Source organism: Hypomesus transpacificus, unplaced genomic scaffold (genome assembly GCF_021917145.1).
Source record: "Hypomesus transpacificus isolate Combined female unplaced genomic scaffold, fHypTra1 scaffold_27, whole genome shotgun sequence".
NCBI lineage: Eukaryota > Metazoa > Chordata > Actinopteri > Osmeriformes > Osmeridae > Hypomesus > Hypomesus transpacificus.
The window spans coordinates 2,966,473-3,087,028 of record NW_025813796.1 but is presented as its reverse complement, the minus strand read 5'-3'; the positions used below and the strand labels follow the sequence as shown (position 1 = coordinate 3,087,028).

Sequence of the window (120,556 nt, the reverse complement as noted above, 5' to 3'; positions counted from 1 at the left end):
TTGTAGGTCTAATGAACATGTAGTTTTTGCAAATATCCAACCACGTGGTGGCAGTGTTTATCAACATCTAAATAGTGGTCAGTTCCAATAAACAAATAATTATTACTAGAAAACTGAACATATGCGCCACACCAGGGGCGTAGCCACGGGTAGGCCTGGGTAGGCACATGCCTACCCAATTTGTCCTAAGGCCTACCCATAACCGAAAATATCTCAGAAAAATTATGCACCGGGTGCACATCGCAAAGTAAATAAGAAAAACTGAAAAGATGCCTATCCATATTTTTCTAGGCCTAACCAAAAATATTATTCTGGTTATGCCCCTGCACCACACAATGGTATATTATAAATTAAGATATGAACAGTATTGGCACAGGAACTGAACAATGGAACTGTACAATGACGTTCCATGAAATTACAAAACACCCTTTTAAACTACAAAAGTCAGGCAACACCATGAATGAAAACGATATACCTGAAGTTTCACGCCACAGCCTGCAATGTAGCCTGTAGGCCTAGGTATAGGCCATATGTATATAATGCATAAAAACGTTGCTTACCAGTTTGTTGGCGGATTGGATTTTTCAGTAATGGGATAGGGGCATTTGGGACAGATCTGGAATGAAAACCGTTAGCTCTGCATTCTAATCTTTGAAGGGCTTGGGCAATGGTCAAACAATTGCAGTTTAATGAGGGGGATAACACACAGGCCGCTTCAAAGAGCAGCTCAGCTGGCCAGCTTAAGCATCATCTTGACATGCACGCTAAAGCCTCCAATAATGATCTTTATTAGAGAGAAGAACAAAGCTCTTCCTTGGTTTGTGTGAGGTTTGTAACTGTTATAGTTGGGTGATGTGTGACAATATATTAGCTTAAATTAGCAGGCAATGTGCATAGTGGCAATGCAATCCAAATTCAGTTAGAATGATTTTGAATACCATTTTAAATGAAATCTTAATACATGCATTGCATATTTCCAATTTCCTTATTCAAATAGCAATTCAATGTGGCAGCAAAAAGCACCTTGACAGGATTTAACATTTACTTGTCACCATTTACTTGGGTTAGTGACCCAAGTTCAGTGTTACCCAAATCACTGAATGAGGAAGTGACGTCCTAACTAAAGACCTGCCTTGATGAGAGGACTGACATATTGCATTTCCTTTCTTTATAAAAGGTTTGTGAAAACCATTTACTGACAAAGGAAACCGATTATAACTATTAACTTGTGTCACTGTATTTTGAACTTGTGACTACATAAATGGATACCCCTTCAGCATAGGCTATTTTACCGTGGGTGCATTTGCAACCCCTACTGTTGGGATGAAAAAATGTACATTTTTAAATTAATGTAAAAAAAAAAACGATTAAATGATTTTAGAACATTTGTAAGTGATGTCAGAGTTGTATGTTCTGTCAGTTTGTTGTACTCTAATGATTAATTAAAATTTTTAAGATCTGCAATTTTAAAATATTAAGATCTACTATTAATTTTGAGCATGTTTTTTTTAAGCAAAAAATTAATAATTCACTACCCTTTGCACGCCCAATTTTAAAACCTAGAATCCCAAAGCCCTTAAGTAAATATTGTTTTGATGAGCCACATCAGTAGACTGAGCTTGTTCACAATGAAAATGATCAGTTGGTGGTTAAAAGGTGCATTTCCTGACAGAAGCTATTCGTGAAAGCTACTTATGTACTACTGTACAATTTACTATATTGGCAATAATTGGAAAATAAAATCCCAGGTGCTTCAATCAAAATGTATTTATTTGATTTATTTATTGCAATAAAGATATACAAAGTATTAATAACCTTAAATGTTAAAATGTTAGAAAAAAGCATATCTGTGACAGTTAACAGTACAGTATATCAAAACATTACTGTTTCAACTAGCTGGGTAAATCCCGTTGAACTGCTTTTGTCAACACAGCTTTTCTTTGAAGGCATATAAAAGATAGAAATGTACAGACTGAAAAAAGAAACCAAAAGACAATTTCTAAAGATCAAAATAGAAGAAAAAAAATTACATGCAAATTAACTTAAAACCAAACAAAAAGAAAATTGAAACTTGGAGAAATTCCTAAACTAAAATAAATATTTCTCCATATTAGTTTGCCATTAATATTCCACTCCCTTAATTTATCTTGTTAGACCACTACGTTTATTTACAGGTTAGTTTTTTCAAACGTTTACAGTGTGAACTAAGGGGATTGTTTGGTCATGAGTTTGACCATTACTTCTCTTCATTTATAGTCATGGCTCACAATTCACAACAGATGGAAGTGAGGAGAGGGAAGAGGGGCTTTGGCTACAAATACATAGGATGAAGACGTATGAACATAGCATTGTGGAAATAAGTAGACAACATTGTTGGTCTCTTAAACAGAGCACAGTAGTGTCAGGTCAGCTAAATAGATTTTGGTGGGGGGGAAGGCTACAGTATTGAGACTTCTTACAACCCCCACATTCTAAATGTGTGACTATACAGCAACAGAAAAACACCCACCCACAAACACATTATTTGGTTGTAACATATCAACGGAAATATTTGTTTATGTGTCATCTTAGGGTTAGACAAAGACACCCTAACTTTTTGTATGTATATATATATATGTATATAGATATAAAGAGATGCAGAGTAACCCGTTTTTTTATGTAACATTGTTGCTTTGTAAGAGAAACTGAGGGAATATTTCACACTGAACAGATCAGTTAGTAAGACTGCACCATCTGGAATCTAAAAAGCTGTTACAATCCCACTCAACCCATTACAAAATGATAACCAATTGCATGCTTTGCACAAACTTAAAATAATATTTTGATACACTAGTGTGTATGTGTGTACACACACACACAGTCGTTCATAATGCCATATTCATTTTCCACATAATGGATGGGGAGATGCAGTTATGTCTGTGTTAATCACACATTAACCTGAAATACAAAGCATTTTCCATGTGGAGTTGAAATGGAAACGGCTGTAGTGTGTCAAGATGAGGAAACCCGCACAGCAGAAGTTAAATAAAAATAGAAACTCTGCAGATGTTAAGACTGTATCCCCAAGTTAATCGGCCACTATGTGTTGATCAGATTTACATTCAACTGAAACCGTGCGCCAGAGTCACATTCTTCTTTAGAAATTGCATAAATGGGGACTAGGTAAGAATTGGATGACAATATATTTGACGTACAGTATTTGACCTATGGACAGCGTGTAAGGCATGTGCATTATGAACAGAAATGACCCTGTTTTGATCCAGTAGTTTGATGGCAGTGGCTATTCTTAAAAACACCTTGAAAAGGACATTACCATAGCCTCCTCCTTTGGACCCTTTGCAGCCCTGTGAGAAAGGCCCTACTAGTTCTTTAAAAACCAGGATTTAATTGTGCAGACACATTTTAACTAGCCTAAATGGTCCAACTTGAGTGTGAAGTGAATTTACCTTTAATATAAATGAAAAATTGGTATTTAAAATCAGAAGTACTCAAACAGTAGCTCAACTGCATAGAGGTAAAAATGTGTATCCACTTCAAAACATGCTTATCCATAGCTCCCACTTGCACCCCCTCCAATTATTTTAACAACTAGGTACATCTGGCTGGCAGACAAATAGACCGACAGGCAAATGGTCAAGCTTATTATATGTCCCGGACCTTTGTTTGTTGTAGAATGAGTTAATGCCACTCCGCTGACAAAAAAGGCATCAACACGAATCAGCACTTTCTGAGCAATGGCCTAACCTGCAGCAAGCACAAATTCCAGTCTGCGCTATTGTAACACACTAATGGGGGTGAAATGAAGACAAAATAATGATGGTTTATACAGTACATGTGAAGTACATGCATATACAGTTGATTACAAAATACTGGATAAAGACTGACATTACATTCCATTTCTGCTCTACTCCTTCATAGCTAGCTTTAGTATACTAATTAGTTCAATCATCCAACCAGTATGGCTTATAATAAAAATAAAAAGGACAATCAACACTACAAGCATTAAGGCATGGTCTTAAATAGGCTGGCTGAAGGTCTATACCAGTTTTTAGAGTCACTTCAATGAAGGGACATGAAGTTCAATCCAAACTTGTGAATTCAGGTGGCATAAGATAATGGGGCATTCTTTAGTTTTATTAAAAACACTTGTGCTAGCAGCTGTAGAAGGCAACTGGCAATTAAAATTTTATTAAATTTTAAAATATTAAATTAAGATAATTAGCTCAGGATGGTACTTTCAGTTCTACAAAAATGCAATTCTGGGGACATTGCAATTTGAAATTATATTTTCTATTTTCAAGATAGCAGAAGCACTGCACATTTTATTTTACAGCTTTAAGGAAGACTTAAAATATCTTTATTAAACTAAATTACAAACCAAGGCCCAGTAAAGAAACCAACTAGTTAAGAGAAAGAAAAAAGCTGTTTCCATCAAGTGAACCATCAGAGTTGCCATCAAGTCAGCAAGCCTTGCTAATTTTATACAATTAACTTGAGTAAAATAAAATAAAAGATAAAGGAAAAACCAATAACAAATAACTATCCATTTATGTGTATTTCATCCTGGCAATATCTGGGGAGAGTGTAATTAAATTTGATTCATTTGGAAGGCACATCCATAATTCTATAAAAGGTGTTGAAAAGAATTCTGCATGGTTCTCTCCTGACAAACAAGGGAAAAAAGGGTGATTATTGCTATTAAAAAAGCACTTAACTTAGAGTAACAGATCTGAATACATGAATAAATATATTAATAATAATTGGTATGTCAACTCAGTGTATAGGTGCTTTCATGCCAGATAAATTATTGGAGTATTGGAGATCAAATAGCTGAGGGGTGCAAAAACGAACCCCACCTTCTACAACCACCATAAAACAAATATATATATATATTTTATCAGTGAGGGGGTTAACTAACTTCACCCACATTCCCCTTTTCACACATGGGGAAAGTGGGGCAACATTTCTTTAATCATTATTAATATCATCATCTTCATTACTCACATCAATGGCTACCTGTATTTATCTTCAATGGAGTGTGTTTGTGGTGCATATAAGTTAAAGCTGGAACTGGGATAGTAGGTGTGGGTGGTCCCAGAGGGAGAACGTGCGTGTGTGTGTGTGTTTAAGAGTAAAAGGTGAGGACGCTCTGGTGGTTGCCGCGGACCAGGAGGATAGGGGGGAGGTCCTTGGACAGAGTCTCCAGCCAGGACATGTAAAGAGCACTGGACACGGTTCCCTTCCTGGCCAAGGGCATGCTCCTGTTGGAGGTCCAGAAGAAAAAGGAAGGGGAAGTTAGATGGAAAGACAAAAATATTTTACAGAGTTCGTTTATACTGATGGCCCAGGTCATTACCATAACCCCCCATTTCTGTCTAAGAATGCCTGCAATCCTGCTATTGAAACAACGTTTAGTGTTATGCAGAAAAATACAATTAAAAAACAAATTCATTTTCACTTAGCATTAACTATTACAAAATAACCAGACGGTGCCACACTGCCAGGCCAATCCAGGTTGTTTGACACAACCAGTTTAATCCCCACATCCAGCACAGTATTCTAAAAAACCCTGTCTACCCATGTGATTGTTTATGTTGTGACCGACACTTCTGAACACAATATGCCCGTCTCTTCTCCTGTTGAGTCAGGAGTCAAGCTGGCACCTACAGTTCAATGGGCACACTCTGGTTACATCATGAATACTGCATGCCCTGTAAGGCTGTTACAAAAGGTAGCTGAACATCCCTGTATTACTCAACAAGGATACATCCTTAAATGTTTAATACTCGGGTATTAAAAACACAATGTATATTTACCTACAATAATAGCCTTAGTGTTAAAAGAACAAATGAAACTAAATTATGAAAGAATGCCTATGGAAAAAAAGAAAAACACTCATTATGGTGACCTATATTAATACATAACTCATGGTGCATTCACACTAGGGTTGCAAGATATTGACAAAATGTGATATTGCAATACTGAGCATGAATATTGCGATATTGATATTCATGTCGATATTCTTAAACATGTGTGACGGTCTGCAAGAATCCGTCGGATGTTGCTAGGGTTGCCACCCGTCCTGTATAATACGGGACCGTCCCGTATTGAACAATACAATTTACGTTGTACTGTACTGGGTCAATACGGGACGCAATATGTACTGTATTTTCATGCTAAACCTACTCTAATGCTTACGTTATGTTTTCACATGCTGCTACATGAGAAATAATATAATAAAACCAAGAGTTTCATGAGAAATGGTAACAATGACGTTGAGTGACAGTGACTGCCTGTCATTCTAATAATCAAAATAAGATAGTCCCATGTGTAGCTGGTCGATGATGATTGTAATGACTTGGCATTCTAATAATCAATTAGAATGCCTCAATCTCTTGAAGGAGCCCTGCTCTTATAACAGTTGTTCTGATCGGCTTGACAGCAAAAAATATTCTGAACTTAATGCATTTATCTTCAAAACTAATTGTATTGTTAATTTAATTTTCACAAATAAATTAAATATCCATCATAGTTTTTTTTTTGGTGGTCTACCAGCTCATTTGCTATTTCTGAATTTATCAATGGTTTCTTGCTTCTTCCAAACTAAATAGTTAATTTTGCCAGACCAAACATATTGCACATGTCCAGGATCTGGTGCTTTAATCCTTAAACCCCCACAAAAAAAAAATCTACAAAATACTTTACTGTGATTCATATTTTGTTCAACAGTAGACTTCCAGTATAGGATTCAGTATAGGATTCAGTATAGGATTGTGAAAGAAAACTCTTCAAATTGCACAGATGCCAGTTTATTAATGTTTAGTCATAACTAAACTGGGGGTCAGATGGCTGAGCAGTTAGGGCGTTGGGCTATTAATCAGGAGGTCATTGGTTCGATTCCAGGCCATCCAAATTGACGTTGTGTCCTTAGGCAAAGCGCTTCACCCTCCTTACTCGGGGGGAATGTCCCTGTGCTTACTGTAAGTTCTCTGGATAAGAGCGTCTGCTACATGTAGTCAAGATCAAGAATTTAGGGCATCTTTAATATAATAGATGCAGCTCTGCATTAATTTTATGTTTAGAGTGGCAGAGGAATTTAAGTTGATGCATAAAAAGCACAATTTGGTTAAGAAAACAATCACCAAAATGCAGGAAATGAAGTATTTCACACCCAAAATCTCCTGGGGGACAACCCACAGACCCCCGCTTAAATATTTCCCCCCGACATTGGCCACAGCCAAGGTGTCCCTTATATGACCACAATGTGGCAACCTAGATGTCGCAGCCGCTCATTGTTGGCTATAAGCCAAAAAAGATCGAAAATATGATTGTCATAACATTATTATAATAATAATGTTTTGTATAGTTAAACTTGATTGTAATATACAAAAAGTATATGATTACTTCTGAAAAACTGTTTTTCAACAGTTTTTGGACATGTTAGCTAGCAAGATTTTCAAGCCATGTTAAATCAAATCCTCAGTTTGCCTGCCAGTGTTGCCAGGTCCGCGTTTTTTCAGCGGAATTTGGCTACTTTTGAAGTGTTGTCGTGGGTTGAATTTTTTGTCCACTGGTTCGGGCAGACCTATTTTGCATGCAAATTATATAAATATCTTTAAATAAAAATCCATATTTCAAATGAAATGATTTATACCCAAATCCTACCAAACTGACTCCAGATCAGCAAGTACACGGGACACGCCCACAGACACACAAGCACTGTGCATGTGCACACGTGCCTAATGATCTCACTCTCCTGAGAAAACTGCTTTTAATCCTGGCATACGTAACGTTTGGTGTTACTTTGTAGATATTACAATACATTGGGCAACGATAGCAATGCTATTGGACTTTAAAAGCAGTGTATATGGTTTGACAGGGGCATATTTTTAGTTCTGATATTGGGCTGGTTTTGGTTGGTCATTAGGCTGGTTTTGTCACACAGACCTGGCAACCCTGTTGCCTGCTCTTGTGCTGCAGCAGCCACAAACTACTGATCAATGAAGGCTGTTAAACTTAAAAATAACTTGCTGAGAAGTTATTGATGCAGCCTAGTAGTTAAACTTACATTTACATTCACAACGTGATTATGAAAAAGATTTCCTTTCCATATTCGCCGCAGTAAAGTAGAATGAAACGGTGTGGAATCTTCGAATGCAGTTTTCAGTATAACAAATATCGGGATGGGATTTGGTATCTTTAATCCAGTTCATTCAGAAGCTTCTTGAAGCATTCTTTATCGCCTGTATAAACAGGCATCATGTCTTGGCCAAATAGTGTTACAGCATTGGTGATTTCGTTATGTCTCTTGGAGCTCTTGTTGTAGTTAGTAGGCCATCAGCCCAACTTAGCCCCGCCCACAAAAACATTTGGTTGTGGAACCTCGGTTGGGGGAAAACTATGTCCGAACAGGAGATGTTCGGACCAATAAAATTGTCAAGTCGGGATTTATACGATGCTGGACAGATGATCAACAGTAACGTAATCAACCACATCACCAAAGGGTGCTTGGGTTGAATTCGTTTTCAGCAAACAACATATTACGTTGCTCTGATTGGTTGTTGGTCTATCCAATTGAGCGAAGAGGCATTTGTTTTACGAGTTCGGTTGAAACACGCACCATACTCACAGCCCAACGGAGAGTTCTCAGACTCATAGTCTGACTAGAATTATGAGTATGATAACGTCAGGCTAAGCAAAAGCACTCACTAGCGATGTTTGCTTTGCTAGCTCTGGTGTATTAACTGTGGCAGATTTTTATGGGATATTACTGTGCATTCATTGTACAGTGTCTGGTTGTTGTTTTTTGAGGTGAGAAAAAAGGTTGTGTTGAGTCTTTCCTTTTGCTCCACACACTCGATTCGCAGTTCGATCTCCCTCTTCACTCGCGCTGTCGGAGTGTGCGTGTGACAGCAACTGGCCAATGAAATACGAGGCTCTAAATTGATCACAACACATAGCCCCCGGCGCATCTCTCCAGTGGCGGTCCCAGTACATTGTGCGCCCAGGGCGAGTTTATCACTTGCACCCCCCCCGTCGGCCGCCCCCCGACAGCCCACAGAACGAGCACCGCAACTACTACTACTAAATGCTGCACGGCACAGTCTCAGCAAGCAGGCGTGCCTGCAGCTGCCTGAAGGGGGCGCCAATATGCCAATTCCCCACAAACTGAAATGATAAATACGAGAAAACCGCGCAGAGATTTTTATTTTTTTTATGCTCGTGCGCCCCCCCACGTGACATGAAAAAATGCCGGTCTGCCCGTGCCTAAAGCCGCACCTGCATCTCTCCACAAAACAAAAATGCATTGCATACTTTTCGGGACATTTTCGATATTGATATTGCAAAAACGATATTGAGTCGATATATTCTGCACCCCTAATTCACACCAGAGCAGAATCCCACCAATACTGATTAAAAAAAGATCCCATTTCAAATCTAGTATGGATGTCACATACTGTAGTGTGAGATGGATTTGAAGGTCAATAGCAGGGTACCATGGGAGACCATCAGTCTGTGGCTGGTGGATAAGATTAAATAATACTTGGCTGAGCATGGCAGCAGTGGGTGGTATCAGTGGGTGGGGCGGTAAGAGGTTCATACTGTGTATTGTGGATTGGGCAAGGGGAGTCGAGCCCGAGGTAGACGTGCACAATGCACAATTAACCCTCAGCCCCACTGGATAAGGAAGGGCATGGAGAGTTGAGGATGCTGTGTGTGTGTGTGTGTGTATGGAAAGAAGAGGAGGTAACTTATGGGAATGGTGGAGTGCACAGCTGTAGCTTGACATATGCTTGTGTCTGTGGTGGGCTACGAGCTTCTACATTTACACAAAAGCCAGATTTTTCAATTGGCGCCTGTATTTACAGAAATGCGAGACCTTTCCCACATCTGCAGACTGCTAGGGGTCAAAGCCCTAATGGCATCAGATGCAATGGTATGGCTGTGTCACACGCATAAACCAATAATTATACCTCTCACAAACAAACATCGCCTGAATAAGGGCCGGTCAATGAACTTACATGACAATAAGGTTGGCTGTGCTCGAGTGCTCCTTCAGTAGTTCGTTGAGTCGGACCTGGCGATTAGTCTGTGGAGCCAAAACAAAACGGTCCAGTTAGATACCAGTGGTGTCAATTTGGCAATATAACCATCTAAAGCAGTGCTGAGATCAGCTTCATTGTAGACTGGGACCCATTCTCCCCCCCCCCAATAAATGCCACTCCATTTACAAGCTGGTCCATACAGGGACCAGCTTGTCTATAAACGCTTGCGTCCTTTTTCCACACGTGCATTTTTACAGAACCAACAGGACTAGATGGGTATACACGGCACGGTGAAGGCTCCCTATGATTGTCTAAACAAGCTTGTCAGATCGGTTGTTTCCAAAAAATATTGTTACTGCGTGACCCCCTCTGCCTTAACCATTGAGTAAAAGTAACCCCAGACTCCTTATTGAAATATATTTGCGAAATTTGAGATTTTCCAACATCCCCATGGCTGGCTGACCTTGGCCCTGTAGAGCTCCAGCTCGTTGTCAGTGATCCTCCAGGGCTCGCTGTTCTTCAGCCTCTCCGCCGCCTCCTGCTCCATGTCATCCTCCTTCAGCCGGAATGGCTCAATCATCTCCTCAAAAGTAGTCACGCTGGACATAACAGAAGATAGATGCGTTATGACACTCGAAGATGCAGAGTTCATGTTGATCTGTCGATGGTTTCTGGCATTAAGGATGCATTTATACGTTATATCACACATCAGGTACTCCAAGGAAAGGAAAAAGGAATATAATTCTCTTTATATATAGCATGTTCCGATCAACCTTGTGTAGTTAAACATTGCATTTCAGCCGATTGCTAATTGGGCCGCAATGGCACCCACCTGCTAATAACCTCAATTGTATGATAAATGTTGTATTTTATGCTCATTGCTAATATCGGACAAATTGGGCCCAAATCCCACCAATTCTCATTCCTAATCATATCCGAGAATGTAATTAAATACTTTCCCGGAAGCATTTAAATGGGTAGACACATGGTGACTAGCAGTTAAATGCAATTAAACTTTTGCATTCCTTATAACCCATACAGGTTCAAGATGATTTATTACTGGGGGAAAATAAACACAAGTAATGAAATAAAGACTTTAAGCACTCTTTTTCGATCACAAAAACCAACTTACTTCTCCTTGGCGGGTTTGGTGTTGATGTCTCCAAGAACTGTGATATCAGAGAAGTCTATCCTGAACTTGCTAAGTAGGGTTGCCATTCTAGAGGACGAGAACAAACAAAGCCATAAACACACAAAGTTCCTTCCAAACCACTCTCCATCCAAGGAGCATTTGGGAGATAGCAGCCTCCAGCCACTTCCAGGGGCACAAGATGCCAGCCTGAAAGGGGGTTTGTTTGAAGTAGCCGTGCGCACAGGTGTGTGCAAAATTGAAACTTTTGCAGCTGGGTAAAAACCTAACATCTTTACATTTTAAGTGGATTCTCTTATGTTAGGTATTCTAGCTTTCTTTGAAGATAAAGCCCAGGGAAATGACAAAGAACTTCTCGAATCCCCCCCCCCCCCCACAGGAAATAAGGACAGATTTATCAAAGGGATATCTAATCCTCGACAGCCTGTGTGGAGGGAGAAGATATGACGATGCGGCAGCCGTAGAACGTTCCCGAACAATCCAATTTTAAATCAGTGATGAAATGTCTGGTTAGGAGCTGCTAGTCAGCTCAGACACATTATAGACCACAGCATATGGCTTTGTGATTACACACACACACGATGATAAAAGGTTTGCATTGCTCGTGCTAATTTTAGCTAACAAAGGGAGGCAGGAGGCAGCTGGGAGGGACAATGACAGAGGGGAAGACAGACATTTGTTAGACAATACTACCATGTGGGCTAATAATATGGAGAGAGAGAATGAGAGACAAACACAGAATTATTTTAAAAGAGACAAACATGCCTCTGATTGCAAATACTGAATCTGCATACGGATCAGGGGTTTATATAAAAACAGCATGCAACTTTAATGTGGTGCTGCACGGGCATAATCCTGTGGTGGCCTGACACTGACTAAGCAGGATTTTTGGACGGCAATGCGACAGTCTAATCAAGGTCTTGGAGGAAGGGTGACAGAATCTCATCACTACCAACATACTAAAAAGAATTCTCAGAATGTGAAGCCAGTCCTGGCTACTTACGATCTGCGGTCGTGGTCAATCCGGTTGATCTTCCCACCAATGAAGACGCGGATCTTGCAGTCCTTCCACCTTTTCTTATTGGTCAGTAGGTAGGGGATGAGCAGGGTCAGACCTGGGGGGAGGAGTCAGGAAGACATGGTCACAGGTGACACAGTGGAGGGTTCTGGAAGTTCAGGTTTATACTGTACCGCTCTTCAGACTTCTGCCTAATCTTGACAGTTTTCCCAGAGAACTATAATATATATAGCCATCAGCTTTTGCCTACGGTGCTGTGTTGAGGTGTCCTTAGGTGTGTATCGTGTTTTTTTCAAGAGAAACCACAAGGTGAGGGTAATTTCTCTACCTCAATCTAAATCCTCGAGCCAGGACTTTGGAATATCTTCCACTTCCCATTACAATTACCAAGTAGAAATGGCAAATTTGCACTATTGTACTGTACTCCACTTAGGTTAGAATAGGTTATAGGGTTGAAACAGGTTTTTTGTGCATTTAGAGTTAGTATAGTGTACTATTTATTGTTGTCTGTAATTTAGGAAGTTTTAGTATTAGGGTTAGTATAGTCGATATTTATTGCTATCTGTATATTTAGGAAGTTTCACTTATTTAAGCTTAGCATTGATGTAAATTGTGTTCCGTGTACCTATATGTTATGCCAGGTGCTTGCGTTGTCTTGTCTTAGAATGTCAGTACCCAGTCTAACCTTGTGTCGTTCTGTGTACCTGACAAATAAAAACTTGAACTTGAACTGGTTGTCAACCGGTAGTAAGGTCCAATTTAAATGGGGTAACCTCTAGAGGGCCTAACTCACCACCATCGTCAAACAGCCACCATACGTCCACGGTGCCCTTAACCTGCTTCTTCTGGAACTGCTGACTGGCCTCCAGCAGCCTTTGATCTGTTGTGTTCAATGGTAAGGTGGGGCTCTTTTTGTCTGAAAGACAAGAAAACACACCCACACACACAAGAGGAGCACACCCACCAAAAAGTGCAATGTTAAATACAGTAAACTCAGTAGTGACATTCTTACTCTAACGTAGCATTTCTCATGTATGATTCCCTTTGTGCCTTTGGAAGTGATGCAAATCTTAAAGATGTGAGGAAGTTGCTGTTTAGCTACACTAGTCATTGAACTGTGGAAAGAATGCCTAGCAGTTAAGGAATGTAAACTTTCCAGTGAATGTGTTAGGAACTCCCTTAGTCTATTGGTGTGTGTACTACATCCAATCAGATCAACAGATAGCAAAGTGTCACTATTCAACAGTTCCTGGAAATTCTATAGGCATTGCTTGAGAGGGAAAGAGAGAGTGAAGCCATCCACTCTAGAACGACACGGACAGACCTAAAAGAGGAGGAGTGGTAGAACAGGATAGTGATAGAGCACTGCAGACACACTGTCAACTCCAGAGAGAAAAAGCAGGCACTTAGGACAGGAGAGGAAGTCAAAGGAACGAGAGGGTTTAGAGAAAGAGAAAAAAACACATTGGGTGTGCCAACCCACACTTAAGAGGAAGACGTTGTTGCAATGATATTGAGCACATCAACACAGTTTCTCAGACTGGGCTCAGCTACAGGAAGCTGGAACACACTCGGCATAGAAAGAGGACAGGATGTGGGGGGGAAAAAACCCAATAAGGTTATTCCCAGAGCCAGGCAGGAAAAACTAGTAGATGACAAGAAAAACGGGTATGAGCGAGGATGTTAGTACAAGAAAACTGAAGTGGGAGAGGTGGGGGGGACAGAAAGATGACAGAGGGATCGTGTGACAGAAAGAGAGCAAGATGAGAAGATGAAGAGTGAGAAATGAGAGTGCATGCGTGAAAGCACGAGAGGAAAAAAGTAACTCAATAAGGTGGGCTGCCTGCCTTTTCTCAACAGGGGTTGCGTCGGGGCTTTGCCATCATCCTCGTCATCTGGATAATTGTAAAAAAATTAAAATGAATGGAGGGAGGGGTTAACATTTTGCTGCTGTCAGTGATGAGAAACACATGTAGACTGTGAGCTACAATGAGAGGTCTGTTTTGGATTAACGTTTACTGGCTCAGAGGCCAATTAACTAGGGTAGTACAGGGAGACCATGTATGAGGCCTCACTGGTAGAAACCACACATCCTTAGGGTTTTGTGAGGTAACAGCAAGGTACAGAAGACAGAGATGTTTATAATTCCCATTGCCTTTAGTGTATATTTGCTAATCGCAAGAAAGACAAAGGTTCTCAGGGCCAATGTTTTTGGTGCTTTAAAATCCATGGGTCTCCAAGTACTTTTATTCTATTAGCCCACCAAGTGAATGGGCATTAGCTAGAAACAATGGGTTCAGTCTGAAGTGGAGGCCAAGACTATGGAGGAATATGACAGATCTTGACGGGTTAAATTGTTGCAATAAAGGATTCAACTGAAGGGTTTGGTGAAGCTCTACCTTTTTACAACATTAGAATAGGAAATTGTTTTGTGGAAAATTACTCCATCCATAAGCACTATGGTGGTGAACACATTTCTAAGAAAACAATAAAGGGTCCGTATTAGCATTGCTTTCCGTTAAGAGGATTGCCGACATGACATTAATCTTCTATTTGCCGGTTTGGTCAGTTGGTAATGGGCCAACAACATTCTCTACCTATGCCCCCCCCCCCCCAACTAGTACACAATTACAAACCAACTACACCAAATATGTCCTGGAATAGAGTACATACAATGATGGTTTTCATTATGCATAATGGTAGTGAACAGTAAGAAGTGGGGCTTTGTGGGCTTTGCTGGTCCTGGACATACAGCAAAATGCCAGAGGGTAGGAGAGAGGGACTGCAGTTTTTATGAGAAGGAACGATGAACTAGGACTGGAGTGTAAGTGTGACGCTGAATGTAAATCTAAATACAGTTTCATCATAGAAGTTCCCAGACTGTCTGTCATGTACTGTGGGAACCGTTTCCTGTTTGTTTGGCCACAGTGTGTAGAAGGCATACACACACACAAATATACTTTCATGAGCAAAAGCGCACACTCTCTGGGAGAGTCACTTCGGCCTGTTTGTTTGTACTCTCATTACACATTCTCCCTCTTTTCACACACATACATAGTGTTGGAACCATCTGTGAGCGCTGGACTAACAAACGGGGCCCAGTGGGACTGCCGGGGTCAAGGGATCAAAGGAGACTTCCTCTCCTCGCAGCTTATTGGAGGGAGGGGGGGGGGGGGGGGGGGTTGCTGCCCAGCCCACTTGCAGAACAACTTAGATTTGATGCAGCTCATTCAAAGATCCAAAGTTATTCAAAGAATTATGTTAAACTGCTGTCTTACATCCACCACCACAAAGGCATCCCGTTTAACAGGTAGAACTTAAACTTCAATTCCAAAGAAGTGTTTGTTTCAGCGCTTGTTTCATATTGACGTACACTGGTCTATACCCTTCGCTCACAAGACCATCAAGAACGTTCTACTTTAGACCTACAAATACATATTACTACTGTACTGTATTGTGTACTTGGGTGTTTATGTACAACATAATGTTCATATGGATTTACAATGTGTGTGTGTTCTGAGAGTGACCCCTGACCTTTCTGGATGGCAGGGCTGTTCTGGACGCTAGTGGCCTTGGACGAGAGCTTGGAGGAGTCACCATCAGAATCTTTGCTCATGTCGATTGACACCACTACGTCCTTCATACACGAGGTCTTCTCTTGGGAGGACAGAAGGTCATCTGGGGGAGGACAAGGAGGGAGGAAAAGATGGAGACAAGCAACACGCTTTTAAGCAAGTCTAGTGAAATAAACATAAAGAGCATGAGCAGTTTTCTGTCATTTGATTAAGTGGGAAACAACAGTTCCTTTGCTTGTTGACTACACATTTGGACAAACAAGGGCTGTTCCACCTTTAACTTATCAAAGTTGAATCTAGGAGAGGGAGGCACTTATTGACTGAAGGGGAGGAATTGTCTGAAATGGCTCAGTTGCCATTTTAGAAAACAATTAATGGTGAATTTGAGTGGTAATTTAAAGTCACCCTGTTCTTGACTTATTTTAAGTAAGAGTGATTCAAAACAAAACAGTTGCACGGGGATAGGGTGAAAATGTACTTTCTTTAAACATAATGTCCAACATGTAATTGGGTGATACCCATCTGCAACCGACGCAAGCACACCCCACAATTTCCCCAGAAATTGTACCCTCTCTAGTTCTCATTAGAATGCTGATAACTGACCTCAAAAAACATTCGTGATCACTGTGCCAACTCTGTCTTTATCTTTGGAAGCAACTATTCAACAGCAGCTTATATTATCTTTGAATGATCTACTGATACCTAACAAAATGTGTTCCTTATCATGATTAGTTGTTCTTATTATTAATTACCCATACTTTCTTGAGTAGGGTTTACAAAAAGCAAATGACACATGAATGGGTGACTAAATGGGTTTGTATTTGTGTACTGTACCTTGTCCTTGAATGTGGGACACATCAAGTCCTTCCTTCAGTCGGAGAACAACTGCACCATACTGGAAATCAAAGGCATCGCTGAAAAGAATAGAAAAATGATCAAATCTCTGTTGGTATTTCACAGGAAGCAGTTTGACATTGACCATGGTCTCATCTGTCTTGACGTGCTACAATAAACTGTACTTTTCCACTTGGAAAACACATGTTTACGCATAAGCCAAGCTTGCACAAACAAACAAGCTCATGACACTCGGCCCATGACAAAGGTCAAGGTAAAAATAGAAAATCTCTATATATTTCCTCTAGACAGATTCTAAACATGTAGATTCTGCATGGTGACTAACTACATTGTTGTATGTGGACTGGAAAACATAGGCAGTAGATATAAAGTAAAGAGCACATTCCTTAGCATATTAGCACTTTTAATATGCTGGGTCTGAACCATCCCTAACCTTCCAATCTAATACAATAATCCCTACACTTTAGCCAGGAAAAGATTCTGCCTAAATCCATTGACCATAATCTCACGTGACTTGTTAAGGTTGAGGGTATGAAAGGATCTAGATTGGTGTGTGTGTGTGTGTGTGTATGTATGCAGTCATGCTCCTCCAAGTATACTACTCATTATTCCTGTGTCACAGCAAATCAACTCAATGTCTTAATAACAACATGTCAAATGTGTTTTAAGAGGATGACCATTTTAAACCAAACAAAACTCTGGACACCCTTTTGAAGAAAGGATTTGATGGCATTACCAGCCCCCCCTTTCCCCTCTGCTACTTACTGGATCATTTGGATGTAGGTCTCCACATTGTTCATGTCGCCATCCCTCCAGTCATTCTTGAAGCCTACCACCAGAGTATTGGGCCTCAGACGACCCAGTCCAGATGCCTTTGGGAAACATTAGGAGCAGAGAGAGAGTACAAGAAAAAACTTTTAGAAAATCCACTGGATCCATTTCACATGCTTCTGCACCAGATTAAGCAAATCACTTTCGAAGCATAAACAAGCTGGCTTGGTGTGTTGGAGTCAATCTGATTTCAGTTCAGTGCACTGGTTATTCTTTGATTTTCACCTTCAGTCTCCCACCCTCATGTGAATAATTGTTGGTAATTTAATAGAAGCTCTCAGGTACTCAGTGCCTTCCATGGGATTTGTTTCAACATAACGTGGGTTGGTTTCTTGTAATTGTTTACTTCAACGCAAAGACTTTACTAGCTTGGAATTCCAACATTTCAATTATTCTAATACTATTACAGTACACTTGAAATGTTGATGAGTTGATAGTGATGATGAGACTGGAAAGATCTCACCTGGAGCAGGTATTGGGTGCCCTGTCGTATGTCCTCAGCATACACAGCCGTGTAGAAGGCCTTGGTCTCATTCCTCAGAAGCCAGCGCTGGAAGCGCACCTGGTCATTGGCCAACTCTTTGAAGTTGGGCCTTCTTGAACCCTGTGGGAGACACACAAATAACAAAATGTAGAGAAAAGGTAAAAGGTTTCAAAATGGTGCATTCACAAGTGGATTCATTTCTCACTGTTCATCCAAGTAGCTTGCTTTGTTCGCAGGATTGTATCCTGTTAACGGATCCAACTGAATTTGGTAAAAGGGCTTTTATGTACTCAGGCTGTTAATCAGAAGGTTGCCGATTCGATCCTGTCTGTGCCAAATTACCTTGTGTCCTTTGGCAAGGCACTTCACCCTACTTGCCTCGGGGGAATGTCCCTGTACTTACTGTAAGTCGCTCTGGATAAGAGCATCTGCTAAATGTAAAGGCTTGAATTAAGCAGCATCTTCTGAAACATGGGTCATTTATGATAAAAGTACTTAAGTGTACAATGCAACCTTTAGCCAAGAAATTGTTCTGCCATTGGGAGAGAATGTTTTTACTTTTACTTGGCTTATGTCACAGTACAAACTCATTTTTTCCCTTAGTGCTAATGGAAGAACAGAGACAGAGGGACAGGGGATGAGGGAGATGGCAGAAGGGGGTCATTACTGAAGGGCACAGTCTTCAGTATGCACAGTGGATTTGTGGGATGTTTATAAGCCTTGTCACAATCAATCCAACTGAATATGCTTTTGGTTAATGCCGGTGACTTGCAGTACTATTGGCAAGGGAGGGTCTGTAAGATGGTGCTATGCGGCAGACACGGAGGAGCAATAATTACATCACCACGGTCTCCACACAGTCTTAATGGAATGGTCATTTTATTTGTCTTCTGGTCCTTAAAAGTATGGGATTTGTACTTTACAGGAAAAAATGGAAGTTAGAAATCATTTAAGGGGAGCATTGGGAAATGTACAACAGTAAACAGGGGTCCTAATGAGGTGTGTGGGGGGGGGGGGACTAAAAGCCTTTTCTGTTTGGTTGCGGTTGATAATTGTTTCAGTAAGAGAGTTTGAAAGAACAATTTCCTCTTCTTTAATCACCGGTCACAAATCCCAATGACATTAGTATCGAGCTTGACAACAATGTCTGAAGAACATTAGGAAGTAGTGTTGCGGCAAATTGCTTAATAGATTGTGTATTGTTTTTGAAGGGAACTTACCGTGCGGACATGGCCACAGATCATGAGGCCCACGTTCTTGGTGAAAGCATGGACCAGGTTGAGAAGAGCTGGGCGGGAGTTTGGGTAGCCGGTCATCACCAGGCACTGGGGTCTATTGCAATCACCCAACCGCAAATAAGTTGATCATTTAGCTAATATCTAAGCCCAATACAGCACATGTCCACAACTTTTGCACATCATTCTCCAATCACATGGACACAAAGCTTGGCTTTTATCTTCTCTTGTGCCTTCTCATGACCTTGAGAAATGTATTTATCCCTTTCGGTAGGAACAAAATGTTTTAGGAGTAGCGCACATCAAAGCAAATATGTTAAGAGCCTGGGATTTAAAAAAGAGCCAGTTGGAGGGGGTGGTGAAAAGGGCTAACGGTGACGTAGGAATTCTAAAGACGATATCAGACACTCCCTAATCCCTGCAAGGTGTATTGTCATGGGAACACTTCCAGGGAACATCATTGGAGTGTGCGTGGCATACACGAACATTTGAAAATGTCTATGGCAGGATCGTATGCTGTGGGGCAGAATTCATGTCATCTGCTATGGTTTTGATATGAAGACAACGACGAGGAGCCTCCTTTTTAATACCATTGTTCCTAAACATTGAACCTGGGGACCACCTGTGTATTCATTGTTTCAATCCAACAGAGCGCCAATTATACACCAATTAGTATGTCAGGCAGTTTAATGGGAATCATTAAACTAACTAAAGTTACTGACAATTTCCCATTTAAGAAGTATTTGGAGTTCTCATCCATGTAACTGAGAATTGTTAGAATGCTTACAGGATTTACAGTACAGTCAAAAAGACTGCAAGTTAAGGAACCATAAGTACTTCTACAATCCTTACGTCCATAAAGTACCTAAACAATACATTTGATGGCACAGAGGTTATTCAGAATAGAAAAGGGGGAAAATTGCGGAAGTGTGAAGGATGCAATCTGCCACTGTCTCACAACTCTGGAGCCCAGGGGGTCCATGCTGCGAGAGAAAAGCCACCTCTGCTGACTAATAACAGTCTCCTGATCCCCTGCTGCCTGGGCTGCAGTTTACTGCCTTCCGATACCTGCATGGCTCAGTGACCTTATGTTTGGGACGACTGGCTGGGCATATCGAAGCGTAATTAAGCAAAGGAGCCATTATCAAAGTCGCTCACATACATTCAAAGTAGAACCAAACATGAACCCTTTTGAGATTTGGGCAAATTGTTCTACTGTAGCCCTGAGACAAGATTTCTAGGTAATGAGTATTTGATCAGCGGGTGACTTCACTTGCTTTAAGTAGCTGAGCTTGAGGAGATTTAGGTTGGCGTTAATGGTGCTCAGTTTTACCTGAAGTTCTTGATATGGTCCTCAACTCCACTGAGTTGCAGACTGTGAGTTAGAGCCTGATGATAGGTCAGAGCTTGGGTGGATGAGCCCCAGTTCACATCTGTAATAGAGAGAAGACACATACACACACACTTATTATATGGGTGGTAATCTCATGCTATGATATTGGGCCAAGGGCCATGTTCCATGTAGTGTAAAAGTCAGAAGGGCTGCTGTGAATGTGTGTGTGTGTAGCTGCATGTCAAACTGTGTATTCATGTGGCTGAGGGAAGTACTGCAAGTCAAAACTGTGCATGTGTACACAAGTGTTATTGAGCTGCATGCCAACCATGTGTTGAGCTGCTAATGAGTGCGTGTGAGAAGTTGTGTTTGTAGCTGTTGACCGTGTGTTCATGTAGTATGCATTGTGCTCAAATCCGAGTCTGTGCTCCCCTGGGGTCTTCCTGAACGGGTCAGGTGTGTTTACACAGAGCGAGCGTTGGGTCCTCGTGTGGGGATGCCTACCATCTGGGGACACAGTTGGGCAGCTGACCCCATAGGGACATTCACTGTGATCCCCAGCCGTATGCAGAAAAGTTTGATGAGCCCAACGAGCCCGGATAATCATCCCTGCAAGTACTAAACTATCTAAACCAACCCTTAATTATCCTGCTGCCTTACCTTAAGAATTAGGTTTTCCTTTATGCAATCACTATAGAAACACCGCAGGGATCATCTACAGTACTATTTATATTATGCTGTAGGGTGATGAGATTCAGAAATATGTATAAATCTGTATGATATACCAATTAGTTACAACGTAATTATTGTACAAAATAAAGGATAAAGTTGAATTTGATTTATGGGTTCATTTTCACTCTGTCAGACAACTAGACATCAGTTTCCATAATACTGCATTTTCTATAAATCCATTTCAGTAGTGTTGGCCAGCACAACAACATCTTAATTGTTATGCTAATTCGACAACACTTCTAGGGTCTCGTTACATCCGGTTTTAAAAGTACATATTGCCATCAGGGTATGTTATTGAGTTTGCCGTTTAAAAGGAATACGTGAAGTGTTATGGGGTAATGAGTGTTTTAGATTTAAGGATAATGCACAAATATTCGACATCCATGCTACATTCCATACCAAGCTTAGCTCACCTGGCTTCTTGTAGCTGACATAGATGTAGAGGCCCATGACTATGACATTGGTGAACAGGGCAGCCCACCAATTGATGACGAACATAACCACGCAGCATAGCACAGCCCCAGCCAAGGACACCCACATGTTGTAGTACTTAAAGCTGGGACGCCATCCTAGAGTAGGGTTGGGGAGTGACACAATGGAACATCCACAAGCGTAATTAGAAGCACTTAACACGGACCATATAGCTCAGCCTGGAACTTCCGAGGCCATTTTAGAACCACGAAGGCTAACACGGTACGCACTGGGAGTTTCTTTGGACGAGGACTATTTCAACAGTGGCATGAAATCAAGGGGCATAGGTTGTAACCAAAAGTCTATAATATCTCAAGTTAACAAAAGACAATACTTGAAAACTACTTACAAACTCAAGTTTTATATGTTACATTTTGCATCCTTGCATTGTTTTAAGTTAAATTACTGAGTAATTAAATGAAGGCTTAATGCAGCTTAATGACTTATTAGAACAGCATGGATATGTATTTGGATTAAAACAATGAGTTAGAACACATTAAATAGTGTTACATCCACTACAGGATAAACTTGTTCATTGGGTTCTAAATAAGACTAGCCAGATTTTAGTAAACAATGGGATACCGTTTGGTTGTGCATTATTACACAATGACAAAAACTACCAAAACCACCGGACATAAAGGGTACAAAGTAATGACGCCATTTTTGCCCCATGCAGGTTTTTACGTGTGCATGTGGGACAGGGAAACTAGGCTCTAGGTGGCCATAAAACACCAGGATGGAAACAGCCAGTTTGATTTTCCAGAGGCAAACAGCCAACAGTGTCTTTTGCCCTCCTATTGAGTCATGTACCCTTTAAGTCCATGTAATTGAATAAGCTGCTGCAGAAAAAGCCAGAATTGGATGAAGAATCTGTACCTGGTGTTCTTCAAGATCTTTGGTATTAAAGGGAAAAAAATATTTAAACAAATTCTGCCATGAGATACCAGGATTTGAAATGCTAAATACAATACATTTTCAATATTTCACAAATTCATAAATGTACTAAAATGCATTAACACTGAAGATGACCCACCATGAAACAACCCAACTATGTGACAAACAGGACAACTAAGAGACAGCATCTGTCACTGCTAGAAGGAAGTAGACAGCATCAATCTTAGTAATGGTAGCACAATGTGATAGTAAACCGCAATGTACTGTTATGACTATGCTGCCCGTGACATTCAGTGAGAGCCTTTGGTAATTTGAACTCCAAAACAATCACATCAGTAAAAGGAGGGATGCATCTTAATGTAGCATACATACTAGTTGAATTGAATCCTACTGTGCATGATTCTTTACTGGTGCAACAACAATTAATTCTTTGTTACACTTAGCATAACTGTTTAGATCACACTTGTCAATTCTCTTCAGAAGCAAAACAGTCCTAATCTTTATAAGCCTCATTAGCTTTTATAAATAATAAAGTATTTCCGTATGTGACATGTTCCCAGAACTCAGTCATGCCAGTATCTCCTTTATCTGAAACTATATAAAGTATTTAAAGATAAGACCCCATGCAGCACATACCACTGTAGACATGCATAATAAGCCAGTCCAATTCACTAAGAATGACAATGGAGACCGGGCCACCTTCCACTACAGTGTCAAAATGGTTTGTACGCAAGGTGATTTGCCAACTCCAGCACAGCTCTACAAGACTATACTTGGTTTTAGGGAAAATATGATTGCAGTCGGATCTACATTGCGTAGAGTATTTAGGTAGAACTAGAACCGTCTTAATCCTTCCCCCTACTCACCCCCCAAACTTTTCCATGTGCTTATCCTCTATAGTGGTCTTAAATTGACTTGTGAACCCTCGCACATAAGCCTGTTGAAGTAGTTTGAAGAGACCTTAGAGGACTCTGGTATGTGCTGGAAATAATTGCTGTGGAGGTTCAATCATCTCCTATCACATCTGCTATTTAAGCGGATAAGTCTCAGAATCTTGTATTTGTGTCATTATATCAGTGGCTTTAACAGACTTTGTGAGCTTCCACCCTTTCTGTAAGCGAAGAACTTTCATTAGAACAGCAGTGAAGTTGTTGTGCCTTACCTGGAGAGTTGGCCAGAGATGCGTGGAATACTGAGAAATTGATTAGGGCGTAAGAGGCCAGGAAGAAGTTGGAGATTATGGGAGCAATGACGTTCAACTGAGCTATGGAGGAAAAATAAATAAAGAGCATTTTACAATAAAACATAACATCATACATACAGTTTTACGCTAAAGTGTGGGGAAACTTGGTTGAAATGTATGTTACTGTCAGTAATTTATTTAATATTTTAAGCAAGTTAACTTTTTTGTTTAATCTTTTACAGTATTAAAATAACAGAAAAGGGAAAGGGCCCAAAGCAAAAGTTTGGGCATCCTGCATGGTTAGTACTTAGTAACACCCCCTTTGGCAAGTAACACAGCTTGTAAACCATTATTATAACCAACTAAGAGTCTTTCAATTCTTGTTTTGGGGATTTTCACCCATTCTACCTTGCACAAGGCTCTGTGAGATTCTTGGGATTTTGCAAGCACTGGTGTCCGAGGTCTACCCACAGATTTTTGATGTTTAGGTTGGGGGACTGTGAGGGCTATGGCAAAACCTTCAGCTTGCACCTCTTGAGGTAGTCCATTATGGATTTGTAGGTGTGTTTAGGATCATTATCCTGATGCAGAAGGTATGCTCTTTTCATCTTCAACTTTTTTTACAGACTGTGCTGTTTGCTTCGAGAATTTGCTGGAATTTGATTGAAGCCATTCTTCCCTCTACCTGTGAAATGTACCCTGTGCTGTTGGCTGCAACACAAGCCCAAAGTATGAACGATCCAACTCCTGTGCTTAACAGTTGGACAGGTGTTATCATGACATTCTGCATCCTTTTTCCCTTCAAACATACCTTTGCTCATTGCAGCCCAAAAGTTATATTTTAACTTCACCAGTCCACAGGACTTGTTTCCAAAATGTATCTGGCTTGTTTAGATGCTCCTTTGCAAACTTCTGAAACTGAATTTTGTGGTGAGGACACAGGAAAGGTTATTTTCTGATAACTCTTCCATGAAGGTCATATTTGTGCAGGTGCCGCTGCACAGTAGAACAGTGCACCACCACTCCAGTCTGCTACGTTTTCCAAATGGTGAAGTGGGGGTTTAGATTTGCCTTTCTAGCAATCCTAAAGCAGTTCTCTCTGAAAGGTGTCTTGGTCTTTCAGACCTCAACTGTTCCTGTTAACTGTCGTTTCTAAATTACATTGTGAAATGAAGAAATGGCTACCTGAAAACACTGCCTTTTTATAGCCTTCACCTGCTTTGTGGGCATCAATTATTTTCAGAGTGCTAGGCATCTGCCTAGAGGAACCCATGGCTACTGATTGTTGGACAAGGTATGAGGAGTCAGCATATTTATAAAGCTTTGATATTTGAATCACCTGGCCTTTCCTATCGATGATTGTGAACAAGCCATAGCACTTACAAGCTTATTAAGGTCTGAAACCTTGGTAAAGATTATCTGAGTGCTCAAATATGTTGTTATAGGCCCAAATCTTTGCATGGTGCTCCTATTTTCTTTCAAATTGAACAAAACAAAAATCTATACTCACTTAACTAGTCACAGTAACAGAAATTGACTAGGGATACCCAAACTTTTGCATAAAACTTTAAAGCTCTCTAGGTTGCCATTCAATTTATGCATCTTCCTGAATAGTATCTAGGGATAACATTTCAGTATGTGCTCCAAGTCAACAACAACTGTCAGTCATCGTAATATACAAACCGATGAGGATGAAGGCCAGAGCAATGCAGAAGGTCAGGATGTAGCCTCGCAGCGGCTCGTTGTTCTTGCCGTAGCCCTTGGCAAACATGCTCAAGCCAGGGTATATGTTATCTTTGCATAGAGCCTGGAGAAGTGAAGAAATACACTTAAACCAGCGTTTTATTGAAAGATGCTCACCATGAGACAAGGACCAAAACGTTTTTTCCAACCATTTTTCCCTAAACGATTCCACAGCTTGTTAAAGAGTGCTTGAGTGTGTTGAAAGCCCAATATCATAAAAGGTTACCTGGAACACTTTGGGAGCGCTGACCAGAGAAGCCAGGGCAGAGGAGAGAGTGGCAGAGAAGATTCCAGCAGTTATGACTGGCCCAAAACCAGACACAACACTCATGACCTAATAACAAATTAGAAAGCAACAAATTATTGAATATTCAGCATTATCAAATTTGCTAACCATCCCACCTTCACGAATCTCTAACGCTCTATCACCATTTGTACCAGATGCTTCATTCACTTCTCCTTGCAGCCCACACACACACGGCTCCCGACATACCTGGAAGTCATTCTGCAGTCCATACCGGCACGTGGAGACCTCCTCACCATTCTTGCAGGAGGAAAAGTCAAAGCCAAATTTGCAGGCTGCGTCGGTGCAGTTGGCCATGAACTGTGAACTAACTGTGTCATTCATACTTCCTGTGGCGTCTCTGACGATGCAGGAACCTGGCAATAGACAACAAAAACTCATCCTAACTGTACTGTTCATTGTTGCTTCTGTACTCACAATCTGATTTCCTGTCTTAATACAGCACCCTTCAATTATTCTCACCACACACCTGTAGAAACAGCAACACCAAGGTAGACGATTCCTGTTATTAGAATGGCCAGGAGGGTCCCCTTAGGAATGGCCAGTTGTGGATCCTAAAACAAAAGTCCCATGTCCAGAATGACCACAAATGATAACATTCATATTGTGAGCAAATTAATTAAGTATTTGCATCTTACTGAAAGATCTCCTGATATGTTGGCGCCAGCCAAAATACCAGTGGCTGCTGGGAAGAAGATGGAAAAGACGGAAAAGAATGTCTCGCCTCGGAAGTCCGGACCCAGGTTCTCTAACATGATTGAGCCTGGAAAAAAAAGATGAAAATGAAGAGACGTAAAAAGAGACAGCTGATTCAAATATGCCTCGAGGTGATCATGTGTGCTGTGCACAACAAATCAGTTCATCTCAGTGAGCAATGAAATTGATTAATTCAATTGCTTTGGTGTTGTGGTTTCAACAAAACATTTCAGAACAAACGAGTGTCTATTCACAAAGCAATTTAGAGAATGTTTGCACTGATGCAAAATGTACAGTACATATTTATAAACTGACCTTTGACTATCAGAGTCATGGCATTGCCCGTTATCTTACCATCATATCCAAAGAATCCCATAGCTTCTTTAGACTTTACAGGGATGAAAGAACCAATGAAGTAGTTGAAGATGGCTGTAATCAGAACTATCAGCAAGAAGATCTGAGCCTATAAAAACATAAAAACAGTTTAGATTGAATTGATCTTTGCCTCCTAAACCTAAGCAAAAAAAATCTCTGGGAGGAATTGGACTTCTTAAGGGTAAATTTGACAAGGTGTCAACAGTAAACCCCTTCCTTTAGTACTGAAAGTACAACTTAATGCTTTGACTTACCTTAGCCTCCCACTCCATCCCTGCGACAGAGATACCCAGGAGAAGGATGACTGTGATGGTGCCAATGATTCGGACGTCATTGAGCTCATCTGTCATGATGGCATCAACACCCTTTGATATTTTGTGGGGATACAGTAACGTGAGGGGACAGGCATCTCTAAATCAATTGGTGACATAAATAGTTTTAACTCCATTTCAAAAACATGTAATACATCTTCAGTTAATAAAGCCATCACCTTAGTTTAACGGTAAAAAGCGAACTAACAAGTGCAAAACCATTTTCTGTACATGTATAATATGTAAAATATAACAATTTAGATTTTTCCATTAAGTCCAAATCGATTTGGTCACAATGAGGTTTGCAGTTGACACCGATGGCATTCTTCCGTTATCTAAGTACATAGAGACTACATCCAGCTACGACAAGGAAGTAACAAAAGCTAGGTGGGTGTCGGGGGACTGAACCTTGGTATAAGTAGCCTATTTCACCTTGAATACCTTGAAGGAGTAGAATCATGATAAACTTTGCATTAGTAGGCACTAAAAATTGATTAGGGGTAAAGGAACTAACTGTAAACCACCTTACTACTGAAGGAGTAAACATCATCAAGCCAATTAGAGACATCTTAATTTCTTAAATACATACATAAAAACTAATTGGCAAAATGTGTGAACAACTTACTGCAAGCAGCTCCACAACAGTTTCGGCAAAGCCAACCACGTACATGGCAACGGCCACTGCATTGGCAAAAGCAAAGATCAGACCGATGGAACCGCCGAACTCTGGGCCCAAACTTCGTGATATTAAATAATATGCCCCTCCTGGAAACAGAAATTTTAGAGTATTAAAAGGGAGTGGGGCCTACTGATTTTCTACAACAGTAAATACACACATAGTGCAGTGTAGCAAACATGTACAGGAGCTCTAAACAAATCAAGTGGATAGAACTCCTCCAGACTTTGAGCAGAATTTATTGACATAGCCTCTAATCACTAATTTGCCTAAGCAATTCTTCTTTTACCCCACTTTATGAAATCTCCAGAAACAAAACTGTTGAGCATCTCAAGAGCTTGTCAAGAACACAAGTGAGCTCAAGATTAAATGCTTCAGCAAAAAGTGTAATTGTTTGTGGATAGGTCAAAGAACAAATAAGAGATAGTGCTTGAGTATTCTTTTCCTGCCTTAAGATGTCTGGCAACACTTTACATCAATGTTTTGTTACCTTCTATAGCAATGGTAAAAAACATTGTAGGTATTGCAATGTAATTCAATTGTGTAGGTTATGACAAAATGGGGGGAGGGATGTAAGAGGAAGTTGAAGGTTACATTACCAAAACAAGATCAATGATAACATTCACTTTCCCCTTGAAAGCCCATTCTCCCCGATACCAACTGTTACTAGCCTAATTACTTGTTCCACCAAAACGCAATAAAGTGTAACTACATAGGAGTCCCTATGCAACAGCAATGTTGTTTCTATAGGTACTGGTATGTAGTTGCATAATTTACATTATAGCAAAGAGAGAGGTTTTAGTTTGAGTAAATTGATTATAAAGTGAGATTAAAGTCTCTGAACATCAATTATTCTTTCAAATAAACTGACTTGGTAGAGGAGCTGATGTTTAAACAAGACTGTGCATTGCTTTGGTTCCTGTGCTGTTCCAGTCAAAACAATAGCCACAATATGGAGCCTCCCTTGCTGTTTGCAACTAAAAACAATCCTGCAGTTGTAGACGTGACACTACAAGAATAGAGTGGTTTCCGACAGGAATATTAGGTAATGGCTGAAAATACAAATACTTCTTACTATAGTGTGATTTCATCCTTTTTTTTCTCACCAGGACATTTTAAACAAAATTGAATACTTTGTTTTCTTTCGCCCTCGCCCATGTCCAGGGAGAACGTCCTGATATCCATTTCAGACCTCCCTGCCAGAGCTGACTACTCTCAGTCACTTGAGGAAGGGCCGCTACAATTTAGAAACACACTATTGAATTTCCCTTCATGCTGCTACAACTGGGGGCAATGTGGGGCCAGTATTTTTCTACTCCTTTCATTAGAGTCTAAATGAATCAGGTGAGGTCTTGAGGAGGTGTCAAGGGATAATACAACTTCAGTTCTTTGGATGGGAGAATAATATTACATCCAGCTGGTAAAAATCATACCTGTAGAGGCTACAGACTTCCATTTCAAAACAAGCAACTGCAAATGTATGGTGAGAAGATCAATACTCAGCTGGGTGTATACAAAGGCATGCCTGCATCATGCCTCTAAACTATCATCTGCTCTAACAAAGCTATTCAAGAAGGTATTTCATGATTGACATGGATTAGGAAGACCGTAAATACATGAATATATTAGGTCTAACTAGGGGTGGACGGCAGGGGCGATTCTAGGATCAGACCTTTAGGGGTGCTCAGCCCCCAATGAGAATGTGACATGAATACAGTGCCTTGCAAAAGTGTTAAACCCCCTTGCTAATAAATCCCTAATTTCACTGGATAACAATTAATACATGTATGTATTATGCAAAACATTGAATGAAAACTAATCCTGTCCCTTTCTTCATGAACTACCAGCATCAAATGATATAAACAATAATAATTTAAAAAACGTTTTTCTTTTTATTATTATTATTTCTAGGGGTGCTGACATGAAATTTATAGGTGCTTGAGCACCCCTAAAAAGGGTCTAAAATCGCCACTGGTGGACGGTATGAACTTGCCTGCGATATGGATTTTTACTTTACCGTGCAAACCGCGGTAGCCTTCCAGAAATAGGTAGCTTTGTCACAGCCCTATTCACAACAAGGGCCAAATGTACGAAGGCAGGTACGCGTTAAAATGGGTGTCGAAACGTGTATGGGCGTTTCTACAGTTTCATATAAGAAAAAACACGTGGCGGGAGAATCTGCAAACCTTCTGCGCACTTCAGAAACCATGTGTACGCCATGTTTTGAGATGTGATACGACAGAGTGACCGAAAGGCAGAGAGAAAGTGCATGCATAACAAATGACATTTACTTGATCGACAATGGGAGTAAATTCTATAGGTTATAAAAAAATTATAACAATTATCTCGCTTTAACCCATTTAGCCAGAAAAAAACGTTTACATTTGGTCCATTTCAGTGGGAGCTGGCAGACAGGTCAGGGATAAGCCAATCCACCCTCAGTTGTGTGATGCCGGAGGTGTGGGATGACATGATCCGCATGTCCCCAAGGTATATTAGATTATACTGCTGTTGAACAGGCCAACATTAAAGCGCAATTTGCATCGAAAACCGGTTTCCCCAAATGTAATCAGTGCTATCGACTGCACATGTTACGATAAGGGCACAATAGGTTGATTAATTCCTTTTTTGTAAATAAAAACAACTCCATCAACATTCAAATAACTGCTAGCCTAAGGCCACCACACATGATTCTCCTCCTAATTTGCAAATTAAGATCTCCATTTCACAAAGACCACAACCACGCAAGGTCAAATATGGGAGTTGACGGGGACAACAAGCTCGTTCATGAGCGCACCATTAGAAGTTAAGTGGAATCTATGAAGACAAATGTGAGATATCAGTCACATACGTAGTGTTCCTAAATCTGAGAAAACCATTAAGTATGGAGTTTTCATTTTCTCTGTATGCAAAGCCCACTTTCCCGCTATACCTACTGAAATGACCCATCCACTTTAAATATCGTATTTTTCTTAGTTAGCTAGACAGTATTTCATCAGTAAAGTCTTGGATTTTTTGTATCGCACCAACATCCTTAGAATAAAAAAAATTGTATGAACTATTTTGCACGTTTCTTACAGACTAACATGTAAACCAACAGATACATTTATTGGGCCATTTCTGGCTATGTAAGGATTTCTGCTAATTTGCAAGAATACTGATTTTATTAAGTGAGGGGTTGTTTTATGCTGTTATGGAAGTTTTTTGCATCTGAATGCCAATATCCATGAGTGATCAGGCATCTCATTATTGGTCCGGCAAAGACTCCTACCTGTCAGGCTCTAGCTGTGCAATATCTTGACCTTCCTCAAGGTGAAGAAATTAATGAGCGGAGGCGATGACATCTAGAGTCCGTAAAAGGGGAGGTCTAAAATAAAGGCCTGTGTGCTTTTTAGAGGTCACGAGAAAGGTAGAATGAAAACATCCTTGAATACCTCAACGGGAGGTATTTTGGAGTTGATGAGAGATGAGAAAATGCCTGTCAGAGGAAAAAGTACTTCTTGGAACAAAGAATGTTCTCTTTGGGACACATTTACTTAACATATTGCAGCCTATGGCAAAGCATATAATGCATAAGCATCCTAATATCTGTCTTAATATTTTCTGACCCGGAAGTGCCAGCTATGTAGCTGATTACCACACACACTACATGTTCCATGTAGTCTGTAGATGGCGCCGAAGATGGCAGCCGCAGTCGTTAGGTGCACGCTTTTTTGTCTAGTTTTGTCTATTAATTCAGTGTTCTGCAAAGATTTCCAGGGTTCTCTAACATGAGAAGTATTTCTAAACATCAGGAATACAACTCCTGTGGATTTATTTCCCACTTTCCTGCTTCCAGCGGCAGAATTAGTGGGAATTATAGTCAAAGCCACCCTCGGCTTTGCCCTAGCAGCGAAGCGTCGTAGGAGAGGCAAACGAGCAGGTGCTTTGGTGCGCCTCCGCTGGCGAGGGGCACGCACAGCGTTACCGGGGATATTTCTCTCCAACGTGCACTCGCTGAGCAACAAACTGGATGAACTTCAGTTACTGGTGTGGAAAAACAGAGACTTTCATTCAACTTCCGGTTTGTGCTTTACAGAGACATGGCTGAGTGAACTGATCCCAGACTCTGCGCTACAGCTAGCAGGTTTTAAACTCCTAAGGGGATCGTGACTCCCTGCTTTCTGGCAAAACGAAAGGCGGTGTATTTGATTCTACATTAACAGTGGCTGGAGTGAAGATGTGACAGTGATTCTGCAGCACTGTTCTCCTGATCTGGAATCCTTTTTTATTAACTGTAGACCTTTTTACTCGCCACGTGAGTTTGCTTCATTCATTCTGGTCTGCGTTTACATGCCTCCGCTGGCTAGCGTCAACGAGGCTCAACATGTACTCACCGGGCGACTATAGAGTGTGGAGCATGCAAATCCGGATTCCTTGGTTATTGTGCTAGGCGACTAACAAAGGCAATCTCACTCGAGAACTCCCAAAATACAGACAATTCATCAAATGCCCTACCAGAGAAGGGAACACTTTGGATCATTGCTACTCTACAATCAGCAAAGCCTACCATGCAGTCCCCCGAGCAGCACTGGGTCACTCAGACCACGCCATGGTCCACCTGATTCCTGCATACGGGCAGAAGCTTAAGCGCTGTAAGCCTGCTGTGAGGACATCAAAACAGTGGACTAGTGAGGCTATGGAGAATCTGCGGGCATGCTTGGACTGTACTGACTGGGATATGTTCATGACTGCCTCCCATAGTCTGGATGAGCTACAACAATGACAAACCCTGGTTTACAGCTAAACTCAGAAGGTTGAGGTCAGAGAAAGAGGCCGCTTTTAGGAGTGGGGACAGGGGTCTCGAGTCCTCCACCATCATCCCTGTGCCCAAAAAGCCAAGGCCGACAGGACTTAATGACTACAGACCCGTTTCCCTGCTCCTGTGGTAATGAAGTCTTTCAAGCGCCTGGTGCTGGCACACCTTAAATCCATCACAAACCCTCTAGGTGGACCCCCTGCAGTTTGCCTACAGACCCAACAGGTCTGTGGACGATGCAGTCAACATGGCCCTCCACTTGACCCTTCAGCACCTGGACTCCCCAGCATCCTACGCCAGGATCCTGTTTGTGGACTTCAGCTCTGCCTTCAATACCATCATCCCCGCCCTGCTTCAGGACAAGCACTCCCAGCTGAACGTGCCCGACCCGTCTGACAGGAAGTAGTGTGTTAAGCTGGGAAGACAAGTCTCGGACTCCTGGTCCATCAGCACCGGATCTCCTCAGGGCTGCGTCCTTTCTCCTCTGCTCTGCTCTTCTCCATGTACACCAACAGCTGCACCTCCACTCATCCGTCCGTCAAACTCTTGAAGTTTGCGGACGACACTACCCTCATTGGGCTCATCTCTGGTGGAGACAAGTCTGATTATAGGTGGGGAGCAGACAACCTGGTGACCTGGTGCAGTCAGAACAACCTACAGCTCAATGCTCTCAAGACAGTGGAGATGGTTGTGGACTTCAGGAAGAATACAGCCCCACTCACCCCCATCACCCTGTGTGACTCCACAGTCAACACTGTGGAGTCCTTCCGCTTCCTGGGCACTATCGTCTCCCAGGTCCTCAAGTGGGAACTGAACATCAGCTCCATCATCAAGAAAGCACAACAGAGGATGTACTTCCTACCTTTCAACCTGCCTAAGACAATGATGGTGCACTTCTACTCAGACATCATTGAGTCCATCCTCACCTCCTCCATCATCGTTTGGTACGCTGCTGCCACTGCCAAGGACAAGAGCAGGCTGCAGCGCATCATCCGCACTGCGGAAAAGATGATTGGCTGCAATCTAGGAAGATTGTGACCGACTCCCCCAACCTGGACACTCCCTGTTTCAGTCACTCCCCTCCGGCAGAAGCCTGCGGTCCATCAGGACCAAAACCCGTTTCGCTGTTGGCCTCCTCAACAAGGCCAAGAGTTCACACTGACTTTAATGACTTTGGGCCCTATCTTGCACGCAGCGCAATTGACTTTGTCAATGACGCAACTATCATGCCTAGTTTGCACTTGACGCAAAGCGGACTTTTCCCTCCACAAACGCACGTCGGTAAATTAGTGAATGACTGAGCTCCCGAGGGAAGTTCAGCGAAAAAAGGAGGCGTGTTCCGGCGCAAACGTTCCCTGGTGCCATTTTGCAATTAAAGAAAAACAATTCCGCCACTGTCCAGGAAAAACATAGTCTAAAGTCAATGGCACGTTATTCAGATGCTATTTCCAGGGCGCAAACTTGGCCCCTGCGCACTGCTGGCGAGGTCAGGGTCTTCTTTCTGCAAAGCTACGTTACATTGTTTTGATTTATGGCACGTTACATTTCTTCAATGATTAAAATTTAAATTAAATCCCCTCCTTGAGTCACCACCTTAACGCGGTGGAGGGGTTTGCGTGTCCTAGTGATCCTGGAAGCTATGTTGTCGGGGGCTTCATGCCCCTGGTAGGGTCACCCAAGGCAAACAGGTTCCAGGTGAAAGACCAGACAAAGAGTGGCTCAAAAAACCAACCATGAAGAAATACAACAATGGTTCCCAGTTGCCCCTGCCCGGAAGCGGGTCACCGGGGCCCCCCCCTGGAGCCAGGCCCGGGGGTGGGGCTCGATGGCGAGCGCCTGGTGGCCGGGCCTTTTCCCATGGGGCCCGGTCGGGCACAGCCCGAAGAGACAACGTGGGACCCTCTTCCAGTGGGCTCACCATCCGCAGGAGGGGTCATGGGGGTCGGGTGCAGTGTGAGACGGGCGGCGGCCGAAGGCGGGGGCCTTGGCGGTCCGATCCTCGGCTGCAAAAGCTAGCTTTAGGGACGTGGAACGTCACCTCGCTGGCGGGAAAGGAGCCTGAGCTGGTGCGCGAGGTAGAGAGTTTCCGGCTAGATATAGTCGGCCTCGCCTCGACGCACAGCGTGGGCTCCGGAACCAGTCTCCTTGAGAGGGGCTGGACTCTCTTCCACTCTGGAGTTGCCCTTGGTGAGAGGCGTCGAGCTGGGGTGGGAATACTGGTTTCCCCTCGGTTCGGCGCCTGTACATTGGGGTTCACCCCGGTGGACGAGAGGGTAGCCTCCCTCCGCCTTCGGGTGGGGGGACGGGTCCTCACTGTCGTTTGTGCTTATGCACCAAACGGCAGCTCAGAGTACCCACCCTTTTTGGAGTCTCTGGGGGGGGTGCTGGAAAGCGCTCCTCCTGGGGATTCCCTCGTCCTCCTGGGGGACTTCAATGCTCATGTGGGCAATGACAGTGAGACCTGGAGGGGCGTGATTGGGAGGAACGGCCCCCCCGATCTGAACCCGAGTGGTGTTTTGTTGTTGGACTTCTGTGCTAGACACGGTTTGTCCATAACGAACACCATGTTCAAGCATAAGGGTGTCCATATGTGCACCTGGCACCAGGACACCCGAGGTCTCAGTTCGATGATCGACTTTGTAGTCGTGTCATCGGACTTGGGGCCGCATGTCTTGGACACTCTTGTGAGGAGAGGGGCGGAGCTGTCAACTGATCACCACCTGGTGGTGAGTTGGCTTCGATGGTGGGGGAGGACGCCGGTCAGGCCTGGCAGGCCCAAACGTAATGTGAGGGTCTGCTGGGAACGTCTGGCGGAACCCTCTGTCAGAAGGAGCTTCAACTCCCACCTCCGGGAGAGCTTCGATCATGTCTCGGGGGGGGCCGGGGACATTGAGTCCGAATGGGCCATGTTCCGGGCCTCCATTGTTGAAGCGGCTGACCGGAGCTGCGGCCGCAGGGCGGTCGGTGCATGTCGCGGCGGTAACCCTCGGACCCGGTGGTGGACTCCGGAGGTGAGGGATGCCGTCAAGCTGAAGAAGGAGGCCTATCGGACTTTATTGGCTGGTAGGACTCCAGAGGCAGCTGATGTGTACCGGCAGGCCAAGCGGAACGCGGCTTTGGCGGTCGCGGAGGCAAAAACCCGGGCATGGGAGGAGTTCGGCGAGGCCATGGAGAATGACTTCCGAACGGCTTCAAAAAGGTTCTGGACCACCATCCGGCGGCTCAGGAGGGGGAAGCAGTGCTCTGTCAACACTGTATACGGTGGGGATGGTGCGCTGCTGACCTCGACGGGGGACGTCCTGGATCGGTGGAAGGAATACTTCGAAGACCTCCTTAATTCCACCAACACGCTTTCCGACGTGGAGGCAGAGTCTGGGGACATCGGGGGGGGCCCTTCTATCTCTGGGGCTGAGGTCGCCGAGGTGGTTGAAAAGCTCCGCGGTGGCAGGGCCCCTGGGGTGGATGAGGTCCGCCCGGAGTTCCTTAAGGCTCTGGATGTTGTAGGGCTGTCTTGGTTGACACGACTCTGCAACATCGCGTGGACATCGGGGACAGTGCCTCTGGACTGGCAGACCGGGGTGGTGGTTCCCCTCTTTAAAAAGGGGGACCGGAGGGTGTGCTCCAACTTTAGGGGGATCACACTCCTCAGCCTCCCTGGGAAAGTCTATTCAGGGGTCCTGGAGAGGAGGGTCCGTCGGATTGTCGAACCTCGGATTCAGGAGGAGCAATGTGGTTTTCGTCCTGGCCGTGGAACAGTGGACCAGCTTTATACCCTCCGCGGGGTCCTGGAGGGTACATGGGAGTTCGCCCAACCAGTCTACACATGTTTTGTGGATTTGGAAAAGGCGTTCGACCGTGTCCCTCGGGGGCTCATGTGGGGGGTGCTCCGAGAGTACGGGGTACCGGATTTCCTGATCGGGGCTGTCCGGTCCCTGTACGACCGGTGCCAGAGTTTGGTCCGCATTGCCGGTAGTAAGTCGAACTTGTTTCCGGTGAGGGTTGGACTCCGCCAGGGCTGCCCTATGTCACCGATTCTGTTCATTACCTATATGGACAGAATTTCTAGGCGCAGCCAGGGTGTTGAGGGGGTCCGGTTTGGTGACCTCAGGATCGGGTCGCTGCTTTTTGCGGATGATGTGGTCCTGTTGGCTTCATCGGGCCGTGACCTTCAGCTCTCACTGGAGCGGTTCGCAACCGAATGTGAAGCGGCTGGGATGCGAATCAGCACCTCCAAATCTGAGGCCATGGTAATCGACCGGAAAAGGGTGGAGTGCCATCTCCGGGTCGGGGAGGAGATCCTGAACCAAGCGGAGGAGTTCAAGTATCTCGGGGTCTTGTTCACGAGTGAGGGAAGAATGGAGCGCGAGGTCGACAGGCGGATCGGTGCGGCGTCCGCAGTGATGCGGGCTCTGCATCGGTCCGTCGTGGTGAAGAAGGAGCTGAGTCGAAAGGCGAAGCTCTCTATTTACCAGTCGATCTACGTTCCTACCCTCACCTATGGTCACGAACTATGGGTAGTGACCGAAAGAACGAGATCGCGAATACAAGCGGCCGAAATGAGCTTTCTCCGTAGGGTGTCCGGGCTCTCCCTTAGAGATAGGGTGAGAAGCTCGGTCATCCGGGAGGGGCTCAGAGTAGAACCGCTGCTCCTCCGCGTCGAGAGGAGCCAGCTGAGGTGGCTCGGGCATCTGATTAGGATGCCTCCTGGACGCCTCCCTGGTGAGGTGTTCCGGGCACGTCCCACTGGGAAGAGGCCCCGGGGAAGACCCAGGACACGCTGGAGGGACTATGTCTCTCAGCTGGCCTGGGAACGCCTTGGGGTCCCCCAGGAAGAGCTGGCGGAAGTGGCCGGGGGGAGGGAAGTCTGGGCCTCCCTGCTTAGGTCGCTGCCCCCGCGACCCGATCCCCGGACAAGCGGCAGATGACGACGACGAAAAAAATTAAATGTATATAAGAATAAGAATTTAAATGAACAGCATGAACGGGCAATTTAGTGCAATAAGAAATCTTCTCTGCCTTTCCCATACAATGTCACTTTAACTTTTACGGCCCTGTCGAGAAAGTCTGTCTCCTCGGCTGTGAACCGCTCCTGGTCTGCGCCTGGCAAATCTGCCGTTATAATAGCAATCAGTCATGTAAGAAGTGCGCCTGCTCTTAGAGGGAATGTGAGATGACGCTCTGATTGGTTTATTGCCAATACGCCCAAACCATACCAATTAGTAATGTAGCTACTTCAGACCAACCCATTTTAGATCTGCGCCAGGCGCAGTCATTTATCCCGCCGGCAAAATAGCAACCGTGCCGGAGTCCCACCCAAAAAGTTACTTGCACTTTGCGTTTTGATACTTGTGTTTCAGATCCTTGAAATAGGGCCCCTCATGTCTTAAAACACTTTCCATTTTGCACTACATTAAACTGTATCTGTACTATTTGTATCTTTTGTAATATTTGTATTTTTATATTGTAAATTACAGCAACTTATATTTTATTGTATATTTTATTTTAATTCTAATTCCACTTAGTATTGCTAGTTTATGTACCCTTAGTATAGTTAGACCACATATTTAAATTAAAAATTCCGATATGTTTATTGTATGCACCTTCCTGCCCAAGCAAATTCCTTGTCTGTGCAAACTTTCATGGCGAATAAATCCCTTTCTGATTCTGATACACTTATCAGGATTGTGACAGCCTTGGTAAGCTCCCACTAAAGCTGCATCAGAAACAGCTGTGCTTAGTCAAGGTAAACTGAATAACCGGCTCCATTGACCCCATGGGATCCATGACTATACCTGGATAAAACTCTTACTGACAGAATGCATCCTAAAGGCAGATCGAGTTACTCTCACTTCTTGCAATAAATATACCAAAGACCTGGTTCATTGTGCTATTTAAAAAAAGGCTTCTACTAAACAAGATGACTATACTGTCCAACATTGATCCTTTACAACTACAAGTTTACATTTAATATTATGTTTTAATGAAGAGCAAATGTGGCACAGTTATCTAATGGCAAAAACATTTAAAATTTGATTTGACAAGGAGGATTTGGTTTTGGGCAACTTGGGACAGAAATATGTAAATGGACGTATTTACCTCCTCGTACAAATCCGTTGGTAGCAATTGCAGAAGTGGAGAGTCCAGTGATGGTTGTCACAACTGTTGCCATGAGAACAATCACACAGGAGAGAACTGTGGAAGAAGAACATGGAGGACAGGATTAATTAGGGACACATTGCTTTAAAAACAAATTCCTGAGAGGAAAATAACTGAAAAAATAAAACATTATTTGCAGCTAACCAAGATTATCTTGTATAACCCCTTACTACCTTGCTTTTACACCTCAAGGGGAAAACAACTATTCTGGCAGCCCCTGTGAAGAGTAGCGGCAGCACTTGAACTAACTGGTGTGTGATAGTTGACCATGTGTCACCAGATGTCAACATTCCACATCTGAATGGCGATTGGTTGAGGGGTGATGAGAGGTAAGGTGGAGGGATGGAGGTGTTTGTGTGAATTAAAACAGTAATTCACAAGGACTCCGAAAGTCTACTCTCCTTACCAATTCCTGCCTGGCCCACGATCCAAGACATGCGAATGAAGAGCATTACGCCCCAAATGTTCAACATGCATCGCACCTGCAAAGGGAAGGGTTGTTAGTTAGTATGCATGTAACTTGAACACCGAACTGCAAGACTATAATGTCAGCTTGAGTCCACAAATTGTGACAAGTGCCAAGGTTTAAACATAAAGATGGAGAATTTCCCAGGTTTAAAAGGCCAGATTGAGAAAACCCTTGGGTGAAAGCCCAAATAATTACATGGCAGTTTGATATATGTCATAAGTTGACAAACATAACTTTGAACCATAACATACCAGACAATGGTTCATCAAAAGAGTGATATTTCCCCTTTGTTATTTAAAATTGATTAAGACTATACAATATCTTCCACTATAACCAATTGAAGTGATTTATCTTTGATGTTTAAAACACAAGGGTGAAAAAAAGGTACAATATTTATATTGGAGAGGAAGGAAGGTCTTTTAAAATGTCTAAGTACAAGCTGTGTGATGAAACGCAGACATTTGCCTTATACCTGAGACCTTGCTGCAAAACACCAGTTCAAAGCAGGTCTTTTTTATTTAAATTAGCTCAAAGTTTAAACCACTGAGCAACCCTTTTTATCAGTTGCTCAGCATGTAGTTCATTCAACTCATATGTTTCAGACCTCTAGTGTGAGTACATCACAGGCCACTGCCAAGCTTGTACGATTAAATCAGAAAAGCAATTCACACTCATGAGCCAAAAGCCTGAGCAGCCTGTGACCAACTCTCATTCATGTCTCTGTTTGCTGATGCTTGTAGTCTACCACTCAGAGCGTGGTGGTGTCAAACAAGGGTGGCATGTATTCAGAAGATTATTCACTTTCTAGTTGCAATGCCAATTATTTAGTTTCACACAGACAGTAGTCAAAACCAGGACGAGCAAAACCAGCAGTCTGCATGATCTAAATCGGTCTGATTTCCTAGTGAGGTAAACGCTTCTAAATATTCGTAAGAGACATCAATAATAAAGTTATATTTAACAGGATTTCAGACTGCACTATGCGGAAAATTGGGGCTATAAATGTATGTTTATCTTGATGTTAAATATTTTTCCCCATAAGGCCGAGGGATATTACGTCATATATTGTGTGACGTATTTCGTTTTATATATGCTCCATCATATTGTTGTGCCGCAAATCCCCTTTGTCACGGCAATATCGGTCATCTTTTGGACAGTGGTGCTGTCAGGCCAAATACTTTCCTAGGGCCAAATAGTGTCCTACCTGACGTCACAATGCCGTTCCGAAGCAAGGACGCGTCCGTCGCTATGCCGACCTTAAATTCCTGAGATATCTACGCGTGCTAGCAGGAAACTGTCATGGTTGCTATTAGGGATGGGCATTCGACTAAATTGTCTTAATCGATCGTCGGGAGAATTAACGATCGATTTTCGATTAATCATTAACATTTTTATATTAAAATTCACTATTTATAGGCTATATTAAAATGCAGTGAAAATAGAAAAAACAGCGTGTTTCCGCATTGAGATCTGTGGCTATTACAAGAAAAACAACTATTTCTGTAACTCCTAGAGACAGCTAGAAGCCTGTGCTCAAACACAATTGACCCTCGTTTTTTTCCCGGCTAATTAACAAAGCTTCATAAAAACCTTTGCCCTCAACAATACTTAAGGGTAGCATATCCATCTCGATTGACTTACAGATCCGTTGGGTAATTTTCTCTGCTCGTTGTGCATCGCAGCTCCTCCGTGCTAGCACCGAGAGCAGGATGCACCGCCACTGACCAGGGTCGGATGTACGTTCTTCAAGTGGTACATCATTTGAGTCGTGGAGGAGTTGTATTTATACTCAGCTTTGCAGTGTTGGCAGTGAACAAAGTAATTTTTTAGTCAATATGGTCTCACGCTACACTTCGCCGTGAACTCTTCATGTTTACTTTTGAAATACATGGAAACTCGCCGGTAACTGAGTAGGCATATGTGGCATTTTGGTAAAATGTTTACTTGCTACCACATAGCGAAATCCATTGCATTCTTTCAAGACTCACACTACGCAACAGAACATGCATTAGTTTTATCGATGAACAAATAATGTCATCGACTAAATTCTTAATGATCGATAATCGATCGTCGATTAATTATGCCCATCCCTAGTTGCTATACTGGTTACTAGGTAGGAAGTTTTGTATTTAGGCTTATTTAACCCCAACCCTCGACCTACGGTTTCGGTCAACAAACGTTTTAACAAATCTCAGTTTACAAAGGCGTTTGCAGACCTGTCGAGGAGTAAACATTTGCTGTTTGCGAGCACTCAAAAAAACATTTGCTACTCAGCAAAAAGCTACCACCTACGCATAATTTGGAGTCAGGAAAAACCCTGAGTAAGTTTGCCCCATTAACTCCAGGAGTTACATTATATGTTACTATAGACGGCTTAAATACATGTTAGTCATCTTCCCTTTCTTAAGCTCTTCACATTTTGCGTTCTAGTTAGCTCCCTGTCACGTGACAACGAAGCGCAGTGAAAGGAAGCAAGTGATTGACAGCTAATACCAATCTAAAATCTGTATCAAAGTTAAGAATGTAAAGATGAAGCTTATGTTTTAGTTTAAGTTTATGTAACGTTGGATTGAACGATGGACCAGACACCATCAGCTCAATGCAGGCACATACTGTGCAGTCATTATCGAGCGTTTTTTGTAGAGAAATGAAAATAGGTTGTACCACAATTATATGCATGTGCACAAATGCTATTTTGAAGTCGCACATAAACAATTTTGGGGGCATGAGACTAATCACAATTTCGTATCTTGATAACGGAGTAAAATGTTATGAGTAAGTATCTTTTTTTTTTTTTACAGTAGGTTATATAATTCTAAATGTCATAAGAAATTGGCCTCTCCATGTGGTCAATTTAAATAAACAACTTATTCATAGAATTTACAGGATATGAGATTTGTCATATTGCACACACTAATTTGTCATGTTATAGACTACTGTATTCCAGAGGACAGTACATAATGGGCCTGACAATGTCATGGCTAAAAAGGGAAATATGTTTGACACCACAATAGATGCAGCCAAAGGTCAGAGAAAAATGCCAGAGATAGATAAAATACTCCATCACCCCTCAAATAAAAGGAAAGAAACAAATGACAGATTCAGGAAATCCAAACATTGCTTGACTGTTAGCCACTCACCAGCACCCCTTTGATCCAGCCAAACTTGACCACCCCTTTGGACTCGGCTGCTTCCTTGGCTGCAGCCTCGTCAGCTGGGGTCAGCTCATCCCCATTAGCAAAGCCATCTTCAAACGGCTCCTAGAAATAGAACAAGACCAAAAAATAGTCAAGGTCAACATGGACTGATTATCGACATTGGAATCATGAGGAGTTGACGTCAATCCCTTAAAAAAATACAATGAACAAAGTAACAAATGTTAAACAATTAACATGCTTGTAAAAAAAGACCATGCACTAAACTTCTGTCCACCACTTCAACATTTATTTTGGATCTACATAACTGACTGATTAACCGTTTATCGTCTTGAGTGTTGTATTACTACAACAGTAAGTGAAGGTCAAACACAGGAAGTTCCCCCTCTGAGGGAGACAATGGTGTGACGTGAGTGGCTGCCATTTACAGGTCTTTTAGGCCTAACACCTCCGCCTTTTCCGGCTTGTGAGGTCCAATATCCCGACTCCAACCTTGCCTGCGCTTCCCCCTACAGTGTAACGAAACAGTAGAAAGAAGTACACTCCTAACTACCAAATAATTTACTTTACAACATCCCAAATACCCTCCACCTCCATTAAGGCAGCACATAAATAGCAGCCCAACACAGGGAAACTCTAAAGCTTGACACAAAAGACAACCCCAAATGACATTTCATTTCCACATGTATGGCAAACTGATTGGCTGCTGGCGGTGTGGAAACAGTGACCATCCACTCAATGCAAACATCCGCCTGTGCACTCTGAAGTATTGATATTTTGCCGATGTTCAATACAATGGACTGCAAAATAAAAGATAAAGACAATGAGCCACAACCCCTGTTCTGGCACAGTAGATTTTAGAGGACTTAAGATAAAAAAATCTGGTATGGAGATAACATGACTAAACAATACAGGGCTTGTTTTCCACCCCTGATTTTAATTTACTTAGGGTTAGTTTTCCAAGAAGCAGCAGCTTAAAATTTGTCCTAAGGCTTATTAGTGGGCGATGACATGTGGAGGTGTTTACTGAATCTACAGATGACCTTGGGCTCATTGACTGTCTGCTGTGAGACCGGGTTGCGTTCCAGTGCAGGGTGGCTGACTGAAATGGATGTCCTCAATTTTCAGTGAAGAGAATAGTGATTCCAGTTCACAAAGTGAACCATGTTGGGGGAGCATTTACTCTTCATGCCATCAGAAGAGACAATTAATTATTGAGTTAACGAACAATGACCCTGGGCCATTCAGTTTTACATTTCCTGAATTGTATGATCTGTACATTGATACATAGGGGAGTCAAGACACAAAGCCAAGTTATAGTATTTGGAAGGTGTGCTGAAGCAGTGTGACTTGCATTATTTATTTTTTCTTAAATGTTGATGCACTTTAAAACAATGTTTCACAAAGGATAGTGTATTAAGAAATAGGTGAGAACTGCAAAATAGGTTAATCTAGGAGAAGAAAAGGTCTGTAACGAGTCACTAGTATGCATCTAGATGAGCTTAGGAACACAGCTCCCTTAAGAGCACACAGTCCCCTAAAGCCTAGTCTTCATACTTCTCTTCAGTCAGACACTCCCTCATCCACTTCCCACAGTTGTGCAGAGCTGAGATGCATTCAAACACTTAAGGCTGAAATATGCTTCTGCGTCTCCGTTTACGGATGGGCGGGCGCACGGATACGCACGGACGGATAGACTGCGTTTATGGTTCTCCGTAGGCTGTGGGTGCTGAAAACAATTCACCGCCAGAAGAGTAGGTGGCGCAACAGTTTTTTGTTTAGACGTCGGTGAGTGTTTATTTACCGAGGTTACCGAAAAGTCAGAGCAAATTTACAAATTAGCCGTTCCATCAATAAAATACGCACATTTTCAGCAACTGCCCATTTCTCATCACATTTTAATTCAGATTCTGATTTACATGTACCGTATAGCTGAAATATGAATTGTAAAAACTTTACAAGCAATGGCGGTTAAAGGATTCTGTTCGTCCTAATATCATGGCAACCCCGCCCCTACCTGACGCAAGCGGTACTTAATACTGACCAATCACAGCCAAGGGGGTCTCCGTAGCTCTCCGTAGCTACGACGGACAGTTACAAAATTAAGGAGGTGCACGTCAAGCTCTCCGAGGCTCTATGAGGGCTGATGGAGAGCTTGTAGAGGGCTTTCCACGGAGACGAGGGCGTTCCCATGTGTCCGTTTTTCGAAAAACGCAGAAGCATATATCGGCCTTTAGGTTGTTGTTCTGTCCCAAGTGTCCGCTTGCAATCTGATGGTAGGAGGATTGTATCTGGAAGCTTTGACGGAATCAAACAAAAACCTAATCCTCCCTTTTTCATTTCCAGTCCACAGATTACGCAGCTACAGGGAGCAATGATAACCAGCAAACTGACGTGAAATAAAGATTCAGCTCAGACCGAGAATAGTCAGTATTGGCCTTTTTGAGGAATGGCTTCATCACAATAGGTAAATAAATTATGCACAAGCTGCCCGCCTCTGGCATGTATGCCAAGAGGGGGGCCTCAGCATCACTTTGCCTCAGCCATCTGTCCACAAGAGCTCCCTGGCCTGTGTTGCTACAATGACTCAGCAGCGTTGCTGGGGTCTGGCGGTGGCAGGTAGACAAGGCTATTGAAGTAGGGGTGGGAGGAGGAAATTAAAGGGGGACAGTATTGTCAGTTGACTGAGGGCTGTCAACACCCTTCGTTTAAGGATTGAGAGGGGCACAGCTAAGAGCCAGGTAAGAGGAGGGGTGTGTTGGGGGAAGAGGTGGAGATACGCACTAAGGGGCGGGCTAAAAGTGAGATGGTGTCTCAGCAAAGATATTCTACTGAGATAGTACATCAGAAAAGTCACACCAATAAAAACAATTCTCAATATAAGATTGAACCGTTCACCATGACAACCACAGTTCAATACATGCTTGTGAATAGCATTTTCAGTTTTGTGTTTAAATCATTTCCATGCGTTTTATTTATTTCTTCTCAGAATTAGCTCTGTTCGTTTGTGCCCGCGAGTCTACCAGTGGAGACAAAAAAAAATCTCACCAGAAGTCGCTATTGGTTCCCTGAAAAGTCTCATGGATGAGACTTATGACAACAAGGAAATACAATTTGTTATTTTTATGCTGCTCAACAACAAAAACGTATTTTAAAAGTAACAGAAAGTTGCCAGTTTTGTCACTAGTTGGTAAGTGAAAAGTCACTAAATTGGCAACCCTGGAGTCTACGTGCTGAGATGAGGAAACGCCTGGAATATTATTGAATCTATTCTTCCCTCTACCTGTGAAATGTCCCCCATGCCTCTGGCTACAACACAAGCCCAAAGCATGATTGATCCACCCCTGTGCTTAACAGTTGGAGGTGTTCTTTTCATGACATTCTGCACTGGAGAAATGGGGGTTTTCATTTGCCTTTCTAGCAATCCTAAAGCAGTTCTCTCTGAAACGTGTCTTGGTCAAGCCCAATGCAACAATCAGAGCGTCATCTCACATTCCCTTTAAAAGCAGGTGCGCTTGTTCCATGGCGGATTGCTATTATAATGGCTGAGGAGACCGACGTTCTCGCCATGGCCGTAAAAGACAGAAGTGACATTGTATGGGGATGGGAGAAACCCACTCAAATTAGCTTTGGTTAAACAGGCGTGGGAGGAAATTGCCACAATTGTTTCCACAGCTGGTATCCCCAGGACATCGCGCTACAACGATGTCAGAAGACAGGGGAAGCCCAAGCTTGCTGGCAACAATCGGACACGCCGTATAACTGGAGGTGGATCTGCCTCTACACAGGACCTGACGCCAGCAAAGGACATCGCTGCGTCCACCCTCAACGCTGAAAGCATGATTTGGGGGCTTTGAAATCGGCACCAAACCTGATACACTAGCTGTTTAAGGTACACTTACAAATCAAGTTCACATACATAAATATATCATGAAAATCTATTTGATCATTGAAATGAAAAAAATGTTAGACAGCGATACAATAAATCAAAACAATATTACGCAGCTTTGCAGGAAGAAGACCCTGGCCTCGCTAGCAGTGCGCACAGGCAAAGCATGCGCCCTTAAAAAAGCATCTGAATAACGCGCCACTGACTTTAGATTACGTTTTTCCTAGTCTGTGGCAGAATTGTTTTCTGAAACTGCTAAATAGCACCAGGGAACGGTTGCTCCGCTTTTTGCTAAACTGCCCCAGGGAGCGCAAGTTCATTCCCCAATTTACCGGCGTGCATCTGTGGAGGTAAAAGTCCGCTGTGCGTCGGGTTCAAAATAGGAATAATACAGGCGTCGGTGTACAAACTAAATGTCCTCCTACACTTTTGTTAGCAGCCTCAGGGCTTAAAGCAAATGAGGCCAATGACTCCTGTACTAGTCGAGCAGGTATGACATAATGAAGAGGTGAGCTGGCAGTTCAGCCTAAAAAGAACTCCAGTAGCTGATCAGTAGAGCATGACCTGGGGGTAATGCAATGTCGTAAAAGACAGCCGTTGAGACATGCCAGGCTGATATCGTAAACCACCTATTCATGTACAAATAAAAAGCAGATCAAATACTTAAAACATATCCTAGTCAAGAGACTTGGGAACTGTTGATTTTTAAATAGGTCAAGAAAGTTTGCCAATGGCCCAGACACATAAGACTAGTCTGAAACAAAAAGCCCAGCACTTTTTGGGGGGGGGGAGATGGTGACTGTATACCTCAGGGTAAACCAGTACAGGATGAACTCCATATTCGTTGAGGCTGACAAGGTCACGCCTATATTGAATACCTTTGGCTTATTATTCCTTAAATTGTCAAAACAGACAATTTGGACGGTTGATAACTTCAAGGGTTTTGACATTTACCATTCTGCTCCAAAGTCCAGGGTGTTCACATTTATGCCATTTAGTGCCCTTACTTGTTGGCCACATTAAGCAGACGTCAAGATTATCTTAATCAGATGCCCCTCTCAGAGTTAAAAGGCATTGCTAAGGCGATAGGCCTAGGATCTGTACCAAGGGTCTTGGCTTTCCTGTAGAGACAAGACTGGGTCAAAGGTAGTTATCAGATAGAGGCAACAAACAACAAAAGCTGTATCTAGGCTACTCAATAGTCCTGACTTGACTGAGTAGTATCATACAATTTATTTATTTATAACTAGATTTATTATGCTAAATATACCTAGAGACAATTAGACAAATGAATCTATTTATAGATCAATGACAGTGCAACTTCACTGACGATCTGTATTTGTGAATCTCAGCCAGTCCTAAAAATCTTCAGAACCTTAACCTTTTTCGGAGAAACAGGACAAATCTCAGACATGGCTTTGTACACAAAATATTTACAGTGCAGCCAGGTGCCATGAAATTAGCTCAGTTTTACGCTAAGTGCTTGTGTTTGTGTGTGTGATTTCATTTGGGAGCGAGCGGTCAGGGGAAGAAAATAGTGGATTAAGGGCAACAAGACCTGGTTTGAGAGGATTTGTCTAACATGCCACCAACAGAAGCAGTCAGAATCTGTAAGTTTGCTCTCTATCCATTCCAAACAATTAGGTTTTATATCTTAAACAATGCATATTGAATCTGTAAACAAAACTCCTGAATAAAAGATTCAAGGCCTAAATGGTTCTTACACTAACAAAGACCTTATTTAAAAATATATATAAAAAGGTTGCTTCAATGCCTACACTGCTTGGAAACCAAAGGGGTACCAGCAGGCATTTGCATGCCACTGGAGCGATGCTGACTCATGGAAGTTCCTAATCTGCTTTCTGGGCATCAGTGATGAACAGCTGGAAAGGACTGTCGTGTATATATATATATATATATATACAGTGCCCTCCAAAAGTATTGGAACAGTGAGGCAAATTCCTTTATTTTTGCTGTAGACTGAAAACATTTGGGCTTGACATCAAATAATGAACGTGAGACCAGAGATCAACGTTTCAGCTTTTATTTCCAGGTATTTACATCAGGATCTGATGCACAACTAAGAAAATATCACATTTTGTTTGAATCCACCCATTTGTCATGTGATCAAAAGTATTGGAACAGATATACTTAAAACATATTTAAGTGATTAAGACTTAATATTTAGTTGCAAATCCTTTGCTTTCAATAACTGCAGCAAGTCTGTGACCCATTGACGTCACCAAACTTTTGCATTCTTCCTTTTTGATGCTTTCCCAGGCTTTCACTGCAGCCTCTTTCAGTTGTTGTTTGTTTTGTGGGGTTCCTCCCTTCAGTCTCCTCTTAAGCAGGTAAAATGCATGCTCTATAGGGTTTAAGTCTGGAGATTGACTTGGCCAGTCTAATACCTTCCATTTCTTGCCCCTGATGAACTCCTTTGTTGTTTTGGCAGTGTGTTTTGGGTCGTTATCTTGCTGCATGATGAAGGCTCTGCCAATCAGTTTGGTTGCATCTTTCCTTAAATTGGCAGACAAAATGTTTCTGTAGACTTCCGAGTTCATTTTGCTGCTGCCATCATGTGTTACATCCTCAATGAAGATTAATGAGCCCGTCCCAGAAGAAGCCATGCAAGCCCAAGCCATGACATTACCTCCACCGTGTTTCACAGATGAGCTTGTGTGTTTGGGATCATGAGCAGTTCCTTTCTTTCTCCAAACTTTAGCCTTTCCATCACTTTGGTAAAAGTTAATCTTTGTCTCATCAGTCCATAAAACTTTGTCCCAGAATTTTTGAGGTTCATCTCTGTACTTTTTGGCAAATTCCAGCCTGGCCTTCCTATTCTTCTTGCTAATGAGTGGTTTGCATCTTCTGGTGTAGCCCTTGTACTTTTGTTCATGAAGTCTTCTGCGAACAGTAGATAGTGATACCTTCACTCCTGCCATCTGGAGGTTGTTGCTGATCTCACTAACAGTTGTTTTAGGGTCTTTCTTTACAGTTCTCACAATGTTTCTGTCATCAACTGCTGATGTTTTCCTTGGTCTACCTGTTCGACGTCTGTTACTTAGTACACCAGTAGTTTTCTTCTTCTTCAGGACATTCCAAATGGTTGTACTGGCTATGGCCAATGTTTCTGCAATGGCTCTGATTGATTTTCCATCTTCTCTAAGACTCACAATTGCTTGTTTTTCACCCAAAGACAGCGCTCTGGTTTTCATGTTGTTTTCACCTCTGAATACAGTCTGCATAGACAAAACCTATCTTACCCAATCTGAACCTGAGTGTAGACATTCAGTGGTATTTATTGATTGAATAATGTATGTAATAGGACACACCTGGGCAACAAAATACACCTGTCAGTCACATGTTCCAATACTTTTGCTCACGTGACAAATGGGTGGGTTCGAACAAAAAGGTGATATTTTCTAATTTGTGCATCAGATCCTGATGTAAATACCTGGAAATAAAAGCTGAAACGTTGATCTCTGGTTTCACATTCATCGTTTGATGTCAAGCCCAAATGTTTTCAGTCTACAGCAAAAATAAAGGAATTGGCCTCACTGTTCCAATACTTTTGGAGGGCACTGTATATATTCTCTAAAAATGGTCCAGGTCATGTCACTGCTGCCATTATGAAACAACATTAAGGTCTGATGCCTTTGCATAATAATAAAGGATAGTTTTGCCATAAGGAGGTATGGGTACAGATTCCTGTACTGCCCAGAAAACCCATCCCCAACCCATCAATGACCACACCAGTAATGGAATGTGACCTTTCAGTCTGATGTAGGGACATCACAGATCCCATTGTACAGTGCAGGCCTTTTTTATCTAGTAAATAAAAGCTAACATATAAACAAGAAAAGAGGAGATATTCACAGCTGGGACCACTGGAGTGAGGAAATCATCTTAGAAAGATAATTAATGGGTTTTAGAGCTTTCTGGACCATGACAAGTTTGAAGTTGTGACAAGGCGATTAAGCTTTAAAAAAAGCATGGCCCCATCAAAGTTGTGTCAGCCATGGCGCCTTGGTCTTGAGAAATGATTCTTCCTGTTCTACTTTTCAGGGCTTATTGTATGTGGCTTACAGGAATGCCACAGTCCAACATGTTCCTTCCAAAGTACAGCAAGTAGCCTACAACATTTCTGCCTTATCTGCCTTATTCTGCGTCTGCTAAATGACTAAATGTTATCATTCCTCAGTTCAAGAGTTTGCAAAAACAGATAATAGAAAATTGATGTCAGAATAATGCTCAAATACCACCACCTCTACTGTGAGATCCTTTAGTTAATGGTGGAGATTACATAAACCCATTAACTGACTGACTTGTACAGTTTGGCATCACTGATGTAATACAATTATTGTTTTGCAAAATGTCCAGTTAGCCTAACCGTTTACGCATTTTATGGGTTAACAAAAAAAGGGCAGATTAAAATGTAATTGGCTTGAGATTCTCAATATCAAGATTTGTTACATGGCTGTTCAGGGGCAACACATCATTGTTCCTGCTTGAAGCTACACAGCGGGTCCTTGAGGAAAAGCTTCGTAATTATTGGACTGTAGGAGCCAGGAAACGTGGAGGCAATCAGCAGAGCTATGTGATAGCCAAGTCATGATTATGAGCAACAACTTGGACACTGGCTTGGATACTAGCAGAGAAGTGTCTTGCCCCAACATAACTCAGCACAATCTAGAAAAAGGTAATCCCAGGCAGATGAGCCTTCAATTACTGTGATGTCGGCTGCATTAGAGGAAAATAAATCTGTTAGGGCCACACCAGAGGTAGATTAGACCAGTGTTTCTCAACTGGTCCAACATCATGACCCAGGTGATATAACACAAGATGGCTATATCAACTAGAGCACCTTTCAAAATAAAAGCATACCATCGGAGGTTTGGTAACTTGATAAAAAAAGAAATGCTGGAAGAGAAGCACATGTCCGCAACCTACTCAACACCAGCTTGCGACCCACTTTTGGGATCCAGTCTACTGGATTATAAGGATATTTATCTGATCAACATACAAAGATTTAGGTTATGCTTCCATAACATTTATTGGTAATCAGGCTATTATATTCAAACATGTTACTTTGACTTGTGAACTAAAATCATCAAACACCATAGGCCTACCCTATTTTATATGCTTACACTGTTAATAAGTTTGTGGACCATTATCCCATAGCTTAGACAACAATACAAATCGTGGCATTCAATACAAAACATTTTAAACAGGTCACAAGGCCTGGACAAATTAAACTAAATCTGTTGATATGCTGCAGGAGCCAACGCTTCCTAATTCACACCATGGAACCCCGTGCGTACAAGTCAGAGGACATTATCCATGTGGGTGAAGTAACACAAAGAACAGCTTTTGACAACAATGCCAAAGCCATGGAGAGCGTTGTTCAGTGGAGGAAACTGTAGTGCATTACGCCAAGAAGGACATGGCCTCTAGAAGCTGCTGAGAACAATCCAATTTCACAAAAACACAATGTGTAACATTGTTGAGAAATGGTTGTGTCAAAGTATTGCAATCAGAAGAGGCTGTAATCCTTAGCGTAACCTTTAAAGACAAGGACATTATTGTTTAGAGTCATGTCAATTTTTTGTGAATACTTAATTCTAAAACTACACACATTAACATTTTCAAAAGATGGTCAACATTTGTAAGAGAGACTCAAACACACTGCATTACAGTGTTCTGTTGTGGGGTGTCAGCCTATCCAAGAACAGACTTAACACTTCACCTCTTCATCCAAATATTCCTGCACATGCAGCTGCCATTAAACACTACATCACAGAATAAACTACCTCATGCAGCCCTTACCATGTTCCAAGTTGGCTTTTCTAAACAGGCAGCTTTGTTGGGTTATGTTTTATACATAACCCTTACTAAGGAAGGGAGCCAGCACCATATTTAAACAGGAAATTAGCACTTTCCCCTCATTCCTCTAATAACCTCCAACCACCTCATAATGTTTCACCTTGAGCAGGGGTGATACCATCTTGCAGGGGTGAAGCCATCTTGACTTCACATTCATAATGGGACCTTTGTCTAACAGAGAGCAATTAGAAGTCAACACATCCCAGGTCCACCTTGGTGACAACTGCACTTTCCCCAAATTTAAGGTAAAGCTCTAAGAAGGATAACCCGATACATGTTTAGAGGTCAGTCTAATGTTATACTGGTTACTTGCTGCTGCTTCCCCCCTTTGCTGGACAGCACAACACCAAAGCACAATGATTCATAACCAGAAGGAAAATCAATTGTCCAAGGAGCGAGTTTGCAAGCATCATGGATCTATTAGTAAAGTGGCTTTGGTCAAGCTACCAACACCAGGCAACCAATGTCTTCTCTCCATGTTGTGACGTAGTGACACACCGCATTGAGGTGGGAAATGGCCAGACTTCCTGTGTGTGTTTATTTTCAGCCACCCACATGGCATACACAAAGTCTGAGGGATTATATGTATGCATGTCTTGGTTTTGGCTTATTTGTGTCAAATTGCAGCATCAAGACATGCAAGATGTCATGCCATGGTCCATACCATAACACCAAATGCATCCCAGATGCACTGCAAAAATACAGCCTTGTGATGGTTTCGTCAATGGAAACCACATGCCAGAGTGGCGTGTGCGCTGTCTGGTATTAGAGTGATTGACTGGAGGATCCAGAGAAGAGTGTGCAAACAGACTGCAAGGAGCCATTAGGTCCAATTTACAACATAGCATACTTCTTTATGAGCTGGTCTCCCTAAAATGAATGAAGTCAGTTGTTTTCCTTCGCAAAAGAGTAACTCTTAATGGTCTAGATGATCAACACTGTGCAGTCACTCAACCAACCCTGGCAAAGTAGACTCTTAGTGGTTAACCTAAACACGGCTGGGACATGCGGCTCCAAGTGCAACATTGCATAATTTGATCTAAGAAGAGTCACACATGGTAAACCACACACACAAAGCTGCTGGTAATCCAGCAGTGGTCTATTGAGTGTGTGGGTGAATAAAACAAGATCACAGAGCCGATATAAAGACAAAGGAGACCATATACACAAGCAGTAGTCAGCTGCTGCAACAGGAAACAGACAGCATCATGACAATTGGGCAATCGTTCATTTAAATGGTAAGACCTTTGTTTATGGGCTCACATGACGTTTGTGTGAATGCATAGGGATCGTTAGGGAAAGGAGACACATGGCAAAGAGATTAAGTGTACAAAAAAAAAAAGGAAAAAAAAAGGTCAAGGCCCTACTCAAAATATAAAGGGACACCTCACACCGGATTTGCAGTCTTTAAAATGGAAGCAACATTTCAGAGTAACACTCCAAAAAACATATAAAAAGGTGTACAAATGTGCATTGATAGTTTGTTCAACTGTCGTTTTGCTCTTATTCCTGACTTTATAATTTTGTATTTATTTTATTCTGTTGATTTGCTATTCTCTGAGTGCTGAAAGATAGTCCGAGTGTGTAACTTTTACCCGGCAGTTGGACAACCTTGCATAGAAACAAAGTCCTTCATTGTTGCCCTGTACTCACTCATCATTGGTTTCAGTGTCTGAGTAGTAACTGAACACAATTCAAAAGGCAAAAAAACACTAGGCCTGGCCATTCAGTTTTAGAAGTACATTTTGTTAAGCAGCCTCGGTTCAACAATTGGGTACTGGAATCATGGGAGATGAATAATGAATCAAGTTAAGGTAAAATGGGAGTGAGCACTGTGACATCTGATCGGTCTCACAGACCTAGACTTGGGGGCAAAAAGAAAAGTATATTGAAAAGCCATATTTGAACGTGACCGTAGGAACCAAAGGATATGCGCTACAGCTTTAGGAGTTAAACATTTGGACAATGGATTCAGTGAATTTCCATATCCTCAAAACATGTGTCTAAGGGCTTATTTGCTTTGTCCCTTAAGACATAAATCACAGTTAATATGGTTTCCCTCTTTCTGCCCCACTCCAGTCACAGTTTAGGGCAGAAGGACTGTGCTTGCCTCAGTTCCTGTTTCCTGTTCACAATCTTTGACACAGCCAACAAAGAAAAGGAAGGACAGAGTGTGTGTGTGTGAGGAGAATAAACACAAGTCCACGTGGAGTTGGCTAAAACAAGACCTCTGCACAAAGATTTCTTTGTTGCAAACTAACTTCACAACAGCTTCCCTTTTAATAAAATTGTACAATAGCTTTACCTCATAACCAGTTTATTTCCTTATAAACTATTACAGGTAATCCACATGCCAACATTCAGTGAATAATCCTTCTTTGAGAATGGAGGGATTGATTCAGTGGTTTGAAAAGCAAAGCATGTAAAATTCAAAAGTCCAAAGAAATACAACATACTTCAACTTGTGGAACCTGACTGTGCGTGTAATGAACAAATACCAATGGAATGTAGTCTAAGAGAACAAAAACAATGGGGTCAACGTAGAGAAATATTTGGACAAGAGTATTGAATCCAAACGTAACATTGGGCTTGTTATGGTTACAGTCAAGGTTGTAGACACTGTAGAATTACGCAGAATGCCCTGATGTTGAGCCAACCATTCTGTGCCACCTCTTATGTGGAAACAAAATCACCTCAAAAGTTGTACTGATGAAAGAAAGTTGTACGCTTCAATGTGAATAGTTTAGTAGCAGGTGGGAAAGAAAGGAATCTTGAGTTTCAAACAGCTGAACAGGTAAACCATACATTCTGAACCTGATATTAGATCACCTTTATACCATGGCATAGACCAGATGATAATGTTCCATTTCTACAAGCAAGGCTACTCAAGCACCATATGATGCTACGCATTTGTTGGTATCTACGCCACCAATGGATGGTAGCTGATTTCACCAGCTACTGTTAAAGAGAGTAGACTCAACACTTTGAGGGTATGACCTCAAACTTAATGAGCACCCATCCTTCTAATTACACTACAGTGGAATAAGTCATCCAAACTTCCTCTGATTTATCTAGTGGACTTCCACAGATACTACATAACCCAACTAGCACCACGGGCTTGTGGGATTCCCAAATTACAGCAATACAGGTGTAATTTGGGAATCCCACAAGCCCACGGCACTAGTTAGGTCTTAACCACATTTTATAATTTTGTTTTAGTTTTTTTTGCACCATTTCTGCTGGAAGGCTTAGGCAGTGTGAGAAAAGCCTGAGGCGGACCACTGTAGCCTTTTCAATGCAGGAAAAACCCTGTACAAGGATAAACTAGTTTAATCAGAAAATACAACCTTCATCATGGAAATATCTAGCATTCATACAAGAAGAAAGACAAGTTAAACTTCTGAACTTTCTAACTTCTTTGCCAACGTCTGCAATTAATGTGTCAACTTCTGCTTCTGAATATGACGGTGAGTTAGTGAAGACAGACAGTACTTAAAACTAGAGCACATTTGCGGAAACGGTTCAGGCAAAGGAATTGCAACATTTTCCAAGTCAACAGAACCAAAACTGTGACTATGGAGACAAGTATAATCTAACCGCATTAAAAATTAATCAGGTATCGAACAAGGATAGGTTACAAGTATGGACCTAAGGAAACAACTGGCAGGCTTCATTGTCACATCAAGCACCTCCTGTTAAATCATCCTCTGCAATCCTCTCTCACTGAAAGGGCCACAGGAGACAACCTGTTGACAACAGCCCTCTGCACCATGCTGCTGTCACTACGAACTACGCCCTCCCCATGAGACTGGCATCTCCATGGAGACCAGGAGCACATGGCGTCATGGAGAAGGCTGACCCTGTGTATGCCATCAGAACACATCTGCCATGGCACACAGCAACATTCAGCATTATAAAGTAGGCCAACTGAACAATTGTTCCCTCTACATGTTTAAATTAAATAAGTGGTAGCTCTACCACTTATTTAATTTAAACATGTAGAGGGAACAATTGTTCAGTGGATTGTTCAAATGGTAGAGATTATAATCTCTACCATTTATTTAATTTAAACATGTAGATATATAGCTGGAGGGCAAAGGAAACACTGGCAGACTGCGTGACTTTACAAAATTACAAAAGGCATTGCAACTTGTAATATTGATGACAATACAGTAACACTTGATCACACGAATTTCAACGAAAGTGGAGCTTCATGGAATCTCCATTGGGGCACGACATTTAGGGTTGTTCTGTTGATCTATGGAAACATTTCTAGGGGGAGTTTGCTTGGCTGAGCAAAACTTTTAATCATAGCCCTTCACTAATGAGGGGCTCTACCTACATAACTCAGAAGAAAGGAGGAAATGAAGGAGAAAAAAAAAAAGACAAAAGAAATATGGGGAACTACCGCCATTATGCATTCCTCCAAACGTATAGGACCTTCTGACATGCATTTTGAATGACTAATTACTTAATTGGTCAGTAAATCCCATGTCACACATTGTCCCCTAAATTCTGTTTTAGATTTCTGGGAATGAGAGTTACAACTGAACTTTTCATGTTTATGTATGGATTCTGCAATTCTGTATCGGGGAAATACAGAAAAGGGCCCTATAAAAATCTTAATTATAGTGGTAATCTCAAGTGGTGGAATTGGGACAGAACTCCCATTAGTGCTTTCCCTCAATGAATTACATTTTGGCTGGCTGCATTAGATACCTATTCCTACTTCTGTTACATAAACACAGTTGTGTCCCAAACCAAGCAATGAGGGATGCAAGTTGGGAATTTGCTATGGCTTGTCTGTTAGGACTCAACTCTCAGCTCCAATGGTGGTAGCAGTGGGAGAAGACATCAATATTTCAGCACAATCTGCTTCTGCTTGGCCGCCCGCTGCAGAATAAATTTGCCCCGTCAGGGTTTCCTCTCTGGTTGGTCAATACAGGGCTGGGGCACACTGCTGCTGTAGTTGCTGCTGTCGGCTTTAGGACCCAATGGGAGTTGTGCAGCCCTAGGTCACCATCATCCAAAGTGCCAGCCTTGTCGCATCTCTCCTGGATTACATCACTGCCAGTAAAAATGTATGCTGCCCTTTTTCTAGTTTTTCAATTTCATTAGAGACCACCGCTTGCATCACTGAAAAGTTTGTGAAGTGGAACTGTGCCAGAGAAAGTTGTCAGTTCTGGTTTAAGTAAGGTAACTTTCTAATCTGCTATAAAGTAAATTTTAACAGCCCTAACAATGGCTAATTGGTTCACTCATTGATTGCTTAGTAAAATGTCCACAGGCAAAAGGTCGATAGATACAGTGGAATTTCCATTCCGTGTTCAATCTGTGTGCTACGCTGAACGTAATAGAAAAATAGATAACTACACAGGGAGGAGAAACCATGACCTTCACACAGCCCACAACCAACTTGGCACAGGCCAATGTGTGGAGGCTTACAATCTTGAACAGAAAAGTGGTAGCCTGCGTAAAAACAACAAATTGCTTCAAGATTATTCGCAGTGTATCACTCAACACACACACAATTAGGGCTGGGCGATAAAATAATCTTGACAATTTTCACAAAATCGTCTATAATAACGATGATACGTTTAGGGAACTTGTTTTCAATACAATTATTTCAGACTGTTTTCCTCTATCTACATTTAGTCATTTAGCAGACGCTCTTACCCAGAGCGACTTACAGTAAATACAGGGACATTCCCCCCGAGGCAAGTAGGGTGACGTGCCTTGCCCTACTATCTACAAAAAATGATTACAAGAGCCAGTCATACAGTAGGGAAACAAAACATGTGGTTGACACGTTTATGGCCCCTCACCCACACTACAACTCAGAAGGACTACCTGTGTGGTATGGAACGCCATATTGCCCAAAACCGACAACAAATTGCTGTCCTATCACAGCAGTTTTAAACGTCTTAAGACGCTTGGACCATCTACGCTTCCATGGTTATTTTATGATTGGCCAGACTCGCACACAATAACCCTGACTTGCGTTTTGTGTTTATTCTGACACCTTCAGTTTTGCTAATGCTCAAATCCAAACAGTACAATTTAATCAAATATTTGCCTATTGACAGACTGCTCTACTACTGTTGAAGAAAGTGTTTGAGTCTGTCTCTTCATTAACGGCGTGACTAAGTTCAGTTGAGAAACATCGCTTGATGCATTAGAATTGTATTTATTTATTTACTTACAGGTGTTATTGTATTTATCTTATATTAATACAATAACACAAATTAACTCATTAAAAAGTACAAGCACATGCTTGATTGATTCCAAGCACACTAAATCATATAAATAGATCATATAAAGTAGGACATTTTATTTAAACTCATGACCGACGTAAATGCAGTAAACCACAGAAAGCAGAAAATCTCTGAATTGACGTCTGTTTCCAACTCCTCCCCCGACTGCAAGCGGCCCCTCGCCAATCAGTCCATCCAGCAACAGTCAATGTCGAACACAACCATTGTCTGACACGTTGAGTGGTCACCGATTGTCACGGTGACACAAGCCATAATGTTCTCGTGAGAAAGGCAAAAAATTCAGGCACTTCATTGACTCTTCACTGCAACGGTGCTCTTGTGATATCTGACTATCCCAACTTTATTGCTGGATTTCTTACTCTTACCCCAACTGCTACCGTCTACGTTCAAGGCTAGTTACGTTGGATCTCGAACATTCCTAATGAGAGGGAGCAAAACTAAGAAATTGTCTCCAAAATAGGGATGGGCGATTTGGCCAAAAGAGGCTAGGCCTATTTGTCACAATTTTTCTTTTTTATAATCGACCAAATTGTTAACTCGATTTATACTCAATAATAATAGCCTAATCTCAGAAATATTTTAAGAAAATTCTTCTTTGGACAGAACCCTAAAGAAATCAGAAGGGTAATCATAAGAAATAATTTGAAGTATATTAATATCCTACCAGAACAAACAGGTGACAAACATTCCACATAATCTTAACTTCTGCACTTTGTTGACAAGTTATTTTGATTAAACATACTTATAAGCATGTCAATAAAGCTGTGTTGTAGTTTGCGTTCTTCTCAATTTTGACTGCAAATTAGTTAATGGGCTCTCGGTCTCCCCGAATACTAATCATATGTATCAATTGACACTCAAGACATCATTGACAATTTGAGACAGAAAAATATTAGATAATTAATTATCAACCTCAATCAATACAATTTTGCCTTATCACCAGGGCTCGAAATTGGCACCGGCCAAGCGCCAATGGCGTGTAGATTTTTGTGCTGGTGACTAAATTGTGTCCGATGCTCCGCCATTTGGTGAGTGAAATTGCGGAGTACAGCCCCCAACTACCGCACCCGTCATGGTTAAAAAAAGCTTGCAACGCCAACACGAACAGTTCTGCGCGCATCTAGGTGGCAGAAAACGGGGTAGATAGCCTTATAACAGCTAGAGAATGACACGGATAATACAAATTGTTTGATTTAAAAAGACAAAAAAGGTCGAGGATGACAGCATTTAAGAGAGAAAGCAATTCCCCCTTGATCTGTCACATCAGAATATTGATTTGGGTCACGACAGTCTTGAAATTTGATTGAGTGCGTCGCCAGATAGGCCGCTTAGTCTTACTAGGCTGCAGCCATGTCTCTTTCTTGGTCGCGTCATGTCATAAAGTTCATAATTTTACAGTTCGATCAATTCTACACAATAGTTTTACACCAAAAAAGTCAAGCAGGGCATTTCAAGAGCTATGGGAATTCTGCTTTCAGCCAGCTGGTCCGATGCAAAGACCAAACCTCATGGACAAGGACAACCCATCTCACATTGAGCAAGAGGAGTAGTTGGCCCCTGGAACCACCTGAATTAATAAATTATTTCAAAAAGTAAAAGTGGTTGATTTTGTTTAATCCATTCTGAGAGTGATTTACAATGATATTAAAATCATAGGTAAAGGTTGTTTATGTCAAATAATTTCAGAGTACGTCTGAAATGCCAGGTTTAATTTTGGCCAGTAAAAAATATTACTGGCTGGTAATTGTTTTCATCTACCAGCCATTTTGGCTCTTAAGCCAAAAAGTTAATTTCGAGCCCTGCTTATCACCCTGCTCTACAATATATTACATACAGCACTTGCTGAAGTCTAGAAGGCTGTTTTTCTACAATACTGAAAAATTTAACTAAATAGTACACTTATAAAAAAATATGTTAGCTGGACTGCTGAATCACAGTGAATGCCACCACTTAAGAGTACAGCTCAGAGATGTCCCATACCTTTCAATTCCAATACTGTCCTGCATGAACTTGAATCAATGCCAGGCCACTTCTCATAAAAAAATGTATAGCATGTCAACCATTAGACAGCCAAGATGGAAGTTCTAAGCTTAAGCTTCAACTTGTAATGACAAAGTCTTGTTGTAACATCTAAATGTTTAGGACTAAAATTAAAATGATTTCTCAAAGGACATTTTCCAAGTGTCCGGTTACTGACAACTGCTTGTGTACAGTGCTCTAATGTGAAGCATGACCGCAGTGCAGGGTGCATGCTTAACTTAACCATGTGCTTCCTTCCTGAACTCCAAGAGCATTCAACGGAATTGGTGAAAGAAAGACGGTGGGCACCTTGTTTCAATAATCCAATAGAATTTGGGTTATAGAGGGAGGGAACGCTTCCTTCTTCTAAAAGTTTTCCGGCAAAAAAACAACTATTAACTTTGTTATCAATCTTATGAGAACCATGTTGTACATCAGGCCATCCACAGATCGAACGTTATAGTACAATGCTGTGTACTGAGAAGGGAAGTGACAATATGGGAGGCCACTGAAGATGTGGAGTTTAATCAATTCTGTAGTAATACAGGCAAGATTACACAACTGGGTAAGTGATAGCTCTTTGTGAATTAAACAGGAATACTAGAACTCAATTGTATATCAAGCCAAGAATGAAGCTATGGCCTGGATGGATACAACTAGGTATGGCAGGCAATAACCTTGACTACCCTCAAATGGGGAAGAAAACCCCACTTCATCTTGACCATTGTCTCTGAAGGACACAACCTGTCACGTTAAGTCAAAATGATATTCAGTCTTTAGATGTTGTCATTCATCTTGCAAAAAGTTATACAGTAATACTTAGGGCTTCAGGTTTGCATTTCAATGTGCATGGTGTCAGTGCACTTAAAATACCTTGGACTTGACACTTGTTTGTGTCATTCAAGCTTCAAATAAAAAGTTGATTTTAATATCGTTTCTGACCAAAGGAAAACGTGGCATCATTGACAAAGCAATTAGAGCAAAAAATTGTCTGTCATTCAGGATGAAGGAGATAACACCAGACAGTAATGGCAAAAAGACTATACAAAAACACTTCACATTTAGAATCCTTCAGATCTACGTGCACGCGTGGTTTTACACAAGTTTTTAATTCTTTCAACGCAAGAAAATTGATTAGGAAAGATTTAGGCAAAATCATATTTCGAACCTCAACCATTCTCTTTAAAATTAACAAGCAGATAATTTCCTAGTCTTTGTGAAAACTGTACTTCATTTGTGTGAGCTGAAGTTTCTGTTCAGCGCTGCGTAAAATCAGATCTTCAAACCTACCATGAATAGTCTTTTTTGTGCTCTGTGCCATTACACCTATCCATGTGAGTATTTATCAAAGCAGACAGCTCATCCTCCTGACAGACATTCCGACCAACAACGTAGCTACATAATAAGCAGCCCAGCTGTCGATACCCAAATCGATACCAAGACAAAAGAAAATACTTGGCAAATATGAATGGATTGGAAGGAAGAATCAGAAAGCTAGCTAGAGACACCTCACGAGCTTGTCAGTGTCGTTTCTGTGGTGGCGGTTTGCACTATGGGCTACTGCACCACGCGTGCCATGTCCCATCCCCTATTCCCAAAGCATTTGTTGCTTACCTTGTCTAGCTCGTCGTGCAGCTCTGAAAGGGTGGGTCTTATCAGCTTTTCCCCCAGTGGCGCCGCTGTCTGCCGGTAGAAATCGATGTTCGGAACTGCATCGATGGTGTTGTGCCCAAAAGTCCTCAGGTAATAGGTGTTCGTATGGGTGTCGTAGTGATAGTGATGCTGGCCTCCTGTTGAAGAATGCAGACTTCCTTCGCTCATCACAGTGTCACCATTCTGAAACCCTTCGGCGGGCACTGCATCTGGGGGACTCTCTGCTGCACTCGGATCGGCAAAGTTCACCACCCGAAATCGGCCTTTTGCCTCCTCGCCGCCTGACGCTGGCTCTGAGCCCTTGGGTATGGGAGTGGCTTTATCGCCAGATGTAAGCGTGGATGCATCAGAGTTGGGTGATTTGTCATCCGCGGCGGCGCCTGCAGCTTCAGCCACAAGATCTACTTGGAAGCGACTCTGGCTAGGTGTCGGACCAGCAGGCAAGCCCAAATCCACTGTCAGACCCTCGTTTTCAGGCGCGAGAGTCTCTCCCAGAGCGGGAGGCTCTGAGGATGGCGCTGACATGGCAAATTTTACCGGCGTATCGACAAGCTCTGAGTAGCAAAATGTTCGGCACAACTCGCGAGCAATATAAAAACTAAACCGTTTCTATAGCCAAGTTCTTCCCTGTCATAAGTGGTCAGTTTAAACAGTTCAAAGAAGCGTTCAAAGAGTAAGCCAGTCTGGCTCCCTAATAAGCGCAGTATGTGATTCCTATTAAGGAAAAGGCGAACGTTGTACTGCCTCTCAAATAGGTGGCAAAATCACTAGACATGCGGAGAGCGACAATGGAGAATGATAGCCTTGCCAGAAGCTCAGTGTGGAAAATACATAAACTTTCTTTCCTTGTAAAAGCTAATAGACAAGATAAGAACACAACGAGACAACTCCTCGTCCACTTACTAGAAGCACACTCCGGAAACCGATTAAATTCCGTGTTCTGGTGTTTCAGTGCTTTTGAGAGTAGGATACTGTATCGACCTTGCCGCAACTCCTCCTAGTCTCTCACTGATAATCTCGCTGCTATATACACTGCAGTAGGCACCACTATAGGGGTGGGTTCCAAACAATTGTAAACCTCGCGAGAGTTCAGGATTTGCTTCTTTACTGAAAAGGGAGGAAGGCGTGTTATTGCTGATACTATGGACACATTTTACGTGTTACATTTACAGGTTAGTCATTTATCATACTATTTTATCCAAAATGACATTGTATAGAGGAATTCTACCGACTGTGTGTTCCAGTCATCGTCAGCAAAGTATTTAATAGGAACGCATGATATCAACAGTAACTGTAAGTAGTATAAGTAAGTTACCTTGATCACAGATAAATGCATATTAGGCCTACATGAAGGGTAGAACGTCTGCGAGCCGTGTCGGCTTTTTTTCTCACGCGCACATACTGTACAAAAGTTGAAGTAATATTAGGTTACATGTTCGAAATGTCAGTGGGGGAGGAGCCCTGGATAAACCAGCACAGCTGTCAAGTGTAGGGACTTGACAGAAAAAAGAAGAGGTCAAATAATACTGACTCAAACTTGTAAGCACATACACATTTTGACAACAGCTGAATTGGTATTGCAGAGGTTTGCTTTCCTAAACTGTGTAATAAAATGCATTATTCGCATGTTTATACACTGTGGGCAATAATAAATAATCAATACTAATCCATCCAAGTTAGCACTTGTGAACCTAAATAAATGTCCAAATGTTTATTGACAGTAAAATTTGACTCTGAAATAAGGTTTTAGAAAATAGATCAAATGTCATATTACATTTTGCCAACGCTCTTATCCAGAGCGACTTCCAGTAAGTACAAACTTATGATTACTAGCCCCATTTCCCTAACCACTCAGCCACCTGACTCCAATGTCAAACAAACTTTCTGACAGCATAGATTATTTGCCATATTAAACATTTATGAAAAGAGGGATCTTTGAACAATCATTTATAATGCATTGATTGCAGTTACACCACACTTGGCCAGATACATAAACTGATACACTTGTTTAATAGATTATGAATCCTTTATAACTACTTCATTAACCATAGATGGATGTTCCTGTGCCTTGCAACACATTTTCCAAAAGTAAGCATAGTAGACTTTATATAATGTAAGGAAAATAGTATGTGTCTAAATTAAAACTAATCTTACTAGCTCATTAGAATAATGCGTGAAATGCAAGGTGATGTTGAGAAGATCTATATGATTACAAACTGACAGTGGATGTCTGGATATTGGCCAAGTGAAGATGTCTGCCAAGTGAAGAGTCAAATGCCAATTTTTTGTTTACATCTAGAGTAGAATATTTCCCATGCCTCATTATGACAAACCCACATTTGTTGGGTTTTTGTAAATCTTGTAAATCAAATTTTTTGTAAATGGCAGATTTAATCTTAGTTGTTGTTTGTGGCTGTGAATTAATTCACTTGACAACAAGATCCAATTGATTCTCATGGTGTTCCTTCAGATGAAGGATACTCTGTCTTCAGAGGTCATTCTTTAAAAAGCATGAAAATGTAAATATAATGACGTAGATATCATTATGTTAAAGAAAGAATCATCTTTAGTTCAGCACATCTTTGCCCTAAGAGAAAGGCTACACCAACCCGAAAGTTTCTGCTGCTCACTATCCATCTCCTCTCAGTTTCCTGTAAAATACCAAACTGAATTGACACCAACCACACTTTCACACCTACTCACATACACACTCTCATTTTCGGAGGTATTTTTCTGTAGTCTCTCTCGTCATCCCTCACATTCTCCCTCTCTCTCTCTCTCTCTCTCTCTCTCTCTCTCTCTCTCTCTCTCTCTCTCTCTCTCTCTCTCTCTCTCTCTCTCTCTCTGAGGAGTGGTTGATAAGGATTGAATTATCACTGAGTGATACATTTGCTATGACTGCATATAGTAGTGTAAAATGACAGAAATGTAAAATAAACCTTTCAAAACAGACCTTGTGGATATGTATTTTACGGCATACTAATAAGCAGATTTGTATTGCCGGTGGTCCGGTGGGGATGCCTATTATCCCTGCTTCTGGTCAGACTAAATTTCCTATGCCGACAGTAGATGGCACAATTTAGAAAGACTAGCTAGCTAAATCCAACAGTCCCTCTGTTTGTTGCTAGTTTGTCACTCTAACACTAGTTCACTCTAGTAATGATAGTAATGAAGGTTTATAGGACTGTTAATGTTTGTATTTTAATTGTGTTTATGTTTAATTGTGTTCATGTTTTCTTGCTGTAACAATTTTTTTAAATAATATTTGTGTTTCAAGACAAGGCTAAGAACTAACTAGTTAAGTAATAAAAGTTTACATGGAAATTGATGGCTGATGCAATTAGTCTATGTAGTTACCACCCATAACAGACCCTATGTAAGCAAAATGTAAACTTTAAAATGTAAATGTAATCCATTACTAGATGTTAAAAATGTATATTTTATATTTTTTACTCATTGCAGCAACCTAAAGTACATTTGACTTTTCTTATCCATGTAGTCTAAAGAAATGTGGCATAGCTATGTATACCATACCATACCATACCATACCAACAAATACTCAACCAGGTTGGCAACTGCATGCCATAAAATATCTCTATCAAAGCCATTGTGATGCTATGATGAAACAAAGAATGAATTGTGGAAAATGTTGCGGTCAATTAGGTTAATCTAAACATATTTACATTTAGTCATTTGGCAGACGCTCTTATCCAGAGCGACTTACAGTAAGTACTTCCCGAGGCAAGTAGGGTGAAGTGCCTTGCCCAAGGACACAACATCATTTGGCTCGGCCGGGAATTGAACTGGCGACCTTCAGATCACAAGCCCGATTCCCTAACCGCTCAGCCACCTGACTCCCTAACTTGGGACTTGAAAATATAATTTAGATCTCCATGATGTTTATGGCAGTTGAAGCTTGTTTTAGGAGACTCCATTTTAGAGAAAGGCTCCTTTGATGGAGTCACTGAAGAGGGGCACAGCCCCTTCGCGGGATGATGGATGAGAGGCAGCAGGTACAAAAGAACATTGCCACTGGGATTTAACAGGTCATTGCTTGTCTCCTGTCCTTTCCCACAATTAACTGACTTCTTTTGGAGCCAAAAAGAATCATGCAGATGATCCATCCTGGCCTAGAGAAAAGAGACCCACCTGGACTAAACTTGTCTTGTGGCTGAAAGAAGAATCCACCTGCAAAAAAGCAAGTGTGCGTGAGAGGTTCGAGTAAGTATTAACAGGTGCCAAACATCAAAACTGAATTTTTGCAACAATCTATCAGTGAAATAACATTATGCCCCGGTAGTGTACTTGTTCTGAGACTAAAATGTACTGGCAAAAATCCTAATGTACTGGTAAATTATGCAAACTGTGAATTATTACTTTAATGACTTAGCTGGATGTACTTTGACGTACTGCTTAGCTAATCAATTCAGTTTATGACAAAAGTACATACATTCTTTATCTGCTTATCAAATCTGATAAAAACTGTGCACTTTGAAAAGCTACTATTGAAGTTGGAAAAGTACAAATGGATGTGGGAAAATTGGTCAAATTAGAGATAATCTGCTAAAGTTGAAGCAAATTCCATTATTAATGATACAGGCTGTACTGCTTAATAAACATCTTTAATCTTTGTCTGTAACACTTTCATAATGCATAGAAAAGTCAAATAGTAAGTAAGGTAATAGTAAAATGAAGGAAGATATCTTGATAATCAATACAGCCTCAAAACAAAGCTGTTTGGCAAAAAATCTAAAAATAATTTTTTATTAATGTGCCATGGTCCACCTGGTGAGATGGCCCACCTGTTAAGATTTAGCGTAATAGCTTCACACTCATTCTTTTGGGAACGTGAATGTGTGCCATTATCATCAAGTCTTCAACCCACCACAACCTGAGGGAGTGACCACACACACACAAGAGACAGCAGCATGTAATGGAGGATGACGCAATGAGACACCACACAAAAACTATTATTATTTGGGAAATAATGATACTGACCTATATTGTAAGGTTAACAATTTTGAAAGACCATGCAATAGCATTGCATTTACAAAACACATTTGTCTCCAACTATGTACAAATACTGTTTCTACATTGACAAGAGATCAATAGAAACATGTTGTCAATGAATACAGTCAGAGGTCAAAAATAAGCTTTGCGTTTTCATGAATAATATATTTTCTCCATGCAGGATACTGTGGCTGGCCTCTATGGAGGTGTCCAGTTAATTTGTCTGTCATCACAGCTTTGTTGTGGCCATATGTCTGAGCTTTTTTATCAACAGGGCTGGATGACTTTCACTTGTCATAATATCCACTTTGAAGTGCTTCCTTCTTTGTCTCCAGCATGGGAGGAAAGACAAAAAAATACTACGTTTCCACACTTAATGAGAGATAAATATTTGCATGTGAAACCTGAAATAATACAATTGTGCAGATGTCTATTTCTTTAATAGCTTGTTGATAGGATAAGATGTTACACGGTATATAGGTATTTAGGTAAAAATCATGTGTGGAGATGTATTGCCAAACACAACATAACAAGTGGGTTGCCATCACAGACACAATGCTGGTGAAAATATTTACACTCACAAAGAGGCTTTGCAGATATTGCCTTGCAGGAAAATCATTGGTGCAATAATACTGAACTAAGAACAGAAAAAATACATTCTGGTTTACAAACCATTTATAACACAGATGAAAAGCACATCCAGATTCATAAAATTATCTTGTCACATTTCTAGTCAAATTGCAGCAACACTCATGAACTGCAACTCATCCAATCATAAAACTCTTATTTGTGAAAAGAGTCCTTTAGGATAGTATGTTGTTTCAACAAACTTTTGAATTGCCCATTGCATAGTTTACTTACTTCTGGATGAACTGCAAATCATCCAATAGTTGAATGGAGATGTTGAGGGTACATTTAACATTCCATTAAAACGTGACCACTTCTACCAACCTAATATTATGTATCTGTATATCAAAATACATGCAGTCAGGGGTATCCAAGTGGCTCAATGGGTAAAAGAGCATACCATGTAGGCTAAGGCCCAGGTTCAATTCCAGCCCAAGACCTTTGCTGTATCATCCCCTCTCTCATTCCTGCATTTCCTGCCTCAAATACTGTCACTATCATAATTAAAGCGGAAATTCCCCAAAATATTTATTGAGAATTTACACTGCAAAGTTATGCAAATTATACTTTTTGTCTTTGCTTTTTTCCACCAAAAGGTTCAAGAGGAGGTATACATAAGTCATGACCTTCAAAGTCGTCAGATTCACATAATTGTGAATCCTTCTTTGTCTTTTAATTTTTTACAATTATTATAATAATATAATATATTATATATATATAAGTAAATCAATGAGGAACAGGAATAAAACATTATGCACTTGCCTCTTGTGAAACTAGAGCAGTTTTAAAAAGAGTGAAACCACTGCTTCACACCTGCTCTTCCGTAAACAACCAGAAGATAGAGCAGAGAACAGCCAAGTGAGGAGATGCTAACTCGACCCCCTTCAATAGTGTGCAAAAGAGGTGCTACTGGTATAATTGTTTTTTTTCTAACAAGCTAGTGCCTGAAAAAAGAATTTCTCTGCACAAAATATTACAATGAAATTAACAAACTGAATAACACTCTTTTGCTGCATACACAAACCAATGAAGATGCATGTATATTGTATTGAAAGAAAACAAATCTGAAAGTTTTGGAGTGGAAACTTTTTGGGCCATTGCCATTTGTTGACATGACACACTGGGCTGAGACTGGCATTTACAGCCATGGAGGCCCTAAATGGTTCAACTTTGAATTCAGGTAAACATTATGGGTGTCAATATAGTTGGTACTCTATGGGCAAACATTTCAACAAGACAGACTGATTGCCCCTATTTGTAGGGGCATAGGGAGAGCCAAAGAGAATAGAGGCGTAAACACAGAAGGAAATCTTGCAAATCAGTCTGCAAAAAGGCATGGCATCAAGCTATCAAGAGTGTTTGGCTCGAACAGTGCATACTTCAGAGAAACGCAACACAGAAGAGATTAAATTAAGTGGGAATAAAGAGGATTTAGGGTAACGAGCAAGTAAGCAGAAGGAGAGGCAGGTAGGCAGGGCAGGTAGGCAAGGTGAACAAGACTAGCCCCCCTATTTTGACGATCTGAAACGCAAGTATCAAAACGCAAAGCGCAAGTAACTTTGTGGGCGGGACTCCGCCGCTGTTGCTATTATACCGGCGGGATAAATGACTTTGCGCCTGGCGCAAATTTAAAATGGGTTGGTCTGAAGGAGCTACATTACTAATGGGTGTGGTTTGGGCGTAACGTGTAATAAACCAATCAGAGTGTCATCTCACATTCCCTTTAAGTGCAGCGCTTGTTCCATGGCGGATTGCTATTATAATGGCGGATTTGCCAGGCGCACGCCAGGAGCGGTTCACAGCCGAGGAGACCGACGTTCTCGTCAGGGCCGTAAAAGATAGAGAAATTACATTGTATTGGAAATGCCCGCTCATGCTGCTCATTCAAATTCTTATTTTTATATATATTTTGTTTTTAAAATTGTTATATTTTTAACTTGTTTAGTTCTTAGAATTAGTTGAACTGTTGTACTTTTTTACTTAATTTTACATAGCTATGAAAGTAGGACCTATATGTTTATTGTTTGCGCCTTCCTGCCACAGTAAATTCCGTGTTTGTGTAACATAGGCTACATGGCGAATAAACCGAATTCTGATTCTGATCCTGATGTTTAAACAGGAGTGGGAGGAAATTGCCACAATTGTTACAAATCAAATTCACATACATATAGAGATTTCTCATGAAAATCTTTATATCATCATTGAAGAAATGTGACATGGCATAAATAAAAACAATGTAACGTAGCTTCGCAGAAAGAAGACCCTGGCCTCGCCAGCAGTGCGCACGGACCAAGCTTGCGCCCTTAAAATAGCATCTGAATAATACGCCATTGACTTTAGACCACGTTTTTCCTGGTCAGTGGCGGTATTGATTTCGGAAACTGCAAAATAGCACCAGGGAACGTTTGCGCTGGAACACGCCTCCTTTTTTGCTGAACCGCCCACGGGAGCGCAAAGTCATTTTAACATGCATCTGTGGAGGGAAAAGTTGGCTTTGCGTCGAGTGCAAACTAGGAATGACCCTTGCGTTGTTGACTAAGTCAATTGCGCTGGGTGCAAGATAGGGCCCTAGGTCAGAAGAACTACTTAAAGATCCTGTAAAGTGGAATTGAATAGGAGTTTTAAGAGTGTCGCCTTAAGGAGATTAATCTCCACCCCCTCGAAATTATTGAATTTAGCAACAACAGCAACACTAGCTAAATCAATTGCAGATATCAGAACAGACCTACCTGCAGTCTCTGTTTTATGTATTAATTACTTTGTCTTTGCATCGTACCAGCTGAGTAACAGAATGCAACCGTCTGTGAACTGACGTAGACAGGTCGCTGTGACGTAGATTGGTCGGGTTTTGGCTCCGCCTATACAAAACCTGAGCTGAAAATGGAAGAGAAACTGTTCAACGGTCTAACTCCACATTTCAGTGCGACAACGTTTTTGTGCTTTGCACATGCTTTCAGGAACTAATTTCACACGTATATAATGTACTGGGAAGCAAATCATGGAATTTGCTTACAGGATCTTTAATTAAAACAACAAGGCTGATTTTGAACATTGAGATAAGTAATAATCATAATAAATTTGATATCCAAGGCGACTTTCTCGGCACTCAAGGACACCGTACAGAGGTACAAAAAAACATTAAAAGCAGCAGAAAAAGAAAGAATACAACAACTTTAAAAACAACAGAAGGAAGCAGTGCAATTGACATTGAGTGGAATAAGCAGTTTTAAGAATGTGTTTTGAGTTGTGATTTGAAATGGGGAAATTAATCAATTTTTTTAATTTGGGGTGGTAATGAGTTCCAGAGACGGGGAGCAGAGCGTCTGAATGCTCTACTCCCCATGGTGGTGAGACGGGCAGAGGGGACAGGCAACTGTGTGGAGGAAGAGGATCTCAGGGAGGTAGTGGGACCCTGGAGAAGATCAGACAAATATGGGGGGGTGAGGTTGTGGATGGCCTTGAATGTAAACAGGAGGATCTTGAATTGTATACGAAACTGGACCGCGAGCCAGTGGAGCTGTTGAAGGACAGGACTGATGTGGTGAATAGAAGGGGTTCGACTTATGATGCCGGCAGCTGAATTCTGGACCAGTTGAAGTTTATGGAGGGATTTGTGAGGGAGGCCAAAAAGTAGACTAAGAGATAAGTTGAGAAAGTTCAATGTTAATAACACATGCTGCTCAACTAAATCTGGAGCAGTTGTACTGTTTTACATTTTGGTGACTGTAGTGAAAATCATCTGTTCATGGGAAAATGTTGTTGTATACTTAGTTACTAACTCCATAAAGACTGACACTACCTATCATTCTCGGCTTATTGATCGAGCCACTGTCATGGTAAGTAGGATTGTGTTACAGCGCCATCTAGGTGCCATTGGGCAGTCATGAGTTTCTGTTACTGTGATATCGTACAGGATTATAATAATGCCAGTGCCACTAATTGTTGACAGGAACAACTATTGTTCTGGCCCTGGCAGTAGTGGACAGGACTTATCTTCAAGACGTAGAAGTAATATGAAGCTATTTATTGTATTCCAAGGTAACGTTTAATTATGAAATATTAGGTGTGATGAAGCTTACAGACACTTTGTGCAAATCTAGAGCTTAAAACTACTTTTAAAATAAAATAAATGAATCAATGTTCATTCAGAAATTGATAAAATGACAAAAGTGAAAATAGAATGAAAATGTATAAAAGATTCATTACTCAGACCATGCTTAAAGAAGGCTGTCCCTACACAAAAAAAGGTGTCAGCATGTCTGTCCTGCCTAGTTATTTTCTTCCAAAATATGTAATGTCTTCATCATCACAGACAAAACAGGTGCTGCATAAGTTGCAGCTCATCCAGTCATTACCAATGAGGGTGTAGAATCACATGATGACTAGTTACAGTTTTCCTCAATAGCTAAAACACTAAAACCCATTAGCTGAACAAAGTTCTCAGTTACATTACATTTACATTTATGGATTTAGCAGACGCTTTTATCCAAAGCGACTTCCAAAAGAGAGCTTTACAAAAGTGCATAGGTCACTGATCATAACAACAAGATAGCCCCAAACATTGCGGGTAAACAAAACATGAAGCATACTTTGTGAAAACTAAATAACAAGTGCGTCTTGAGCCTTTTCTTGAAGGTGGGGACAGTCAGTGTCTCTGATGGAGGTGGGGCGTTGATTCCACCATTGGAGGGCCAGACAGGAGAAGAGCTTGTGTTGGGACCGGGGGCTCTCAGTTGCCTGAACTCATTTAGCTAATTGTGCAGTTGTTGTCAATAACAAACCATTTGACATGGTAAAACCAAGCCCCCACCCCTCGCCCCTCAGCTTGAAGCAACGGCCCCGATGGATGTAGGTGGTATTGCATGTACGGTTAGGTTTCCGACTCTTCCGGTCGTTTTTATTCTATTAACTCCATTCAACATTTACAAAACTATCTCCCCCAATAATTTTTTGTTTGATTCTCGAAACTGGCTAATACTACTAGCTTTTTCATGGAAGAATTTTTCCAGATTTTTGCTAAATTTGAAATCAATCCGAAATGGGTAAACTAGCAACCCATTTATTTGCTTAGTCAATGAAAGTTGCCTGCAAATGTGCTACTACGGATACTAACAGGGCACGAGCACCAAAGTTCACATTGGCCGATAGCCGATTTACATGAGCTCTCGGAGCTAGGGAAAAAAAGAGCCACTGTTTAAAGTTAGACAGGAAGACACGGAGGTGGAAAGATGGCCGCGTCCAGTCTCGCGATCTCGCTTGCCTCACTGCGCCACTGAGCACTTTTCATAGAAATGAATGGGGACGCCATCTTGGAAGACAAAAGTAGCTTACTCTAGTTATATTAACTCTATGGCCTCACTGCGCCACTGAGCACTTTTCATAGAAATGAATGGGGATGCCATCTTGGAAGACAAAAGTAGCTTACTCTAGTTATATTAACTCTATGGTTAAAACACAATTGGCAGATCTCACTTACACTTTTCAGCAAAACTCATTCTCATTCTCAAAACACATATTGCACTCTAAAGCATATGTCTATGGAGGATTATAGGGGCCAAAACTAAATAAATAAATATTATAACACAAAGATTAAATAAATGACTAATTATATAATGCAATGCCTAATTGACAGACAAAATATATAAATTACAAATTAAATGAGACACTAAATATATAAATGTTACATGTATTTGTGTATATATATATATGTTTACGTTTTAATGTGTTCACATTTATTTATTTATACTTACATTCATTTATTTATACTTACATTTATCCAAGGTGTAACTTTCTGCAGCAAAATAAATCAGTCGTCCCCCGTCACCAAGTCAGGGGGCGGGTTAAAGCCTCTGATTGGTGAATGAACAGTATTACACACCAGGCAGACTCCACCAGTCGATCAAGCTCTCTTCAATCTAGAGGGATCCTCTATCGCCTCACTCTACAGCTGCTAGGGGTGTGCGACACTGCACGATGTGGTATAGATCCGATACCAAGGAGTAAATACAGGGCCAGTATTTCCAATACCGATACTTTTGGCTTAGAAAAGCAGTTTATCTACTTTTGTGTCGGGGAAAGCAATAATTGATTCAATTGAAGCCTAATAATTGAAGCCTCATAATTGATTAAGTGAATGCATCATCAATATGAATATTTGAATGAACATTTAAAATGTTTCCTTTAATTAATTGTTCATGATTATGATCCTAATAAAAACACAGGACAACGAGTTTTGTCAAAAATACTGTTAATGTGTGCCGCTGAGTCGTGTTACTGCACGTACACGGCAACAACTCAGCCTAGCAGGGGAGGGGCAAAGTGAGTTTGAGCGAAGTTAGACGGTGTTTGCACAACCACTATGATGTAAAGGGAGTTGTGTACTCAGTGTGGAATGAAACTTAAGTATCGATCTTATCACGCTATCAATCAGGCTATTGATACCAACGTTGGTATCGATAGTTGTCGGGTTTCCCAACCCGGCCACTGTCGGTCTTGAGATCGATTTGCCCACCCCTATGCTGTATTATTTTGCTGAGGATCGTGAACACATTTTCATTGATGTCTGTGTCAGTTAGGGCCAATATCGTTTCTATAATTTCAGCGAAGCTCTCAATATGATGTAAAAAAGAAGTGAATTGGCAGGTGCCTACATCTCTTCAGCTACCGCCAACATTTCGACCACTGTAGCATTCAATATTTCATTCATTGAATCCGCACAAGGTGCTGCCATCTTGGAATAGTCAAAAGCAGTCGATTCAAGTTGAACCACCAATCAGAGGCTTGAATCCGCCCCCTGACTTGGTGACGTGGGACGACGGATTTATTTTGCTGCAGCAAGTTACACCGTGGATAAATGTAAGGATAAACAAATAAATGTAAGGATAAATAAATAAATGTAAGGATAAATAAATAAATGTAAGTATAAATAAATAAATGTGAACACATTAAAACGTAAATATATACACATACACACAAATACATGTAACATTTATATATTTAGTGTCTCATTTAATTTGTAATTTATATATTTTGTCTGTCAATTAGGCATTACATTATATAATTAGTCATTTATTTAAGCTTTGTGTTATAATATTTATTTATTTAGTTTTGGCCCCTATAATCCTCCATACATGTCATCCATACTGGTGAACACAAGTGGCAACAATCAAATAAAATAGAGAAAACATGTCATTGATTACAGTTTCTTTTCTCAATTGCTAAGACACATTTATTGAATGTGTACTATGTTTTCTCCAAACACTAAACACACATCTTCATACTGTTTTGGCCAAACCCTTGACTTTGACGCAAAATCAAACACTGTAGTCAAAACCATATTACAGTTTTTTTCAACTGCTTACACAAATTCTTTTAAACTTTTCCTCTTAAAAAAAAAAAACTTTACACACAAATCCAACAATTGCACACACAAAATGCAAAATGCCTTGTTTCTCTTGCAAAATGAAGCACTGTATTCCAAATATCACAAACATGTTTCAAAAGCAAACATTTGTTTTACGTTGCAAATTCATATATATCCAAAACATTTTTTGATATATCATAAACACAAAGTTAATCAAAACCTACAACTCTTCTTTCATGAGCTCCTATGTACATTTCTGTAACGCAGAGATGTAAAAAAATTCATGGTAAACTAAAAAACAAGATTGAAACCAACTTTTTTTTTTTTTTCACTGTAAGCATTTGTGGTTGTGAAAACAGTATTACACAGTACGAAAGAAAGAGTGTAGTAGGACAGAAACCAAACCTAATTTTGAAAAAGGTGATTACGGAATGATGTGTGTGTGTGCCACAAACTGTAGCATACAGTAATATATACTCTTTTCTACAATATTGTCAGAATGTCTTCTTACAGTCACTGTACTGTTGCACAGTATGATATAGTAATCCACCAGACTGTGACCAATCATGCAGTGCACTGCAGTCAATGGATGCATTGGTGCTAAAATATATGTATGTGTAGTATACCATGTGTTGTGCTGAAACAGCTATTATGTGTACATTAGAACATGTGTACATTACAGTAGATTGTTGCATACCTATTATCATTTCTACAGTAAAGGTTGAAAATATGCCTACCAATAAATAGACTCAAATTAGGTATTTATAGGCCTATTCTAAAGCCATGATTGGTTGGTGTTGAGTAAAGCAATTAATGTTAGCACATGTGAGGAGTTAGTGTGAGGCACTGATGAATTAGTGTGGCATTTTGATTGTCAAAGGCCAAAAATGTGCGTGTGGTTTTGCAGATTTGATGTGTGGTTCTGGTGTTTGAGTGTCAGGTTTCAGAAATTGTGTGACAAGTAAGGATTATGTGTGTAAACAGTTGAAAAAAAGGTATCTGTCGTATAAACCTACCGTATCATTCAAAATACACACAAAACCCTTCTGAATAACCTTTACACACTGCTGGGAGGAATTTAAACACTGTCATAAAAAGTTTTTTATGAACCATTGACTATAACGTGTCCCTGAATTTTATATATGTTCCACCTCATGAGTTTGACATGATGTAAATCATAAATCAAATATTATCGGATGTTTATTTTCTATTTACATTACACAGCAATTGTTACGGGGTGGTGGTGGTGGTGGACCTAAGTGCACAACACAGACACGCAAAAAACAGAGGGATGGTCCAGAGGGGTTTAATGTTGGGGTAAGTGCAGAGGAGACTGATGGTGATGACAAAAACAGACAGGATGGCAGGGTAGGCTGTACGGGGTCTGGCTGGGAGGCAAGGTTGGTGATCCTGGAGGCACATGCAAAAAGTTAGTTCAGGAATAACACAAAAAATAGTCTTAACAGGAACCGGGAGCATACTACCGAGGGTAGACAAAACTATTATCCGGCGATGAATGATGTGAAAACCAGGGTTGATAAACTGCAGGGCTGATGAGTTGATAGGAGACAGGTGTGAAGACTGAGGCAGAGTGAGTGGGTAATTGGGACCGGAGACCATGGCCACACCCACAACCAGGGAACACAAACGACCCGCCACTAGGGGGCAGAGGGCATGACAGCAATTGCATTTTGAGTTTGTGTCACTGTAGTGGTCACAGCATACAAATAGTAGTACTGTTAGTGAACAACACAAATGTATTACTGTAATTTGGGGGAACAAAGGCTAAAAAAAAAACAAGGAAATAAACAAAGCATATGTACCTTAGTAACAGGGCTTGAGTACGCTACAGTACTGTTCACTCTTGGTCAGCATCCTGTTTCTGACCAGGGTCAGGCCAGAGATTTTTATCAACATCACAGACAATGTTTTCTCTAGCCAAAGAGCAGGGGAAAATAACCTTGAATGCGTGAGCCATCCCTGACAAGACTCCACAGCAATGTCCCCACAAGCTTCCTCCATGGCTTGGAGAAGGTTGTTCTGTACAAAGGGATTTCTGTCATAGTGTGGCCAAATCTCATTTGAGATTGTTCTTCTTACTGTTTCTCTGCCTCTTCCTCTCCCTTGTCCACCTCCTCTCATTCGGACAATTCCTCTGATATTTGCATCCATGACTTCAAAGTACAGATGAGCTTACCTTTTTATTCATTCCAAACCCCTGATTGCTTGTTGAGTATTTTTGCTTGTTAGTGTTTACACATGGATAATTGGTTGTTAAGGGTGTTTGAATTACGCTGGTTTGAGTTTACTTATCAAACGGCAGTGTTTATTGAATGACATAATGGTGACAATTGTGTCTTAAAATGAGAGGTGTGTTTAGACTTTTGCAAAAAAGTGTGAATGAACCTGAGAAATGTGTCAAGAAGGGTCAATTGTGTTTAAAGACTGGAGCACGTTAGACCCTTTTTACTGGGGCACGTGCCCCAGTATACATCTGCTGTGCCCCAGTAAAATCAAAAGTTTGAGTTTGAACAATTTTCTTTATTCGTCAGTGCATAAATTTAGGTTGTTAATCTTGAAGAAATAAATGCAGTATCCTAAACAACGCTTGTAAAATCAAAGCAGTTTAACTTTAAACACAAACCGATGCCCACGCAATCTTCTGAGCTTGCCAAATAACCACTGCGGCATGCACACAGAAGTTCAGGTGTCCGACTCGGCACACAAGTCAAAATTGAGATTAGCTAAGAAAACATTACAAAGAAAGTTTCTAAATGATAGGCCTTCCGATCACCATATTTTGACTAAAACATATAAACAATATTACGTATGAAGCTCAAAAATACAGAAGGCTATTTGCACCCAAATGAATGCGAAAGAAATATGCACGCTCGCCTTAACTATTGATGTCCCTGCCAAAGCTGATATCAAACTTGTGTCCCTGAACTGTTGTATAGTGGGTTAAGCAAGCAGAGCTTCTACAGTCTATAGTGCATTGTGCACAGCAAGCTTGAAAGAAATAAAAGGGATATGAATAGGGGCCTGTACCCCAGTAGAGTTTTATGTCTAACAACTTCTCTGGACTGGGGTACATGGTCTTTCAACTGGGATTTCGCAAAATAGTTTTGTGAGAATAGCTTACACATACCATTTTTGTGTCTTAGCAATCGAGAAAAACTGAAACACAACCACTCAAATTGATTTCACTTGTTTCAAATGATGCGACGGAACCAATATAAGTCAGTTCAGAGAGCAAACTGATTGTTGAAGGTGGGAAAATATTGCTTGTGATGTCGACGAAGTGCTCTGGCCTGACCCAGCCCAAAGACAAGAAGAAGCACATTGATCACATGTTTACTCTTTTGATTTTTGTCCCTTTTAGTCTTGTATACTGTCGTACAGTGCATTGTAAGCTGCATACTGTACAATGAACAAGTTGTTTGTCCCTAAACATTGTGCTTTCCATTTGTTACAGTAACAGTACTGACTGCTCAATATATTTTGACTGGTTGCAGGTTCATATCAACAAAGAACAAGAATTACAGTATCACTGTTATTTTCACGGCCTGATCCGGGCTAGGTTTTCTGTTTTTTTCACAGGTGTCGGCTCCAAGCTCCAGGTTTCATGCAACATACTCCATCCCTCCTGTGTAATTGACACACCTGCAACTCATCCCCTCATCAGCACCACAGTAATTAAACCCCGGTGTACGGTCTCTCTCTCTCCTCCTATCTGATATCTCTCCGGTGTGGTGCGTTTCCGGATGACGACGTGGGCGTGTCCAACAAGGCTCCTTGTTGTCCAATCAGGAGAGCTCCACACTCCAGGGCCGGACCAAGGCATAAGCGAACTAAGCGGCTGCTTAGGGCCCCCGTGACCACCAGAGGGCCCCCAAGAGCACATTAAATTACAGTTCAATGTAATTAGGGTTCCTCCGGTAGGAGGACACCTATTGTTTTCGTTAGTTTTATCATTGTTATTATTATTGTTATTATTAGGGTTCCTCCGGTAGGAGGGAACTTATTGTTATTGTTGGTATTCTTATTAGGGTTCCTCCGGTAGGAGGGAACCTATTGTTATTGTTGGTATTCTTATTAGGGTTCCTCCGGTAGGAGGGAACCTATTGTTATTGTTGGTATTCTTATTAGGGTTCCTCCGGTAGGAGGGAACCTATTGTTATTGCTGGTATTCTTATTCTTATTTAAAAATAAATTATTCTCCTTGCGCCCCAATATCTCAAAAAGTCCCTTGTCATAAATTTTCTAATTTGGCTTATTGATATTACATCCAAGTGGGTACCCCCACACCAAATATGGGCCACATCGGACCATAGGGGGCGCCACAGGCCACGCCCAAAAGTCACATTTTCAAAGTGATGGCATTTCCACCCCATTGCTCCAATTCTTCTGAAACTTGGTGTGCATGCCTTATTTCACATGGGGAACAAAACAGCCTCAAGGACCCATAAGGTCTGCCTGATGTATGTTCCTGTACAGTGTTAATTTGGGAAAACCTTCAAAATTCCTCTTCTCAAGAACCAAAGGTCTATTTGACTTACATTTTGTACAAATATGTATCATTGACGTATTTAAAAATGTTACTTAAGGCAATTGAATAAAATACAAAATGGCTGAAAGGGGTGTATTTATGTGAATGTCCACATTGCCTCAATATGGTTGTGTCACTAAACAAGTGTCATTTTCAATGATGGGTTTTCAAACCTCTTAGGCTTTAAGGTTACACGCCCCTGAAGTACCATAAACAATTTTACCTTGGTATGTCAAAATATGACTGAATTACAGCTGTTTGAACTTGGACCAAATCTGACAATGCTCGCCATTGGAGAAACAGCTTTTTTTATTGTCCAGTTACTGAACTTTGTGTATTCCATGCCTGGGAATGGCTCAATTGGCAATTGAATCAAAAACAAAATGTCTAAAAGAGGTGTATTTATGTAAATGTACATTGCTTCAATTTCTTTGTGTCAATAAATCAAATATAATTTTGACTGATGTTTTTTCAAACCTAATAGAGTTCAAGATGACATCTCTCTAAAGTACTATTAACAATTTCACCTTGATATGCCAAAATATGATTGAATTACAGCTGTTTCAACCTTGGCTGAATCTAACAACACTTACCATAGGAGAAACAGCTTACTTTTTTGTACAGTAACTGAAAATGACAATATTCAATACTGAGAATAGCTCAATGAGCTGGAACGGTGACATGCAGAATATAAGGTCGAAGGTTCGAATCCAGCCACACTGTTTGAGTCTGTCTTAAATTTGAATATATGTTTAGTTAAACAGGATGACATCGTTCTGAAGTACCATGCCCATTTTCATGCAATTTCACGTTGAAATGTCAACCGTTTCTTAACCTTTGTCCCAAAGCTGACCAAAAACTAATACTCATATCACGCAGTCGGAGCACAGCTAGATAATCAGTGTCAGCACCCTTGGGTACCCAGCATGCAGTGCGGCATGTTCAAAAATGCAAAGACTTGTAGAAAATAGTTTGGTTACAAAAGCTGTGCCAGGGATTTCAGTTGTTGTGTTCGTTCAGTTAGATGTTTGTAATGTTATTGTTGGTTAGTTAATATAATCTTGTTAGTCACCCTGATTGTGCATGTTGTGTAGTTTAATCTTAATAGAGAGTCGGCTATTAACCTGTCAAAAGCCTTTTTCGTAAGAAGTTGAATAAAAGCTCTGCCCTAGCCCAGATGCCCACATGACTAATGTTAGTTGTGCATTTGCTGAGAGTCTGAAAAGAGATCAACTGTAAAAGAGTTTCAATATCCTATGGAAAGTTAGTAACTAAGCCTTACAAATGATAGAACCTCAGCGATTGATGTGTTGCAGAGAGGCTAGAGACACTGACTTGTAACCTTATGCTCATGAGTTCAAATCCCCTTTCAGTCTACTGTTGTTGGCCAAACATTAAGTAGTTTTGCTCTCTTGTTGTCCAAGTCTCGATCTTCTACAGTGTACATGTTTATAATATTTTGCCATTTTGCGGAGGAACCCGCATCGCTGCTTGCAGCTATGTTTTATTTTTATAAAAAGCGACTCAGAGGGGCTCCCAAATCAATTCTGCTTAGGGCCCCATAAAGGCTTGGGCCAACCCTGTCACACCCTATAAGAGTGTCCTTTTGTGTATGTGTTGGTGGACGGAGGTTGGCAGGAGCTTTGTTTGAGCAAGTTGTAATATTGAGAGAACTGTGAAAGCTTTGTTAATTGTTTCTTTGGAGACCTACTGTGTTTGTAACCCTGGTCCTTACCCTATCATCTGAGCCCTACTCTTCATCTGTGGAGTAGGGCTAGGTAAGATACCCTGGGGTTTACATACAACCGTAGGTAACTCTCTGTTTTATACACTAGGTTGGAAGCCAGCGGCTGTCACCCTGTGTATAGTAGCAGTGAGGAAAGTTGTAGAATGTACTGTGAGATGGTGTAGCGTATTGTGAGATACTAAGTGTAATGTGATATACTGTGAGATACTAAGTGTAATGGGGTGTACTGTGAGATACTTGGTGTGATGTAGTGAATGTGTCAGGCAGGAGTAGAGGGGTAGGGAAGCTCAGGTACTCTTTGTATTATTTCTTTGATTTGACAAACTGCTGGCACTGCCCTACTCCTAACCCTTTGCTTGTGGTCTTCCCTCCATATTGTTTGTGATAATGTACATGCATCTATGTGCTTATTAAAACCCCTGTGTACAGCATTTTGGTTGTGGCATACTTCGATTGGCGCTACCCTCCTGTTCCTTTCCCCACTGTGTGTGGCCTTGGGCAGTTACGTGCTCCTCCTCCCCCGAGCCATTGGAGGGGGCGTAACACCGGTTTTCCAGTCAGTCATCGCCATTTCAACGCTTCATCCAGACGAGGTAGTTTTTCACAATTGTTAACACACGTTTCTCAAAACAATAACGGCTCTCTCTAAACTGCACACACAACTGAAAACCTCAACGGGCCTGCTCAACCCATTGCAGCACTCAGTGATTTTCCCACAACGCTGGCCGGGGACCTCAACAATGGCGTGCTGGCCAATGACATTTCTGCCCCGGCGCCTCTTCTTCACCAGGTTGAATCCAACCTCATCAATGAATATGTATTCATATAGCTCATTAGCTGTGTCATGCTCCTGGATCCGCTGAAACAGACAGCATGATAATGCAAGTTATAGTATGGACACAGATAGGTCAACACAGCGGGCTACAGCGAGACACTGTAGAAAGGCAACAATATTGGATTACAGGTACAATACATGCATGTGTCAGTGCTGAATGTATGGTACTTTCAAGCACAAACTCTCGCCGTAACTCCTTGATGTGATCTGTGTTCCGGTCAAATAGAACCCTATACACTTGTTTCATCCGCATGGCATTCCTGTGGAGAACACGGTCCAGTGTAGAGAGGCTGACGGTCTGGATGTTTCTGAATGTGGCATGGTCAGCAAGGATTCTGGTTTGTATCTGTCGGAGTGTGATAGTCTTGTTTTCACTAACCATTTTCACAACGTCAGTCTCATGTTTGGCTGTGAAAGTGCATGATTTTCCTCCACGGTGTGGTTCTCAATCGGTCATGCAAAATACAAATACTGTGAGCACACTGTATTCTATTGATATGCAGTATTTCAGTACACAAGGCAAATAGGATTTCCTACCTGTTCTCCATTCTAAAGGTTCTAATGATGGCAAAAACTGTGAAGCGGCTGAGATTTGGTTGGACCCTCTGGCCAGCCTCCCTCATGCTCAAACCATGGTTGAGCTCATGGTCAACCACAGTGGCCAGAATCTCATTAGAGAACACCGTTCTCCTTCTTTCTCCTCCTCCTCCTTCTTCTTCTCCTCTTCCTCCTCCTTTTCCTCCTCTTCCTCCTCCTTCTTGTCCTCCTCTTCCTCTCCCTCCTCTTCCATGTCCACTTCCTCGTCCTCTTCATCCTCTCACTCTTACAGTTTTTCACAATTGTTAACACACGTTTCTCAAAACAATAACGTCTTACTCAAAACTGGGCACACAAAACTGAAAACCTCACACACAAAATGCTAAACCTGACACTCCCTTTGCAAGATGACTCTTTGCAATCAAATTTCTCACCTGTTTACAAAATGGAACTCGTGTTCTCATTTGGTACACACAGCCATATTTTCAAATGACACACACATACCATTCATAACAGTACACACAAGAAGCATTTGCTGCACACTACCAAGCATTCACAGCACACAGTAGTGCACAATTGAAAACACAATTCTCGAAATGGAACACACCATATGAGTGACAATGACTCTGGAGAATGAGCCATTTCAACTTTTGTAAAATGTCTCAGTGTAGGCCAAATTTGTTCATAGTCAAACATAAAACAGCACACATATGCAGCAAAAAAAGTTTTATTTTTTGAACAGTACAGTACTGTCAAAGGGCCTGCTTAACCCATTGCAGCACACAGAGTGAGGTTCCCACCACGCTCAGCAGGGACCAAAACAATGGTGCGCTGGCCAATGACATTTCTGCCCCAACGCCTCCTCTTCACCAGGTTGAATCCAACCTCATCAATGAATATGTATTCATATAGCTCATTAGCTGTGTCATGCTCCTGGATCTGCTGGAACAGACAGCATGATATTGCAAGTTACTGTATTGTATGCACACAGATGGGTCAACACAGTGGGGTACAGTGAGACACTTTACAGGTGAAATACATGCATGTGTCAGTGCTGAATGTATGGGATTTACAAACTCTTGCCGTAACTCCTTGATGTAGTCTGTGTTCCGGTCAATAAGGACCCTGTACACTTGTTTCATCCGCATGGCATTCCTGCGGAGAACACGGTACAGTGTAGAGAGGCTGACGGTCTGGATGTTTCTGAATGTGGCATGGTCAGCCAGGATCCTGGTTTGTATCTGTCGGAGTGTGATAGTCTTGTTTTCATGAACCATTTTCACAATGTCAGTCTCCTGTTCGGCTGTGAAAGTGCATGATCTTCCTCCACGTCGTGGTTCTCTTTCAGTCCTGCAAAATATAAATACAGTGAGCACACTGTATTCTATTGATATGCAATATTTCAGTACACAAGGCAAATATAATTCATACCTGTTCTCCATTTTCTAATGATGGCAGCAACTGTGAAGCGGCTGAGATTTGGTTGGACCCTCTGGCCAGCCTTCCTCATGCTCAAACCATGGTTGAGCACATGGTCAACCACGGTGGCCCGAATCTCATTAGAGATCACCGTTCTCCTTCTTCTTTCTCCTCCACCTCCTTCTTATCCTCTTGCTCCTCCTCTTGCTCCTTCTGTTGCTCCTCCTCTTGTTCCTCCTCTTGTTCCTCCTCTTGCTCCTCCTCTTGCTCCTCCTCGTCCTCCTCTCACTCTTATCCCTCTCCTTCTCTGGTTGTCGATATGTTCTAAGTTCTCCATTGTTCACCAAACAAAACAGAGGCTCAAGGCCCTTTTTATGCTGCAGGCCTGATCGCAAATTGCTCACCAGAACTGAGTGTTTAGAGATTTGAATATTTGTGTGTTGTAGGTTGATGCTTTGAGACTTAACTTGAGAAGTGTGTGCAACAACTGAACATTGTGTGTAGTGTTTTGACAACAAGGTGATGTGTAATTGACATCAGTGTGTAAACAAGGAAAGTCAGAGTCTAATGAAGATAAGGGAGTGTGAAGTAATGCCAAATTGGGTCAAGCAATTGGTACATGAAGTGAAGGTTGTGAAAATTGCTGTTTGTGTGTTAACAATTCAGAATTTTTTTATTTTACATTTAGTCATTGAGCAGACGCTCTTATCCAGAGCGACATACAGTAAGTACATTTGACAAAGACTAGCCTAGGCAAAAAAGACAAATGTTGCCACATTAGGTTGGGATTCTGTTGCGATGGCTGCAGCAAGTTGCCTGAATAAAGCCTTTGCAATGTTTATGTCAGTGGAGAAATGCGAGTCTACTGTGAACAGGCTTGCGCCATTCGCAGCCGATTGTGGAGCTTCTGGGCGCTTCGCAAATGCAGACCTGACCCGATGACCGGTAAGTAAGTTTTACGTTAACTAGACTACTGATGTGTGAGAATCGCAGGAGCTAACCAGCCAAGTGGCATACAAAAATACAGGGTGTTGATATCGCAGCCTGGAAACATCACACCTACATGTTAACACCCTAGCTAGCCTTTGCCTGTGGCGTTTCTGCAGCTGTCTTGTCATTTTAGGTATCTCCCAGAAGTTATACGAGCTATAATGTTCTACTATAGGTAATCACGTTTGTGAATTTGTGATGTTAGGGAAGTTTGTGACTGTGGCTGGCTAGTTAGCCACCATTAGCTTCATCTTTCTCCACAATAACTTAGCTTATGCCTAAACCGTCAAATGGAACGTTCTCGTAGAATGTTAGGGTGGGAAAATAATAAAAACTTGAGGGTACAATTGTGGGAATTGGAAATTGTGAGTTGTGCTTGCGGCTGCCCCAGTTGCCTATAGGCTCCTGCTGTTTACTGATATCAACCATTTAGTGTATTTTTACATTGGTTTTAGACAGCCAAGAAAAAAAATAATTATTAAATAGGTTGTTGGTTAACTAGTCCCGTTAATTGGTTACGAGGATTATAATTCCTGAAGAGCAACCATTAGTTGACATGTATTTTTTTTATTAAACTTGTAATAAACCGTAACAACCAACGTTTCTTCCAGTCAATAGATAATATTATTTTATTTGCTGTAATATAGTCCTAAACCGTGCAACGATTCTGCAACAGATCAGAGGAAGAGCGATGCACCACACAAGCTTGAGTTGTCTTTGAATGAGATATTATTTACTGTACATTCAAGTGTTGAATGAGTTAAACGGGTCTTTGACTGCAAAACCGAGTTGACCGTTTCATAGTTGAATAACGACAGTTATGGTGGATAAAATGGAAATACAGTCCATTGACACCTATTTCCAATGCAAATCTCACAATTTGAAACTGCCGCTGTAAAACGGTCAGTTTCGAAAATGCCACATTTGTGACATCACAAATGTGCCTCCACCTTTTTTGCCTCTGGTCTATACCTTTGTCACGCCCCAAAATTTTGTTAGGCTGAGACACAAGTTTAGCTGCACACTGCTCTGTGTACTTCCACGGGAATTACAAAGAAGACAGTTTTTCAAGGATATTGAAAATGGACCACGGTCGTAAATGCAGTGTTCCAGACTGTACAGGGAATGCTGATACTTTTCATAGTCTTTCCAAGAAACCAAACACTCGACTCAATTATCCATTTGACAAAAGACAGTTTTGAAAACCTTGGGCAATGTAAAGCAGGATTTACATTTACATTTATTCATTTAGCAGACGCTTTTATCCAAAGCGACTTCCAAGAGAGAGCTCTACAAAGTGCATAGGTCACTGATAATAACAACAAGATAGCCCCAAAGCATTGCAGGTAGCCAAAAACAGAAGTACACATTGTGAACAACCAAAATTAAGTGCTAAAGGGAAGAAACCATAAGAGCATGTAGTTAAGCAAATTACAATTACACAACATGAATCTCTAAGTGCAAGTGTACCTGTAGGAAAGCAATAAAAATAGGATTAAATATAATACAACAGTTTAAATCAGCTACCACTAACCAACAAGAGCAACAGTCTAAGCAAGACTCATTGTGATCCTTGAGGAAACTAGCGTTGGGTTCAACAAACCATTCCTAAGTACCGTTGTACTCCCGGAACAAGTGCGTCTTGAGCCTTCTATTGAAGGTGGAGAGACAGTCTGTGTCTCTGATGGAAGTGGGGAGGTGATTCCACCACTGGGGGGCCAGGCAGGAGAAGAACTTGTGTTGGGACCGGGCGGTCTTGAGCGGTGGGACCACCAGGCGGTTGTCTGAAGAAGACCGTAGGTGGCAGGTGGGGGTGTAAGGCTGCAGGAGAGACTTGATGTAGTCGGGTGCAGTCCCGTTCACTGCTCGGAAGTTCAGTACCAGGGTCTTGAATCTGATGCGGGCCGTTACGGGTAGCCAGTGGAGGGAGATGAGGAGCAGGGTAACGTGGGAGCGTCTGGGTAGATTGTAGACCAGGCGGGCCGCTGCGTTCTGAATCCTCTGAAGAGGGCGGGTTGCGCATGCTGGGAGACCGGCGAGCAGCGAGTTGCAGTAGTCCAACTTGGAGAGGACCATTGCTTGGACAAGCAGCTGGGTGGAGTGCTCAGACAGGTATCTCCTGATCTTCCGGATGTTGTAGAGGGTGAATCTACAAGACCGGGAGACCGCGGCAATGTGAGCCGTGAGGGAGAGCTCGTCATCCATGGTAACCCCAAGGTTCCTGGCAGAGGATGAAGGGGTCACCGTCGCAGATCCCAGGGTGATTGAGAGATTTGCTAAGCCCTTTTGCTGAAAAGAGGTGTTGTTCCGCAGGGGCGCTGTATAGGTCGGAAATGTTAGCACAATTCTGACTGACAAGGGCCCCCAAAAATTGAAAAACTAATATAAATTATCTTTTTTTTTCATGGGGCCCAAAATTCCTATGCTCATCACAACCGCGAGCTGTAAGTATGATTTTGTCGCCATCAGTTGTTAGCAATGCCAACATCTCCTGTATCTAGCATAGGTAGAATGTGTAGAATGCGTTTTTTTCCCCGTTTTTTTTAATAAGTAAGTATGTAAAAACAAAAACGTGAGTGGTTATCGCGAAAATGGTGCAGTTATGTGTGATTTTGTTTTACCTGCTAGTGCTATCAACATAATGTGTGCCCATACATTTTAACCAAAAGCGCTAGCTGAGCAAGCTAGTCAAGCTAATCAGGTGAGCTAGAAAGTTTAGCTAAGCTAGCTAGTCAAGCTATTTAGGTGAGCTAGAAAGCTTCGTAATGTTCATTGCATTAAGCTTTACTGTACTCGTATAAAAAAAACAATGGTTATTTAAGGCAGTGTAGTCTAATTTATATATTTGGCTTTTCTTCATGGCTGTTTAGTCTCATCTGGTCCCAGGGCAGAGACCATCGTTTCCCGCAATTTTGTCTGAGGGCAGGTGAATCTCCTGGTCACAGGGCAGGTTGTCTGAAGGTAGGTGAATCTCTCCTGGTCTCAGGGCAGAAGTGATATTTTTCTGTTCTCAGGGTAGGGAGTCAACTGTCTCCTCTGGTCTCAGGGCAGGTTGTCTGAGGGCAGGTGAGTCTCCTGGTCTCAGGGCAGAAGTTGTATTTTTCTGTTCTCAGGGCAGGGAGTCAACTGTCTCATCTGGTCTCAGGGCAGGTTGTCTGAGGGCAGGTGAATCTCCTGGTCTCAGGGCAAAAGTCGGGTTTAGGGGGTTAGGATTAAGGTTGTGCCTTGCACTGCAGGCAGGGCTGCTTGGAAGGCGCCATTAGGCGTTCAAAATTTGTTGTTTGTGAACACGTGAAAATGTTTAGTGAACACGCATACTTTAGGGTCGGTGCTCTGATCAAGCAGACGATTTTTACCTACGTCAGAGTTTCATGTCATTAACTGTTTAGCGCTCAAGGTTACAGGTAATGCACTTGTGCACATGTCTAAAAATTGGAGTCAGATATTAACGAGTCAATTATCTCCCTGAGAATCTAACCTAACGCGAATTGTGGTTCCCAAGCCAGGGACAAACACCAAGCGTCTCTGGCCTTTCAATTCACCTCCTAGAGTATGGTGCGTGTCAGATTTGTAATTCTCAAGCTTTTCACGTTTTTTATGCCTTTCTGTCTTAAAGATTCACCCTTACGTTGAAATACCAGTTTCTACGAGGCCAGGCAAACAGATGAGTCGACCAACTTCTCCTCTTGCTGTGTGGAGATGTTGAAAAGTATTACAGGTTAGTAGGGCTGTCCCCGACTAAGATTTTCTTTGGTCGACCAAGATTCGACTAAAACGTCTGAAAATCGACTAATCGAACTTTGAAACGCTCGAACTACTAACATTTTCGTGATCTGACTCCATGGCTAATGGACATTGCAGACTCAGCCGCTAATTGCCTACTAATAATAAGACTCGTATCACCAGTCCTGTTGTAACCGAATGCCGATGGTATTTAGTATCTCTAACAATGTACTACAAATAAAAAATATTGTTTGTTTCACATGCAAATCATCAAAGCGCGCTTATCACTGCCTGAACACTTGCAGCATGCAAACTTACGTAGAAGCTGAGTGGGGAACGGTGCGACAACAGAGAAAGATTTTGTTGTTTTGGCCGGAGAAGATAATGTCATTCGATTTGGATGTGATTCTTATAAAAGGCATATTCATTTTCCAACCCAGCGCGTTAGCATGAGCGAAGTAGGGCTAGGCCAACTTAGGTTTTTCAGGTGGTAGGCTACATCTTGTTCGACGTAGAACTAATAAACTAAATAAACCGTTGGGCAGAGTTTGCATTCAAAGTTTTTCGAGTCACCCGGTACTTTGTAAATGTACTTTAATGAAATGCTGCCATACCACAGATTTCTTTGACATTTTGACTAATAACACCAACAAAGTAGGCTATGGCAGAGTTTGTAGTTCTGCAGCCAATTGTGCTTGTGCCGTGTGTAAAATACCAAACCAAAACAAAGCGCAGATTACTGAAAGGGAAAACAGTAACACCTTTTCTTTAAAATTATATATTTATTTAGTTGCTTTATTTGTCTTAAATAAAATAATCTACAATTTCTGTAGAACATTTCGTTAATTCAGCAAAGATGACACAAGCGGGAATCAAATCTCACACTGCCATACGGCAGCTCGACTAAAAAAATCTTAGTCGACCAAGAGCATATCGACCAGAAAATCGACTAGTCGACTGAGTGGGGACAGCCCTACAGGGTGGTAATCTCTCTAACGGAATGCCGATGTTGCCAAGTTAAGAAATGAACAAAAAGTTAAAGGTCACATGATATGCTGTTTTTGGATGCTTTTATATAAGCCTTAGTTGTACCCTAATACTGGTTTGCAGATGTGCACACTCGTAGTAATTTCAATGAGGGGAAAGGTGGATGTTGCGGGCGCCATAACAACAGCAGAACAGTTATCCAAATAACAAAGAAGTGTACAACACTCGCGTTACAGCATGTGTATTCACACACATACTTGAAGCTACCTACCTTTACTTTAGCAACAGTAACTCAGCTGTTAGCTGCAGAGGTAATATTACAGCCACATTCTAAGGGTAGCAAGCTCGGTAACCATATACAGTAAAGCAACAAAATGATATAGCGTTAGTTAACTTACTTGTCCAAGGTTTGTAGCTGGACCAAGGAGAGTTAGTACTGATCCAGAATTTTATTTCAGCAAGACCAGATTTGTATTAGCTCAAGTTGAGGAAACTTGAGCTAATTGTGGCTGAAATGTTTGGCGCAGACATACAAAACTTTGGGAAGTTGTGTCGTCGCATTTCCAGAAAAAATAAAATTAAGACACAAGTCTTCAATGGAAAAAATACTTTTGTTTTCCTTTGTACATCCAAACTGAGCAAATGTAATGCTTCATTTGTTTGCAAGCCTTGATGTCTCTCGAGGATAAAAACACTTGCACGATCATAGCTCAGTTTCTCATGGGCGGGCCAGATTATCTGGGTGGGCAAAGCAGAGAGAGGAGAGGTAACCTCTGAAAGCTCAAACGCTCGGTTTGAAAATGCTTGGTTTACACCTATCGAAATTTCTAGCCACTGGAGGACCAAAGGCAGGCTAGGGGAACTCATATGTTAAAGAACCTCCTAAAGTGAAGTTTTCATGTCATGTGACCTTTAACAGGGAATGCAGATGTTGCTAAATGAGAATTTCAGCCTGTACAATTATTTGAGACTGACACATAGCTACTTTTTTTACTTATGATGTAAAAATGTAGCATTAAAGGTCACATGATATACTGTTTTTGCATGCTTTTATATAGGCCTTAGTGGTCCCCAATACTGTATCTGAAGTCTCTTTCCCGAAATTCAGCCTTGGTGCATAATTTACATTTAGTCATTTAGAAGACGCTCTTATCCAGAGCGACTTACAGTAACTACAAGGACATTCCCCCCGAGGCAAGTAGGGTGAAGTGCCTTGCCCAAGGGCACAACGTCATTTGGCTCGGCCTGGAATCGAACTGGCGACCTTCAGATTACCAGCCCGATTCCCTCACCGTTCAGCCACCTGACTCCCTAATTAATCCCCCTCCCTAATTAATAATTACCTGCCTGCCTGAGGTAGGCAGGAGAGGTATTGACATGCGGAAAAAAAATGCGTAATAATAAAGCACTAGAAATGATCAGCCTGCATCTCTATCAGCAAACTGAAGTTGAAATAACCGTCTTCAATAGTGATGGGACTATGAGTATTGTGAATAGGAAAACTCTGACTTAAACATGCATTGCTAATAGTTTTGGAGAAAGATGTGTTTGCATACATGTCGCACATGTCCTCGAGCCTCAAGACGTTCTCACAGACCCCAAAGAAAGTGTCTGAAGCCTCCCATGGGAATCCTCCTATACAGTCCATGTTATCAGACCTACTAGAGTGGAGCAAGTCCGAAGCATTTGAACATACCCCCGAATTGTACAATACCATCCAAAAAGCAGTCAAGCTGGCTTTTGGAAAATTCACTGCTTTGTCCAGAAAAAGGAAACTTACCCCTTTACATGGTTACCTTAAAAAACTAAAAAAGCTAGACTGCAGAGAGCAGTAGTTGAGAACTTAAACAAAAGAAGCAAAAGAGGAGCAAGAAGAACTCATTTCTGACTGTCATTCTGGAGGTGTTATTGTTTGCATGTGAAAGCGCCTGTCTTGATTGGTTGATGAATTTGCTCTGTAGTTGATAAGGTAAATGAAATATTGATAATTAAATCCAAGTTGTATGAAGTTTTGGGAAATATATAGATTATGATGTTTTCGGATATTACATTAATGGCACAAGCAATAGTACTGTTTTACCAATATGACATTGAAGCTTGTCCAGTAGATTACACCAGCAGTGGTGAAGTACACGGGTCCCGTACTTCAGTAAAAGTATTGACAATTCCCTTGTCAAGGCTACCAAGGGAGTAATTATATGGGGGGACAAGGGGACACGTCCCCCCCAATATTTAAAGAAGGACAAGTTGTCCCCCCAATATTTGTTCATACTGTATGATTATGCAGGCAATATCGATGACTGCTAGCCTACGTCTTTCTTTCCAGCTCTGAAAATATCAAATTCCGGCCAGGTCATTTCCCAAATCCATTCGATTTACCCTACACTATACATTAACAAAACCTATTTTCCCTAAAATCCATGTCATGTTTTCTCTATAGCTTAGGCTATACATCAATGAGTGAGTTAGCAGCGCAACATCAGACAGCAATTGGCAAGTATTTATGGATGGTAAATAGTATTTGACTAACATAATCCCTGAGTTAAGGACTAGGTGGATTACACTATAATTTTGAGAGAATTGTAGAATTAGTGCGAATTTTGGTTCCAATACTATACAGCTTGTATGGGACTTTTGACAAGCTAGCCGACAGCAACCTATACAGTCTAGCATGTAGCCTGGCTTTACAGCAAACTGGGATAGCAGTCATGCAGTGACAGGCTAGTCTAACGTACCAAAGCTTTGACAGTGTTTTGGGCTACGTTCCTGTTCTCTGAATTGGGCTATCTAGCAAGTTATTTTAGACTCCTGCCATTTGTTCTTTCTCCCTTCATCATTTTCATCCCTATGGAATTGCGTTGCTGTTGTATTTCGCAGTATAGTGGCCAAAAATGAAAGAAAAAAAAAGTATGTTTCTGGAGGATGTTAGACATTATTAACAGAGTAGTAGTTCATTTAACATGTTTTAAGGTACATGACACCAGACTGACATTAATAGCTCTTAACTGACATTGTGAGTGAATGTATATGGGTAAGATGTGGTAATAAGCCCAACACAGAAAGTCCCACAGCTGTCCCCCCCAATGTTTGATTGACTATTTCGCCCTTGAAGGCTACCCATAAATGCTGATACCACTCTAAAATCCTGTGAAATAACACAATGCATCAGAGGTGAGTTCAGGTTTATTGACATGGCATACACTTTTACACCTGAAGGGAGTAAAGCTTCTCTGCCTCGGTCAGGCACGCATGAATGAGGGGAAAAGCACCCCTTCAACATTTCTGGCCCAAGGCGTGCGTTGCAATGTTATAATTTGACCAGTTGGCCTCCATCGCCATCTTGATTTAGTGTCTGCCTGCAAAAGTATTGAAAACAGATGTTATTGACATATAAAAGGTATAGGGGTATTGTAATACAGTACTACATATGTAGATCTAAGCCTTTTTTAATCTTGCATACTGGCATTGGTAACAACAGATCAATGAACCTGCAGTGTTGAGCCTTTAAGATGGCCTCAACGTGTGGGTCCTCCTCCATGCAAGCCTGGCCAATTGTTTTAACTGGTAGGTATTTAAAACCCATGTAGTTTACATCTTTCGCAAGGGCCAGACATTCTTCTATAAATATATAGTGCAAAAGCATACAATTTTTTTTATTTTAGTCAAACTAAGAATGCAGTATGAACTGTTGAGGACAGAAGCGAGATTCAGTAATTCCAAAAAAGTTCTGATTTGCATGTGAAAGTGCCTTGATGATGCCAATTGATGAGTCCTCCTAGTTGAAAATCAAAATTTCCGCCTAGCCAAACTATATACAAAAGGTTCTTATATCAGCTGTGTGAAGTGATGGGTAGTTCACTGCCCATTCAACTCTCACACATCATGTTCTTGACATCTAAACCTCACAGTTACCTTCACACAACTTGCTGACACGAGCCTGATTCGTGGTCCTGGCTTCACCTGTGAGTCGTCCATGAGCGCCTCTTTTTGGCCCCTTACAAAAGCTCATAACAGCCTCTTACATGGCTCAACATGCTAACATGGCAAAAATTCCTACTTGCAGCTCCTTTACTGTGGATTAAGTCCCCAGCTTCCAACTAGATATACTGGGCCAAAGCCGGGAATACTGAGTCGTCTTCAGAAGGTGTTAGAAATGAGTTATGTAAAACACTTTTAAGGTATCATGGTCTGCCATGAGAACAGAAAAATACGACTTCTGCCCTGAGACTAGGAGAGATTCACCTGCCCTCAGACAACCTGCCCTGAGACCAGGAGATTCACCTGCCATCAGACAACCTACCCTGAGACCAGGAGAGATTCACCTACCCTCAGACAACCTGTCTTGAGACCAGGAGATTCACCTGCCCTCAGACAACCTGCCCTGAAACCAGAGGAGACAGTTGACTCCCTGCCCTGAGAACAGAAAAATACGACTTTTGCCCTGAGACCAAGAGAGATTCACCTGCCCTCAGACAACCTGCCCTGAGACCAGGAGATTCACCTGCCCCTCAGACAACCTGCCCTGAGACCAGAGAGACAGTTGACTCCCTGCCCTGAATACGACTTCTGCCCTGTGGCCAGGAGATTCACCTGCCCTCAGACAAAATTGCGGGAAACGATGGTCTCTGCCCTGGGATTGAAAAAGATAGAAAATTATGGCCTCGCCTCTCTATTATCTCCTCTCTTGCGATTGGTTGTCAGATTAAACCAATCACAAACGTTTATGCCTTAATGACAACTTTGAGTAAAAAAAAAATTCCCACTTGCCTGTCGCTCGCGAGGAAACCCATTTTGTGTGCTTGTACTCGCGACATAGTTTTTTCGGTCATGACCCAACAAGTGTTGCACTGTATACCGGTACTGGTACCGTACCGCGGTACTGGCTTTTTAGAAATGGTGGTACTGTATTCTATATATATTGCCAAATCGCCGTAACGGCGCCCGGCTTTTTTGAAATGGTACGATACTGGCATTAAGAAAAAAACTGTACTTTTAGGCGCTGAACCGCAGCGATAAAAGCTGTAGGCTAGTGTAAGAAAAGCGGACCTGCGCGTGATGTCACACCCATGCTCTGCTACATGCGGCCGGTGTTAAGAGAATTCCGGTCCCCTGTTCCCCCCCGACAAACATTAAGAATAACATCCTTACAGGCAGTGATTTGGAAACAATTTATTCATAATTCTTATCACATGTGGATTTGTAAAGGTAGTGCTGCTGAATAGATATAAGATAACCACATGTTGCACACTTTTACCCTGCATACACACATACATGTCTACCACATGTACTTCACAGTTTGGAAAAGGCCACTCTTTTCAACAGCAGCTTTCGGAAAATGTTTGGACTTTATTAACAGTACCTTGGTCGTTGTTACAAACTCTGGAAACACACATTTTAACCGATGTAGATGACTATTCTTAGCAACATATATGAGAGGGTTTCAGTGAAACAGTATAACAAATCTACTAATTGTCTGTGAAAGAAAGAACATCCCCCAACAAAAATCAAGTACATTATTGTTGTATAGAATTGTATTGCATTGCCCACCCGATTCATCTATTGTCTACAAACAAATACATTTCAACATCAGCTTACTAAATATGGTTAGCTCAGCCCTAGCCATAAACAAAGTGTGTACTATTGTTGACTGATTTGTCAATTGGTATAGAAACTAGGACCTACCTACTGTAAAAACACATAATAATCTGTTGCCTAACCTAACATCTGTTTAGTTTGTGTGACAACAAATTATGTACAACATTTACACTTTTTAACCAATTGCCAAATTGTATTTCAAACATAAACAGAAAAGTAAATCTCATATTAGCATAGCCAACTGTTTTACAGTGTAGATCAGTCTGGAGTAGAGATAAACAAGGTTAGTGAATGAGCAGACAGTGGTGACATAGCTTTTGTTGCAAACTACAGATAGATGCAAACAGTCTAGGCAAAAAGTAGTAAAGCTCTCACAAATTCTAACCAGCTCAATAAAAGTCACATTGATGATTCTCTTCAAAATGTTATTCATTTAATCAACATTCCCCACTGGTAAGTGCAAAAATGTCCACGTTTTAAAGGATTTTACAACTACTAAATAGTATTGAGGGGACTTCTATTTAAATGATATTGTTCTTCATGAGCCATGGTTTGGTTACTAATTGTGATTGACATTAAAGCCTTCAGTATTCTGAAATCATTATAATTACATTATTAAAGTGGCGATTGATTAAAAAAACGATTTTACCTTGTCATAGTTGAATAACCACAGTTTGGTGGGTAAAATGAACATACAGTGAATATCAAAGTCCATTGGCCCCCTTTTTCCTATGCAAATCTCAATAAGAAAGAATTTGGCTGCAAAACGCTAGCTTTTCAACAAAGCCACCGGTGTGACGTACGACGGGGGACCGCCCTATTTGGCTCTGGTCTGTATCTTTGTCATGCCCCAAAATTTACATCCAGACCAGTCCGAGGTAGCGTCTATCTCCGATACTAGTTTAGCTGTGGGCTGCTTTGTGTAGGCTACTTATAAGGAATAACAAAGAAGAACGTTTTGAATTATAACAAGGATATTGAAAATGGACCACGGTCGTAAATGCTGTGTACCAGGCTGTACAGGGAAGGCTAACACTCACAGTCTTCCCAAGGAGCCAAACATTCGACAGGCATGGCTGCTGTTGTCTTTGAGAAGATCCCGGCAAAGTTCGACACTCAATCATTCGTTTGCTCTGAACATTTCACCATAGACAATTTTGACAACCTTGGACAATTTCAAGCAGGATTTGCTAGGAAGCTGAACCTGGAAAGAGATGCTGTTCCGACCGTATGCTCATTGCAACCGCAAGCTGTAAGGACAGTATGATGTTGTGCTAACAGTTATTAGCAATGCTAACGTGTCCTAGCATAGGTAGAATGCTAAATACGTTTCTACACACATCAAATGACTATAGCTAGACTAGCTGTAGTCAGCATTAGAAGGGAGGTTTCCGAAAAAATAGCCAGAAAACGAACACCAGTCTGGTTTATTGCTAACACCTGTCTAGATAATCTATTTGAAAGAACTGAATAGGCAGGTGCTAGATACAGGACACGTTAGCATTGCTAGTAACTGTTACTAGTAACACCTAGACTGTAGGCATGTAAACTAGTTTAGCTTGCTAACACAAGAGCATAGGTAGAATGTGTGATAATTTAGCCTAGTTTATTGGCAATGGGGCTAACAATGTTTCATGTTCCTGACTGTGTTTCATTCAAATAAATAACCCGTGTTATGTAAATCTACAATTCACTATGCATTCTTGTCCAGATCTTTGTCAGGTTATTTTTCAGCAAGATATCTAGAGCTAGCTAACTGAAGCCGAATTGAATCACGATATGGTTTGGTTGCTAAGCTGTAGCCTAACGTTCTACCCACCTAAGTCAATCCAGTTTGCTTCAACAACAGAAGTGGAAACAAGTAATGTTATCATTTCAAATGATATGTAGTCAATCTGTTGAAAACAGTGTAGTGTAGACACAATAGATTTATTTGCGCGTTTTTATTTTAAGTCTCCACCTTCGGTGTTTCAATGAGTGCTGCTGTTGGCCGTGTTGCGTTTTTGCTCCCCAGCTTCACTCATTGAAAACCAACCAATCAGCCCACAGCTTATCTAAATATTAATGAGCATACCATAAAAGGAGAAAAGCTAGTGTTTTTTCCTGTGAACATTTCAGAAGATCTTTCAGGGGGCATAGAACAGCATCAGGGCCATTTTCAACCCAACCAATGTTACATACCCTATTCGGAGACCTTAAGCAACAGTGTGAAATACCCCAAAAACCCAGTCAATCGCCCCTTTAAAATCACAAACCCAGTTACTAAATTTGTATTTGCAAGTATTGTTTCTGACCAGTGTACTGTGCATAATACTAACCCAGACCAGGAGAAAAAACTCAATTTTATTTCCTGTAAGGGGTTAACCATATAAAAATGACAGAATGAAAAAAGTTGGATAAACCATTAATAATAATCTGAATCTAAACCCTTTTAAAATAATAAAAAAAATCGGAAGAATTTAATAAACAAATAATTGAATAATTACCAAGCAAAACTCTCAACTCTTCAAAATGCAAGAACCAGAACAATCTCCCGTTTTTACCAAGTTTACACCTGAAAGACAAACTATGCATTTAAGAAGCTCCTACCCCAGGTTGAATGTGAGTAGCCTACTAATGCACAGGTTCACATTGTGCTGACATGAGTAGTTGATGTCTTGTCTCAGTGAGATACTGTGAAAAGGAGTACCTTGTATGAGTGAGGCACTGAAGGAGCCCCAGAATAAAATAACAAGACACTTGACAGAATACGTGTAACTATTGTGTCTGCTACTCATTAAATGTTCATAGTGTAAACAACACCCAGCGAGGAGGGGAGCAGCAAATATTTCTACAAGGTGTAGGCATCTCAGTTTGTGGGTATGTGTCTGTCTATTTATTTTGTAATGGCAATATCTTGAAAAACTGTGTGTTTTCTATTCAAGTCAGATCATAAACCAATGAATCTGACTTGGACTTTGAGGGTGTATTTTAAACTAATGTGTTTAAAAAAAAAAGTATAAATAAGTATAAATGTGTTTAAAAATAAAAGGTGAATAATAGTAAAACAAGGGACATTTAAAGTTGAGGGGACATTTTCTTGGTCCTCACAAGTTTAAGTTTTATTTGTATGGGGGTTGTAGGGTGTAGGTTAGAATTATATTAAGGGTTAGTCAGGAATAGTTTGGGGGTTAAGATTTGAGTTATGGTCGTGGTTAAAGTTAAAGTTGTGTGGACTGAATTTACAGTCCAAACAAGAAGAGCTACAACTTGTGCGTGTGTGTGTGAGAAATACATATACACAAGTGTATACAATGCAAGTGTACCGCTCTAGGCCAGTGTGTTGTCAAACTGGCCTTTCTCTAAACCATCTAGGCCATCGGCCCAGGTAGAAGTGGGCATGCTTCTGTAGGGATCTAAAAGGATCCGGAAGCAGCGCACAATGAGGATGAGTAAGAAGACAAAGAGAAATATGACCAGGGCGAAGGTGGTCTTCTGCTCCAGGGTCATACCAGCAGTGGCGATGTTTTTGGATGTGTGTCCCCCACCAGAGTGTAGCAGGGAGAGAGTAGAGGTAATGGGCTCGCCCTCCATCATCCAGGAAGAGAATGGCGCAGGATTGCGGTGCTGCTCCCACAGGGCCCCCTCTTGCATCCGCATGCCAGCCCAGCCCATCTCCTTCAAATGGACCTCATTGTCTGGAGGGGGAATGGGAGGGGGATGGATAAGGAAGGAGAGGACAGAGTGGAGTAAAGAATGCACATAGGGGACGAAACAGACAGAGGTAAAGAGGGAAGAGGTAGAAATAAGCAAGGTTTAGAAGAGGACACACAGGTTAGAGCACATTTCAGTTCACACTAAGACACAACAAACTATCTAGTATTTCTTCAAAAATGATTATGACTATTATTATAGATGTTCTACAAATACATGCTTCTGTCAAATCGCCATTGAGGGATTTTTCTTAATATAAAAATGGGTTTAGTGTCCCATTTCTCTTTCATTTCAATAACTTGAAAAATGCTCAACTGTTCATAATTCATTCAACAACAAGTGTCAAGAGTGTGTGCAAAACAAAGCTGTTTATATATAATCTGCCAAGTTTGAAAAAAGATACTACATGAGTAACCCTAATAGATTTATGACGCATCAAGATCGGAAGTGATAAGAAGTAGTGAATCAAAAACTTCCTTGAGAAATAAAAATTGCTTAAATGAAGTCTTAGTGGCATGACAATTACTATAAGAAGCAAAGCTACAAAGATACTAGAAATAGTGGCTTTACCTTAAGTTACTTTATACCACATGTCGTGTTCAATGGTCTTCCAAGCTGTCAGTTTTATTAGAACCAACCAGAAAGTGAGATTAAATTATTGATTTGGCAATCAATATCAAACTAGTGTATAGGAAGTCTCAGTCTGTCTTTAAGTCCTTTCAGTGAAATGCCAGAATTGAGGGTGCACTGCACTTTGTCATGTACAGTTTCTGTCAGCAATGTCCCTCCTATCTTGCTCCCTAGATACCCCATGCAGCCTCTTTGAATCCATTGATGCGAGTTGAGCTGGCAACTTAATGTCTGCATGACAGTGAGCTGTCAAAAAGAATTCTAAACTTGGTTTAAGAAGCCAGCATTTCTTAATCACTTTTTGACCAGTATACACTGTTAAGGCTTCTGTTAGAAATGGTCATTGTCAATGGCCACTAACAGACATCCTTCAAATAATTTTATACTGTGAAGCTGAGAAAACTGCTAAATCATTGTTTATGGGAAATTCAATTCCTAAAAGATGCATTTAGATCTGTATTGCTTTGAGCGAACTTAGATAATGTCCATATACAGTGCCCTCCAAAAGTATTGGAACAGTGAGGCGAATTCCTTTATTTTTGCTGTAGACTGAAAACATTTGGGCTTGACATCAAATAATGAACGTGAGACCAGAGATCAACGTTTCAGCTTTTATTTCCAGGTATTTACATCAGGATCTGATGCACAACTAAGAAAATATCACATTTTGTTTGAATCCACCCATTTGTCATGTGATCAAAAGTATTGGAACAGATATACTTAAAACATATTTAAGTGAATAAGACTTAATATTTAGTTGCAAATCCTTTGCTTTCAATAACTGCAGCAAGTCTGTGACCCATTGACGTCACCAAACTTTTGCATTCTTCCTTTTTGATGCTTTCCCAGGCTTTCACTGCAGCCTCTTTCAGTTGTTGTTTGTTTTGTGGGGTTCCTCCCTTCAGTCTCCTCTTAAGCAGGTAAAATGCATGCTCTATAGGGTTTAAGTCTGGAGATTGACTTGGCCAGTCTAATACCTTCCATTTCTTGCCCCTGATGAACTCCTTTGTTGTTTTGGCAGTGTGTTTTGGGTCGTTATCTTGCTGCATGATGAAGGCTCTGCCAATCAGTTTGGTTGCATCTTTCCTTAAATTGGCAGACAAAATGTTTCTGTAGACTTCCGAGTTCATTTTGCTGCTGCCATCATGTGTTACATCCTCAATGAAGATTAATGAGCCCGTCCCAGAAGAAGCCATGCAAGCCCAAGCCATGACATTACCTCCACCGTGTTTCACAGATGAGCTTGTGTGTTTGGGATCATGAGCAGTTCCTTTCTTTCTCCAAACTTTAGCCTTTCCATCACTTTGGTAAAAGTTAATCTTTGTCTCATCAGTCCATAAAACTTTGTCCCAGAATTTTTGAGGTTCATCTCTGTACTTTTTGGCAAATTCCAGCCTGGCCTTCCTATTCTTCTTGCTAATGAGTGGTTTGCATCTTCTGGTGTAGCCCTTGTACTTTTGTTCATGAAGTCTTCTGCGAACAGTAGATAGTGATACCTTCACTCCTGCCATCTGGAGGTTGTTGCTGATCTCACTAACAGTTGTTTTAGGGTCTTTCTTTACAGCTCTCACAATGTTTCTGTCATCAACTGCTGATGTTTTCCTTGGTCTACCTGTTCGACGTCTGTTACTTAGTACACCAGTAGTTTTCTTCTTCTTCAGGACATTCCAAATGGTTGTACTGGCTATGGCCAATGTTTCTGCAATGGCTCTGATTGATTTTCCATCTTCTCTAAGACTCACAATTGCTTGTTTTTCACCCAAAGACAGCGCTCTGGTTTTCATGTTGTTTTCACCTCTGAATACAGTCTGCATAGACAAAACCTATCTTACCCAATCTGAACCTGAGTGTAGACATTCAGTGGTATTTATTGATTGAATAATGTATGTAATAGGACACACCTGGGCAACAAAACACACTTGTCAGTCACATGTTCCAATACTTTTGCTCACGTGACAAATGGGTGGGTTCGAACAAAAAGGTGATATTTTCTAATTTGTGCATCAGATCCTGATGTAAATACCTGGAAATAAAAGCTGAAACGTTGATCTCTGGTTTCACATTCATCGTTTGATGTCAAGCCCAAATGTTTTCAGTCTACAGCAAAAATAAAGGAATTGGCCTCACTGTTCCAATACTTTTGGAGGGCACTGTATTCTCGGGTGTAAGTTTTATTCACCAGTCCAGATTGGTTGGTTGACTGACGAAGGAGTGAGTGACAACTGCGTTCGAATGTGCCTTGAAGACAAATTCGTAGCAGTTGCTTTTTGTTAGTGCTACAATGACAATTGTTCACAATTTTCCAGAAGCATGAAAGACATTTTGATTCCAAAGTAGGTGTGGATACCCTGAGAATTAATATAGAATTAAATGGTTATTGATAATGGTGTCTGAATGTCGGGATATATTTAATTAGTGGACTGAAGGCCCCCCAAACACCTGTTGTAAAAAACAAACAAACAAAACTCTACATCCCCTGAGTAGAATAATGTCTTATAACTCAGCACAATGTAGTTTTCTGTTTCTGCAAATTTGCTGGTATCATGTACAAAAGGAACATGTTTCCATGATTCCAGTAGTTAGTTGTGGGTCTGTTGTTTCATAACGCACCTCGTCACACTCCAAATTTCCCATATAATTTCCACATCCACACAATGTGTTACGGCTACTCATAGAAGGGGTAGCAGGTTTGTAACAATGACATTTTAAGTTCCTTGAAAAATATATCATATTATTTGGCTTTTGGCAGTCCGTACCATCACAGCAAAATACCATTTGTTCATAAGTGTAATACATTATAAAATTGTAAAAGTAGCCTAGATATCATGAGAGTGGCAGACACAATTAACGACACTGGCAGGTGAATTTGGGGATTTAACATGGCGTGTCACTGTCATGTTGTACTTGATATATTATATTGGGCATTTCTATGCCACAGTGCCCCAGTCTAAATATTAGGAAATCTAGTCAAGTAGCCAATCAAGGAACCACAAGATCTTTAACTTGCTTCGAAAGAGTTTGGCAAAATTTACCCTTTTCATCCATTTAGTCATTTAGCAGACGCTCTTATCCAGAGCGACTTATAGTAAGTACAGGGACATTCCCCCCGAGGCAAGTAGGGTGAAGTGTCCCCCAAGGACACAACGTAATTTGGCACGGCCGGGAATCGATCTAGCAACCTTCAGATTACTAGCCCGATTCCCTCAACGTTCAGCCATCTGACTTAGGTGGCTCCAGGTGGCACCAGACTCCCTCATCCACCATAAAAATGAATAAGAAGACATGGAAAAAGAGATGTAGCCAGTACCAGTTTCAATATTCCCTCTACATTTAATCTTTTGTACATTTCTTAAACATGTCCTCCTCTGTGGTTATGTCAGAGGGTGCTTTGACTGGCATCCCAGTCTGGGCGTCTGGCAGTTCCTCTGCATGTGCAATCAACCATGTATTTTCCCCCCGGACCAAAAAGGCATCACTGGCCCAACCCTTTGACATCATTTCAAGATTGCTCCCGAAATGTTTGCTGAAGCCCACAAGATGGTCTCTGAACACTGTTTTGATACTTCCTGCTATCTTTCCCAGCAATGTAGAGGGGCATGCATGTGTAATTTGAGTGTGTAACTAGAGAGGGTACAACTTCTGGGAAAATTGTGAGGTGTGCTTGTGTCCGTTGCAGATGGGTCAGTTTTATTACTTACATTTTACAACTAAACTTTCTGTATATTTTAAATATTTATGCATATGCATACTCATTAGCCTATTTATGAAGATTGCATAGATTAAAAATCTAATTGCTGTTCATTTACAATTGAAAATACTAAGAGTGAAGTGTAGAATGAAAGAGGGTTTTCTTTTAATTTCCCGTAGTGCCAGAGGTAATGATGACAGGCTTTCTGGCAGCCTCACATGGTCACAACAGTTGCAACAAAACGAAGAAATTGGGCAATCCTGTGTAAAAATGGTCAGAATCAGAAAGGGATTTATTCGCCATGAAAGTTTGCACAGACAAGGAATTTACTTTGGCAGGAAGGTGCATACAATAAACATATAGGAACTTAAAATTAAAATATGTGGACTATCTGTACTAAGGGTACATAAACTAGCAGTACTAAGTGGAATTATAATTAAATCAAATGTACAATAAAATAAAATATAAGTTGCAATATGAAAATACAAAAAATACAAATATTACAAAACATAAATGTACAAGATAGAATTGTGAAAAATCAATGTGTTTTAAGCAGGAAGTCATTTAGAGTCAGTGTGGACCCTTGGCCTTGTTGAAGAGGCCAACAGCGGGAGGGAAAAACTGTTTTTGTGGCGTTAAGTATTGGTCCTGATTGACAGCAGCCTTCTGCCAGAGGGGAGTGACTGAAACAGGGAGTGTCCAGGGTGGGAGGAGTCGGCCACAATCTTCCTCGCTCGCCTCAGGGTCCTCGTGGTGTGCAGGTCCTCGAGGGAAGTCAGATTGCAGCCAATCACCTTCTCAGCAATGCGGATGATACGCTGCAGCCTGTTCTTGTCCTTGGCAGTAGCGTACCAGACGGTGTTCGAGAAAGTGAGGATGGACTCAATGATGGCTGAGTAGAAGTGCACCATCATTGTCTTTGGCAGGTTGAATTTCTTCAGCTGCCGAAGAAGGTACATCCTCTGTTGTGCTTTCTTGATGAGGGAGCCGATGTTCAGTTCCCACTTGAGGTCCTGGGAGAGGATATTGCCCAGGAAGCGGAAGGACTCCACAATGTTGACTGGGGAGTCACTCAGGGTGATGGGGGTGAGTGGGGCTGTGTTCTTGGGTGAATGACGGAATAGGATTTTCAAAATGGAGAAAAAAAAACTGACAATAATATCAAATTTAAGGACTTTCAATACTTTTTAGAGTGTTGCGTATAAATGCAATTACATGTTTTCATTTTAAGAATGTAATAAACCTTTTTGTTGGTGATTCACATATTTTTCCCAAAGAAAATGTCATTCCCGGGTCACTGTAATTAATTTTGAAATTAGTCATATTACTCCCACTGTTGGAATATACAAATGTATTAATATTTTTTATTGGAGCTCAATAAATAATTAGTTCTCAAAAAATGACATTTTACTCCCAACTAATATAATCAATTTGTGATTTCATATAGACATGGGCTCATTTCTGGCTGTCGATAACTCATAATTCAAAATCAAATCGTAATTTTGGGGGGGATAAAAATTTAAAAAATCCAGTAAAGAGAACAAGACTATTGATGTAGGCCTATCCTTAACTCAACAAATAACAGATTTGTGTAATTTAACACAAAAATATGAGTTAAATTACTTGGCTGGGTCATTGTTAGCCGGAGTGACATACTGTTAGACGGAAGGACATTCTGCAATAATTTTCAGGATTACCATAAAAACCATATTTTGTATAATTTTTCTAACCAACACTCAAACTTGAAACTAAATAAGAGAAGTTGACAAGTTTGTAATGATCTTTAAATGTTTTCATTAAAATGTTAATTGATTAATTTAACTTAACATTACACAACGTTTTTATAAAACACTTAGGAATCAACATATTTCATAATTGTGTTCATGCGACGAACAACCGTATAAGTAAAAAAAAACGAGATAACCATGTGACTTGAATGTAACTGTGCCACTTTGTATACAGAATCACTTTGGGGTTGTGTTCGCGCGACCAAAACTCTGTATTTTAAACTTTAAAATAGTCTCACGCGGAAAAACCGTTTATGTCCACTAACGAAAAATGGAGACGCCGGTTGCTTTCATGTCCGCTGCGGACATAAAAAGACAAAACCTCTGCAAAAAAAGAAGATCGAACATAAATGAATGGAAGGACAGAGCAGCAAAGTCTTTGAGGGATGCTGGGAAACCATATGTGAATCGGAGAGGAGAGCACAAACAAGGAAAAGGTCCACCGAAAGAGGTGAGTGCATAGAGTTAATATAACTAGAGTAAGCTACTATTGTCTTCCAAGATGGCGTCCCCATTCATTTCTATGAAAAGTGCTCAGTGGCGCAGTGAGGCAAGCGAGAGCGCAAGACTGGACGCGGCCATATTTCCACTTCCGTGTCTTCCGGTCTAGCTTTAAACGGTGGCTCTTTTTTTCCCTAGCTCCGAGACCTTGTGCACGCTTGCAACTAGCTGTACACGTCATACTTTGCGACAACCAGTCGCGAGCATAGATTTATATGGTTAATAGCGTGTGAGCTAAGGCAGAATCTATGGGCAGAAAGTCCGATAAGAATCAGAGACATGATGCAAACTTAACTGAAATGTATTCTGTCACTGTATAGTATTCCTTCTACTTGTTTTTTAGAAATAGGCTATAGGGCTAAATATAGGGCTATTCTAGATGGAACTCATCACATATGTTGCTTTTTTTCTTCGTGATATGAGTATGATTTCCAACGCATTGTATCGGATGAAATAAACTGTTAACATGAACAGCTCCGTCGTTGTTCTCGCCAGGCAAAGAAAGCTTAGTTATTTTGGTAACCGAAATCTTCCATAATGCAGACTTACCATAGCTTACTGTCAACTTTATATTCAAACGAAATGCCACGAAATTCACACTGCCTTCAATTTTACATCAGTGTCGAAATGCGACCTGTGTTTTATATGTTCAACCTAGAAAACCAAACGTCTATTAATGGATATAATGTGATCTAACAAGACGTGTTAATAATGTAATAAATAAAAGCTCGAGAAGTGTGTCTAAAATATACTTGTTTTAACATTTGCCTTTGAAAGGGGCATATTCATAGAACCATATAGGCTACAAGACGTTACCATCAGACGTAAGTGGGGGTATAGTCACTGAGGACCTTCATTGTCCCACAAAAGCAGTCTGGCACGATCAAAAAAAGAATAATGGGTGTGTTTAACAAAAGCTTCTGAAGGCAAGACTAACATTATTTAAATATCCTTTACGACTTCGACCAAAATGGAAAGCTTGAATCTCGGTGTGGAGCTTGCAACCATAGTTTTCCGAGAAATCCATGTGGACCACTACCTCTGTGTCACTGATGGTTTCTTTCACTTGTCTGCACTGCTCAACCTGGTGTATCCAGTTGTATTGATGTTTGGCAAGCAGATCAAGTTTTTCATTTAGTATTCTTTGTAGGTCCTGCCATGTTCCACATTCAGCTTTTTTTACAAAGTCTGTGAATTCCTTCTCACCAGAGATGATCTTGACCCTTTCCCACTGTAGCCATGTGGTGGTGGTGTTCTGCTCTTGAGGAGCTATTTCCACATCTTTGTAACAGCACTTAACACAAACACGATACATACATCTTTTCAAAGAGGATCACACACAATGGATGCCAACAACTGTGAAACACTTACCACTTTTACAAAGCCACTTTGAAATAGTTTCTCCACAAGTATCTGGAAGTTTTCGTGGTCAATGCAGGCGCAAGTGTTGCGATCACTTGTTTTAGGTTCCGTGATGTAGAATGGGCGCAAGCACACAAACTGTCTATATGACAGTGTCAGTTCCTTTTGTGTTTCCTTATTGTAGTGTAAATGTATTTCTTTCATGGTTTTTTGTAGGACTCTTCTTTAAACTTTCTCTTGTTTTTTTATTATTTGTCTTTTTTTCCAGGTAAAAGTGTACTATTTTCATCCCTACACAGGAAGCGAGTAACCTCTGCCTTCTTTACTGCAGAGTTTCTTGGCTCCACATGGCTTGTGTTTCTCACTGACGCGTGCAGCTTTTGTTTTGTTAACCCTTTGCAGACGTTTTCTTAGTTTCTCAGATTTTTGGGGGGACAGAGAAAGTTGCCTTTTAAGTTTGACTATTTCATTCTTTAGTTTATTGTTGTTTGGGCTTTTTTTTTGCCATGTTGCCATCATTTCTTTCTGGGGTAGACGAAGCAAGTGGCTGGACATCCTCTTGTGGCTCTCTGGGTGGTTGTAGCTGAGGTACATCTGGCTCTCTGGGTGAGTGTGGCTGAGGGTCATCCAGTGGTTTGGGTTGGGGTTCTCCAAGACTAGACCTGTACATTGAAACTGGAGTGTCGTTCATTAGTTCATTGACTTGCTTTAATCTCTCCCTCCGATTCCTTTGGTTTACCCTCCACTGCTCCCTTTTCTTCTTTGCAGCTGAAGGGCTCATCAGCTGTACAGGTGTGTTGGGGACTGGCCTTGATTTGTAGTAGCTACAAACTGTAATAATAATAAAAGTATTAGATTGTAATCACATCAATTTGACTACAATCTTATTTTCAAAATATGACAGTAACTCTGTAAAACGATATGGCTTCATAAACAATGGCCACGGGTATAGTCTGACACATTAAACTAGTAAACTAATTAGTGTGAACCTATTTTTAAGAATATTTCAAGTTTGCTTGTTACATACAATCACTTCACTTGTTTATCACTATAATACCTTGCTCTCTTTTTCTCAAGATACTCAGCCCTAGCTTCTGCATTTTTCCTGGCTCTGAACCGTCTCTGCCTCTCTTTATAAGACAGAGGCATCTGGAAGGACAGAATTGACCTTAAAATATCAGAATCTATATACTAAGGCTTTAATCAAATGTTGCGACATTAATAAATGATTACATTATTCATGTTTGACTGACGTTACAACATTCAAATAAATGATGATGACCTATGTGACCCATGGAATCATACGAAATCAAGATTAATTAAGGAAAGAATATGGGGTGAAAACATACAAATATGTAAATAATGTTAATATGTTACTATAACTATGCGTCAAAGTTTACAAATACTAATAAAAAAAAATAGATTGTTATACATGTCATTCTAGATAACGAATGACATGTCCTGGCTAACAGAGGTTTTTTGTTATCCAAGAATGACAAGCTGTTATCCAGGAATGACAAAGCTACACTTTTTTCTTTATAATCAGGCACTAACTTAACCAGCTATGGAAAATCACTACTTAGCTATAATCACTTTGAGGTAATCTTTTAGATCAAATAGTTTTTTTTTATATAAACACATTATAAATGTTTTGTAAGTGTTATCCAAAAAGACACTTGGTATTGCTAAAAAGTGCACCAGTGACTGAAAAGGTCAAAAAATCAACATATGAAAAGACGCTTACTTACTTTGGCACATGTTTTGGGGCTCCTTCGGGTCTTCTTTTTGATACAATATGATGTCACAGGACATTTCAGATTGCATTATGGTCCAAAATGGTCATCAATGTATGTTATCTAGGACTGACATAAAAAAAATCAGTGTGGAGACAGAAGTCTTTCTGTCATAAAATGGAGAAGCCAGTTTACTACTAGGCTACCGCTGTGTGAGAATCTCTGGAGCTAACCAGTTGAAGGGCGTACGAAAATACAGTGTTTTTATAACAAAGCCTGGAAACTTTGCTAGCAGTAGCTCTAGCTACATGTTATCACCCTGGTCTTTGACTGTGGCGTTTATGCAGCTGTTTTGACATTTTAGGTAGCTAGCCCAGCTTAACTAATGTTCTACAATAGGTTTTTGCATGTGGGTTTGTGACATTGTGACATAATGACTGTGGCTAGCTAGTTAGCCACCGTTAGCTTCACTTTTCTCCACAAAAACTTAAATTAAACCTATACCGTGCAACGGAACATAAAATCCAACACAAGCAGCGCAATCGTGACCAAGATGAAAATTTTAACACCAACATTTTCTATGTAGTGCAAAAACTGAAGGACGAATTAGGGTGGGAAAATAAATAATAATAATTAAATAAGAGGGAGAATACTGCCTTGCCAAAGGCAGTCACACCTAATTACAGGCTGTTCCACAATGTAATTGCATATTAACTACATGTTGTTCATGTTGTTACATTGTACTTACTATGATGCAGTCAGTGATTTTGATGTTGGTGGGAAACACAAACACAGATTCCTGAAAATGTAGATAGATAGTGCATAGTGCTTATAATGAAGTAGGTGACACACACATAGATTTTTGGAATGACTGTATATATATATAATGCTGTGCCCGTTTTGCAGCTGGTGATGAAAGTTCTTTTCAGTGGCTTTGGTACCAAACATTTTAAGATCACAATTTTAAGTCCTTGTTCAGCCTCCACATCATTTAGTCACCTATGCACATCATAAAAGCTATTTCTCATTGTTTTAACTAATTGCCAATGCTCTGGTATTTGTACAAATTATGATGTAGCCTACAATTGTCTGCTGTTTCCATTCAGGTGCAGATTAATGCACAAACTACCCTAGGCTGCAGCCTAGTGCCCCACATGTGCAGGGCCCCTCGGATTGGCTGGACTATATATATTGTTTATTTTTACGCGAGAGAGAAAAACACTTGACCCCTATTGGACTCTAAGAAACAAAAAAGGATTAAGCACACCAGTTTAACTTAACCCCTATTGGTCCATAAGAAACATACACAACTGACTGAGTAGGCCTAAATTAAATCAGATCAGGTTTTCATATAATACTGCGTACGACATTGCTTGTAGCTAATTATCGTGGCAAAATGTCCAATATAAAATATGACAGTGGACCTAAAAAAAGCAGTTAAAGCACCATTGCGACCAAAATTTAAAGCAATCTCTGACAAAAATTTGATTTTAAAAGCCTTACTGACGTATTGGGGAATAAAGGCATTTCAACGCCTCGATTAAACTAAGTGAGTAACATTTTGTGTAAGTAGACTATAATGCAAATTATTACCAAACCTTCTGACCTACCAGGTGTTGGATTGCTACACACACACACACACACACACTCACATATATACATAACCTTTGATGTCATTAATATGGGTTACCGAATTAGCTAGCTGTAGTTCTTCACTCCATCCCTAACATTGAAAAAAATAGCTGAAAGCTATAGGTCTTTCTTTGAACATTATCACAGTGAGGTGCCAATTGAAATGCAACTAGGGATCTGTGAAAAGGTTATGCCTTAAGACAGACAGAGACATCTTTAGGAACATTTGTAGAAAGCTTGAAACTCAGATGTGCAAACCTACTGTATTACATATAATGTTTAATGTCTTCTATGGATTATAATTTCCCAATACCCTGATGGTTTTGACAACAATTTTTTTTTTGACTGGTACCAAAGGTTTGGACACATGTTCAAGAGAAAATGCGTCCAAACTTTTGACTGGTACTGGACATATATACAGCAATACTGCTAAAAGGATATTTCAACACTTCTGCATTTTGTTCTGGGGTTGAGGTCAATGCTTGGAACTTTTAGCAGTTTTTCTTCACAAGTAGTGGCAACAGACATACTTTAATAATAGCTATAAACCTTAGGGCTGTCCCCGACTAAGATTTTCTTTGGTCGACCAAGACTTGACTAAAACGTCTGAAAATCTAATCCAATCGAACTTTTAAACGCTTTTTTTTCTTCACAAAAACACTATACAAACATTATCGCAATCTGACTCAATGGCTGCTGGACATTGCAGATTCAGCCGCTAATAGCCTACTAATAATAAGACTCATATCACCAGTCTTATTGTAACCGAATGCCGATGGTATTTAGTATCTCTTACAATGTACTACAAATTAAAAATATTGTTGTGTTTAACATGCAAATCATCAGAGCGCGCTTATCACTACCTGAAAATTTGCAGCATGCAAACTTACGTAGAAGCTGAATGGGGAACGGTGCAACAGAGAAAGATTTTGTTGTCTTGGCCGGAGAAGATAATGTCATTTGATTTGGATGTGATTTTTATAATAGGCATATTCATTTTTCAACCCAGCGAGTTACCATGAGCGAAGTAGGGCTAGGCCAACTTACGTTTTTCAGGTGGTAGGCTACATCATGTTTGACGTCGAAATATGAAAAATAAACCGTTGTTGGCAGAGTTTGCATTCAACGTTTTTCGAGTCACCCGGTACTTTGTAAATGTACTTTAATGAAATGCTGCTATACCACAGATTTCTTTGACATTTTGACTAATAACACCGACAAAGTAGGCTATGGCAGTTTGTAGTTCTGCAGCCAACGTTCTTAAGACGCTAAGAGCGTCTTAAGAACGTTCTAAGGGTGCTCTAGAACGCTCTTAGAACGTTCTTAAGAAGATCTTAGCGTTAAGAGCTTCTTAACGAATCTGGGAAACCCGGCCAATGTTGACAAAGGTTAATAACCATTCAATCAGCCAAATAAGACTGTAAGGTGAACTGATTCAATCACTTTTTTTTTTACTCTTCATGACATCTTCCATAATGATATACAGCAAGAGTTTCTAATAAAGGGTTAAATTAAATGTAGAGATGGGAAAAATACTTCAACAGCAGTAACCTTTATGCTTATCCTGTAAACTAAATTCATAACTGGAAAATTTTGGATAATACCTTTGACATAAGGAATTTAGACGATCCATATTGCAAATGTATTCCACCTGCAATATGCATCTACTCCAACATGGAGAAAGTATCCAGATTTGGAGTATACAGGAATATAATCTCATATTGCCATGGGAACTGTACAACACGTGGATGAAAAACAGGGTAAGATCAAACAATTGCTTATCTTGCAAATATCACACTTTAGAAATGTGTTTGCCAAATCTCTATTCTGTGTTAGCTATATTTTTTGTCCCAACATGAAAGCATCCCCAGATAGGCTGTACTGTATGAATCTGATTAATAATTCATACAAAAACATAGTGTGGCAACAAATGTTGTCCTTGACAGAGTGCATAATCACCACAGACATCAAATGTCTTGGAGTGTGACAATATAATTGGAGTGTTACAATATAATTGACCACTATACAGCTGCATGAAATTATAATGAGTCTGGCAATGGAAGGAAATAGGAAAAACATCTATTTTTGCAATTTGATGTTGTCCCGTTATCTTGCTTATGTTTCACTGATAATTATTATTCGCCATTTGAGCGACAGTATAGCATGCACCACCAACAATATAATGAATTAGGATAAACATGGTGCCTACATACTGTATTATGCAAGTTGCTGACTGATAAAATAATGGGAAAAGGAATGATTGTTTCAAAAGAACATCTCCTGATAAAAATACTTTCTGTATTTTTTCGACTCTTGCAAGCTAAATGATACCCATGTGACATATTAAATTGCTGAAAGAAAGTTTTTGACACAAATACTTATAATTGCTGAAACAAACCCCCAATGTACAACTGCCAGAATATGCTGACATGATAATGTGTGTTAAACATGAACATGCATGGCAAACGTTAATATAGCATTGAATGCATGTCTGACCTGGGCTACACAGAATGTATAGAGGTTTTGGCCGGGTTTCCCAGATTCGGTAAGAAGCTCTTAACACTAAGAGCTTCTTAAGAGCGTTCTTAAAACGCTCTTAAGAAGCTTTGAGCGTTAGGAGCTTCTTAACGAATCTGGGAAACCCGGCGAATGTTAGTAATGTTAGAGGATAGGTAATGTTAATTGTGAGCTCTGTGTTTCATCCAAGCATTTAGTGGGGAGCTACATATTCTTTGCAGAAGACAAGATAGTCTATATGTTAGATTACCTGTTTCAATGTTGAGTTCCAACAGTCTACTCTTTGTAAATAAATGTAGGCTGGCCTAAAATGTAATGTTAAAAGTTGGCAATAGTAAATAGCCCTCGAAATAAATAGCCCCCAAAAGGTGCAAACAACATATTTCATGAGATAATGACTGCGAATTCATAATTAAGGTAGCTTATCTGAAATTAGAATAACTACTATCATAAAATATGCCCCTAAACGATTCTCTTTCACTTACTGCAGTAACCTCAAACGGTCATATGTTCACTCAACAAGTGAAAAGCCCATACGATACAGACGAACCTGTCAACTGTAATTTGGTCATTGCAGACAGTATTATTTGAAACCTGGGTTACCTATTATGAAAGCATTAAAACATGTTCTATTATATGTTGAGGTAAAACATAGTTTATACCTTTGTCTCCCCGTGAGAACGTCGGATCCATTTCCAGAGTTACAGGGGGAACCTGAGGGTTTCGCCCATTCTACCTTCCCCTCTCCCTTTCAACATCAGCACATACTGAAGAGAAAATATACGGCCGAAAGACAAGAAACCTTGAGAGGAAAAAGTGCAGGATGTCTTAAAAAATTGTAATAATTCAGTCCCTGGTTTGTCGAAAACGACTTGGCGGCTCAATAGACTCCAACGGCTCTGCGCACGCTGCTGCGCCTCGCGCCTCTGGTGTATGCGTGAGCTACTCACTGCATATACGCTGCTGTCTGAGAGACGACAGTTCAACAGACTGTTTAAAGTGGAACTGAAATTATTTATGAAGTACGGCGCATATAATTCTTAAAATAACATCACAAAACTTTATCTAACAACTAAAACAGCAAAATGTTCAATTTGTTAATAAAAACGTTTTAAACTTTACTACTGGGTGCAGCCATCTTTGAATCGTCAAGTGAAGTCTGGTACTGCCAGCTAGCAGTCATCAAGATTGACATTGATAGATTGTCAGGGAGATAAGAGGTAGAAATGGCTTTAAACGAACCAGCAAAAACAAAGTGCAAAGTTGGATCTTATTGGCTGGTTGTACAAACACATTTTACAAGACATTGTAATGAAGGCATTCACTATCATGTCCTACCCAAGCGGCAACCGGTTTTACGAAAATGTCTTGTATCTATACAGTGCCAAAGTCCGCCAGTTGCCCCCGGATTCAGAGTTTGCAGGGTTCGCTTTACGGAAGTGGATTATATTTATAAACCTTAAAATACGTTAACGTTACGTACACACACTGGCGTTTTTGACACGCTAGCTAGCTCTAGCTCCTAAATTCACATCTGATTGTAGCCAAAGCTTAGCCTGACGTTGTCATACTCATAATTCTGGTCAGAATATGAGTCTGAGAACTCTCCGTTGGGCTTTGACTACAGGGCGTGTTTCAAACGAGCCTGGAAAACAAATGCCTCTTCGCTCAATTGGATAGATCTACAACCAATCAGAGCAACAGAGTATGTGACGTAGCCTATGTTAAGCACCGCATAGTTGTTGTCAACAGAACTAAACTAGACTTGAAGTATGCTTGAAGAATGAATACAAACGATTTTTGCCGGTGTTGTAAAATTAATTTAAGGGTAGGGAGAGTACTTGTTCACACGGTCAACCTTTTTGAGCGAAACAATAAAGGGCAATGCATATACGAACAAGTTCTCCGTTTAGGATTACAACTCCATCGGGGCCAGCTGATAAATTAAACTTTTACCGAATCCCGTAGGAAGGACGGCAAAAACATATTTTCCATTGACAAATGCCTTGATTGCGTCTCTCTGTTCCTCTTTCAAAATTAATGCGCTGTCAATGTCTTCTAAAACAGACTCGATGGCAGAATCATAACATCCCAGATCTCCAGCGGTAGCCATGTTTGTTCAAAACGAATTCAACTTAAACGCTCTTTTGTGACGTGGGTGATTACATTACTGTTGATCATCTGTCCATCATCCTATAAAGCCCGCCCGGCAATTTAATTGGTTCGCCCAGATTCTGGTTTTCTGTAGTTAGTCCCCAATACGAGACCCTCCAGACCCAACTTCCCGACCAAATTTTTTTGGGGGCGGGGAGAAGTTGGGCTGGCAGCCAGGCTAGCCAAAGCTAGCTCCGTTACAAAACATTTCCTGCACTGTAGTTTGTTTAACCTAGCAGCGAACAAGTTATCAACTCAACCACTGAGCATGTTTCACACAACTTTAAGGGGCTACTAGTAACTGAAACATACCACCTATGTATAGGGCGCTCCAAACTTTCAAGTTCAAGTCTTTTATTGTCAGATGCACAGAACAACACAGGGTCAGACCGAGCACTGATATTCTTAGGACAGACAACACAACGCAAGGCAACCTGGCATAGCATGACATTTAAGTAGCCTACTCAGATCATACTATGATTCATAGGTTATACCTATGATAAGCTAACATAAAAGGTATTTCTCCTTACACAGCATGGGAAAGAGCCTGTGCTCTATGATGAACGATCATTTTGGTGGAACACCAACACCCAGGTCTGCCTCTTTGATCAGATCGATTATGTCTGTTGGCATTGTCGTGCAGTTACCACAAGTAGCTAGCTACAAGCACTCCACTCAGTGTTGTTCAACCTGTCAGTGTTAACTAACTATATTTATATATTCCAACAAAACCACATATTCTGCATCATATGGAACAACTGCGGTAGCCTGGCTCTGCCCTCCTACGTACTTCCGCTCAATTTGGATTTTGCTTCTGTACTGGGTCTGGGATGTCGTTTCTGAAGTCGGTTTCCAGAAACAATTTTTTTGTAGGTCCAATCAGCGAACAGAGGGAGTGGCTGAGAACGATGACGTTCATGTCGTGCACTTGTTTGAGTAGTTCAGTAATGGCGGCGAAGAAAGATGCGAGCGAAACTATTCTGCGGTTGTGGCAACGCTGCCGAATATAGGTTAAAGCCGGAGCAAGGACATTCCTTGCTGAGTTTTGTTGGTTGCCATGATGTTGTGGCCCTCCTCCCCACGGGGTTCGGGAAAAGTTTGATTTTCCAGCTACGCAACTAGCTCCGTTACAGTAGTGGTGAAGGAGTTGGCTAAGGCGAACGCTTGCGATTGGCTATGGCAAATCAGAGTGGCTCTGGGTGGATCCAATAGTTTTAAACTTCAACAGAGGACCCGCCTTCAAGGAAGTTAACGTTTGTCAATCGAGACATCCCAGACCCTCTGTACAAATGAAATGTACGAGGGTCTGGTTAGGACCAGGCTACAACTGCGGTCCTGCGGGTACATCATTACGTATTGGTTCGAAAGCATACGCCATAGGATGAACAGGGACAGGTATGATGGGTCAATTTTCTTGGCGGGTTGAAATTGTCCCCAACCATTCTCGTGACGTCAGATGTATACGTCATTTAAACATGGCGGCGCCCAGTTCTTTTTAAGAACATAATTTACACACTGGAGATTTCGATTATTAATAGAATATGGCATAGTTGTATGTTATATATTTTTTTTATGTCATTAAATGTATATACTATTATAATATCACTGTGTCTAATCGCAGTTCCGTTCCACTTTAAGGAGAGCCTGTCCACTTCCTATACTGCCCACAAAAGCAAAAGACCCTAACTCGCCGAAGTGTAGAACGGAGAAAATCGACTTCAAAGTTTTTGCACTTTCAAAGTAGTTGTCCTGCCAAATGTATTTTAGGTAGGACACTGGAAATCTATCAGTTTGATGTTTTATTGATTACACATGATCTAAATTAGACACTTTTGAAAATGTCGATCTTAAACTGCACTTTTGACCCCTATTTTGAAGATACGGTAGTATACTATAGTCTATAGTAGCCTAAGTGGTCATGCCAAGGCAAAATACAGTAACTTCCGTTTCTTGGCTCACTGAGTTGCTTATCACGATATAAACTCTGTATATTATAAGCCAATGTAACATACACGTGGTTCCCTGTCACAAGACTCACAAGACATGAGTGTTTTTGATTAAACTGCTAGGGAAGGATACTTACAAACGACTCATGTTTGGGATGTTTTGTGTTGAACGCCAGCGAGTAGGCTAGGCTAATGCTAGATGTGTTTGTTGTTGCTAGGTTACGTATTAGTTAAAGTGAAACCGTAACTCCATTTGAACGTTTTTGAGTGCCGCAAAACAAAGGCAAAGTACCGTAACTGATGTTACGGCATTCTGCATTAGCTTTCTAAAGCCAAAGCAGGCTTTTGGAAGTTACGGTGAAGGCAATAACCTATTTTCTCTGAAAAAAAGTCGAGTTGCTTTAAGATATTTGGCCACATGATAAAGCAGACCTTAACTGTTCCAAAAATGAAAAATATATAATTTTCTACAAAATTGAAGTTACGGTCTTTTGCCTTTGCACGGTAGACCAATTATTTGTTTGTAAACATTCGGGATGCGCGCGCAACGTGGTTGCAGAAAACTGGGAAAGGATAGCATTTTAATGGCAAAAGGACCACACGGATAATACAAATAGTTAGATTATTAAAAGACCAAAAAGGTCGAGGAGGACAGCCTTTAAGAGAGAAAGCGATTACCCATTGATCTGTCGCATTAGAATTTTGATTTGGGTCACGATCGTCTTGAAATTTGAGTGAGAATTCGCCCGGTACAGACCGCATAGTCGAGCGGCAACCATGTCTTCACGTCATGTCACAAAGTTCATAATTTTACAGTTTTACAGTCAATTTAAAAAAGTCGAGCAGGGCAGCTTTCAAGAGATATGCAAATTCTGCTTTTAGCCAGCTGGTCCGATTATTATTCTGATTTGTTTAAACTTGCAATCTGAGTGAGACTGCGTCCCCGTTGGCCTAAGTCAGACTCGCTCACTGGCAGTGTGCACCAGAAACGTCAGGGAAGACTGCCTAATGTAGATACGAGCCTGATGAAGATAGCCAGAATCTCGGATTTCTTTAACCAAGCCTGTTTCATTCGTCATTTGCCTGAGAAAGCGACCTCCGTTAGCCAGGCTAGTTTTGCCCGATCACTTGACTTGGTCAGGCTATTTAAGGGTATCGGGGTCAAGTGACTTTTGTGCATTGACAAGTGAACGTAAATGTATTCGTCCAAAGGCCAAGAGCCTCAAAAAGTTAATATCAAGCCCTGCAATCCAGTGGCCAGAGATCTATGATGACCTGATCAACACTCCAAATGTAATAGACCGGGGAGAAGTTCATCTTTTGCAACCGACATGCGCAGTTGAGCCTGCTTGACAGTTGTGTGACGTAGGGTGATAATTGGTCTATAAAGCCCCATTGTGTCGAATTTGGTTGCAGTTCCACCAGAGTTCCACTGTGGGTGATCGCGAGATAGTGCATGCTTAATGGGAGTCTATGGAGCTAAACAGCTAAGTTTGTCTCTTTTGCTTGATTGTTGTTGAAAAATCTCAGATTTGATTGTAGTTTTTGTATGTTCAACATGGATTATAGATTGAAAGTTGAATGAACGAATACTTATGTCCTTTCGATGTCTTACAGGATGAGTCGTTGTTGCCCATAACACGCTAGCATTCTGCTAATGAATACTGATTGGTTAGTGAAGGACTGACTACAACCTGAGATCCCGCTTGATAGCATCCGAAGCAGAAACAGAACGTCAGAGCATTAGCAACATTAGCAACGACATTGGCAAGCCAAAACTCTTTCTAGCATGTGTATTGACAGGAAGAGCCTAACCTAGGGTTGCCAACCGTCCCGAATTGTCCGGGACATCCTGAATTATGGGTGATTTTGATTTGTCCCGTCAGGGACAGCTCCAGTCCCGTATTCAAATCTCAGCCTCACCCGACAATAGGCTAGGCTACTGTAAACGCGCAAAAACTCACGCAAACGTTGCTATGGGACACGATTGTTGCTTTGTTGGTGACAGTGTGTGTGAACTGGCCAATGGTGAGGTGAGCGTTATTGTGTGTCAAAAGGAGAAACTTCTAATAATTGTCTTGACTATTACTATGAACAATACATCCAAGCGAGTAGCTATTAGTGGTTTGCCAAAATTACACTGAAATTAGTAGGTTTATGGCTAACGAATTTCCGTTATTGTTGGTCAGCTGTTGGTGCGCGCGCATGTGCGTGTGCGCACCTGGAAGAAAGTGTCCCTCATTTGGGGTTGAGAAAGTTGTCGACCCTAGCCTAACCTGTCAGCTGTGTTGTCGATGCCTTGAGAGAAAAAAGGAAGAGACCTGAGCTTGTGCCGTACGATGTGTATGACCATAGATGTTATTGACATTTTAAAAGGCTTTTTAGAACAGAAAGGCGACTTTAAAAAAATAGAATACCAAGCAGTGTGTATTTTTTTTGCCTCCCCTTTCGAATTCCGAATTCAAATTACTAGACAAAAAATTATATCCTGAGACAATTGGATTTTGAGGGGTTTAGCTCCATTCATTCTGCACTCGCTCATTAGTGCCCTCATATGGAACTGAAGTGGAACTGCAACCAGTTCAGAACCCGGAAGTTTCCCGAAAGTGGCAGTTCTACTAAGCCCTCACCCCTCGCCCCTCGGCGGTGGATGTAGGTGGTATTGCATTTACGGTTAGGTTTCCGACTCTTCCGGTCGTTTTCATTCTATTAACTCCAGTCAACATTTACAAAACTATCTCCCCCAATCATTTTTGTTCGATTCTCAAACCTGGCTCATACTACTAGCTTTTTCATAGAATAATTTTTCCTGATTTTTGCTAAGTTTGAAACCAATCCGAAAAAGATAAACTATCACCCCATTTATTTGCTTACGTCAATAAAAGTTGCCTGCAAATGTGCTCGCGGAGACTAACAGGGCACAAGCACAAAAGTTCACATTGGCCGATAGCCGATTTACATTGAGCTGAATTAACCATGGACTTATATTGAAGGGGCACAGGGCACAACTTTTAGCAAGTTTAGCAAATGGTTGTCACACATACATGAAATGTTGTTAATATGGTTTATTCCTGTTATTTTAAAACAGATTTGATATTTCGTAAAAACGTTCATGACATGATGGCAAATATATTATGTTAAGCGCAAAGTTGACAGTAAGCTATGGTAAGTCTGCATTATGGAAGATTTCGGTTACCAAAATAACTAAGCTTTCTTTGCCTGGCGAGAACAACGACGGAGCTGTTCATGTTAACAGTTTATTTCATCCGATACAATGCGTTGGAAATCATACTCATATCATGAAGAAAAAAAGCGTCCAGTC

At 41.1% G+C, this 120,556-nt stretch overlaps 2 protein-coding genes across 3 annotated transcripts; both read right to left on the bottom strand.

Annotated features, from left to right (window-relative positions):
* Nucleotides 1-1,752: 1,752 nt before the first annotated feature.
* On the bottom strand, nucleotides 1,753-63,231 carry slc12a2 (solute carrier family 12 member 2). Its single transcript, XM_047015016.1, has 27 exons — nucleotides 62,171-63,231; nucleotides 42,476-42,595; nucleotides 39,273-39,348; nucleotides 38,807-38,902; nucleotides 27,862-28,001; nucleotides 27,180-27,290; nucleotides 26,905-27,013; nucleotides 26,493-26,617; nucleotides 26,324-26,408; nucleotides 26,044-26,210; nucleotides 25,777-25,884; nucleotides 25,491-25,614; nucleotides 23,787-23,888; nucleotides 21,673-21,828; nucleotides 20,528-20,627; nucleotides 19,180-19,291; nucleotides 17,939-18,079; nucleotides 17,410-17,516; nucleotides 16,624-16,703; nucleotides 15,749-15,892; nucleotides 14,062-14,109; nucleotides 13,008-13,130; nucleotides 12,200-12,311; nucleotides 11,179-11,265; nucleotides 10,510-10,645; nucleotides 10,023-10,090; nucleotides 1,753-5,261 (listed from the first exon to the last, which is right to left on the bottom strand). The coding sequence occupies exons 1-27, from the start codon at nucleotides 62,732-62,734 to the stop codon at nucleotides 5,126-5,128; spliced, it is 3,477 nt and encodes a 1,158-aa protein (XP_046870972.1). The 5' UTR covers nucleotides 62,735-63,231; the 3' UTR covers nucleotides 1,753-5,125.
* Nucleotides 63,232-93,270: 30,039 nt separating this feature from the next.
* LOC124463237 (cortexin-3) lies at nucleotides 93,271-114,014 on the bottom strand. 2 transcript variants are annotated; one of them, XM_047015057.1, is made up of 3 exons: nucleotides 113,797-114,014; nucleotides 99,083-99,268; nucleotides 93,271-93,352 (listed from the first exon to the last, which is right to left on the bottom strand). In XM_047015057.1, exons 1-3 carry the CDS (start codon nucleotides 113,825-113,827, stop codon nucleotides 93,342-93,344), a joined length of 228 nt encoding a protein of 75 aa, XP_046871013.1. In that variant the 5' UTR covers nucleotides 113,828-114,014; the 3' UTR covers nucleotides 93,271-93,341. The 2 variants fall into 2 exon arrangements, with proteins under 2 accessions (XP_046871013.1, XP_046871012.1); XM_047015056.1 differs by lacking the exon at nucleotides 93,271-93,352 and having other exon boundaries at nucleotides 98,364-99,268.
* Nucleotides 114,015-120,556: the final 6,542 nt, after the last annotated feature.

Bases quoted from the DNA above. Each gene is read 5' to 3' on its own strand.
- slc12a2 (XM_047015016.1), bottom strand. From the start codon at position 62,734: ATGTCAGCGCCATCCTCAGAGCCTCCCGCTCTGGGAGAGACTCTCGCG. The intron at 25,885-26,043 runs GTATGTCGGGAG...ATTTGTTATTAG, and splicing joins GACTGCAGAATGACTTCCAG to GTCATGAGTGTTGTGTCTGG. The intron at 18,080-19,179 runs GTAAGTTCCCTT...TGTCTCCCACAG, and splicing joins TCTGTGGCCATGTCCGCACG to GGTTCAAGAAGGCCCAACTT.
- LOC124463237 (XM_047015056.1), bottom strand. From the start codon at position 113,827: ATGGATCCGACGTTCTCACGGGGAGACAAAG. The intron at 99,269-113,796 runs GTATAAACTATG...TTCCCCCTCCAG, and splicing joins GTTCTCACGGGGAGACAAAG to ACAATGAGGTCCATTTGAAG.